This window comes from Phocoena sinus, chromosome 1 (assembly GCF_008692025.1).
Source record: "Phocoena sinus isolate mPhoSin1 chromosome 1, mPhoSin1.pri, whole genome shotgun sequence".
Classification (NCBI taxonomy): Eukaryota; Metazoa; Chordata; class Mammalia; order Artiodactyla; family Phocoenidae; genus Phocoena; species Phocoena sinus.
This window is the reverse complement of record NC_045763.1, coordinates 28,187,331-28,320,993: the sequence shown is the minus strand read 5'-3', so window position 1 is coordinate 28,320,993 and position 133,663 is coordinate 28,187,331. Positions and strand designations below refer to the sequence as shown.

Here is a 133,663-nt window from a genome sequence, read left to right as displayed (position 1 = left end):
GAGGCTCACAGGGAGGCTCACTACCACTGTCCCATGTGAGCTGGCCTGGGATTGTAGTAATCTAGAAACATTTTTCAGCGTGCTTATTGCCCTTGCCATCTCCCTAGAAGATTTTGCCTGCCTAAAGAGGGAGCAGAATGAAGAGTTAACACCATTTCCTAGATATAAGAATGGATTGAGATAAGAAGTTTACTTTCAATACTTTGCTACTTTTTAATGTTCCTAGTAGATGGTAAGCACTCGGGAAGCTGGTAGATACTTAATACTGATAAGTTTAATTTGGCATTGCATACATTCTAACTCCTCTGCCTTCCTTCTGCTTAACTGAACTCATCTGGCAAAAATCAAAGTCATGATAAAATCCAATTCTCTGTCTAATCCATATACATTGACTGTCTTTAAAGTCTGCTTACTGATCTCTAGGGATCCCTTTTTGCTGCCCAGCAATCACACGATTTTCATCTTTATTAAATTCTATTTCATGCCATATCCTCTTTCTTCAAAGCTCCAATGCCTCTTCTTTCATCTTCATTTTCAGAAGATGACCTTTTCTGTTTCACTGAGAAAATAGAAACACTTAGAACTTTCACAAGCTTCTACAGTCATATCTCCCCACCTACCTACATCTGTACCTACATATTCCTTTAAAAAAAAAAATTTATTCATTTTGGCTGTGCCGGGTCCCAGTTGCATCATGTGGGATCTTCGTTGTGGCATGCAGGATCTTTAGTTGTGGCATCTGGGCTCATAGTTGCAGCATGCAGACCCTTAGTCGCGGCATGCATGTGGGATCCAGTTCCCTGACCAGGGATCGAACCCCAGCCCCCTGCATGAGGAGTGCAGAGTCTTACCCACTGGACCACCAGGGAAGTCCCTGTACCTACATATTCTTTTTCTTCTGTTATAATGGATGAACTGTCCATATTTCTAGCTGAGGCCAACTTCTCCACCAAAGAGGATGGCAAATAACCACATGGAAATATTCCCAACATCATTACCTTAAGAGAAATGCAAATTAATGGGGGTATATCTATCTATCTATCATCATCTATCATCTAATCTCCAGTGGGATATAACTACACACCTATCAGAATGGCTAAAATAAAAAGTAGTGACAACATCAAATGTTGCAAGGGATGCAGAGAATCTGGATCGCTCATACATTGCGGGTGGAATGTAAAATGGTACAGCCACTTTGGAAAATAGTTTGGCATTTTTTTTGGTTGGTTTTTTTTTTATACCAGCAATTTTTTTTTGTTTGTGCCAGCAATGGTACTCCTGGGCATTTAGAGTAGAAAAATGAAAATTTATGTTTACACAAAAATCATGTATACAAATGTTCATAGCAGCTTTATTTGTAATAGTCTAAAACTGGAAACAATCCAAATGTCCTTCAAAGCGTGAACTGTAAAAAAAAAAATAGTGAACTGTTAAACAAGTACATCAATAACATTATTCAGGGACAAACAGGAGTGGACTACTTAGACACGTTAACAACTTGGGTAGATTTTAAGGGTATTATGCTGAGTGAAAAAAGCAGTCCCAAAAGGCTATATGCTCTGATTCCATTCATTCTTGAAAAGACAAAATTATAGAGATGGAGTATAGATTAGTAGTTGCCAATGGTTAGGGATAGAAGGGAGAGAGGAAGGTTGGTGTACTTATAAAAGTATCATAGGGAGCACTGTGTTGGTGGAATTGTTTCGTATCTTGACTATAGTGGTGATTACATAAATCCATACATGATAAAACTGCATAAAAGTAAACACAAGTACACGAGTACATGTAAAACTGGTGAATCTGAATATCAGTGGATGGTATCAATGTTTAAATTCCTGTTGTGATACTGTATTATAGTTATGCAAGATGTTACCATAGGGGGAAGCTGGGTGAACGATATATGAGATCTTTCTGTATTATTTCTTGCTACTTTATCTAAAAATATCTTATTAAAAGTGTTACATAAGATGGTTGATAGTATCTATGGCTTGTTTCTCATACTTTTGTGGTAGTGCTCCTAATATTTCACCTTTAAGCATGATGTTATACATACTATTGTCTAGGTCTATACATACACATTAATAAATATATTACCAACATTTTATTGTTAACAGAAAAAACCTTTAATTCTAATTTTACCAAGGTTTTAAAAATCAGGCACAAAAGTTAAAGCTTTATCAATGCTTTTATTGTATATATTGATATCATTTTCTTAATTTGATATATTTTGTTGCATTTCATAAATAAATTTCCTAATATTGAAACACCTTTACATTCTTGACATGAACTGCAATGGGTAATAGTGCATCACTTAAAAATTTTTTTATAATAGAAAACTTCACATGTAAAAGCTGAGTAACAGGGACTTCCCTGGTGGCGCAGTGGTTAAGAATCCGCCTGCCAATGAAGGGGACACGGGTTCGAGCCTTGGTCCGGGAAGATCCCACGTGCCGCGTAGTAGCCAAGCCTGTGCGCCACAACTACTGAGCCTGTGCTCTAGAGCCTGTGAGCCACAACTACTGAGGCCCGTGCACCAAAACCCCATGCTCCGCAAAAAAGGAAGCCACTGCAGGGAGAAGCCCGCTCACCATAATGAAGAGTAGCCCCCGCTCACCACAATTAGAGAAAGTCCGTGTGCAGCAATGAAGACCCAATGCAGCCAAAAATAAAAGCTGAGTAACAATATATTGAATCCCTATGTACCTATCACCTAGATTCAACAACTATGAAATCACGGACAATCTTGTTTCATCTTGACCCTCAAGTACTCCCCCTCTCCCGTTATTTTGAAGCCCTAGATTTCATGTAATTTCATCCACTAATTCCTGAAGTATTTTTGTCTAAAAGTGACTTTTTATTTATTGGCTGCGTTGGGTCTTCGTTGCTGCACCCGGGATTTCTCTAGTGTGGCAAGGGGGCTACTCTTCGTTGTGGTGTGTGGGCTTCTCATTGCAGTGGTTTCTCTTTGGTGCAGAGCATGGGATCTAGGCACGCGGGCTTCAGTAGCTGTGGCACGCAGGCTCAGTAGTTGTGGTGCACGGGCTTAGTTGCTCCGTGGCATGTGGGATCGTCCTGGACCAGGACTCGAACCTGTGTCCCCTGCATCGGCAGGCAGATTCTTAACCACTGCACCACCAGTGAAGTCCCTAAAAGTGACTTAAAAAAAAAAACAACATCATTACAAATATCCATTGTTCACAGTTGCTTAAAGATCTAAACATGGTTTACACACTGCAATTCATTGACATGACTCCTACTTCTTTAATCTATAGGATGCTCTGCCATCTTATTTTTTCCTTGTAAGTTTTTGTTAAAGTTTTTTGTTTATCCTGTGCAGTCTCCTAGGATTTGGATTTTGCTGGTTAATCCCATTGATGTTGTTTAATATGTTCCTCTGACCCACTGTATTTCCAGTAAACATGCAGCTAGATCTAGGGTCTTGATAAGATTCAAGATCAAATTATTTGGCAAGATTACTTCATAGGTAGTGCTGTATCAGTCAAAGTCCAGCCAGGAGACTGGAACCACATGTTATTTGAACTATAGAACCAGAAGGCTAGAGCACTAAGGTATTACAGCAGCAGCAACTGTAGGAAGCTGCTAGGACTGGGAGAAAAAAGAGAAGTTGGAATTATTAATACTTAGAAGCCTGGAAGAAGAGTCCTTAAATTCAGACCTCTGAGAAGGATGCGTATCTCAGCTGGTGAATATGTCCATTAGAAGTACACAATGTCTGGCTGTATTAGTGATGTTAGCAGCCATTGATGATCATTGCCTAGATGCATTAATTAAACAAGGTACTATTTTAATTTTATTCGTCATTTAATACTTGCAAAACTTTACCATGCTTTACATCAATGCCTCTCAGTCAATCTGGTTATCTGAACCTTATTCTAATACATTCCTCAGGTAGGGGTCATGGAAACAATGTTCCATGAATTTGCATACTGATGATAGCCTGTGACTCTTACGCTTTAAAGTCCATTTGGTTGGATATAAAATCCTGAGTAAGTTCATATTACTTCATTGTCTTTTGGCATAGAGTGGCATTATGAAGAAGTGTGAAAATAATCGGATTTACCTTCCCTATACCTGCTTTTTTTTTTTTTTTTTTTTTGCATGGACTCTCAAAGGACTTTTTCTTCAAAAAACCCTTTATAAATTTTTTCATTCTTTTTTTAGGCCATTACTCAGCACTGACCATCCTGGGTCAGTGTTCCTAGGTGCACAGTGTGTCTTTTCAATACATAAAGTCTTTCTACTTTCAAGCAAGTTCTCTTGAATTCAGTGCATCAGCCAGGGTTCAGTCAGGAAGCAGAAGCCATACTAGTTATCTGAACAGAGAGAATGTAAAAACACATTAAGTATAAAGTTTAAGTTACTGAAAGGATAAAGAGAACATCAAGATGTTATGGAGGTAGCAGCTAATATCCTGAGATGAGAGAACAAAGAAAGGAGATAGGAATTTAAATTTAGAGGGGCCTCATGGAGCTGGAAGTTACAGCTCTGAGGAGGGATGATGCTGGTGCTGGTCTCTGAGCTTGGGCCTAAGACCTAGATCGCTGAAGAGGGGCTGCGGGTGTCTCTGACAGAAGGAAGCATGACGATAAGGCTTCTGCAAGTGTAATAGAAACTGCAACCAGATTTAGCTGCTGCTAGGGAAGGAAGTGCTGGATGAAAACAGCATTGCTGGCATAATGCTCACAAGAACCACAAGCAGACATAAAGCTCACAGAAAGTAGACAGGATGGAACAAATCCTTTCCTTCAGACTTGCAGTCTCCCTCTAGTGACTCCTATTGGCAGAGGCTAACATAAATCCTGCTAAAGCAGAAATGATCACCACAAAGCCGAGTATAGAGGGGTGGGTGCATAGACAATAGCATAATAACTGGCACATAGTTTTTAGTATTTGCTCTTTTCCATTGCTTTGGATTTCTTTGCAGACTCTATTTATATGGATATCAGGTTTTCAATATGTGATATCACTCTTCTCTTGATTTAAAACATTTTCCTTCTTTCCATTTCCACCCTCTACTTCTCTTAGGGATTATCAATTGTTTATTCACTTTTGAGTTCCTTCTAGATTAGTTTTCACTTTTACAGTGACTTTTATTTCTTTTAATTTCTAATGCTTTCCTGAATTCTTGTCATTTATCTTTTTAAACCTTTATTTTATCCACTCATCTGAGTTTTTCTAATTCTTGTTTATAGTTCTTTTATAGCTTTTATCATTTAATTTCTTTTAGCTTGGTTTGAAACAGATTTTTGTTTTGTAAGGATTTACTGTTCTTTATTCTTATAATTTTGTATATTTCACAATTCTTTTCTGTTGCTAAGTTTTAAGTGAAACATTTACCTGTACTTTTGAGACAGAATTAACTTTTCCGTCTTCAAGGTTCATGAAATACTATTATTTTCACAAAGTGACTAAAATAAATGACCTAGTTCTGAGACCTGCTTCCTTTGCCTCTCTCCCTCACTTCACACTATACATTGTCTTTTCTTTGACCCTATTGTCCCTGTCCTGCAGAATTTGGTGTATACAGCCAGCAGTTTCTCCTTGAAAGGGTTTTGTTTTGGAATGAAGCTTACATTTGTTAGTTTCAAGAGCTCATAAGGACCTAGATTACTCCAACAAATTTGGAATTTAGCACAGTCCCCTTAACTCACCTGCAAATTGGCATCTCCAGGTCACTTTTTGGCTGCAGTTTTCAAATTGGCCAGCCATGCTTTCCAGTGGAAACCTGTTGATTTGGGAGATCTATTCTCAAGGCCATCAGACATCCCACTGATTTTCATCCATGACCTTCCATACAGATAAATGGTACTACTCAGGTTTTACAGTTGCTTTTGAGTTTGTCACTATCTAATTTTATTTTGGGATTGTGGGGATACCTTGTCACCAAGACTTGCTATAGATGCCATGCATGGGTTTTTGCTTTTATGAAGGGATTTGGGAGATTAAAAAAATACACTGCTATTTCTGTCATCTTCTATTCTTCAATGTACTTCTGGTAGTTAATTTTTTATTTAGGAATATCTGTGATAACAGTTCATATAAAAGGTAGTATAGCACAGTGATTAGAAGCATGAGCTATGGAGTCACACTGCCCGGGTACAAATCCTAGATTCACTGTTTACTAATTATGTGATCTTTAACCTCTGTGTCTTAGTTTCTCCCATAAAATAATAGGTTGTGAGAAGTGAAATAACATAAAGCACTGAGAAAAGTACTAGGTTACATAGTAGGTATTCAACAAAGAAAGGTGGTGTTTTTTTTTTTTTTTTGGCCACACTTGCAGGATCTTAGTTCCCCGACCAGGGATTGAACCCAGGCCCCCAGCAGTGGAAGCACTGAATGCTAACCACCGGACCACCAGGGAATTCCCAGGAAAGCTGTTTTAATTACTGTAGTTATCCTTTTTTACTTTTTCAGGTCTAGCTCTTATTTTACTGGCTTTATAGTAGACTATTAAAAAAGTAAAAAAAAAAAAAGGGAAAAAAAACACCCTACCTCTTGAAATTAACTCTTGCTTCCACAGTAAGATAGAAATCACAAATGCGAATAGCTAGAAAATAATGAAAATGAGAAGAACACATGGTAGGCAAATGTCACTTCAGAGGAAAGTTCATAGTGTTAAGCACTTTCATTACCAAACAGAAAAGAATGAAAATGTAAGCAATAAGCATTGAATACTAAAGATTAACTGCCTTCTATTAAAGTAGAAATCAATGAATTTTTAAAAAAGAGTAAAATGACCATATTAAATGTTGGCAAGGATGTGGAACAACAGACACAGATATTGTGGGTGGGAGTAGAAAAATGGTATAACTGAGAAGTCTAATTAAAGTGGAAGATGCACATAGCCTTGGCCCATCAAGTCCACCTCTAAGTAAGTACCTTAGAACAGACCTTCCCAACTTGTGGGCCAGTAGGGTAAAGCCTCAGATGGCCACAGCTCTCAAAGCCTCATCTTTTATGCTATGAAGCATACAAATATTCTTTTCTGTATTATCATCTATCTATCTACATGAAGAGTTGGTAAGCAACCTCTTCTAATATCTTTCTTGGATTTCCACATTAGAAAGCCAAGTTTCATCGGAGTCAAGGCCTTATTTATTCTCTGCTGGATATCCAGCAGCTAGAATAGCATCTAGTATATTGTACTTGCTCAATAAATATTTGTTCAATGTGCATACTATATAAAAAAAAGGATCACTGGAATATTATAAAAATGCAAAATCAGACATATAAAATATCCATTTAAATAAAGGATGTCCACCCTCGAGGAGTGGGATAGAGGGTGGGAGGGAGACACAAGAGGGAGGAGATACGGGGATATATGTATATGTATAGATGATTTACTTTGTTATACAAAAGAAACACACCACTGTAAAGCAATTATACTCCAATAAAGATGTTAAAAAAAAAATTTCAGCACACACACAAAATAAATAAATAAATAAATAAATAAATAAAGGATGAACTTGTATACTCATATAATGGAATGGTATTCAGCAATTAGAATAAACAAACTAGAAATCCACATATAAATCTCAACACCGAGTGAAAGAAAGCAAATTGCAGAAAGATAAGCACAATGCAACTTAAAGTTTTATATAAAGTTTACAATCATGTGCAACAAGGCTATGTATTAAGTATAAAATTATATAAGCATGGAATGATGCACACCAAATAATCATTGCCTCTGCGGAAAAACAGAAATATTATCAGGAAAAGATTTACAAGGGAGCTTTAACCCAATCTATAATATTTTATTTCTGAAATAAAAATCTGGAGCATGGCAAAATGTTAGGATTTAATAGAACTAAATGTTAATTGTTACGTTCTTTTATTTTTATGTTAAAAATCAACCATAATTAAAAAGTAGAGTAGGATTGATAAATAAACCTAAGAATGTGTATGGAAAACAACTAAATAAAATAAATCACTAGTTTTGGCCTAATCAAGAAAGAAAATGTGTATAGAAGATCAATGAAGAAAGCAAGTATAGGTATATAGAAGAAATTATGAGAATACTTTCTACAACTCTATGCAAATTTATTTGAAAGAAGGACTCAATGAAATAGATGCTCTTTCTAGAAAAATTACAAGTTATAAAAGAAAACCAGCCTCAGATATACCTACCACTAAATTCTTTCAAATCTCTGAGGAACACATTTCCCTTGTTATCTAAACTTTTCTAAAGTGTTAAGACAGAAAGAGTTCTTTCTTTCAGAATTATTTGAAAATTACTCATATTTTCATAAAGTAGATTAGGAATTCCTATTGTGTCACCCAGCTAAGTCAACCAAAACCACAGCAATATTTAGCGTTTTAATGTTTAATATATGAGGTTTCACAGAAAAGGAAATACAAATGGCTCAAGCAGATACGCAACCTTATTTTTAAGTGAAAATAAAAAATTCTATTGAGATTTAATCTCCACAGAGATTAACATATCATTATTCAACTAACAGACTGGCAAAGATCAAAATGTTTGTTAATACTTTATAAAGATTCGAGGAAATAGGAACTCTCACACGTTGGTGGGAGTATAAAACGATACAATCCTTACAGAAAGCAATTGGCCAATATCTATGAAAAATAAAAATGTACAAATCTTCTGACCTAATAACTTGAGTTTAAAATTTTATCTCACAGCAACTCACTAATGTGCAACATGACCTATGTACACGGTTATTAAATGCAGCATTATTTGCAAGAGTAAGAGACTGGAAAGAACACGTTTGTCAGTAGGGACTGCTCCAATATATTATGGTACATCCATACAATTAAATCTTACGCAATTATTAAAAAAAGAATCAAGAAACTCTATGTACTGATATGGGACAATCTCAAAAAATCATGTTAAGTGAAAACGGCAAGCTGAAGAACAATGTGCACTGCCCAGCACATTTATGATTAAGTATCTCCAGAAGGATATTTAAAAAACAGTTAATACTTCTGGGAGGGGAAACTGGGTACTAAAAAAGGGAAGGAGACTTTTCACTGTATATCATTCTGTGTCATGAATTTTGAACCAAGTGAATGTTACATGTTCTGATGAAAAAACTTTTTTTCTTAAAAGACAAAAATTTGAAATAAAAACTGATAGCCAACAGAAATACAAAATTCTTTCAGGTAAATTCAAGTTAGCAAGTTTTATATTTCTTTCACCTGTAGGATAAACTTTTCCACAGTTCCATTGAGTCTTTCAGGTTCCATCAGTTTATTTACCAATTCCTGCTCAACAGCCATTAGGGCTAAGCCACTAAGCTTTTCTTGTCCCCTGGTATGACATAAATATGTTTTAAGACGAGACAGTGTAGAAAATGAATTTTCAACACTTGCTGAAGTAACTGGCCAAGACAAAGCAATATATAATAGCACTGATATGCAAGGAATATTATTGTGAAGACCATGCTGAATAAACAAATGGCCAAGATTGCTGAAGCTGATGCAATCATAATCTAGGACAAAGTTGAGCTTTGCATATTGCCGATAAAATCTAAGTTCTGGGATGATGTCTGCATCAAGTTTATAAAATTCTTGGACATCTTTAGCTGTTGCTTCATTTAACGGTTCATTCCATTTAAGTAACAGTTCTGAAATCTGCTTCATTTTACAATAATCAAACTCTGAAAAACACAATTTTAAATTTTGTAATATAGTATCCAAGCCTTGGTAATAAATATTAATTTTATATTGTTCTTCTGTTGAGGTAGGAAAAAACATACTGTCTGAATTGCTAGGATCTATTGTTTTCTGAATTTTTCTTCTTTTCTGAAATGAAGGCCTTTCAACTTCAAAACCTTTACAGGTTATTTTTTGACATACTTCCTCTGCTCCATCCCAGATAGTTTTGAAATAAGTATCATTTCTTTCAGATGATAAACATTCCAAAATTGCTTCTATTTTTGAAGACAAAGAAAAAATGTCTATGGTTTCACTTTGAAGCTCTTTGGAAAGAATTCCTGTAACACTTAGTACTCGATAAAGAAATTTCAAACAAAAGATAAATTCAAATTTGGAAACCAATGCCAACAAATCACTCAATTCATCAGCTAAACTTGTGTTTGAAGAATGGCTTGATAGAACTTCCAGTGTTTCAATAACCTCTGGAAGACCCTCAATCACAGATAGTAACGTACGATCATGGACTGTCCAACATGATTGTGATGTATGTTTTTTGCATGTTTTGTTTTGACTTAGCTTATAAATGTTTTGAAAATTTACAGACATTTCCCCATGAATAGTGTTGAACAAAGAACTGAGAGTATTTAGAGCACTTCGGAGCTCTTTTACTTCTTTGCAAAACCTAATCACCGCTAAATCCAAAAAATGTGCATAACAATGCAGGTATAAAGCTCTTGGCTCTTCCTTCTTGAATTCTGCTGCAATTTTATTAAATTTTCCCCTCCAGTTACTGGTGCTATCATAGGCCTGGCCTCGTATTTTATCCAAATCAACTCCAATTTGCTGCAGGTAAGTTTTAATACTCCTGTGTAAGTTGGTCCCAGTCATCTCTTCAACATCTATGAAACCCAAAAATCTTTCTTTAATTAATATAGCCTTTGATGTTTTCTGTGGGTATCTTACACAAATTGAGAATTGCCCTTTAGTGGTACTATCAGTTGTTTCATCACATATTATTGAAAAAGCTGAGGAGACATTGATCTCATTTACAATATCTTGTAACATTTCAGTCTTTATTATTTCAATAATATCATTTTGAATTTGTGTACTATTGTAGAAGTCAACTTGTGAATTCGTAAGTCGAAATATTTCTTCTCCTTTATCTTTTGCTCGGATTTCTAACAATTCTAAAAAATTGCCTTTATTCACAGATGAAACAGACTGGTCATTTCCTCTTAAGAGTAAACACTGCTTTCCAAGAAATAAAATATTTTCAATTATAAGCTTTAGGTACTTTTTATTTCCCTCAATCTGTTTTGAATGATTAGATAAACTGTCATTAACGGTTTCATCACAAAACTGGTATTCCCTCCAAAATTGCAATGACTTTGAATGCATTTCACTTTTTTCATGCTTTCTGAATTTTTCCAGAGTTTTTTTCCAATTGGAAATTCCTTGGGCTGCAAATGACTCTCCTCCATAGCTAAATTTTTTTTGGCAGAACAACTGACACGAATAACAGAATATCACATCCTTTTTAATACTGTTTTCTAATTGCTGAAAATTTGAACACCAAGATTTTTTAATACTTCGTGATTTACCTTTAACTTTTTGTACTTTGGATGTAAATTTTGGGTGACGTAGTCCATCTCTTATTTTCATGGATTTCATACTGTTTGTAGCATCTTGGTGTGACACATGATCTTTTTGTACTTCTATACTGGAGCCAGTTGTATGCTGACTGAGTACTGATGAAGATGGTGCAAGGCTTGGCTGTTCCACATTACTATTAGCAACACCATTACTTGATTCACTGGGTGAAGTCTTAGAAATCTTGGGAGAAAATGACAAAATAACATTTCTTTGAACAGTTTTCAAATAATCAATTAAAATATCGAACATATCCATTCTAATAACAAAAAAATCAATGGGTGAGTAACAGTATGAGCTCCACTAGGGGCAAACATTAACAATTATTTATAACTTAGTATTCTTATTAATAATTTCAAGTCAAACTTGAGATTTGGGAAACTGAACGTGAAGGTGTTTATTGCTCTACATTTTTGAGCTCTATGATCAAATCAGGAATGAATATGCTCAAATACACACATGCACAATATGTTTAAAAAAGAAAGCTTAAAAAAGACAGTAGCAAAAACAATTAAGAATAAAACTTACATCCTCAACATTTGCTGTTACTGAAGAAACTGTACCTGTTAAAATAAAGCATAAATTCTAGATCTTATACCATAATCTATAAAATAGCATCATTAACTATATAATTGCTTATTTCATATTAGGCAACCAAAAGAAAACTTAAAGACAGATTCTATATTCTAATCAAGTATGGCAAAACAGTGTATATGTCAAAGAACGTCACATCAATTTTTACCTTGTAATACGTCAGAGTTCATGACGGGCAGGGCTTCATGAGTATCTGCCAATGACACTATATTGCTTATAACTGGAGTTGTATCTTTCTTCGGAGAAAGGAGATCTGTTGAAGCATCATGCACCATGGAAACATTTACTGATAAAAATTAAAAGATATCTTATAAACCAGGCAGAATCAATCAATCAGAAAGCACTGTTTAATTACAAGTGTTTCAACGAATAACGCAAATATCTATCAATAATTGCTTTAAGTATTAGTGGGTACTGGAGTAATTTTTATTAGGGCTTAGGAATATCCAGGTTCTTTAGGATAAGATTAATATCAACATTAAACAGATAATTTACATTTCCCATCATTTTATATCTTTTACCTTTGCATGCAGTTTATCAGTCCTTTTATACTATTTGCTTGAACTGTCAAGCAAATCTTTACTGTGAAATTACCCATGAAGAACATTGCTAGAGAATCTCCTAATGGCTATCATTTCTAACCATTCCAGGATTCATAAACTCAATATGAATGGAGCTGAGTTGGTGTCTAAGCTAGTATTAAAGAGCTTTCTATAATAAGCCAGTCTGCATGATGCACAAGCCCTAGGGGAATCATTCATTCCACCGTCTATGAAATTAGCACCACTGGTCCTATATGAGGCTCTTTGATAGAATACACAGTTGGCTCTGGATTCTCTGTCCCTTTCTATTAGTGAACATCAAAGTATTTCCGACTAGCTCTACTCCATGTGAAAAATGTAACTAATAGCCTTGTTTTTACAAAGCAGGGCTAACTAGAAGATTCTATATTCTAATATGACAATCTTTACAAATAAATATTAAATCTCTGGTGATGAAGTAGCCTTCCTTTTATGCAAAAATACTGGAAACTGTTCTTTGAAACAAGTTTTAGATTGTTTTGACTTTTAAGTCAGTTTAATTTAGAAATGAATCAAGGTTATAAATTAAAGGAAAGTAGTAATATTCTTCAACAGTTACTAAATCTCTGGTAACTGCTAAAAAAAAATAGTACCTGTAGAAGATTCCATCTTAGCTTTACTGTAAGCAGAGAAACAATGAACAGAGCAGAAAAGCTCTGTCTTCCCCGAGTCATTGGTAGTCTCAATCATTTCGTCTGAGGGTTTCAATGATTTGCAAAGAACAGATGTAAGTGTTTTGGCTGGTTTCTGTTAGAGAGTAAAATAATATTCATATTCCTGGTACATGACATATGCTCACAACCATTGCTTAGTTGAAACATTATAATAACAATGAAGTCATATTTTTGCACTTTCTTAAAAACAGAAAAAAGGCACTTATAGATTGTAATGACTAAAATAAAGGAAACTGATCAATCTATTAGGTAACTATTTGTATTATTTGTCAGGTATATTAATAGCTATAACAATACATATGCAAGCAATGAAGAAAGTGGTCATAAAAGATGTTCATCATCCCAGGCAACTAAAGCCAACTGGACAAATCAACAAAAGTCTTATAATTACAGGTCTGTCTTTAATGCCAACTTGGGCATCAACTAAGGAAAGCCTTTTATTGGTGCTAAGGAGGAGCCAAAAAAGGGTGCCTAACACACATTACAAGATGCTGTGGGAAACACTGTTTTGCTAGCCTAACTTCATGGTGAAAATTCAAGCACGTTGTAAGAAAGCAGCACACAAGCAGTAAGAGGTACAGAACATAGTGCATTCTGTAAGCAGTAAGGTTGCAAAGGAAAAGGATAGAAAACGGGGAGGTTCACCACCTACTCTTTCGGGTGAAACAGGAGCCATCATTCCTGGACTTAATACTAAGTTAACACTAACGACGATGAAATGGAACAGCTTTTAGGGGTACACGAAGTGCAAAGACAAATGAAAATACATTACATAGATTTTCTTTTTCTGGGAAAGAATGGGATATTGGCAAAGGAACAATGAAACAAAAAGTAGAGTGTAATTTTGAAAATTACTATTTTTGTCCCTTATTAGTAGGAATTTTCATATTTTACGAAATATAACAACTCACCAATGTTTACATTAACCAACAATAGTGGTATAATTTATAACTAATTTATTACTCATGTGGGAAAGCTAATACTTAACTAATGTACTCTAGTAAGAAGATATGGCCAGGGACTTCCCTGGTGGCACAGTGGTTGAGAAGATTCACAAAACATTAATATCTATCAATATTTAAGGTATCCCTGTATGTTGACCCAGAAATTTATACTTTTAAGAATTTTGGGGGCTTCCCTGGTGGTGCAGTGGTTAAGAATCCGCCTGCCAATGCAGGGGACACAGTTTGAGTCGTGGTCTGGGAAGATCCCACATGCTGCAGAGCAACTAAGCCCATGCGCCACAACTACTGAGCCTGCGTGCCACACCTACTGAAGCCCACGTGCCTAGAGCCCATGCTCTGCAACAAGAGAAGCCACCGCAATGAGAAGCCCGCACACCACAACGTGCAGTGAGTAGCCCCCGCTCACTGTAACTAGAGAAAGCCCACACGTGGCAGTGAAGACCCAATGCAACAATAAATAAATAAATAATTAATTTTTAAAAAGATGTAGCCAAAATAATTACAATTATACCAATCAACTTTTTCAAATAAAAAGCCACCCCATTTTTGCATTTTTGGATTCATAAGTTGGAGTGCTTTACTAATTTTTTTTTTTTTTGGCCACGCTGTGCGGCTTGCAGGATCCTAGTTCCCTGACCAGGCATTGAACCCAAGCCCTTGTCAGTAAAAGCGCAGAGTCCCAACCACTGGACCGCCGAGGAATCTAATTCTTGATTACAGTTCACTAACAATATGGATTTTCTACATTATCACAATCACACAACATCTTAAATGCAGCAGGGCATAGTGTTAGGTGGTGCTTCTTAACTCATCTAGCCAAATAAGCCGTGCCCCATCACGTATGCTGAATAACTGAGTACTCAAATACAGGCTCTTAAAAACAGGAGAAGGTCTATTTATTGAGTGTGAGGGGTAAAGAAAGAAAAGAAGGAATGGCATTAACTGCTTTCAGACAAAGGGTTCTATGCTCTCTGTTCTCCCATTTCTGGTCCCAAGGCAGGGTACTCTCGCGGTGTGGGCATTCTGTCATAGAAAAGCTGTGGTTCACAAATGACCTATTTGAACTGTGGCTTGTTAAGACTCCCATCTTCAGTTGCTTGTTTTTAAGGAAGAATTTATAGGGATACAATTGGGTCTCAAAGTGTCACCTGAACGAGCAAGACATGGGACAGTCCACCTCATGTAAGGGGCTCAGACCACTATTGTGTTCAGCTCACTTAGTCCTGCAAAGCAGGGCCAGCTTCTCTGCTCTCAGAGCCACCCATCCAAGGCTCTCCTATCAGAAATAGGGGATTATTTCTCATTGGTTTATTGCCTACTAGGACTCCTGATTCAGAAAAAAGCATGCGACATTCTTGATTTATCTTAACCTTGCTTAGGTGTAAGAAATACATGGAATTAAAAATAAAAAACATTTCTGTGGTTGAGTCCTACTGACCAATAGACTATTGTTATGCTTGCTATCTAACTTATAAATAAGCTTCCTTCTGATTGCCTTTTCTTCAAGACAAGATCATCACCCTGAGATTCTTTAGGAAAATCTCCATGCAGCATTTATCATGAATTGTTATGTGAAAAACAATTGTCAGAAGTCTTTTATATCATCTCCTTCATCATCTTACCAACGAAAAATATTCCCAATGGTACTAAAATCTATACTGCCAGTTTCCTAAAGTGGAAACATTCACAAGCCAACTAATGGAAGGAACTCAACCTTCCATTTTTCATTTGAGTCTTATGCAATCAAATTCAAATGGAGTGGTCCTCACTTTATGCAATAGATCTTTATTCATACCTGCTTATATGCTGTAATACGCTTTGAACTATTAAAGTAATGAGACTGTGCTTCCATGTGAAGTATATGGAACAGACTAGAGCTAGTGGAACAGTAAGCTCCACAGTTCTCACAACAGTTCATGATGAGGTTGTTAGCAGAGTGAAACTTTGAAAAACAGGCATTACTGCAAAGACTACGTTTCATGTTCTGGTATTTTACTTCATACTGAATCTAGGATTTAAAAAAAAGACTTAGTAAAAACTCTGATATTTAAGCAGAATAATCAGAGTCCCTCAAGGTTAAGAAATACTGCAACTTACAACAGTAGTCTTCTGACACATGCTGCACTTGGCTGGAATGCTATTAGTACATATGGTATCAAATGGTTTTCTTTTTTCTTCATATGATGAAAGACAAGATTGGCTGCAAAAAGTTTTGCTAGTGGTAGTATCTTCCAGCTGCATACTGATCACATCCTTTAGATTTACAATGTCTCTAAAAATAAATAACAAGGGCACCATTAAACAATTATTTCTTTCTTTTCATGAGCTATATCACTCCCTTAAATAACCCTCTCCCCTGTTGTTTCATTTACCTGAAGAACTGTGAAATAGTAGGAACATCAGCCTTGAAATAAGAAAACCTGAATTTGGTATCTAGTTCTATCACTTACATTAAGTAACAGTGATTAAGTCATTTATATTCCCTAAATGTTAATTTCTTCATCTATAACGTTAAGGATTATAAACACATCTGATAGTACAGTTTGAGGATTACCTTGCCTGTATTAGTTGGTGCTAGTGATTATAGAGTGATGATGAGAAATCACATATTCATACCCGACAAACTTTGGAATCTACAAGACAGAGGATTTAGAAGTTTGATCTACAAATTCCTGGGGATTCTCCAGATACTTTCAGGAGGTCCACAGGATCAAAACTATTTTCATAATATTAACATGTTATTTGCCTTTTTCACTGTGTTGACATTTGAACGGATGGTGCAAAAGCAACGTGGGCCCCTGCAATTCCACTCCTAGGTATATACGCCAAAGAACTGAAAAAAAGTACTCAAAAAAGTACATATACACAAGGGTTCCTAACAGTTACAACAGACAGCAACAGCCTAAATGTTCATCAACAAATGAATGAATAAACAAATTGTGGTATATTATTCGGCTATAAAAAAAAAGAATGAAGTACTGATACACATGCCACAACATGAATGAATCTTGAAAACACTATGCTAAGGGAAAGAAGCCAGACATAAAAGGTCACAAGTTGTGATTCCGTTTATATAAAATATTCATAATAGATAAATTCATAGATAGAATGCAGACTGGTGGTTGCCAGGGGTTGAGGGGAGTGAAGATAGGGGAATGGGGAGAAACTCCTTAACAGATAAGGCATTTTACTTTGGGATGATAGAAATGTTTTGGAACTAGGTAGAGGTGGTAGTTGTACAATACTGTGAATGTACTAAAAGGTACTGAAATGGTTTTTGTTATATGAATTTCACCTCAATAAATTGGGAGGAAGAAAAGAAGCGATGGTGGGTAAAACTGCCAGAGCCTTATTTAGCATAAATCAAGGCAGTGACGCCAAAAGGTACCAGTATTCGCACTATTCACAACCATGAATTTGTTGTAAGTTATTTACTTTATTAAAACTCAATCCTTCAGTACATCTTTTTAATATTCTGTGAGATGAAATGGGACGTAGGCATAAATTATTTCTCCTGCACACCAAAGTATGATGGTTGTTTCAAGGAAAATCTCATGTAGGAATGTTAAGAGTTAAAACCTGAGTTAGGGGACCTCCCTGGTGGCATAGTGGTTAAGAATCTGACTGCCAAAGTAGGGGACATGGGTTCGAGCCCTGGTCCGGGAAGATCACACATGCCGCGGAGCAACTAAGTCTGTGCGCCACAACTACTGAGCCTGTGTTCTAGAACCCACATGCCACAGCTACTGAAGCCCAAGTGCCTAAAGCCCATGCTCCGCAACAAGAGAAGCCACAGCAAAGAGAAGCCCCCGAGTAGACCCTGCTCGCCACAACTAGAGAAAGCCCACGCGCAGCAACAAAGACCCAACGCAGCCATAAACAAACAAACAAACAAATAACTGAGTTAGCTACTTTTTTCATGGAATACCTATTTATTTCAAAGAATGACTATCAGGGAAACTATTAACCAGAAGTAGGTATCTGGCAAATATTTTCTCAAAAATGAATAAAGTAAGACTGTTACCTCAAGGAAAACAACTGGCAGTAGTTATTGCCAATGATAAAATATGAGCTTTCACTGAAAATTAGAATTTTGGAAAACCTCCAGCTTGATAGCTTCCTAATATGTAGACTTTCTTAGTGAGATTAGTGATTTTTTTTAAAATGTGATTTTTAAAATATTGCATAATGAAACACGACAACATTTAGATCTGCATACCTCAGGGAATCAATATTTTCCAAATGATGATAGCATGAAGCAAAAATCAGTTGTGGGTAGAAGAACAATTCAAAGTACAAATAGACTAATACATTTTTTTTTTTTTTTTTTGCGGTACACGGGCCTCTCACTTTTGTGGCCTCTCCCGTTGCGGAGCACAGCCTCCGGACGCGCAGGCTCAGCGGCCATGGCTCACGGGCCTAGCCGCTCCGTGGCATGTGGGATCTTCCCAGACCTGGGCACAAACTCGTGTCCCCTGCATCAGCAGGTGGACTCTCAAACACTGAGCTACCAGGGAAGCCCTAGACCAATAAATTTTAACGTGACAGTACAAAAAATTCATTGATATGGCTTCAGATTCCACATTGTAACTAACCTTTAAGAAACTGTAGTATCCTTTAAGAAAACTGTAGTATCAAAGAACTTCCACAATTATATGAAATGCTATTAAAACACTCCTCCCTTTTCCAAATACTTATTTGTAAGGTCAGCTTTTCTTCAGACTTCAACCAAAACAACATTTTATAACCAAGTGAATGCAGAAGCAGATATGAGAACCCAGCCAGACAGTAAAGCAGTTTGCAAAACTAATAAAACAGTGCTCACTAAATTTTTCTTAAAATTTCTCCTAAATTTTAAAAAACGCTATTATTCAAAAAAAAAAATTAGGTCAACATGCAGAGTTTATTACTTTTAAATGAGTTAATAGTTAAAAATTCCTCAGTTTTAATTTCTAACACAATATATGTATAGGTAGATGTAAGCTACATAAACTAAAGCTCTTCGGGTCTTCAAAAATTTTTAAGATTGTAAAGGGGTCCAGAAACCAGAAAATGTGAGAACTGCTACTACAGGAAATACCAAGATATCTGGCTACCTAGATCCCTCAGAATATCAATCTTTCAGGATAATAGTTTTCCAGATGAAATACTCCTGAAATCAACACTATTTTAAACCTCAATATTTACAAATTTTTAGTGTACAAATCTTCCTTGACCTACATTGGGGTTATGTCCAGATAAACCCATCTTAAATTGAAAATATCATAAGTCAAAGATGCATTTAATACACCTAACCTACAGAACACCATAGCTTAGCCTAGTCTACCTTAAAGGTGCTCAGAACACTTACCTTAGCTTACACTTGGGTAAAATCATCTAGCACAAAGCCTATTTTATAATAAAGTGATGAACATATCATGTGGTTTATTGAATATGGTACTGAACATGAAAAACAGAATGGTTGTACAGAATGACTTTAAGTGTATGGGTTGTTTACCCTTGTGATCACATGGCTGACTGGGAGGTGGGGCTCACTGCTGCTGCCCGGCATCATGAGAATATCATACTACATACTATCGCACTAGCCCAGCAAAAGAACAAAATTCAAAATTCGAAGTAGGTTTCTACTGAATGTGTATCGCTTTAGCACCGCTGTAAAGTCGAAAAATCATTATGTAGAACAATTGTAAGTTAGGGACTATCTGTACTATAATCTTTCTGCCTCCTTAAACAGCACCAAAATTACAGGTTAATTTTCATTATCACAACACCAGTCATTTTACTGGCTTAAGATGTAGCTCTACATGCAGTATCTGAGTTGTGACAATTTTTTTCTAGGATTCACTGTGTGCCAAGCAGTGTTTAGGCCTTGGGGACATAAAAATGAGTATAATCTGGTCCCTAATGTCAAGAGGTTCATAGTCTAACTGTAGCATTATCAATTCTTTAATAACATTAATTTTACAATCAATGTTTTGGGAGTTATGAACACTATGGAAACACAGACCATGGAACAATTATCTGGGTGGCTGGGGGGAATAAGAGGAAGTAATGGTATGGGAATAGACAAAGGGTACAGATATTTGAGGCAGACCTTTAAGATAGTAAGAAATTAGCCAGATGGGAAGGAAGGCAGAAGAAACAGCACTGGCAGAAGCACTGAAGTCTGAAAATGCTTATTGGCTTTTACTGCTATTAGCATATTAGATTGCTAGCTTCTAATCTACTAAGGCCTTATTTAAAGAAAAAAAAAATCAAAAATGAATTTTGTTAAAAGTGCCTAAAATTAGCTTAACCAAAGGCTGAGCATAGGTCTGAACAACTTTCCTACAAATAAGTGTTACATCATTAGTGCATAGGCCTATTTTAAACTCCACTAATTTCTTTCAGGACCTCTGGTTAGCTTCCATTGGGATACAGAAGTACAGAAATACACTTAAATACATAGCTCTCAAAAGAACAGTCTTATCTTTCTAACATGACTTAAAATGTCATTTTCAAAGTTATCTTTCATTTGGTTCATGAAACATAATAAAAACTACATTGACTCTAACACAACATTGTAAATCAACTATACTTCAATTTAAAAAAAAACCTATAGCGACTCAGAACAGATTTAAAATCACTGCTATTAAAAAAAAACCTCGGGCTTCCCTGGTGGCGCAGTGGTTGAGAGTCTGCCTGCTGACGCAGAGGACACGGGTTCGTGCCCCGGTCCGGGAAGATTCCACATGCCGCGGAGCGGCTGGGCCCGTGAGCCATGGACGCTGAGCCTGTGCGTCTGGAGCCTGTGCTCCGCAACGGGAGAGGCCACCACAGTGAGAGGCCTGCGTACCACAAAAAAAAAAAAAAAAAACCTCGTCAAAAACCTCAACTGATAATTAGCTAAAATCTTGAGAACTACATAACTAATACAAGAGGCTAATGAATGTACAGTAAAAAGTTCTGAAAACAGTAAAGGTTACTCTGAACAATGGACAGCCTCTCGCAGCCTACGCATCACTGTACCACATTTCCACCAACCTATAAAATAGTATTTTCTATCAAAACATTTTTATTCCAAAGGAAGTAAAACTTATTTCATGTTTTGTTCATATTGGATTTCTTTGCCTTAGAGAACAACTTACACACTAAATCTTTCCTGCTTCAGCCTTTTCAATCTGTCATCTGTCTGGGAGCTCCGCTGAAGATGTATAATGGGTAAACGCCAAACACAGCAACATGATACTTTAACTTCTCAGAGCCTCAGTTTCCTCAAAACCAAAAGAAAATATTTGGACTGGATGATCTCTAAGGTCCCTTCCAGTTTTATGGCTCTGCAGAGAAAGAAAGCATGCTGAAGAGAGTGCCATACAGCGCACAGCAAAAAAGAAAAAGGACAAAGTATAGTGTTAAAGGGTTTACAAAGCACAAAAGAAAGGTAAGTAGAGTTCTGGGGAGGAAGAATTGAAGCAAAGGTTAACTCCTGAAGCAGCAGCCAAATGAGGAGCTGAAGCAACCAGTATAAAGGGTATGTGAGTTTGTTAAGAGAATAATAGTGACAGCCAACATTTACTGGGTTCTTATTACATGCAAATATTATTCTGATCACTTAAATATATTATTTAATGATCAAAATTCTTACGTACATTTAACAAAATAGATGGGAATACTAAAAAAGAAGTTCTCAATGCTTTTCGAACTTTAGCACGTATATGAATCATTTGGGGATAAATGTAGTTCTGATTCAATAGGCCTGGGTGACACCTGAGATTCTGCATTTTTAACAAGCTCCCAAATGATGATGCTGTATAGCTGCTCAGGGATCACATAGAGTAGCAAAATGTAAATTGAGGAAGCAAGATTCAAATTGTGGCAATCTGATTCCAAAACAAGATATTATCTGAAAGGAATTTATATTTACTGGCAAAATTGGTAGCCTATGCGTTTTCTTGTTCTGAAACAAAGACATTTAAACTTAACACTAGCATTTAATGAGTGCTAACAAACCAGAATTATAATACTATGGGACTCTCAAAGCACTGATCCTTTAGACATCTTAGTGTAGTGTTCAAAGTTCTGGACATTATGAAATCACTACTACCTCCCTTCTTCTCATCTAAATTGCTTTACATATGTAAAAACATTAGCAAAAAAGACCCCAATAATAGTTCACAGAAAACGTAAAAAGATTACATACATACATCTATGTTTACCTAAGGCTATTCAATTTTCAAAACAATTACACTTCACTTGCCATTACAAGAGAAACATTAAATAACTTTACACCCTTGGAAGGTCAAAAAATAACTGTTATATGATTAAATTTTTAGTAGGTTGCTCACTATACAGTTAAATGATAAAATATAAAGGGCACGCAATAACCCCACTTACAGAGAATTTTCAAATGAAAAGAATAGGAAAATAAGTTTCAGAAGTCATTATTTAAAGGTGAAGAGAAACACAGCTCCTATCATTTTAATTTCTGGAAATCGCTTGATAAAAAAAACTATTCTGAAGAATCTATTAGAGGAACTAAAAGCAGAAGTAGCTTCTTTTACCTAAACCAAGGTGATTACTTCTTCAGAAAAAAAAAAAAAAAACCACGCAGAAAATTACAACCAAGATTCTGATCAAGATCTATGTAGGGAAGTAAAAGGGGCCATAATTTAAAATTATATACTTTGAGCAGTTTGAACAAGTTCTCTTCGGAAGAGCTGGTGAATTGAGAGATGAAATGTATTCAGTGATGCATGGTGTGGAACAGAAAAGCTGAGTAGACCCTTTCCTCTGATAAGCAGTTTGCCCCCTTTTGAAGAATTTTTTTACAGCCAGAACAGGAAACCTGAATAGCTGTGGTTGAAACTGAGGGAAGCATCTTATTCATGCCAGATGATGCAGAGAAAGCTGAATGCTGTAGTCATCGGAGAAAGCTATAAACACAAAACAGGAAGGAAAAAAATAGTATTTACATAAATTAAGCATGCATTCTTCCATTATCTCATAGAGGTTACTTCTCTTGGACTTGAAACCCAAAACAATCAATGCACTATTCAAAGGCATTCTAAAAAAGCAGAATAAACTGGCCTATCACATTGGTCAGAATAAATATGATTAACTTAAGTAATTCTATTACCATTGTCTGAAAACGTAGTGTTATTTTCAGGTCATTCTCCTGAGTTTTGGGCTGTTTGGGCTTGACAATACTCCTAAAAAGAGTTGAAAAATAATGAAAACGACCAATCATAGAAAATGATATATTTATGCTCAAGTCTGTTCAGTGAATTGCATAATTGAATTGAACCATGGTACGTAAGTAAGCACTACCCTTTTGGTGACCTTTGGCTGATAACACCCATCAATTACTACAATATTTCCTACTGTACCTAGATATGACTTTATAAGTTTTGTTAACACAGTCCCTCACTAGCTACTACAAAAAGAGAGTAGACATACTCAATGATACCTATTTTCCCTTCTTGTTCTGATCACCAATAGCTAATTGTCTTCATAAAGTCCTTAAACACAAAAATTGTTAGGTTAGGCTGAATGAGTCTAACGAGGGGGGAGGATTTTTTTCAGAGCAGCAGGCAATCTACCTAAACTTGATCTATGTCTTTGAATGTCCACGGGCTGAAGGAGCAACGGAGTACTTCCTAGCATGGACAATATTCCCATTGTCACCAACTCAATGGGAGTCATATCCTTACTTGGTATTGATTTACTTTAGCTATTTCTAAACAGAATACTAGAAATTAATTAAAAATGAAATTACTTTTCATTTCACTATAAATTTCAGCTGGTTCATATATAAACATTCTAAGGAAATTTGGCCCTACTTACAAAACACTCACAGCTTGATTCAGTTTTTCCTTTATAGGTTCTTTAGCATTTGACATGTTTAAAGAAGTTTAAGGATAAATATGAAACTAATTTGGATAAACAAATAATAAAGAAAAATTCTAAGAATTTAAAATGTACTAAATAATTCTACTACTTAATAGAGACAGCAGCATAAAAACATATAAGTAATTATTTGTATTGTTTCAAGTTAAGAAAAATGAAAACAAAAATGTGTTAATCTCAGTTAGGCCCATAATACCCTAAGCAATCCTTTTATCAACCCCCAAAAACCCACTTCCAAACAGTCCAACCTTCTCTCATATTCTTGCATATGCTCACTACAGCACTTACTGCACACCCTGTTGTTACTTGGTCAACTGCTTTGGGGAAGGAATTAAGATTTTCAACTGATAAACCAGCACCTGCATAACTAAAATTTATAATTAAATGCTACTCTAGAAAATAGAAAATAAGGTAAAATATTTACCTGAGCATTGTCAGGTTCTGCCTTAATTTCATCTAGCCTCTTCAGTTGTGGTGCCACTGCCTTGTCACATTCACCATCTGTTGTTGATTCTTTCATCTTACTATCTGATGCAAAGAAATCCTCCAGTTCCAAACTAATGGGTTTTTTCTTGGAGAACAGTATCCAGATTCCTAAAATAAAATATGAACTGATAAAGAGTCTGATTTTAATTTTATTTTGGCTGCGTTGGGTCTTTGCTGCTGCACGCAGGCTTTCTCTCTAGTTGCGGCGAGCGGGGGCTACTCTTCGTTGTGGTGTGCGGGCTTCTCGTTGTGGTGGCTTCTCTTGTTGCACATCACGGGCTCTAGGCGTGCGGGCTTCAGTAGTTGTGGTGTGCGAGCTCAGTAGTTGTGGCTTGAGGGCTCTAGAGAGCAGGCTCTGTAGTTGTGGCGCACTGGCTTAGTTGGCTCTGCAGCATGTGGTATCTTTCTGGACCAGGGCTTGAATCCGTGTCCCCTGCATTGGCAGGTGGATTCTTAACCACTGCACCACCAGGGAAATCTCAAGAATCTGATTTTTAAACATTAGTCCCTTCAAATATAGTAATTTTCTGGAAGCACAAAATGTTCTTTCACAACACTAGCTTCCTTCCCTCATCCATTACTCCCCAATATAGCTTTGCTTTCTGCCTTCTCCAGTAGATAAACCTTTATGCTTTTTTCTTGCATAGAAACTAGTCTCTATTTCTATTCCCTCAGGTCGCCTCTTCCCCTCCTTATTGGTTTCTCTCATAGAATCATTTAAATACATTCAAAAATTTCTAAAGCTACTGCCCTCCCTCTGACTGTTCCTTCACTTATCTTTGCAATTCTCTCCTTCCTTGACTTTTCTTTTTTTTAAAAGGCGAAGGATTTCTTTTATTTATTTTCTTTATTTGTTTGGCTGCGTCGGGTCTTAGTTGCAGCATGCAGGGGTCTTTGTTGAGGCTGCAGGATCTTTCATTGCGGTGTGGGCTCTTTGTTGTGGCGCACAGGCTCCAGAGCACATGGGCTCTGTAGTTTGTGGCACGCGGTCTCTCTCCTTGAGGTGCACAAGCTCAGTACTTGTGGTGCATGAGCTTAATTGCCCCGCAGCACGTGGTATCTTAGTTCCCCAACCAGGGATCCAACCCATGTCTCGTGCATTGGAAGGCGACCAATGGACCACCAGGGAAGTCCCTCTCCTTCCTTGACTCTTAAGACTCCAAGACCTATCTCTCCTCCTACCTCTTTGCCAGTCTTTTTCTCAAACATTTATTTCACCTGCTTCTGAATATCTGTGTTCCTCCAAAGCACAATTCCTCAGGACTCTTCTTGCTTGCTCTATGGGCACAACCTGGGATTCAACTATCATCTATAGGCTATTTTTCCCCTACATACCTGAGCTCTAGCCCATATACCCAATTGCCTATTAAATATCTCCACTTGTATGTTCTACAGGTCCCTCAAGTCCAGGAGATTTAAAATCATATTCTTATATTATCCACATAAACCTGCTTTACATATGTTCCCTTTCTTGGGAAATGACACTATGGTATATACTCAATTTCCCAAGCCAGAAATCTAGGGACAGTCCTAAATGCCTCTTCTCCCACATCTAATCACCAAATTAGATCAAATATACCTTCTAATTATGTCTTGAAGCTACTTCCCCATTATACTTAATGCCCCCCCCCATCAACGGATTCCTTTTTGGTAAATAGTGTTAAGAAGAAACAACAAGCCCAAGCTGGCCTTAACTGTGCTAAGCCCCGCCAAGACTTATTGATAATTCCTAACAGAACTGTAGTTTCAGCCTCTCCAAGGAGTGGAATTTTAAGCCAATCAGTTTAATTTCCTGGTCAGCATTAGTGAGGTAATCTGCCCAAGACCCCCTGCTTTCCCCTAAGGGAAGGTGACCCTGTCTAAACTAGTCCGCTCTTTTAGCTTTCTTGTCCTACCCTCTTTCTGCCTATAAAAACGTTCCATCTTGTACAGTTCCTTGAGTGCCCTGCTATTTACTAGATGGGATACTGCCAGATTCATGAATGAGGTCAGTTAGATCTTCAAATTTACTGGGTTGAATTTTGTTTTTTTTCTTTTTAAACAACAGCTAAGGACTTCCCTGGTGGCTCAGTGGTTAAGAATCCACCTGCCAATGCAGGGGACACGGGTTCGAGCCCTGGTCTGGGAAGATACCACATGCTGCAGAGCAACTAAGCCCGTGCGCCACAACTACTGAGCTCATGTGCCACAACTACCGAAACGTGTGTGCCTAGAGCCCGTGCTCCGCAACAAAGAGAAGCCACCACAATGAGAAGCCCACGCACCACAACGAAGAGTAAACCCCGCCTCAACTAGAGAAAGCCTGCGCGCAATGAAGACCCAATACAGCCAAACAAAAAAAAAAACCTGCAAAAAACCCCCCCAAACAATAGCTAAAATCCAAAATCAATATAAAAGATTGCTGTGCATTCAAGCTTAAAAAAGAATTCCATTTTATAACTTTTGAGGAACTACAGGAACCTTGGATTGTGTAAGCAGATAGCTCAGGGGGTCCCTGGAGAAAGAGAACCAGGAATGGCTTTCCTGACATAAGAGAACCCATTTTGGCCTAAGCCATTTTGTGATCTAAGCCTGGCCTCAATGCTTGGCCTTGAACAGGTCTCAGTAATTAATGATCTTGAGGGAATGCAGAAACAAGGGAGGAGCAGTCAAGAAACAACAGTGCAGCCTTGGGGCAAGGGTCCTGGTTCCTCAAGGGAATAACAATATATCTTTCAGTTCTGCAAGAGCTAAGGCTCCCACCCAGGTGGAGGATGGAAAGATGATGCTGAGCCTCCAGACTTCATTCAACTAAAGCTTGGACTCTGTCGACCTTTCCCCCAATTCTATGCTGAATTCTCCTCTGCTCAAGTCCCTTCGTGAACAGGCATGTACCCTTAGCTTAAAACTTCCCCAATTTTGCTGTTGGGGAGATACTGTTTTGGTAAAGATCCCCAGTGTTCTCCTTATTTGCTGCAAGTAATAATAAATAAATCCTTCCTTCTCCAGATCTTTGGCTTGGTTGCATCTACTGGCTTGACGCCCACCAAGGGGCAAACCCAGTTTTCAGGTAACAACTGTTCAGCTCCAAGGTCTCTTCTCTCAAGGACAGACTGGTTCCTTGTGTTCTTCTTTTTCCTTAACTGAAGTCTATTTTCCATTTTTCTTGTAGCTGCCACCTCCAATTCTAAATCCTTTGGAACTCTTTCCCTTCCTGCAATCCTAACTTGGCTGCAGAGGACAAGTCTCCTGGATTCCTCTTACATCACCTCCAAGAGAAAAGGATACTCTTTTAAAAAAAAGGGCTTTACAACTAATGATTATGGAGGGTAGGAGATAAGTAAAACAGATATGGTTAAGATAAAGTTCTTACTGGAGTAACTCCAGGTCTGTGGTTTTATTCTGAGTTAGTACATTGAAAACCCTGAAGTTCTGTAATTGTCTTTTATTTTTGAGGTTGGGACTCCGCCACTCAATTCACTGATCTTTAACTCAGCTCTTACTGAAAGCTCCTGTAGACTTAAAAAATGCACAACGTAAGAGTTGCGAGTTAAGTTTTATTTGGGGCAAAATGAGGACAGGGAGACAGCATTTCAGATAGCTCTGAGAAACTGCTCCAAAGAGGTAGGGGGGAAGGTCAGTATATATGTGACTTTGCTGAAGGGGGAGTATATTTCTGCTGGTCAGAGGAGCAGTCATCACCATGAAGGATTTTAGTGCTTTTCTAGATATGAGGAGATAACAAGAATTGGGCTCATAAAATCGGCTCCTGAAAATATCTAACTATCTGAAGACCTGTTCTGCCAGTTTTTCCCAGAGCGCAGAGTGCCTCATTTCTGCTCTCCACCCTGAACTCCTTTCAGGGGGTGTTGAAAGTCAGCAGCTGCAGCAGCACATGATTTAATCCTTGTAGAGGTAGTTGGCAAGTGCCAACGGCAAGTGCTAATTTGTAGTTGATACTTCTATCCCAAGGCAGAAAATTAAATAAGGCCTAACTGTGAAGTGCAATAAAAGCTCATAGAGTCTCTGCTCAACCCATCTGAGTGTTACATACAACCAGCAAAGCAAAACTCACTGGAAATTAACTACTAGATTGTATATTCCCTTCATCTGAAAGTAAATATGCTATGTTAAGTCTAAAGATCAATTAAAAATAAAACATCTAGGAATCCCTTCATACATGTCAGTCAACACATAGGCAAAGAATAGAAAGTACCCTGAAAGTGTAATTAATCTAAAATACATTTCTGGGACTTCCCTGGTGGTCCAGTGGCTAAGACTGCACTCCCAATGCAAGGGGCTGGGCTGGATCCATGGTCAGGAAACTAGATCCCACATGCCACAACTAAGAGTTCACATGCTGCAACTAAGAGTTCGCATGCTGCAACTAAACATCCCAAGTGCCACAACTAAAAGATCCCGCAGGCCACACAGTGAAGATCCTGCACCCGGCAATGAAGATCCTGCGTGCTGCAACTAACACTTGGCACAGCCAAATAAATAAATAAATAAATAAATAAAGTATAAAAAAAGGCAGAGCAGTTAAATATTAAAAAATATATATATACTTCTGAGGTAGAGGAAAATGGTATATAACATTTCTTTAGCTACTAAAAAACCAAAAAGAGCAAAAGACATATACGAATAACAAATTCATTACTTCCTTTTTCAATACAATGAACAAAGGGGTAAAATAAATCCTAGAGACCTCTTTTTAACATAGTCGCACCCATCTGCCCGAACTGGGGCTAAACTATATATGTTGGAGACTATTAGCCGTCACAGGATAAATATCTTTCTGCTAGTTAGTACTACTTGGTAATAAGTAATTTAAAACATTTTAATTTAAACCAAAGAGGGATATATCATGGAGCAGAAAACAAAATTCACATGTTTTTAAAGGAAAACATGATTATCAGAAAGAGAAAGTTAAAAAAAAAAATCTCATTCAAAATCATGTTAGAAACTCCCATAAAACCTTAAGGAATAAATTTATACTAGGAAATAAAAGACCAATACACTGAAAACGACATAACATTGATAAAAGAAACTGAACATGATTCAAAGAAATGGAAAGATATCCCATACTCTTAGATTGGAAGAATTAATATTGTTAAAATGGCCATACAACCTAAAGCAATCTACAGATTTAATGTAATCCCTATCAAAACACCCATGACACTTTTCACAGAAGTAGAACAAATAATCCTAAAATTTATAGGGAACCATAAAAGACAAAGAACAAAGCCAGAGGCATAAATGCTTCCAGATTTCAGACTATACTACAAATCTATAGTTATCAAAACAGCATGGTATTGGCACAAAAACAGACATACAGATCAACGGAACATAATAGAGAGCCCAGAAATAAACCCACACACCTATGGTCAATTAATTTATGACGAAGGAGGCAAGAAAATACAATGGAGAAAAGACAGTCTTTTCAGCAACTGGTGTTGGGAAAGCTGGACAGTTACACGTAAATCAATGAAATTAGAACACTCCCTCACACCACATACAAAAATAAACTCAAAATGGTTTAAAGACCTAAATATAAGATGCCATAAAACTCCTAGAAAGGAACAAAGGCAAAACATTTTCTGACATAAATCGTAACAGTATTTTCTTAGATCAGTCTCCCAAGGCAAAACAAATAAAAGCAAAAATAAACGGGACCTCATCAAAAGCTTTGGCACAGCAGAGGAAACAATCAACAAAACAAAGACAACCTACAGAATGGGAGAAAATATTTGCAAATGATGTGACCGACAAGGCCTTAACTTACAACATATAAAATCAGGTCATACAACTCAATATCAAAAACCCCAAACAACCCAATCAAAGAATGGGCAGAAGACCTAAATAGACATTTCTCCAAAGAAGACATACAGATAGCCAACAGGCATATGAAAAGATGCTCAACGTTATTAGAGAAATGCAAATCAAAACTACAATAAGGTATAACCTCACACCAGTCAGAATGGCTATCATCAAAAAGTCTACAAATAATAAATGCAGGACAGGGTGTGGAGAAAAGGGAACTCTCCTACACTTTAGTGGGAATGTAAATTGGTGCAGGCACTATGGAGAACAGTATGGAAGTTCCTTAAAAAACTAAAAATAGGGCTTCCCTGGTGGTGCAGTGGTTAAGAATCCGCTTGCCAATGCAGGGGACACAGGTTTGAGGCATGGTCCGGGAAGATCCCACATGCCACGGAGCAATTAAGCCCATGCACCACAACTACTGAGTCTGCACTCGTAGAGCCCACGAACCACAACTACTGAACCTGTGAGCCACAACTACTGAAGCTCGCGCGCCTAGAGCCTGTGCTCCTCAACAAGAGGAGCCACCACAACGAGAAGCCTGCGCCCTCAACGAAAAGTAGTCCCCGCTTGCTGCCACTAGAGAAAGCCGGCGCACAGCAACAAAGACCCAACACAGTGAAAAATAAATTAAATAAATAAATAAATAAATTTTAAAAAAACGCTAAAAATAGAGCTACCATGTGATCCAGCAATTCCACTTCCAGGCATATATCAGGAAAAGATGAAAACTCTGATTCAAAAACATACATGCACCCCAATGTTCATAGCAGCACTATTTACAATAGCCAAGATATAGAAACAACCCAAGTGCCCATTAACAGATGGCTGGGTTAAGAAGATTGGTATATATATACAATGGAATATTATTAAGCCATAAAAGAGAATGAAACATTGCCATTTGCAGCAACAAGGATGGACCCAGAGAATATCATACTAAGTGAAGTAAGTCACTCAAAGACAAATATTGTATGATATCACTTATATGTGGAATCTAAAAAATAATACAAATAAGTCTATACACAAAATAGAAACAAACAGACACAGAAAACAAACTTACAGTTACCAAAAGGAAAGGGAAGGGGGAGGGATAAATTAGGGGTATGGGATTAAGTAATACAAACCTCTATACATAAAATAGCTAAGCAACAAGGATTTACTGTATAGCACAGTAAATATATATATATATTCAATATGTTGTAATAACCTATAATGGAAAATAATCTGAAGAAATATATATATAAGTGAATCACTCTGCTGTACACCTGAAACTAACACAATATTTTAAATCAACTATACTTCAATAAAACAAACAAAAACCCTTGAGACTGCAAAGAAATGGCAAGCTATTAGCAGTTACTTCTAGACACACAGACAGACCTCCAGACGGAATGTATACACTTTCCTCCTGGAAAATTAGTACAATATTGCATACATAAACCTGTGGATGAAAGATTAATTAATTGTCAATCTAAGAAAGAGAGAATTTCCCTCCCCACTACACTTGTGCTCTTACTGTTCTACTTGCAAAGTCATTTCTGCCTATTCAAATTCTACTCAGCTTCTAAACCAACTCAGCTCTAGATTTTATCAAATTGGCAAGAATTAAAAATAAGATATGCCTAGATAAGATAAATCTAGGTATAACAGAATAGCTTTTAGTATGCTAAATTCTTCCACTGGAAACAATTATAAAATTAACAGGCTTGGGCTTCCCTGGTGGCGCAGTGGTTGGGGGTCCGCCTGCCGATGCAGGGGACGCGGGTTCGTGCCCTGGTCCAGCAGGATCCCACATGCCGCGGAGCGGCTGGGCCCGTGAGCCATGGCCGCTGGGCCTGGCGTCCGGAGCCTGTGCTCCGCAACGGAAGAGGCCGCAACAGTGAGAGGCCCGCTTACCGCAAAAAAAAAAAAAAAATTAACAGGCTTTACCTCTGAGGGCACCTTCCAGGATAAAGGAAAATGCCCAAGCAGAGAATAGCAGCATAGTGAGCTACAGAGATAGGAGTTCTGGGTGCCTAAGTAGCTGAAACTCAAGAGGCACAATCTGGGAGGAAAGAACCTCAGAGAAATAAGCCCCCAAATTTGCACACAAATATTCCCCATCTCCACTTATTAGCTAACCCTTAAACTGCACATCTACAGAGCAAGACTCCAAAAAACCTAGCAGAAAACAGCAGTTGGGAGGCTAAAAGAGATTACAGTAGCTTTGCAAAGCTAAGAACAGTTGAAATTTAAGCCCAGATAAGGAAGAGGGGACTTGGTAAAGATGTGGACTTTCAGTTGAGACTCCAGGAGGCCAAGCCCTAAGAGTAAGGGCCACAACCCAGGAGAAAAGACTACTTCCTAGAAAAAAGGGCAAACCTAAATAGATCAGCCCTAATTAATGCCTAACAGAATCCCTCAACAAGATCAATGTAATCTGCTAGTACTATTTGCACACCTAAATGAACTGCAGTCCTCTCTGGAGGAGTCTTTCAAAATTTTCACCCACAATGCCCAGAATAAAAATGTATGAGCAAACTCCCCCCAACCCCCCAACAAACAAAACTGGAGGGACTTCCCTGGTGGCGCAGTGGTTAAGACTCCGTGCTCCTAATGCAGGGGGCCCGGATTCAATCCCTGGTCAGGGAACTAGATCACACATGCATGTCACAACTAAGAGTTCGCATACTGCAACCAAGAGTTTGCATGCCCCAACTAGGGAGCCCGCCTGCCACAACTAAGACCCAGCGCAACCAAATAAATAATCAAACAAAACAAAACTAAAAACCAAGGGGAAAAAAGACAACAGAAACAGACCCACAGTGTGGCTCATACTGATGTTAGTAGGCAAGAACTTTGATGTGTTTAAGAAAATACAGAAAAAGATGGAAAAGTTCAGCAGAATCCTGGAATTCAATTTTTTTAAAAATCGTGGGAATTTGAGAATTGGAAAGTAAAATAGGGAAATTAAGAATTCAACAGATGAATTTAATATCAAATTAGTGAACTAGAAGACAGGTTAGTAGAAAGTAGTCAGACTGATACATAAAAGGATACAAATAATGTAAGCAACATGTGGGAAATAGCAAAATGGTCTGACACACATGTAAACTGAGCCTGAGAATAAGAGAAAACAGGCAATCAAACAGGAGCAACATTTAAAGAAATACTGGCTGGACAATTTCCCGAAAATGAACAAAAATTTCAAACCACACGAATTCAAGAAGTTCTGTGAATAAAAATAAGATAAACATAAGGAAAAGACAACTCTGCACATCATAGTCACACTGGTGAAAACCAAAGATAAAAAGAAAATCTTAAAAGGCAGCTAGAAAAAAAGGACGTTAACATACAGGGTAACAAAAATAAGAATGAAGGCTGTCTTGTCAGAAACAATGAAGGCCAGAGGCCAATGGAATAACTTTAAAATGCTGGGGGGAAAAAATCTATCTAAAATTCTATAGTCAGTAAAAACATCCTTCAAAAATAAAAGTGAGGGCTTCCCTGGTGGTACAGTGGTTGAGAGTCTGCCTGCCGATGCAGGGGACACGGGTTCGTGCCCTGGTCCGGGAAGATCCCACATGCCGCGGAGTGGCTAGGCCCATAAGCCATGGCCGCTGAGCCTGCGCATCCAGAACTTGTGCTCCGCAACGGGAGAGGCCACAACAGTGAGAAGCCCGTGTACCGCAAGAAAAAAAAAAAAAAATTAAAATCATCATTACTTATAGATGACGTATTGTGTACATAGAAAATCAAAGGATTTCCAAATAACTACTGAAATTATTAAGTAAATTTAGCAAGGTCAATATTAAAAAAATCAATTATATTTCTTTGTAGTAGAACAATTAGAAATTTAAAAATTTAAAATAACTATTTTCTATAGTGTCATAAAACATCAAATATTGGAATAAATCTAAAGAAATACGTCAAGATCTCTAGACTGAAAACAAAACAATGCTGAGAGAAATAAAGTATGATCTAAATAAATGGAGAGAGACAGCGATTGACTCAATATTAAGTCAGTTTTCCACAAACTGAGCTACAGATCAAAATCCCAGTTTTTGTTGAACCTGCAAGATGACCATAATGTACATAAAATGTATACACAACCTTGAATAGGCACTACAATCTCAAAAAAGAAAAAAATTTGAGGACTTACTAAAAAGCTACAGTAGTTAAGATGGTATGGTATGGACACAAGCAAAAATGAGTAATGTAAGAGTCCAGAAGCAGGTATACTCTTATTTCTTTGCATTACAGCTACTTCTTTACGCATTACACTTTCCAAAGATTTGTTTTATTCGTTGAGTTCTGCAAGCTCTTTTACTGGAATGATAGGAAGACTGGAGGCAGAAGGCTAAACGCTTCTCAAACCAAACTAAAATGTCCACTTTTAGTTCTGTAGGCAATGGGGAACCACTACTGATGAAGTGCATAGGTGCTGGGGTTATAGAGATAATTACCATGTGCAGACTCTCATAACACTCTGCCTAGCACAATGTAAGCATACATGAGGTACAAAGCAGAATGACGTAGGAGAAGATGGTCAAAGAAGTCTTAGAAGGTTATATTTGAGCTAGGTTTTCAAGTAGGTGTCTATGAAGCAATCACGGGGGATATTCCAGATATAGGGACAGTATGTGGAAAAACACAAATATATGGGAACTATAAGAAGTGGAGTTATTGATGAAGATAAAATGCAAGAGTGCTAGTGGAAGGAAATGAAGTTGGAAAAGCAGATGTGGTTCATATCCGGAAAGTCCTTAAATACCCAAAACCTTGAACTTAAGTCTTGTACATCAGTAGCTTTTGGGGTTCAGCAAACACTTCATATTTCTTTAAGTAAAAATTTACTTTAAAAAAACTAATAAAATTATGAGATACACTTAACTGTGTTACATACCAAATGTGAAGTATTTTGGTGACCTTCAAAGCATTAAATTTGTGCTAGATTAACAGAGATATTCAGAAAAATAGCTTTCCTGCCATCAGGGTGAATATAATTCAATGCCTTGTAGCTGTGTCATTGATGAGAGTTTACAGCTTTGAACTTACACTTTTGGGTTCTGACTGTATATGTCCACTCACAGAAAATCCTAGAAGTGAATTTACTGTTTTAGCAAGGGCATCTACTCCTTTAAACTAATACTCTTGCCTCAACCTAGAGAGTTAAATGTGCAAAGTGTTAGGACTAAATGTAGTTCTTGTTATAAATTTCAGGGGCTTCTTGTCTTATATATTTGTGATGAGGAATACAAGCTATCGTCAGATGTTATCAGTGATTCAACACTTAAAGAGAAAATTCTCCACTTACCTACTTTCCAGTCAGTCTAATTTAAAAGTATGATGAGATTGCAACCTGAGAAAGTTAAAAAAGTCACCGTTTGTAAACATTAGTCCATGCAATCAAGATACTTTCGATTCAATCTTGTACACAAAAGCAAAATACTAACATAAAATGACAAAGAACTGTACCTTCATCTAATCAAAATTTCAAGTCCCATTTCATGACGAGCCAAACATTTATAATAATTTAAAAATACCTTTTATTTAAGATCCCATGTACAACTCTATTTGCAAAAGGAGTTCCATGATTTTTTTTTCAGTTTGAAAAAAAAATCACTGCTTAACGAGGGAGAGCCACAGGTGGGATCAAAATAATGTTTTAGAAACGGAGGCCATGGAGAAAGACCGAAGGCTGAAGGCAGTTACGGCGCAGGAGGCAGAGTAGGCGGTGAGAAACGCAGGAAGCTGGCGGGGGGGGTCGGAGGGGGGGCAAAACGCCCCGACTCTCTGCGGACTAGGTTAAAGGAGACGACAAAACACTATCCAGGGGCCTGACCCCGAATTCCCGCCCCCACATGGCGGCAATCCGCACGCAGGGCTGAGGTCCCTAGAACCCCGGCCCTCCCAGACATTTCATCCTTCCTCCGACTGGCCAAAACTCGCCGCCCGTCTCTGGTAAAGCACAGAAATAAAGACCGACACTACAAGCGCTTAAGGAGGCTTACTAATTTCTCTCACCGACGGTCGCCGCGCTACGTTTCTCAAAAGAACTTCAACGGGAAACGGTCGCGCAGGCCCACCCCTCCCCGTCGTTCTCTGCGGCCGAGCATGCGCAGTGCATCCGCCGCCCACCCCCGCCTACCCAGGCTCTGGGCCACTTTTCCGTCAATAGGAAAAGGCAACCTTGGGGGTGGGTGAGGGGGCTGTTCAGATCCCTGACTAGGGACTAGGATTTAGCCCTGAAGCCCTATCTATTATAGGTGGCAGCCAGATTTGGACATTTCTTTTTTATTTTTTAAAATAAATTAATTTATTTGCTGTGTTTTTGGCTGTGTTGGGTCTTCATTGCTGCGCACAGAGGATTTCTCTAGTTGCAGCGAGCAGGCTTCTCATTGTGGTGGCTTCTCTTTGTTGGGGCACACGGGCTTTAGTAGTTGTGGCTTGGGGGGCTCTAGAGTGCAGAGCTCAGTAGTTGTGCACACGGGCTAAGTTGCTCCGAGGCATGTGGGATCTTCCGGACCAGGGCTCGAACCCTGTCCCCTGCGTTGGCAGGCGGATTCTTAACCACTGCGCCACCAGGGACGCCCCAGATGGTCCAACTCTTGAACTTTCAAATTATGTGAGACATTAGGTTTTTTTTTTTTTTTTTGCTGTAACGCGGGCCTCTCGCTGTTGTGGCCTCTCCCATTGCGGAGCACAGGCTCTGGACGCGCAGGCTCAGTGGCCATGGCTCACAGGCCCAGCCGCTCCGCGGCATGTGGGATCTTCCCGGACCAGGGCGCGAACCCGTGTCGCCTGCACCGGCAGGCGGACTCTCAACCACTGTGCCACCAGGGAAGCCCTAGGTTTTCTTTTGTACTTAACCTATGTTGACTTGGTTTTCTGTCACTTGCAGTACAAAGTCCTGTCTTTTTTTAAAATAAATTTATTTATTTATTTTTGGCTGCGTTGGGTCTTCATTGCTGCGCATGGGCGTTCTCCAGTTGTGGCGAGCAGAGGCTACTCGCGGGCTTCTCGTGATGGCTTCTCTTGTTGCGGAGCACGGGCTCTAGGTGCATGGGCTTCAGTAGTTATGGAGCGCGGGCGTCAGTAGTTGTGGCTTGCGGGCTCTAGACCGCAGGCTTAGTAGTTGTGGTGCATGGGCTTAGTTGTTCTGTGGCATGTGGGATCCTCCCAGACCAGGGATGGGACCCCTATCCCCTGCATTGGCAGGCAGATTCTTAACCACTGTGCCACCAGGGAAGTCCACAAAATCCTGTCTTTTAATAAATGTACTCATGAGCAATTCCTAACAATAAATGTGTTTTACTTTCTAGGTTCATAAAGTTTGTCTCACTCAGCAAGATAAAGCAGTTGAGCTATAAGATGTATAGGCTCCTGTTTTCTAATGAATGACTCTTACGAGTAAAAAAATATCCATGAGACAAGCCTTACCTTTTGTGTAGAAACTTTAAGAGAACTGGAGCAGTGAGTGCATACCCTGATTCTGATAACAGGACTGAGGAAAAAGAAAAAAAACACTATAAAAAAAATTGAATCCTCGTTCTGGGTGAGGACTTCCATCGGGTGTGCAAACTGCTTGTTCATGGGGCAGTTATCTAATTTTTTTTTTTTTTTTTTTTTGCAGTACGTGGGCCTCTCAGTGTTGTGGCCTCTCCCATTGCAGCTCACAGGCTCCAGACGTGCAGGCTCAGCGGCCGTGGCTCACGGACCTAGCCGCTCCAAGGCATGTGGGATCTTCCCGGACCGGGGCACAAACCCGTGTCCCCTGCATCTGCAGGCAGACTCTCAACCACTGCGCCACCAGGGAAGCCCCAGTTATCTAATTTTTGAGATATTAATTTGTGTTATTTGTTGTACACTTTTCCTCCCTTGCATCATTATCTCAGGGATTTTAGTAGGACCAAAAGCAGAAGCTGTTGGAAGTCAAGAGCTGGTCTCGTGTTTTGTGAAAATTCAGTCTGACTGAAAAGAGTAAGAAATTATCCAGGGAGGGAGGGAGAGAGAGAGAGAGTTGTTTGGGGAGACAGGAGGCGGAGACATGCCTTAGAGGAAACCAAGGAAGAAAAGATTTCAGAATTACAGGAAGAGGATGAAGGTCTATAGTTCTGTGATTTTAGGGGACCTGCAACATGTTCTTCAACCGCATTATGGGGAGAGTGCTGGACCCTGAGAATAAGGAGTTACATCCTTGCCGAAGATACTCATGATCAAGCCACTGGTCCTGATGAGAACCTGCAGACTGGGGCAATGGTTATCTCTGATGTAACCAGTCTGGACTACTGAGCTAATAGCTGCAGAGATTCCATGATGCTTTGGTGGCGAGTAAGACCCACCATGGGACCTATACATACCTCTGGTGGCATTCTTCTTGGGAACACCAATAATGACTGAGATTAAATTTTCTGCCAGCGTAAGCATGAGGTCTCAGATTTAGATTTAAGCTGATTATGAGAAAACAAGTAAGTTATTTCCTCCATACTTGCATATGCCCTAAAATTCATACCTGTTACTTTTGGATGAAGCATGGGAACCCAACTTGTTTCCTTGACTTACCTCTTTTAAATAAGTATCTAAAGAGAGAAGCCCAGTAGGAGTCAAGCCATAGTCCAAGAAAAGCCCTCAGGATCTCATCATAATCAATGACATTCATACCGTTAGGAAAACACCCAGATATTAAGAGTATCCTGCTTTTGGCCCAAGAGTAGAGTTCAGAAAGAATGGGAATTAATACCACAACTTTATTCTTTGTATTCTATGCCCTCCCCCAAAAAAACAGGCTTCATTTATTTTTCAAAGTCTAGTGCTAAAATTGCTTCATTTGATTATCCCATTTGGGTAGTATATCCATTTAGCCTGCTTGTTTGCAAGAATTAATATAACTCAACTGTTAACAGGTTTAAACAATAAAAGGAATGCATTGAGTCATAAATTGAACAGTATAGAAAGAAGATAACTCCATACTTGTCTGGACCAGGTTGTATTTTTCTGTAATTCTCTCAGCTCTACCCTCTTTTTTTTTAGTTGAAATATAGTTGACTTATGTACGTTAGTTTCGGTGTATTACATAATGAAGCTCTGCGCTTTTTAAAAGATTTTTAAACATCTTATTGAAGTATAATTGCTTTACATTGTTGTGTTAGTTTCTGCTGTATAACAAAGTGAATCAACTATACATATACATGTATCCCTATATCCCCTCCCTCTTGTGTCTCCCTCCCACCCCTTGCGGAGCACCAGGCTCCGGACGCGCAAGCTCAGCGTCCATTGGCTCACTGGCCCAGCCGCTCCGCGGCATGTGGGATCTTCCCGGACTGGGGCACGAACCCACGTCCCCTGCATCGGCAGGCGGACTCTCAACCACTGTGCCACCAGGGAAGCCCCAGCTCTGCCTTCTTTGATTGACTTTATTGTTCAAGCTGGCCTCCTTCATGTAGCAAGCTCATTACCATGGAGTATACTTTCTCATTCACAACCAGCTGGCCTATCTGGGGATCTTGTGCTGATTTTGAACTAATTAGCGTGGTAAGGAGTCTAGGATACTGTTACTGATTATATCAGGGACAACCCTTGGAATTGAGTGGTAGTATCAGTCCTCTTTGAAGCACATGGCTACCACACAGTGAGGACAGTTGGAATGGAGGATTGCATAAGTAGCATCATTTCAAATACATTTTAAAAAATAACTCACGGAAAGAAGATAAGGGAAAATATGCTAAATGTAAAGAATTGCTGTCTTTGAGACAATGAGACTGAGGGTAGATTTCTTTTTCCTTACAACTTAAAATATTTATTTCTTTATTATCTCCCCCACCACCTCAACCATAACCTTGTATCACTTTTATAATGGGGAAAAATCCTCATAAATTTGCTGGGAAAAAAAAATCAAGAGTCAAAGAACGATGCAAAACTGTAGTGTGAGATTTCACCAGCTTGTGAGTACGTAGCTAACTGGCAATATGTGGAACAATGTGCCACAGGGAGAGTAAGAATGTGTCAATTCTGTTTGTCTCCTTGAAGAGCCCTTCTCCCTCCTCAAAGTTCTTTATGCTAAAAAAAAAATTTTTTTTAAAGCACCTTAATTATGTGTCTCAGGACAATTCTTTGAAATACATTTTAGATTTTATTTGCTGGTTATCACACAAACAAACTCAGACGAAACTCTTTGTGTGAGTCTTGCTCTGCATCTCTGCCTCACGTGCACTTTCTCTGTTTCTGAAACTGGGTGTCTTTGCCTCTTACATCTTATTTCCTAGCACTTAACACAATAGTGGGCAAGGAGTCACTGGATAAATGTTTGTTTAATGAATGGATCAGTGAATGTATCATTTCTGCCTCAGGATGTCTTTGTTTCTATTTCTCATTGTTACTGTCTCTGGACTATGAATACAAATGACCAAATACTAAATAAATTCACCTTGAAATTGGCTTATTTTTTCAGCTGATATTAAATCTTACAGGGGCCTGGCATTTGGCACTGTTCCGCAGTGTTTCCATCATGACCTCAATGGAACTCTTGGAGTCACTTAATCTGGGCCAACCTAGTTGGTAATATCTGAAATAATAGTATTCTTTTCCTGCTAGCTCATCTTCCCATTTTAAAGATCAGCATATAACAATACTATCTTTGGAGTCAGACAGCCCATGTGTAAATTCTGGCTCTCTCATTTACTAGTTGAATGACCTTGGGCATTAACCTGTGTGAGCCTCAGTTTCCTCATGTGTAAAATGGAAATGACAATAATACTTTATGGGGCTGCTGAGAAGATCAAACAGGACAATGTATATAAAGCATAATATCTGCCCAAAAGTAAGTGCTGAATATCAGTAATTATTAATTAACAGATATCTGTTGAGTGTTGTTTATGTGACAGGCACTATACTAGATGGTGGGGATTAAAAAAAGCACCAAGATAGACACAAATTCCTGCCTTCATAGAGCTGGTCTAGTGGGGGATTTTGACATGTAACTAGGTATTACCAACATGACCCTATGAGAGTGGAAGTATGGGATGCTGGGAGGCCCATAAAAGTTCCCATCTAGCTCAGGCTTGGAGGTCAAGGAAGGCTTCCAGGAGAAAATAACATAAAAGTTGATATAAGAAGTCTGAGTAGGACTTAGCCAGGCAAAGAGAAGGGGGAAGAGTATTCTAGGAACAGCCTGTTCAAAGGCTGAGGCAAGAAAGAGCTTGAAGCATTTGAGGAATTGAAATAAATTCAGTATTATTGAAGCCTATTATACAAAGTGGAAGGAGTAGCTAGAATTGAGGCTGGAAGTAGATGGGGGTCACATCATGTTGGGCCTTATAAACTAGGTTAGGGAGTGGGAAGGGTAGTGGGAAGACAAAAGAATTTTAATCAAGGAAGTTACTTGATCGGATTTACACTTTAGAAAAATTGCTTTGGCTGGTTGGGGGTAAGGGTAGGAAGGGCAGAATAGCTGTAGGTACAGAGACCACTTCTGAAGACCAGTTCAGAGAGTGCTGTAGTAATCCAAATCAGAGATGATGGTGGTCTGACCCAGGAGTAGAAGTGGGGATGGAGAAAAAAGGACCTATTAAAGAGATGTTTAAGAGAAAATCACTGTGGATTCGTATGAGATGAAGGAGTTAAGCATGATGATCAGAAAACCTGGTAGGGAATTCCCTGGCAGTCCAGTGGTTAGGACTTCGCACTTCCACTGCCAATTGGGGGGGGGCGGTGGTGGTGAAAAGAAAACCTGGTGGATGGTTGTATCATTCCATGAAATAGGGAACACAGGAGAAGGAGAAGTAGTTGAGGGGGTGGGGCACTGGGGCAAATAATGGGTGCAATATTAAATTTGTTGAGTTTCAGGTCCTATGGAATATCCAAAGGAAAATATTTAATAGGCAGCTGGAACAGTTCAGAAGAAATATCTGGGAAAGAGTTATAGCATTGGGTCACCACAGTGTTGATGATTATAGCCACAGAAGTGGGTGATGAGAGTACACCTATTGTGGGTACAATGAGGTGAAAAGAAGACCAAAGAGAGAGATCTTGAGGAGCACTGATAATTTAAAAATCAGTACAGATATGGGAACATAGGAAAGAGATTAAAAAGAAATGACCAAGGCGTACGAGAATATGGTATCACAAAGCAGTGAATATGGTATCATAGCAGTGGATTGAAGAGTGGGTGTGATATGAAGAAATGAAAACAGTGAGTATAATCAGCTCTTCCAAGAGGTGTGTTGTTATGACAAAGAAGATAAAGTGGTAGCTGGTGAGACACTCCCTCCTTTGTAATTGGAGGAAAGAAAGAATGGTTGGTATAATTGCAGAAAACCTTGTGAGTCTGGTGCCAGGAACTGAAGAAGTTCTTACTTAATGGCTTCTATGGTATTTTCTCTATGGACTAAGAGGTCAGGTCATCTGCCATGAGTGAGATGAAAGGGTCACAGATTTGAAGAGAAGGGAGAAACTCTGAATAGTCATTGTGAAGAATGAAAGAGAGAACTGACAAGAAAGGCATGGGAAGATTTCTGGACAATACCATTAGCACAGTTGAGGTTGAGGAACTTGAATGTATATCCATGCCAGCCTGGTAGGCTGTATGATTTTTTACCAACAATAGTAAGCAGCCCAGGTGTAGGCATGGAGAAGTTGATTCAGGGTTGTTTTTTCCAGGTAGGTACAACAGAAGGGCCACAGGAGAAAGGTGAGTGTATTGGCAAGTGACTAGTACAAAAATCTAAAAGGAAGAGAAGAGAGTGGAAGGTTAATAGGATGAAAATAGATTGATTAAGGAACCAGATGTCTTCATAAGATAGAAGTATAGCTTTAGAGAGAGAAATTGAGTGAGAAAATAGAAAAGATAGAAGGCTGTAGTCAGAAAGTGGGATACCTTAATATATTATTTCACAGGTGGAGCAAATTTAGGTGGTCGAAGGATTCAGATTGTGGCCATTGGATGTGAGGTTTCCATGATTTTGGTTACAAACATCTGGCCAATTGCATAGTATTTTATTATGTCTGGTATGTAAAGGGTATACAGGTTGAGTTAACTTCTTTTTTTTTTTTTTTTTTGAGTTAACTTCTCTTTCCTTATGCTCCCAGAGTATCTCTTCTGTAATACTCACCACACTGTAGACTAATTATCTGTTTGGTTGTCTGTCCTTCTCAGAAAGTGTATGTGGCACAGTTTCCCTGATTCTTTCAACCAACCCTTTATTCCAGTCCCCCATTTATTACATTCCCTTCTTCCTAAGGAGTAGTAAAAGCATATTATCTACTTTGTGACTTATGATTCAGTATTTGCAGCCTCAGCGGCCATGGCTCACGGGCCTAGCCGCTCCGCGGCATGTGGGATCTTCCCGGACCAGGGCTCGAACCCGTGTCCCCTGCATCGGCAGGCAGACTCTCACCCACTGCGCCACCAGGGAAGCCCATGATTCAGTATATTTGATGGATTCTTTTACATCCAGGGGACTTTTGTGCCTGGGGAAGAATACTCAACAGCTACTTGTTTGTTGCTTAACACCCAATTTACTAAAGTCATATTTCTAATAAACAATATGTTGAAATCATTTTTTTCTTGAGCATTAAACATGGAATACACGTTTGATTAATTTCCTTAAACAATTTAAACTGCAGTTACAAATTTAATATGGCTGATACTTTATTTATTTATTTTTGGCTGCTTTGGGTCTTCCTTGCTGCGAGCGGGGGCTACTCTTCGTTGTGGTGCGCGAGCTTTTCATTGCGGTGGCTTCTCTTTTTTTTTTTTTTTTTTTTTTTTTGGGGTACGCGGGCCTCTCACTGTCGTGGCCTCTCCCGTTGCGGATAGCACAGGCTCCGGACGCGCAGGCTCAGTGGCCATGGCTCACGGGCCCAGCCACTCCGCGGCATGTAGGATCTTCCCGGACCGGGACACGAACCTGCGTCCCCTGCATCGGCAGGCGGTATCTCAACCACTGCGCCACCAGGGAAGCCACCGTGGTGGCTTCTTTTGTTGCAGAGCATGGGCTCTAGGCATGCGGGCTTCAGTAGTTGTGGCACACAGGCTCAGTAGTTGTGGCTTGCGGGCTCTAGAGCACAGGCTCTGTAGTTGTGGTGCACAGGCTTAGTTGCTCCATGGCATGTGGGATCTTCCCGGACCAGGGCTCGAACCCATGTCCCCTGCATTGGCAGGCGGATTCTTAACCCCTGCGCCACCAGGGAAGTCCCTGGCTGATACTTTTGAATATCTCATATGCCTTAAAAATCAGCAAAACATGTACAAATGCAAAGATTACACAATTGACTACACATATTTAACCCATTCAATGCCATAGGTTAAATATTACTGCATTATTTTTGCACTGTTTTTATACCTCTTAAGTTTATACCTATATTATACCTATATTCGTTATCTTCTTAAGGTTTCGGTAATATTATTTTAAATATTTCTGGGATTTCAGAAATATTACCAAATTCAATAGAAAAAAAATTGCAATTTTAGACCAGTTGAGGTTCTGGGATCTGCGATATCAACTAATTCTTTCTTAGTTGGGATTTAAGACCTAGTTTTGCTGTTCAAGGTAATTTAGACTAATTTAAAAGCCTTTTTTTAAGTAATAAAATTTTAAAAAATATCATAAGACATAACTCTCTGTCGTCCTTATGGTTTTTAATTTTCGAAGCTTAGTGTCTATACTGGAAACTTTGTAAGCCCTAAGTTTTGCATGATCAATAGTCCCTAATCAATCATCCTGCCATTACATAACATCATTCTGCTTGAAAACTTAGGTATTTCTAACCAGTATTTTATTATAAGTAGTAGGGCCATTTAGTTGTTTTATCACCTGAGAGATGAAAGTTTGATTCACTTTTCTCATCTTTAGAGTATCTGTTGAACTCTATTTTTACTTGCTTACTGTTAATCTGGTGCTGAGTAACTGCTGGACTGTCTTTTATCTGGTCATAATAATTTTATGAAATCACTAGTGCTGATGGCTCCTTCCTATACTTGGTACTTTTAATTTTTTTTATTTAAAAAAAAATTTATTTATTTGGTTGCACTGGGTCTTAGTTGTGGCAGGTGGGCTCCTTAGTTGTGGCTTGCCAGCTCCTTAGTTGCAGCAGGCGGGCTCCTTAGTTACAGCTCCTTAGTTGTGACGTGCAAACTTTTTTTTTAATCTTTATTGGAGTATAATTGCTTTACAATAGTGTGTTAGTTTCTGCTTTATAACAAAGTGAATCAGTTATACATATACATATGTTCCCATATCTCTTCCCTCTTGTGTCACCCTTCCTCCCACCCTCCCTATCCCACCCCTCTAGGTGGTTACAAAGCACCAAGCTACCTCCCTGTGCTATGCGGCTGCTTCCTACTAGCTACCTATTTTACGTTTGGTAGTGTATATATGTCCATGCCACTCTCTCACTTTGTCCCAGCTTACCCTTCCCCCTCCCCATATCCTCAAGTCCATTCTCTAGTAGGTCTGTGTCTTTATTCTTGTCTTACCCCTAGGTTCTTCATGACATTTTTTTTTCTTAGATTCCATACATATGTGTTAGCATATGGTATTTGTCTTTCTCTTTCTGACTTACTTCACTCTGTATGACAGACTCTAGGTCTATCCACCTCACTACAGATAACTCAATTTCGTTTCTTTTTATGGCTGAGTAATATTCCATTGTATAATGTGCCACATCTTCTTTATCCATTCATCTGTTGATGGACACTTAGGTTGCTTCCATGTCCTGGCTATTGTAAATAGAGCTGCAATGAACATTGTGGTACATGACTCTTTTTGAATTATGGTTTTCTCAGGGTATATGCCCAGTAGTGGGATTGCTGGGTCATATGGTAGTTCTATTTGTAGTTTTTTAAGGAACCTCCATACTGTTCTCCATAGTGGCTGTACCAATTCACATTCCCACCAGCAGTGCAGCATGCATGTCCCCCTGACCAGGGATTGAACCCGGGCCCCCTGCATTGGGAGCATGGAGTTTTATCCACTGTGCCACCAGGGAAGTCCCCTACTCAGTACTTTTTAAAGGTGCTTTGGCTTATTCATAAATTTTTGGTTCAAAAAAATATATATATATACACACACACACATACATACATACATAGAACATAAACATAAGTAAATTATATGTAGGTATATTTAAATCAACATACCCTTTACAGAAGAAAAAATACATGTGCATTCACACCTCTACTTGCAGATACACATGTAACTCATTATTAAATGTATCATATTGTATTCATCCTTCTATTGTATTAAAGCTATTTTTCTCTTTTCAGTCTTAGTATGGATGTATAACCTTTATAGATTTGAATTATTCCAATTAACCCAAATTATGATGTTTTACAATCAAATTATTACAAGTTGGTTAGAAGAAAACATAGGTATAAATCATAGCAATATTTTTTGGATGCCTCCTAAGGCAAAAGAAACAAGAGCAAAAATAAACAAATGAGACCAAATTAAACTTAAAAACTTTTGCACAGCAAAGGAATCCATCAACAGTGAGAAGACAACATACTGAATGGGAGAAAATATTTGCAAATGATATGACTAATAGGGGTTAATATTGAAAATATACAAACAGCTCATATAACTCAGTAACAAAAAAGACCAAAAAACAAACCAACAACCTGATTAAAAAAATAGGCAGAAGACCTGAATAGACATTTTTCTGAAAAATATATATCAGATGGCTGAAAGGCACATGAAAAGATACTCAACATTGCTAACAGTCAGAGAAATGCAAACCAAAACCACAATGAGATATTACCTCACACCTCTCAGAATGACTATCATCAAAAAGTCTACAAATAACAGATATTGATGAGGATGTGAAGAAAAGGGAACCTTAGCACACTCTTGGTGGGAATGTAAATTGGTGCACCCACTATGGAAAACAGTGTGGAGGTTCCTCAACTAAAAACGGAACTACTATATGATCCAGCAATTCCAATCCTTTGGTTATATATATGAAGAAAACGAAAACACTAATTCAAAAATATATATGCACCTCAAAGTCTATAGCAGCATTATTTACAATTACCTAAGTGTCCATCAACAGATGAATGGATAAATAAAATGTGGTATATATATACAATGGATTATTACTCAGCCATAAAAAAAGAATGAAATTCTTGGGAATTCCCTGGTGGTCCGTGGTTAGGACTCAGTGCTTTCACTGCTGGGGCCCAGTTTCGATCACTGGTGGGGGACTAAGATCCCATAAGCTGTGTGGCATGGCAAAACAAAAACAAAAACAAAAATACCTAACCAGTAGGGAAATTGAATCAGTAATAAGAAGAAAATCCTCAACAAAGAAAAGCCTAGGACCATATGTCATCACTGATGATGAAAAAAAGAATGGAATTCTACCATTTGCAATGACATAGACCTAGAGGATATGATGCTTAGTGAAATAAGTCAAAGAAAGACAAATACTTTGTGTTATCACTCACATGTGGAATCTGAAAAATAAAACAAACAAATGAATACAAGAAAAGAAAAACAGACTCACAGTTATAGACAACAAACTAGTGGCTACCAGTGGGGAGAGGGAATGGGGGAGAGACAAGATAGGGGTAGGGAATTAAGAGACACAAACTGAAAAGTAAATAATTTAAAATAAAATAAAATAAAATAATTGCAAGTTGGTCAGTGAGCACATCTTTAAGCTTTGGCCTTTTAGCTCTGCCCCTGACATCCTTGAAACACTCTTGACACAACAGAATGTTCCAAAGCCATACTGATTTTTCTCCTGCCCCATAGAATCATCTACTCTGCAATGAGTTCCAGATTCTTTTGGTGGGAAAAAACCACCAGAGACCAAATTTAGGTTTCAAGGGTGTACACAAGAGTAAATGTTGGGCAAAAATATTAGAGCTGCTACTGGCCTCTTTTAGTATTGAAAAACCTGGAAAAATATATGTATTTTAAGCTTATGGCAAATCTGTAGTCATCAAAACAACATGGTACTGACATAAGTATTGACATATAGGTCAATGGAAAAAAATTGTGAGACCAGAAATAAACCTTCACGTCAATTCATTTCCACAAGCATTCCAACATAATTCAGTGGGGGAAAGAACAGTCTTTGTAACAAATGGGGATGGGACAACTGGTATCCACATACAAAAGAGTGAAGTTGGACCCCCTACCTCACACTATATACAAAATTAACTCAAAATAGATCAAGACCTAACTGTAAGAGCTAAAACTATAAAATCCTTGAAGAAGACATAGACATAAATCTCTGTGACATTGGATTAGGCAATGGTTTCTTAGATATGACACTGAAAAGCACAAGCAACAGAAGAAAATAAATTGGACATCAGTAAAATTAAAGACTCCATCAAGAGAGTAAAAATGCAACCCACAGAATGGGATAAAATCTTTGCAAATCACATATCTGATAGGGGCATTGCAATAAGAATATATAAAGAACTTTTATATCTCAATAACAAAAAGACAAGCCAGTTAATGGACAAATGATCTGAATAGACATTTCTCCAAAGAAGATCAACAATTGGCCAATAAGCACATGAAAATATGCTCAACATCATTAGTCATCAGGGAAATGCAAATTAAAACCACAATGAAATACAACTCCACACCCACTAAGACAGCTATCAGCAAAAAGAGAGATAATAATAAATGTTTAGATGATGAGAAGAAAATGAAACTCTCATACACTGCTAGAGGGAATGCAAAAAAGGTACACCACTTTGGAAAACAATCTCAAGTGGTTAAACACAGACCTACTATATAATTTAGCAATGCCATTCTTAGGTATATACCCAAGAGAAATAAAAACCTATGTCCACATATGAACTTGCACCTGACTGTACATAGCAGCATTATTCATTATAATCAAAAGTCCATTAAATGATAAATGGATAAATAAAATATGGTAATCCATCCATATTAATTGACAATAAGAATAAAATACTGATACATGCTGAAATGTGGATGAACCTTGAAAACATGCTAAGTGAAAGAAGTCAGTCACAAAAGTCCACATGTTGTATGATTCTATTTATAAAAAATGTTTAGAATAGGCAAATCTATAGAGAAATAAAGTAGACTGGTAGTTGCCTAGGAGTTGGGAGGAAATGAGGAGTGATGGCTAATAGATACAGGGTTTCTTTTTGGGGTGATGAAAATGTTCTGATGTTGATTGTGATAATGGTCGCACAATTTTGTGAATACACAAAATCCATCGAATTGTACATTTTATTTTTATTTATTTATTTATTTGGCTGTGCCATGTGGCATGTGGGATCTTACTTCCCTGACCAGGGATCGAACTTGTGCCCCCTGTAGTGGAAGCGCAAAGTCTTAACCACTGGACTTCCAGGGAAGTCCCGAATTGTACACTTTAAATGGGTATATTGTATGGTATGTGAATTATATCTTAATAAAGCTATTAAAAATTTTTAAAAAAGAAACCCATTCTGTGAGAGCCACTTACAAGATACGTCCAATCTATTTATTTATTTATTTATGGCTGTGTTGGGTCTTCGTTTCTGTGCAAGGGCTTTCTCTAGTTGCGGCGAGTGGGGGCCACTCTTCATCGTGGTGCACGGGCCTCTCACTGTCGCGGCCTCTCTTGTTGAGGAGCACAGGTTCCAGACGTGCAGGCTCAGTAGTTGTGGCTCACGGGCCCAGTTGCCCCGCGGCATGTGGGATCTTCCCAGACCAGGGCTCGAACCCATGTCCCCTGCATTGGCAGGTGGATTCTTAACCACTGCACCACCAGGGAAGCCCACGCCAACTCTTAGTTGCGGCATGTGGGATCTAATTCCCTGACCTGGGATCGAACCCAGGCCCCCTACATTGGGAGCACAGAGTCTTAGCCACTGGACCACCAGGGAAGTCCCCCGCCATTTCTTATTTTGATGATATTGTGCTAGCTGGAGAGACTGTCCTGGACCCTTTTTATTTTGTCTAATTTCTGCTTGGAAACAAAATCGTTCCTTCTTTAGCTTATTTCTCTTTTACAATAGCTTATCACAGATGGTTAAAATAAATCAATAGGCACTTTTAGTATTCTTTCTGGAAATCCCCTAATCTAGGTCCACAAGTTCATTAAGTACATTTTCTATCTTCTAAGTTAGTACAGGTGGCAGCACTGCCAAACATTTTGTCACTACATAACACTGGTTAGTCTTTTTCTAGCCTCCAATAACAATTTCTTGACTGCTCTTCCAAACTCCACTAAGAGTTTCCTTGCTGTCTTTCCAGACCCTGCCTGCTGCCTGGTCCCAAAGCCAATGTTGTCTGTTTTAGGTTTTAGGATTGGCAGTACTCCACTTCTAGATATTAATTCTGGAACAGATACCTATTGCTAAATAACAAAGCACCCCAGAAGTTACTTACTTAAAACAAAAACCATTTACTTACTTGTGATTCTACAATTTGGGCTTAGTTAGGCAATTCTTCTGCCTGAGCTTGCTCATGAAGCTGCAGTCAGCTAGCAACCTGGGGAATCTAAGATGGTTCCACTCACAGGTATGGGGCCTTGGTACTGGCCATGGGGCCACTCTTTGCATGACTTTTCATCATTCAGTAGTTTAACCCATCTAACTTTGATATGTTGAAGGAATGTTCCAAGAAAGTAAAAGCAGAAGATGTGGGACTTCCCTGGTGGCACAATGGTTAAGAATCCGCCTGCCAATGCAGGGGACACAGGTTTGAGCCCTGGTCTGGGAAGATCCCACATGCCATGGAGCAACTAAACCTGTGTGCCACAACTACTGAGCCTGCATTCTAGAGCCCATGAGCCACGACTGCTGAGGCTGCGTGCCACAACTACTGAAGCCCGCGGGCCTAGAGCCTGTGCTCCACCACAAGAGAAGCCACCTCAGTGAGAAGTCCGCACACTGCAACAAAGAGTAGCTCCCACTTGCTACAACTAGAGAAAGCTCATGTGCAGCAACAAAGACCCAATGCAGCCAAAAGAAAAACCAGAAGCTGCAAGGACTATAAGGCCTATGCTTGAGAGTTCACATGACATCGGTTCTGCAATACTCTATAAGTCAAGATAATTCACAAGGCCCAGCCCAGAAACAAGGGGTAGGGAAATAGACTCCCTTTCTTGATGGGAGGAGTTGCAAACAATACAACATATTTAACCCCCCACAGGTGACTGCAAAAATTCTAAAGCAAATATAGTATTTAATGATTTTATGTTGAAAGCAACATAGCAGGAAGAAGATACAGATGCCCAATGTCACTATTTCCATTTAACACATTGCTAGAGGTTTTAGCCAGCACAATAAGGCAAGAAAATTAAATAAATAAAAGTTATCTGCTTGGAAAGGAAGAGATGATTTGTCATTATTCTATACATAGTTGGAAAACTAAAAAAATTTAAAAAAATATATAGATAAACTGTTAGAATTAATAAATGAATTTAGCAATTGTGCTGGCTTCAAGACCAACATACAAAAGTCAATTGTAGTTCTACAATTGAAATGAACTATTAGAAAATGAAATTTTACCATTTAAAATGACATAAAATATCAAAGATCCAGAAAAACATCTTAAAAGGATGTTAGCTCTCTATACTTAAAAACTACAAAACATTATTAAATTACAGGCATTTAAATAAACGGAGAGATATACCATTTTCATGGATTGGAGGAGTCAACACTATATAATGCTATCTTAGTTCCCTGGGCCTGCTGTCATAAAGTGTTACTAATAAAAATTTATTGTCTCATAGTTCGGGAGGCTTGAAGGCTAAAATCAAGGTTTCAGTAGGGCCATTCTCTCTCTGAAATCTGTATGGGAGAATCTTTCCTTACCTCTTCTAGTTTCTTGTGTTTAACACCAATCCTTGACATTCCTTGGCTTGCAGTTGCAGCACTTCAATCTCTGCCCCAATTGTCAACTGGTATTCTCCCTTCATGTGTCCATCTCTACATCTCTTCTTATAAGGACACCAGTCATACTTGATTAAGGCCAACCCTACTCCGATATGACCTTGTCTTAAATAATTACATCTGCAACAACTGTATTCCCAAATGAGGTCACATTCTGAGGGTTAGTACTTCAACATATTTTTTGGGGGGAAACAATTCAACACAGTGAATAACAAATGGCAATTTTCCAAAACAGGTCTACAGCCTTAGTGTAATACTAAACAAAATCCTTGCTGATTCTAAAATTTATAAGGAAAATTTTGTCACATTTGGCAAGATGATTCTAAAATGTATATAAATATGCAAAGGACCAAGAAAAGCCAAGACAGTCTTGGAGAACATAATGGGACAAAGGACTTTTTCTACCAGATATCAAGTTTTATTATAAAGCTACTACAGAAATAAAGACAGTGTGATATTTCCACAAAAAGAGACAAAAGGAATAGATTACATAGTCTTCAAACAAACCTGCATTTATGACAACTTATACATATACAGGTGATGATAAAGAACAGTGGGGGAAAGCACAGACTTTTAAACAACAGCACTTAATCAGTTTAACATTCACATGGAAAAATGAAACCTGACTTACTTCACAGCATACAGAAGATACAATTTTAGATGGATTGTAGATCTAAATGAGAAAGACAAAGTAATAACAATTCCATAAGTCAATCAGAACCTTTGGTAGGAAAATATTTCTTGACAGGACACAAGAAACACTAAGCATAAAGGTCTTTTATGTTCATCAAAGGACACCAGAATTTATATCCATAAGAAAATGGCAGACAGTCCAATACAAAAATGAGTAAGAGACTTGAACAGGCACTTCATAAAATAGGCTATCCATATATCAAAAAACATGAAAATGGGTTCAACCTCATTAGAAATCTGGGAAATCCAAAGTAAAATCACAACGAGATACCACTATACCCCCACCAGAATGGTTAAAATTAAAAAGATGTACAGTAGTAATTACTGGCAAGGATGTGGGGCAAATGGAATTCTTATAAATGGCTGGTGGAAGTACAAACTGAAACAACCACTTTCTAAAGTTGTTTGAAATTATCCACTTAAGTTTCATATATACACAACAAGCAATTTCACTGCTAGGTATAAACCCTTAAATATGTGTCACAAGAGGCAGGAATGTTCACAGCACTATTATTCCTAATGGCCAAACATTGGAAATAACTCAAATGTCCATCAGAAGTAGACAGTTAAACTGTAGCGCATTCATAAAGTGGAACACTATATAGCAGTCAAAACAAATAAACGACAGCCTCACAGATCATAGATGTATCTCCAAAACAATGTTGAGTGAAAACACATCAAATTTTGACTTTGAACAAGTTGATGTCTTCATTTACAGCTCCCAGACAAAAATTGTACCTCTTGGAGTTGTTGTGAGCATTAAGTGGAAAGATTCATATCAAGTGTTTACCAAACACTCGGCTTAATAAATATCAGCTATTATTTATTCATGTTCTCTTGGCAGGTCACCTTTCCAGACATGGGCAATAAAGAATGGTGCAGGGCACTTAACAGCGTCATCTTACGCCCCTTGTTTCCTCCCAACCTCTTTCTCTATCTTCTCACCATTGGGTTTTGGTCTCTTTAAGAAGTCAACCATAACTGAGGAAAGAGGAATGCTGGGAAATCCACTCAGCTCAGGTCTGGAGCATAATGGGAAAGGGGGCGGAGACTAGGGTTGCGCACGCGCAGTTGTCCGGGTGTTGCGTTGCGATGGATTAGGCGGAAAAATTCCCGTAAGAGAAAATAATCTTCGTCCCAGGGTGGGGGCCTTGGGTTCTACTCCCCCTTCCCCGGTCGGTGCTCCCCGGGAGCAGGGAAGGTGAGCGCGGCCGGTAGCAGCGGGAGGGGCCGCGTGGGGCGGGGCGGCGGCCGCGCCACGTGACGAGGCGGGCGCTGGGCGGAAGCGGCGCAGTCGGGCGTTGCGGTTTCGCTGCAGGAACACGCTGACAGGCATTTGCGGGTCGCGTTTTCTCCAAAAGATACAACGTTGCTGCGTTTGTACCCTGTGACAGGCGTGGGAATTATTGGTGGGGACGAGATTTTGGGAGCGATTACGACAAGAGAGCCCATAGATTGTTGTAACTGTGGCAGGTAGTCCTAAATTCTCATCTCTCGCACTGGTTATTAAGCCAGTTGCCCATTTCCATGTCTGGCTTGCCTGTTTGGGTAAAGACAACTTTGGAGAGTTTCCTTTTTGCTTCAGGTGTACTACGTCCTGTTTAGGGGAAGGGAAGTCCGCTGAATGACTAATCTTGTTTACAAGAAGGAGTTTGGGAAGCGGATCTCAGAGGGGCTCATTCCTGAGACCCTGCAGGTGGTCCACTTTAAGTAAGGGCATACCTGTTCATTTGTGGTGTTCATTTGTGGTGGCGACTTGCGCTCTCATCTATCTTTAAGCCGAGAGTTGGGGCCCTTATGGAGGCCTCTAGTGAAGGCTGAGTTAGAGGGGGTGGGGAGTTTGGTGTGCCCCATTTTGAGAAATATAAGCTGAGGTGGGCCTCCAAGTACTAATTCTCATGGACTTAGAAACAGTATTTCTGAGTCCTTTCTTCTAAGAGCTTGGTAACGTTCTCTCACGTGTTGGTCTGCCAGTCTAATTACCTCAGTAACTTTCAACATATAAAAGACCAGAGTATTTGTCTTTAAAGCTATCAGGGAAGTGGGAGCTATTGCTGTAAGACTTTATGTGAAGGCAGCTACCAAAGAAGCAGAAGGCAGGAAGAAAGGAGAAGAGTCATGGCCCCAGAAGAGTTGTTTTTTTTTCAAATGCTTAGCCCTAAAACCTTGTGCTCAAAACAAAGCTTTTGATATAGATAAACATGGAAAAAAAAAAAAAAAAGCCTGAGTACCAATCCTTTATGTTGTGTTTTAGGAATCCAACTATCTATCACCAAGAAGAAATCTATTAGTTTTAGACCGGGGAATTCCTTTACCTAAAAAATTAGAATGAAAGAACCTTTGGATGGTGAATGTGGCAAAGCAATGGCACCGCAGCGGGGGCTTCTGGACAAAATTAAAGAAGAACCTGACAATGCTCAAGTAAGCATTTCATATTTATTTTAAAATTTAAAAAATTTCTTCTTTTCTACCTGGTGAATTCAAATTTTTAGTTAGTTTCTGACTTGTAAGGTAACCCAAACTGATTTTTTCCCCATTAGATGAGTAAATCACCTATTCTGCTCTTTGAATGAAAAAAGATCTTGGTAACTCTATTATATTTCTTTTTGTGAGAAGAAAGTAACGTGTATTACCCTTTTTCCATTGGTACCTTTTTAAAAAGTTCTCTTGTATCTGATAGTAGTTTCTATTTATTCTGTAAGTATTTGTGGTCTACTCTGTGCCAGGCTCTGGGGATCCAGGAGTGAGCAAAATCAGTTTAGTCCCTTCCTTCATAGAGCTTGCACGTTAGTAGAGGAGATAGACATTACACAAGTAATCACATGATATATATAATTACAAACTAAGACAAGTGCTGTGGAAGAAAAGCCTGAAATGGGGAATCTGACCTAGTTTTGATTGGGGGTAGGGGGCTAGAGAAGGATTTGTCAGCCAAATTATGAAGAATGAATTGACTAGGTGAAGGCATGGAGGAGAGTGTTCCAGGTAGAGTGATCTGCATACAGGAAAGCTCTGATTTGGGAAGATGCTTGGTTCTTTTGAAGGACTGCAAGACCAGTGGGCCTGGAACAGAAGAGGTGCAAAAATGGTGATGACGATGATAATGATGATCATAATAACAATACTAATAGTGATATTAATATGTCAACATGTAGAGTATATTATATCATAATAACATGATCTTATAAATACTAACTTATTACTGTTAACACTTATATGTACTTAGACTGTGCCAGGCACCATTCTCACAACCATATTATTAGCCCCATTTTAGAGATGAGGAAACCAAGTTCAAAGAGGTCAAGCAGTTTACCACAGATCACAGCTCATAAATAGCAAAGATTGGATTCAAACCCAGGTATCAGACTTCAGAGCCTATGCTATCCTACTTCTAGGATGAGGCAGTGTAGGTAGTTTGGGGCCAGATTATGCAGAACCTTGTGGACCTTGTTACGAATTTTGGTCTCCTGAGAGCTTTGGGAAGCCATTGTAGGGTTTTACTTGGGAGAATAAGATAAACATGTTTGGAAAGATCATATGGCTACCTTTTAGGGACCCAGATTGGAAATCTGTGGAGATTAGTGTGGAGAGACCAGTTAGTTGTTTTGGCAAAAAATGATTTTTTTTTTCCTTCATGGACAGTTCTTTTGCTTTATACTCTAGTTATTGGCTTCATTGCATAAGCAAATCAATAATATTGAAAATATAAATAATAAAATAAGTAATAGTGATAATACTCTATTTCTCTTATTATCTCAAAGGCAGTGTCATTCCAGGACAGGGATGTCAAGTAGATGTTGTCTTGTTCATCCACTCCACGCCTTCCTAAAATGCTGTGCTGCGAAGGGTTCTGAGGTAGTGTCTACAGGATGTGGGGTGGGGGATGGTGGTATCCATGACACTTATTTTCCCTCCAGATGGTAAATTCTTTCTCTTCTTTTGCCAGAAGTAACCATTTGTTTGTCAAGTTTTGTGGGTTCTACCTTTTAAGAATTTTTTTTACCTTGCCCTTTCCTCCCTGTTTTATTATTTCTCATCTGGACTTTTATAACAGTTTCCTATTCATCGTCATGTCTTCAGTCACATATCTCACCAAAACTCTGTATAGTGATACTCTTTTTTTTTTTTTTTTTTGAGGAACAAGAGCCAAGTTTTTAATTTGATCATTTCTTCTATTAGAAGTACTCCTTAATGACATCCTTGGTCTGAGACTCTTTGCTTAACCACCACACAACTGCAACCATCCGCTTTACAGGGTTTTTCCTGTCTGTCAGTTTTACAGAGGCCTACCCATTCCCCTAGTTTCTTGTTACCATCAACCTTAATTAGGTTGTTTTGTCATTCAGCACAAGGGCCTTTACCAACTTGACATAAGCTCATCAGAATTGGATGCAAGCACACAGAGATGGGATTGGCACTTGTCTAAGGCTTTGGCAGCTTCGGAATCCCACATGCTAGGCTGTCCTGGATGAGGGTGGTCTTCAGCACCTCTTGTAAAGCAGTATTAATGTCCATTACACCTCCAGTGGAAATGCTTTCCTCCACCAAGGCGGTGGGTTATGGCCACAGCAATGGGTTATGGGTGGAGCCGAATCTTGAATGCACTGGGGCCTCTACCTCCCATGCAATTCCCCAGCAACAGGGAAAGAGCACTATGGTGCTCTTTATAGATCTGATGACACTGCTCTCTTTAAAGACCCTGTCTCCTCATGCGGGATAAAACATAAACTTTTTCGAACTATCCATGTTTAGGCCTTTGTTTTCCTCTTCAGTGTCGTCACTCATCCTTCCCACCTTTTCTTTCTTTTTTTTTTAACATCTTTATTGGAGTATAATTGCTTTTCAGTGGTGTGTTAGTTTCTGCTGTATAGCAAAGTGAATCAGCTATACATAAACATATATCCCCATAGCTCCTCCCTCTTGCATCTCCCTCCCATCCTTCCTAACCCACCCCTCTAGGTGGACACAAAGCACCAAGCTGATCTCCCTGTGCTATGTGGCTGCTTCCCGTTAGCTATCTGTTTTACATTTGGTAATGTGTATATGTCAATGCCACTCTCTCACTTCGTCCCAGCTTACCCTTCCCCCTCCCCATGTCCTCAAGTCCATTCTCTATGTCTTTATTCCTGTCCTACCCCTAAGTTCTTCAGAACCTTTTTTTTTTTTTTTTTTTTAGATTCCATATATATGTGTTAGCATATGGTATTTGTTTTTCTCTTTCTGACTTCACTCTGTATGACGGACTCTAGGTCCATCCACCTCACTACAAATAATTCAATTTCGTTTCTTTTTATGGCTGAGTAATATTCCATTGTATATATGTGCCACATCTTCTTTATCCATTCATCTGTTGATGGACACTTAGGTTGCTTCCATGTCCTGGCTATTGTAAATAGAGCTGCAATGAACATTGTGGTACATGACTCTTTTTGAATTATGGTCTACTCAGGGTATATGCCCAATAGTGCTTCCCACCTTTTCTAATCTATGCTCCTGCAAACAATTTGCATTTCACAAGAAGTTATATTCTGTTGATTTTTATTTCCTTGCCTTTGCACATGCCATTTCTTCTGCCTGTGTATCCTAAACTGGATACTTCAGCTTGGCAAAAAGTTCCTCCTCTTTTAAGATATAGTTTAACTGTCACTCAGGTAGAATTAGCCATTCTTTCTCTGTCTTTTTTTTTTTTTTGTCTTTTTTTTAAATCATGTAGTGCTTTTACATTTATTATGGCATCTGGAGGTCAATGAATTTGGTTTCCTGGGTCTGGTCTTATTTGATCTCAATTCCTTGCACAATGACTGGCACATGCTCAATAATTAAAATAAAAGAGGCTGTGTTTCACAGATGAGGAAACTGAGCCTGAAGGAATAAGTGACTTCACCAAGGTCTCATGGCAAAGCTGGGATACAAAACCAGTTTTTTAAAATTCCAGATCCAATATTTCTTTCATCATACCTTGCCTGTAGTATAAAAATTTAAGAAATATTGTACTGTGAGTTACTTGAGTATTCTTTCTGTATAAAAATTGTGATAATGAAAATCCGGTTAACAGCTTACATTGTAAATTTAAGTGGATAGGGACCTACTTAGTTCCTTTTGGTTTATATTAATGCTTCAAGGTGAATAGGCTATAATTTTTCATGATTGAGAGTGTGACCTATGGTGGAAAAGCCAATTGAACAAATAGTATGTGCAATTTTTCATGTCATATTTGAATATTGGAAAATAGGAGACAAAAAATTGAAAAGTTGAGTATTTTATGATATACTAAGGGTCTGTTCTGGATATTAAAGCTATAGTTGAGCTCTCATTCAGTCGTTCAGTGACTTTTTTTTTTTTTTTTTTCGTTCAGTGACTTTTATTCCTGTTTATATAACCTAAAGCACTTGTTGAACACCATTGTAAGCAGTTTACATGTGACGCTTACAACCCTACGAGTTAAGTATGTTATTATCCCCACCTTACATACAAGGACACAGAGACACAGATGGTAACTTGCTAAACTAAATGTAACACAACTAGTAAATGGGTGAGTTAGCATTTGAACCCAGGTAGTCTGGTTCAAGAGCCCAAACCCTTAACTAGGATGCTAAGCTTTGTTAGTTATTTTGTTTTCAGAGGAGCTACAAAGATGAAAAGATAGGGCCTCTGCTCTCAAGAGAATTGATAGTGTAAGGGGGAATAAAGGTATGGAAATGGGAGAGGTAATTATTTGCTGGGTGACTTCTCCCTGCCAGAAGGTATGCTACGTATGTCTTACCTATTCTCATTTAAACTCTACAAACATAGGAGGGGAGTATCCTTACCCCATTTTACAAAGGAGGGAACTGAGGGAAGGACAGGTTAAGTAACTTACAAACTCAAAGGAAGCATCAGAGCTAGAATAGGAACTTAGTTTTGACTGGCTTCAAGCATATATTCTTTCTGTTGCCTTGTGCCACTTCTATACAGATATAAAATCACAGTATTATGTAATTACTGTAATTTTAAATATTGTGTAAGGTGCATTGGGAGCACAGGGAAAGGATCCCTTATGTCTGTCTAGGGAGGAGAGGAAGGCTTCACAGGGTGGGTAGCGCTTGAGTTATAGCAGTTGATGGAGATCTTTAGACAGAGAAGAGCATGTGCCAAGTCATGGAGGGGTGAGAGAATGCGCTGTGTTTAGTGGTTGAGTATTTCAACAGTAAAGTGGGAGAAGAGAATAGATTTTAGATGTTCAGGTAGAATTGATCCAACTTAGAGACAGCAAATGAAGTATGAGGGTCAAGGAGGATCCAGGAATACTCAAGAGGTTTCTGGCTTCAGTAAGTTGAGTTTGTGACAATACCATTTACTGAGGGGCTAGGAACAGGATTTGGGGGGAAGTAATAAGTATTGGAATCTGTTGTGTTAAGGGGCTCGTGGGACATTCAAGTGGTAGTTTGCACTGGGAGGCATTTGCCCATATGGATGTGGTATTTAGAGATTAGAGAGTTATCTACCTGTAGGTATAGTGTTGCCAGATAAAAATGTAGAATGCTCAGTTAAATTTGATTACCAAATGAACAATGAATATTTTTTCATATAAGTATGTTGCATGCAATGTTTGGGGCTTACTTATACTAAAGAATTATTTGTTGTTTATTTGAAATTCAAATTTAACTGGTCATTTTATATTTTTATTTGCTATATCTGATGACCCTATATAGGTGATAGTTGAAGTCATGAAGGTGGATGAGATTGTTCAGGGAACAAAAGTAGAGAAAAGAGAGTAGCGCTCAGGATAGAAAGCTGGGAACTAGATTAATTTAGTGCTTCAAAATGGCTTCAAAGTAGTCCCTCAAGCAGCAGACTCATCATTACCTGGGAACTTGTTAGAAACGTATATTCTTGGGCCCTGCTCCAGACCTGCTGAATCAGAAATTCTGAGGCTGAAACCCAACACTCTATGTCTTAATAAGACTTTTAGGGGCTTCTGATGCCACTGAATTTGGAACCATTGACTTCAGGGGTGAATATAAGATCAATGAAGGATACTAAGAAATAGTAATGATGAATTGAAGTAATAACATAATCCGAAGACAACCAGTGGAATCATTGGCAGTGTCAGATGTTTCTGAGAAGCCAAGTAAGATAAAACCTAAAATTGTTTGTTGAGTTATGCAATAGTGAGATGATTGGTTATCTTAAAACACCTTCAGTTGAAGCAGTAGCCTGATTGCATTGTGTTCAGGAGGGAGTCAAAGTGAGGAAGTAGAGAAAGAATGGAATACTTTTTCTCTAAGTTCGGTTGTAAAGGGAGAGAGAAGAGAGGGCAGTAGTTCCTTAGGGAATAGGTTCCTTGTAAGCCGAAGGGAAGAAACCTATATGGAGGTTGTGAAAGGAACAAAGGCAAGAATGACTGAGACTGTCTTGAGGATCTCCACATTTGCTGCCCATGCTGAACTTTTGCTGAACTCTCTAACATAAAACTGCTGAATAGTTGCTGAGTTGCCAAAAGGAAAGAACAATGCTGAGAACTGGACTCTTTCTGGACTAAGGAAACCATACCTTTCCCTAGTAATGGATGAGACGTGCTTGATAACCCAATCGTATGAACAGAACAGTTTTATCGTCCAATCCAAATGCTTGGTAAACAGCTTGTGTAAGCTTGTGTGAGCTTCTTCCTTTTCCCCATAAAAACCTCTACCCATTTTCCTCCATTGGGACACTATTCTGGGTTCTTCCAGAATCTGTGATCCCTGAATTACAATTCTAAGAACCTAAATAAACTACCTTTTTGCCTCTTTACAGTTCATGCTGCTTTTAGTTGACAAGGTAGAGAGAGGCTGAGGATACACAAAGACAGTATGAAGTGCTGTAAGAAGGGAGAGGGAAAGAGATCCTGAACATAAGCGCTGTTTTAGTCATGACTGAGAAGGTTGCCTTTTCCTGTAAGGTTCAAGGACAGTTTGCTGATCAATTTGTAGGCATGGTGGAGGGGGGGGAATTAGAATGTTGCAGGAATTCTTACTTAGCTGCTTCTATTTTCTTGGTGAAATAGAAACATTACTGAGCAGGAAGTATGTGGGGTTGGGACTTATGAGTGATGGAGGTGTGGAACAGTTACTTTATGAAGTAAAAGAAACTGACTAGGGAAATGTAACAGGCATATTAGAAAAATACTAGAGATTGAATTGATGGTAAGACAATTTTTTATTGGGTCCTAAGTGTTCTTTTTGGTAAGTTGAAGGAGGTGTATATAGGTACTTTTAACTTCCTCCTCTTTTTGCAAGTGCCAATAAGTAAATATTGTTATTTGAGTATAATGTTTAAGAACACTTGAATTGAATGAACTTGAATGTCCACTTTGAATTGAATTAACTTAGATTCATTCATTCAACAAATATTTATTCAGTGTCATAATTATGAAAAGAGTAAGAGCTAGCATTTTTGTTCTTTTTTTTTTTTTTTTAAACATCTTTATTTGGGTATAATTGCTTTACAATGGTGTGTTAGTTTCTGCTTTATAACAAAGTGAATTAGCTATTCATATACATATGTTCCCATATGTCTTCCCTCTTGCGTCTCCCTCCCTCCCACTCTCCCCATCCCACCCCTCCAGGCTGTCACAAAGCACCGAGCTAATATCCCTGTGCCTTGCGGCTGCTTCCCCCTAGCTATCTACCTTACTACGTTTGTTAGTGTGTATATGTCCATGCCTCTCTCTCGCCCTGTCAAAACTCACCCTTCCCCCTCCTCATATCCTCAAGTCCGTTCTCCAGTAGGTCTGCGTCTTTATTCCTGTCTTACCCCTAGGTTCTTCATGACATTTTTTTCCCTTAAATTCCATATATATGTGTTAGCATACGGTATTTGTCTTTTTCTTTCTGACTTACTTCACTCTGTATGACAGACTCTAGGTCTATCCATCTCATTACAAATAGCTCAACTTCATTTCTTTTTAAGGCTGAGTAATATTCCATTGTGTATATGTGCCACATCTTTATCCATTCATCCGATGATGGGCGCTTAGGTTGTTTCCATCTCCGGGCTATTGTAAATAGAGCTGCAATGAACATTTTGGTACATGACTCTTTTTTTTTTTTTTTTTTTTTTATTTTTATTTTTTTTAACATCTTTATTGGGGTATAATTGCTTTACAATGGTGTGTTAGTTTCTGATTTATAACAAAGTGAATCAGCTATACATATACATGTGCTCCCATGTGTCTTCCCTCTTGCGTCTCCCTCCCTCCCCCTCTCCCCCTCCCACCCCTCCAGGCTGTCCCAAAGCCCCGAGCTAATATCCCTGTGCCTTGCGGCTGCTTCCCCCTAGCTATCTACCTTACTACGTTTGTTAGTGTGTATATGTCCATGACTCTCTCTCGCCCTGTCAAAACTCACCCTTCCCCCTCCCCATATCCTCAAGTCCGTTCTCCAGTAGGTCTGCGCCTCTATTCCTGTCTTATCCCTAGGTTCTTCATGACATTTTTTCCCCTTAAATTCCATATATATGTGTTAGCATACGGTATTTGTCTTTGTCTTTCTGACTTACTTCACTCTGTATGACAGACTCTAGGTCTATCCATCTCATTACAAATATCTCAATTTCATTTCTTTTTAAGGCTGAGTAGTATTCCATTGTGTATATGTGCCACATCTTCTTTATCCATTCATCCGATGATGGGCGCTTAGGTTGTTTCCATCTCCGGGCTATTGTAAATAGAGCTGCAATGAACATTTTGGTACATGACTCTTTTTGAATTTTGGTTTTCTCAGGGTATATGCCCAGTAGTGGGATTGCTGGGTCATATGGTAATTCTATTTGTAGTTTTTTAAGGAACCTCCATACTGTTCTCCATAGTGGCTGAACCAATTCACATTCCCACCAGCAGTGCAAGAGTGTCCCCTTTTCTCCACACCCTCTCCAGCATTTATTGTTTCTAGATTTTTTGATGATGGCCATTCTGACTGGTGTGAGATGATATCTCATTGTAGTTTTGATTTGCATTTCTCTAATGATTAATGATGTTGAGCATTCTTTCATGTGTTTGTTGGCATTCTGTATATCTTCTTTGGAGAAATGTCTGTTTAGGTCTTCTGCCCATTTTTGGATGGGGTTGTTTGTTTTTTTGTTATTGAGCTGCATGAGCTGCTTGTAAATTTTGGAGATTAATCCTTTGTCAGTTGCTTCATTTGCAAATGTTTTCTCCCATTCTGAGGGTTGTCTTTTGGTCTTGTTTATGGTTTCCTTTGCTGTGCAAAAGCTTTGAAGTTTCATTAGGTCCCATTTGTTTATTTTTGTTTTTATTTCCATTACTCTAGGAGGTGGGTCAGAAAGGATCTTGCTGTGATTTATGTCATAGAGTGTTCTTCCTATGTTTTCCTCTAAGAGTTTGATAGTTTCTGGCCTTACATTTAGGTCTTTAATCCATTTTGAGCTTATTTTTGTGTATGGTGTTAGGGAGTGATCTAATCTCATACTTTTACATGTACCTGTCCAGTTTTCCCAGCACCATTTATTGAAGAGGCTGTCCTTTCTCCACTGTACATTCCTGCCTCCTTTATCAAAGATAAGGTGTCCATATGTGCGTGGGTTTATCTCTGGGCTTTCTATCCTGTTCCACTGATCTATCTTTCTGTTTTTGTGCCAGTACCATACTGTCTTGATTACTGTTGCTTTGTAGTATAGTCTGAAGTCAGGGAGCCTGATTCCTCCAGCTCCTTTTTTCGTTCTCAAGATTACTTTGGCTATTCGGGGTCTTTTGTGTTTCCATACAAATTGCGAAATTTTTTGTTCTAGTTCTGTGAAAAATGCCAGTGGTAGTTTGATAGGGATTGCATTGAATCTGTAGATTGCTTTGGGTAGTAGAGTCTTTTTCACAATGTTGATTCTTCCCATCCAAGAACATGGTATATCTCTCCATCTATTTGTATCATCTTTAATTTCTTTCATCAGTGTCTTATAATTTTCTGCATACAGGTCTTTCGTCTCCTTAGGTAGGTTTATTCCTAGATATTTTATTCTTTTTGTTGCAGTGGTAAATGGGAGTGTTTTCTTGATTTCACTTTCAGATTTTTCATCATTAGTATATAGGAATGCCAGAGATTTCTGTGCATTAATTTTGTATCCTGCTACTTTACCAAATTCATTGATTAGCTCTAGTAGTTTTCTGGTAGCATCTTTAGGATTCTCTACGTATGTATCATGTCATCTGCAAACAGTGACAGCTTTACTTCTTCTTTTCCGATTTGGATTCCTTTTATTTCCTTTTGTTCTCTGATTGCTGTGGCTAAAACTTCCAAAACTATGTTGAATAAGAGTGGTGAGAGTGGGCAACCTTGTCTTGTTCCTGATCTTAGTGGAAATGCTTTCAGTTTTTCACCATTGAGGATGATGTTTGCTGTGGGCTTGTCATATATGGCCTTTATTATGTTGAGGAAAGTTCCCTCTATGCCTACTTTCTGGAAGGTTTTTATCATAAATGGATGTTGAATTTTGTCGAAAGCTTTCTCTGCATCTATTGAGATGATCATATGGTTTTTCTCCTTCAATTTGTTAATATGGTTTATCACATTGATAGATTTGCGTATATTGAAGAATCCTTGCATTCCTGGAATAAATCCCACTTGATCATGGTGTATGATCCTTTTAATGTGCTGTTGGATTCTGTTTGCTAGTATTTTGTTGAGGATTTTTGCATCTATGTTCATCAGTGGCATTTTTGTTCTTAAATCATGTTTAACTTCTGGCTAACTGTAAGGCATCACACTACATACTTTATTTGTATTAAATCATTTATCCCCCATAAATCTAGTCCAGTGGGTTAGATAATATTATCTTTATAGATAAGGAAGTTGAAACTGAGAAAGATTAAATAACTTGTTTAAGAACCGGGATCGCTAGTGTTCTGACATTCCTGCGGCATACCGCTTTCCTTTTCTCTCCTTCTTGGGGCCTTGGGATCTTGGGCAGCATTCTGTATTCTGGCTGGTTGGCGCAATGCTTGAGTGGCCTGGCAGGGGAGTGGGCCACATGCGCGTGGAGGACACTGTGGACCGGAGGGAGGCACACAGCATGGCTGAAAATCGAGAGCCCCGCGGGGCCGTCGAGGCTGAGCTGGATCCGGTTTAGTACACCCCGTGGAAGCGGCTTCCCCACTGCCTGCACCGGAAGCCCAATGACATTTCTGTCAACATGAAGACTGACGTTAAGGCCCAGCTGGCCCACTGCCAGAAACTGCTGGACGGACTGGCATGGGGTCAGAACTCATGCACTGAGATCTACATGCACTGGCCATCAACTGCACCATCAACATTGCCCTACAGCTTCAGGCTGGCAGCCTCAGGTCCCTGCAGGTGGTGCCAGTACCTCCACTGTGGAGCTTGTCGTTGAGCTGGAACCAGAGACTTACACGTGAGCGCTGCTGACCCAGATCTACAACAACTCAGCCATCCACATCTGTGTCTTCAGGATCGCACCCAAGTAATTGAAATGAGGCTGTCCTGTCTTATCCACCCACCGCATACAGCTAGGCTCAGATGTGGCTCTACTGAGTACTGTCATGGACCTTCTACCAGAGGCATGTAGGAAAAAGCCTGTCCTCCTTGTAGCCCTGAGGACTATGAATTCAGAGGGCGAATATTGTTTTTTGTTGGGCCCAAGCAGTGGGTCTTTCTGAATCTTTGTTTTCTCTAACCATTGTCCTATACAGTCAAATGTATCAAGTTGTGTTGGTGCCCGGCCACGCCACTGCAAAAAAAAAAAAAAAAAAAAGAACCAGGATCACACCTGTTTCTGTCTGCTCCCGGAATCCATAGTCTTCTTTGTTATGTTGACTGTGCTGGGTGTTGAATGTACAGAGGTGGAAAAACAGATATGGTCCCTGTCCCTAGTGGACATGGTCCTTTTGGTCTAGTGTATGTGTGGGGGAGGAGGAGGGGTGTTAGACATTAAACAGATTATCACCCAAATAAATATGATATGATGTGTTATGACAAGTGCTGTGAGTGAAAGGAGATGGGAGAAGCTACAACAGGGGAACTTAATTTCCATTGGGGACCAGGGTTTGAATTCATTATAGTAATTATGTTATATTGTATTTGTACATTTAGGAGGGAGACAGCATGGATTTTGAAACAGAGAGACCTGGGTTTGATTCCCATCTGTGCACTTAGTATCTTTGTGACCTTGGACAAGTTGATGAACATCTCTAAGCCTCACTTTCCTCATCCATAAAGAAGGTTCAGTAATTCTTACCTTACAGGCAGCAGTTTGTTTGGTGCCATAATGTACATCATGGGAAGTGGTAAATTAATGAGTGGTTCTTAATCTTTGGCATTTAATATTCCAAAGAAATTCCAAAGTAACTTTGGGAACTGATACATTTGTCATTTATTTTGCTAAGTACAGGGAGATTAAAAATACAACTACCATTTATTATCACCATTGTTTCAAAAAACTTTGAGGGCGGGCTTCCCTGGTGGCGCAGTGGTTGAGAGTCCACCTGCCGATGCAGGGGACACGGGTTTGTGCCCCGGTCTGGGAAGATCCCACATGCCGCAGAGCGGCTAGGCCCGTGAGCCATGGCCGCTGAGCCTGTGCATCTGGAGCCTGTGCTCCGCAACGGGAGAGGCCACAACAGTGAGAGGCCCGCGTACCGCAAAAAAAAAAAAAAAAACAAAAAAACTTTGAGGGCTTCCCTGGTGGCGCAGTGGTTAAGAATCCGCCTGCCAGTGCAGGCCACACAGGTTCGAGCCCTGGTCCGGGAAGATCCCACATGCCATGAAGCAGCTAAGCCCATGCACCACAATTACTGAAGCCCGCATGCCACAACTACTGAGCCCATGCACCACAACTACAGAGCCCGCAAGCCACAACTACTGAAGCCCACGCGCCTAGAGCCCGTGCTCTGTAACGAGTAGCCACCGCAATGAGAAGCCTGCGCACTGCAACGAAGAGTAGCTTCCACTCGCCACAACTAGAGAAAGCCTGCGCACAGCAACGAAGGCCCAACGCAGTCACAAATAAATAAAATACTATAACTAAAAAAAAAAGAACACTGTCATTTAAAAAAATAAATAAACTTTACTTGAAATACGTAAGGCTGTTTTAACAATCCCTCCCCCCCCCCCCCCCCCCCCCGCCGCTCCAAAATGTAGGGTAGTTCTGATCTCAGAATAAAGGGCACTCTTTTTTTAAGTTAGGTATATGTATTTTTATTTCTTTCATGATTACGTGTTATTTTAAAGCATTTTGAAGAATACATTAAAGATAAACCTGATTTAGGCTGTGTTGATTTTTTGTATAATGAGCAGATTGCATTGAAACTCGTGTCTTCTGACATTAAGAGATATGCCACTTGCAAATCTGTTGGCTAAAATTACTAATTTGATCCAAACTCTAAATCATTCAGATTTAATTTCATTTATTGCTCCGTTGTAAACACCGCCTATAAAAGGGGTAGTGCTCAGCATTGAAATAGCTGTGTATTACTCCCATATAACAAGATTACATTTGAGAAGTAGATATAACTATCATAAAAGATTCTTCAGTTCTAAAGATCCTTTTTGTAGAGATTAAATCTAGGGCTTCCCTGGTGGTGCAGTGGTTAAGAATCCGCCTGCTAATGCAGGGCACACAGGTTTGAGCCCTGGTCTGGGAAGATCACACATGCTGCGGAGCAGCTAAGCCTGTGCGCCACAACTGCTGAGCCTGTGCTCTACAGCCCGCGAGCCACAACTACTGAGCCTGTGTGCTACAACTACTGAAGCCTGTGCACCTAGAGCCCGTGCTCTGCAACAAGAGAAGCCATCTCAATGAGAAGCCTGCCCACCGCAACGAAGAGTAGCCCACGCTCGCCGCAACTAGAAAAAGCCCGCACGCAGCAACGAAGACCCAACGCAGCCAAAAAAAAAAGAAAGAAAAAGATTAAATCTAGTCTAATAACTTGTAAATTTTGACTTTTGAGGTATTTGAAGGCGATTACGACTATAATGTAGAAGAGATGAATATGACAGTTATTTTTTTGTTTGAATTTCTAGTTTCCTCAGTACTAACACTGTATTCATTTCTCTCTCTCTTCTTTTTTTCTTTAAGGAATATGTATGTGCTTCAAAGCCAAAAACTCAAGAAAGTGAACTGAAAATTAGTGCTGTCTTTTCAGTCAGTGACAGTCCTCTTGGTAAGAAACAGAACTGTAAGTTAGTTAGAATCAGTATTTGTCATATTCTGACCAGTAGAATTGAGGGAAAGTACCTCATGTAAGTCTTTTTCTTCCTTTAGACAAAGCAGTGCTTTTCAAACTGGCTAGCTGGTCTTGACCAGTATTTTAAAAAGTGGAATATAATTACAGTTGGTCCTTGAACAACATGGGTTTGAACTACGCAGTTCCACTTACAGGTGATTTTTTTCAATAAATATAGTACCTGTATTTTTATTCTACAGATCTGTAAATTAACTAAGTGTGGGGACATTTTTATGTTCTATTGGAGATCACAATATGTGGAATCAGAAGAACTAGGGTTTGAGTCCTGATTCTATCCAGACTGTTTCAGCTTCCTGCCCTTGGATGAGTCATTTATCAATTCTTTAGTTTTTGAGACAGAGATAGCAGGACACGGATTTTTGACTGCGTGGGGTCGGCGCCCCTAACCTCTGAGTTGTTTAAGGGTCAACTGTATATCAGAGTGTGGTGCATATAGTAAGGAAGCATATTATTTCATGAAACTACTGTTTCAGTTATTAAATTTTATATACATATACACACACACATGCACATACAGATGTATGTGTGTGTCTCTTGGGTTATAATGTGAAATGTAGTTCTAACTATGTGTCATGGTTAAAAAGTTTGAAGCTGCCTGTTTTAGAGTGGTTATTGCCTCAATATTGGATTTCAAGACTGAGGGAATTTGTCCTAAAAAATAAGAGAATGTATATATGTTCATGTTGATGTGAAAACAGTTTTTGTTGTTGTTGTTTTTTCTTATTTTGTTTTTATAGCACAACAGTTGACCCCAGGCTTTCAGCTCTCTCTTGCATCATCTGGCCCAAATATATCTCTTCCTTCAGTTCCAGCCGTAGCTATTCAGGTTTTTTGTTCTGGTTGCAAAAAAATGCTTTATAAGGGGCAAACTGCATTTCATAAGACAGGATCTACTCAGCTCTTTTGCTCCACAAGGTGCATCATCGGATATTCTTCACCTGTCTGCCTACCACCTCCTCCCAAGAAAACCTGTGCAAACTGCTCAAAGTATGAAATTCTTAATTATATCCCTTACTTTTAAGTGTTTTTAGTTCAAATCTGCTATTGCTATTTTAAATCTCTTTAGCTCATTTCCCTGGAAATACTTTTTAGCTAATTGAGAAGTTTGCAAATTCTGAAGTTTTGTAAAGTTAAATAAGTGACTTGATGTAAAAAAGTATTGTTTAGACCAGTTTTCCTATCTCTTTCAATTAGAAAGAAATGTTATTTGTGAGAAACTATAGGACCACTCCTATATTGTGCGTCTACTGTAATTGCAGACAACAATATTCAAAATTGTTATCTTGAATGTTATTGAAGTATAGAATGAAATAATATCACCCGTATAATAGTATATGAAAGTTATTTAATTCTTTAGAAGGTAAATGGCCACAAAAATAATGCATTTATTCCTGAAAAGTCCTTGTGAGCTTTTGTTGGGGGTCATTGTTACTTTATAATAATGCATAGATGCAGAGAGAGGAAGAAATAGCAATGAAGTTATATAAACTTCTTTCTCTACCTCAGTAAGTTTGAAGAATTTGGCACGTTTTACCTATTTGTGTGGTAGTGCAATTCTAGGAATACAGTGTGTTGTCAGTAGTCACTAATGTAGCACAAGGAAAGTTAAGAGCTTGGTTTTAGATTGTAGCTCTATCACTTACCAGCTATATGACCTTGGGCCAGATATTTAACCTTTCTAAGCCTTAGTTTCTTCATTGGTAAATAGTATCTACTTCCTCAGGTTTTAATGAGACAGTGTTGGCACAGGACCTAGCACATAGCAAATGCTTAATAAGTGGGATCCTATTATTTTTAATAATAAATTTGGTATTATGTATATTTAACATATAATTTATAGGCCTCTATTTTGTCTTTGGCGATATATGATAGTTTCTTTATCTGCTTGGTGTGTTGGCCTTAGGTATCTAAAAGTAGATCCTGTTAAAATGGAAATCCCCAACTAAAAGGAAAGAGGCATTTTAAAACATTTTACTTAAATATTCAAATTTAGTTTTGTTCCAAAATGCCCCTCTAATACCTTACTTTAACTCTTTTATGTCATTCTCATGAAACTGATCTGGAAGAGTAAATTTAGTTTTTTGTTTTTAGATATTCAATCTCAGCATATCAAATATCAAAAGGAAATTAATTAAATTTTAAAGAACATAACACCGCCTATACATCCAAATACATGTTCTCTTAAAAGTAGAGACTCTTGTCATTGGCTTTTTACCACAATGCTGTTGTTATTCAAAAATTTTTTTTTTGTCTCTTGATTTTGCATTGCCTTCAGAGGCTGTGAAACATTCCTTTAGACTAAGTTAGGTGATAAATCTATCTTTCAAGCTGGGGTTTGATTTTTGCACATTGCCAAAAGTTACTTGATGTCTTACCAGCTGACTACTGTAGATGATTAAACTGAGTCATACTGTTAAAATGGTCTCTGAATATAAAATTAAAAAGTTGTGCTTAGAGTTCTTATAAACTAAAAGAGAAATTAGAAAAAATGTTTGAGCCATGTTGTTGGGAGAGGTATGGTTTCTCTAAGGTGAATGTTAAGATGTAACATATATTTGGATGTATAAAGTTTAGAATGCATTTATATTTATGTGCACAGATTTTCATTAAAAAGTCATTCTCATTGGTTTACTTATATATACATAGCACTGGCAGATTTACATTATTAAATAAAATTCTTAATTGCTTTGATTTTAGTAGAAAAATTACTTTTCAAAATTAATACTTCATCTGCATGTAGGCATATCCACTTGGTTTCCAAGATTCACTGTCATATTAGTAAGGCTAGGTGAGTTTTAGAACATTAAGGTAGTGCTCTATTGCTGTTTTTTTATATTTTTAATTTTTTTTTATTTTGGCCGTGTGGTGCGGCATGCAGGATCTTAGCATGCGGGATCTTAGTTCCCTGGCCAGGGATCAAACCTGAGCCCCCTGCATTGGGAGCACGGAGTCTTAACCACTGGCCCACCAGGGAAGTCCCTGTTGCTGTTGTTATTCTTTTGTAGTTTACCATGGAGTTCTGTATGATAAAGGTACAGGATGGAAGGCAGAATAGTGGAATGATGAAGTCCATGGACTGTAGAATCAGACTGCCTTGATTTGTATTCTGGCTTCACTGCTTACCAGCTGAATGGCTTTGGCAAGTCATTATTTAACCTTTCTGATTTGGTGTCCTAATAATACTTACCTTACAGAGTTTTTTTGATAATTAAATTGGATAATTTGAGTAAAGAGACCAATGTGTGGCACATAGAAATTACCCAGTACATTATTGTAGTACATAATATTATTGCCATTAATTTTCTTTACTGTGTGGTCATTAATTAGAAACTAGTGTTTCTAATTAATGACTGTTTCCTTCAGTTTTTATACTTGTCAGAAGAATGGCAATAACTTAGTCTCTGTTTTTACTGGCAGTGCTTATTGTAACAATTAGCTCTTACAGAATAACTCTACAAGTCTCATAGAACAACTCAGTTATTTGTATTCTTTTTGTTTCATTCTTGTTTCCATCTGTCCTTTGATACCAAGCCTTAATAGCGCTTTTGTCTGTCATTTGTTTCTTTGGTCTCTTCAGTTATAGTGAAGATTTATATACCATGCTAATTTTTAATGCTAATCTTTGGTAGTTCATCTGTTTCCCAAATCTTACATTTAAATAAAAAGTTTTTTCATTCCTTATTTCATTCATGTTTCTGCTCTTGGCAACTACTGGCTAGTAAGAGGACAGGTGTTTTGTGGTCTGGAGTTGTGGGATGGCCACTTGTTCTGTTGGCTCCAGTGGATGAAAGTTGGTTGGAGCTGGAAGCTTCAATGTTTTTTTCATGAGCATCTGGCTAGATATATTTTAAATGTAGCTCTCCTTCAACACATCTATGAATTCAGTATTATAAACTCCGTTTTATACATGAGGAAATTGAGACAGTAATTGCCTCACTCATTGTCACTCAGATGATAAGTAATAGAACTAATCATCAAACCCAGTTTTCCAGATGCCTTTTCCAGGCCTACCCATTTACTACTATACAATAGCTGCCCTTACTAAATGTAGTTATTTTAGCTCACAAAGAGGAAGAAATTACAATTACGAAGAACACGTTTCATTTTGCCTTTGTTATTTATTTTTAGAGACATTTTAAATCCAAAGGATGTGATCACAACCCGATTTGAAAATTCCTCTCCTAGCAAAGATTTCTGCAGCCAATCATGCCTTTCTTCTTATGAGCTAAAGAAAAAACCTGTTGTTACCATATATACCAATAGCATTTCAACTAGGTGCAGTATGTGTCAGAAGAATGCTGATGTAAGTTGAATTTCACCTTTATTGGGATTCTCTTCACAGATTAGATGTTTTTAACCGGCTTTGCTTATTTTGTATCTGTATGTGTTTTTATTTCCTAGATTCGATTTGAAGTTAAATATCAAAATGTGGTACATGGTCTTTGTAGTGATGCCTGTTTTTCAAAATTTCATTCTACCAACAACCTTACCATGAACTGTTGTGAGAACTGTGGAAGCTATTGCTATAGTAGCTCTGGTCCTTGCCAGTCCCAGAAGGTTTTTAGTTCAACAAGTATCACAGCATATAAACAGGTATGAGTATCAGTCTGTCGTGTACAGTTGGGCTTACCCCTTCTGAGATGGCTGCACAGGGATGAAGTGCAGAGTAAAAGAGTGAGCTCTTACCATCAGTTGATCTTGGTGTGTGATTTCCCCTCCTGAAAAATGGTATAGATTCTGATGCTGTAAGGGTTGATTTGACAGTGAGATGATATAGGTGAACTAGGTCATTTTTTAGGGTTTCCTTCATGGCCAAGAATTCACAAATATAATTTCATGATTTGCTATGAGTCTGAAATATTCTGTGACATATTGATAGTGAAGAAAACCCCATATTATTGTGAATAAACTATGACCAAGAGTTAAAAGATGATACAATCAGCAAATATAAAACATCTTTTTCCTTTTAGAAAAAATATATTTTAAACGTGTTTTGGAAAGAATTGTAATTATTCTGGCAACATTGCCTTATTAGAATACTGTAGCTTTTTTGTTTTCTTTTTTCTATTTTCCAACTCTCTTTTTAAAATTTTAGCTAATTTTTATTAGTTTTGTTACTAAATATATTAATTTGTGTCAGTTTAATTATTGCTGAATAATATGGGGTCTTTAAAAAGTTATTTTTTAAAAAGGTATAAATGATAATTAAAAGTTTTTTTCAGTTAGGATGTTTGGTTTATTTTTAATTCCTTTGAGCAGTTGGTAATAGATGTTCATCTTTGGAAAGTATCTCTTTTCTAGAAACTTAGCCACTTTTTGCAGTCTGGCTACTACTTTCACAAGAATAAAATCCATGTTTTATATATATGTATGTGTGTATATATATACATATATATATGTATTCCAAAAATCATTTCCATTCTTGATTTTGTTACTGGTATTATACCCTATCAACTGCATGAATGATGTTCGTCTTTTACCAGGAAGATTATGTATTGTAACTTTGCAATTTATATTTTCCTACCTTTTACTTCCCTATTTAATTCATTACTAAAAGACCTTATATTGTGTCAGTGACAGGGTAGCAGTTAGGAGCTTGGACTTAGGAGCCAGATGAAGTAAGTTTAGTGTCCTACTTTATTGTTTATTTGTTAATTTAAAGTTTGTTTAAATTTTTTAAAAAAATATATAATTTTTTTAAAGTATCTCACTATGTTATTGAAAGGGTTTTATGGTATAGTGTATATAAATTGCTTAGTGTGGGGCCTGCTCATGGTAAGCACTCAGTAAGTAATAACATTGGTAATTTATATAAATGGTAACATTATTATTGTTGTTGTTTCTTAAAACATGAATAACCTTACAGGCAAATTTTATTATGAAACTCAGCTTGAACTACAGGTAGTTCTGTAGAATCTCCTAATATACATTAAACATCTTTTCTATCTCCTGATAAAGAGTCTTCCTAGTTAAGTAACCTTCAAGGTGGTAGACTCTATCCTAGATTGATGTCCAAGTCTGTCCTGAGGGTGGTCCTTCGGTTCATGGATTACTTGGTCCTCTCTGATTATTTGTGATGAGAGAAGTATGTTGTGACTAATTAGTTATTACTTTTAATGTGTTTTGTTGTTGCTAATATAGATGAGTAGTTACTAATTTTTTTCAGTTTACATTTTACAGGTATACCTCAGAAATATTGTGGGTTTGGTTCTAGACCACTGCGATAAAGCAAGATTATATGTATCAATTCTTATATACACATACACACGAATATAATTTATATATATACATATATATATATAATTGATATATATTCTTGGTTGAAAGAGGTATGTTTCAGGTCTGTGTGGGTCCTTTCAAAAAGTAAAGAGCTAATCCTTAAATAATTCTAAAATAGTGTTTATAGACATTTCATCAGTTAAGAGTTTTAGAGACATGTGATTGAGTTCATCCAGTTTCTGTAGCTAGGAAAGCAGCTTACTAGATAACTAACTTAGATAGATTATGTCTTTTCTTCACCTTTAGAAAGAGAGGGCGTTTATAGACATACCTCAGAGATACTGCATGTTCAGTTACAGACCACCACAATAAAGCAAATAATGCAATAAAGTGACACACAAATTTTTGGTTTCCCAGTGCATATAACAGTTATGTTTACACTATACTGTAGTCTGTGAAGTGTGCGATAACATTGTCTTAAAAAAACAATGTGCATACCTTAATTTAAAAATGCTTTATTGCTTAAAAATGCTAACATTCCTCTGAGCCTTCAGCGAGTTGTAATCTTTTTGCTGGTGGAGGGTTTTGCCTCGATGTTGATGACTGCCAACTGCTCAGGGTGGTGATTACTGAAGGCTGGGGTGGCTGGGGCAGTTTCTTAAAATAAGACAAGTTTGCTGCATGGATTGACTCTTCCTTTCATAAACGATTTCTCTGTGGTATGCAGAGCTGTTTGATAGCATTTGAACCTCAGTAGAACTTCTTTCAGAATGGGAATCAATCCTGTCAAACCCTGTTGCTGCTTTATCAACTAAATTTATGTAATATTCTAAATCCTTTGTTGTCATTTCAACAGTCATCTTCACCAGGAGTAGATTCCATCTCAAGACACCACTTGTTTTTGCTCAGCTGTAAGAAGCAACTCCTTGTTCATTAAAGTTTTGTCCTGAGATTGTGGAAATTGAGTCACATCGTTCGGGCTTCACCTCTAATTCCTGTCCTCTTGCTATTTCCACCAACCTGCAGTTACTTTATTCACTGACGTCTTAAACCCCTCAAAGTCATCCATGAAAGTTGGAGTCAACTTCTTCTAAACTCCTGTTAATGTAGATATTTTGACCTCTTCCCATGAATCACTTATGCTTTTAATGTCGTCTAGAATGGTGAATCTTTTCCAGAAGGCTTTTAATTTACTTTGTCCAGCTCTATCAGAAGAATCACTATCTGTGGCAGCAATAGCGTTACGAAATGTATTTCTTAAATAATAAGACTTGAAAGTCAAAATTACTCTGATCTGTGGGCTGCAGAATGGGTGATTTGTTAGCAGGTGTGAAAACAACACTAATATCATTGTACATCTCCATCAGAGCTCTTGGGTGACCAGATGCATTGTCAATGAGCAATAATATTTTGAAAGGAATCTTTTCTTCTGAGGAGTAGGTCTCAACAGTGGGCTTAAAACATTCAGTAAACTGTGTTGTCAGCAGATGTGCTGTTATCTAGGCATTGTTCTTCCATTTATAGAACACAGGCAGAGTAGATTTAGCGTAATTCTTAAGGGCCCTAGGATTTTTAGAATAATAAATGAGCATTGGCTTCAACTTAAAGTCACCAGGTGCAGTAGCCCCTAACAAGAGAGTTGGCCTGTCCTTGAAGCTTTGAAGCCAGGCATTGACTTCCCTCTAGCATGAAAGTCCTAGATGGAATCTTCTTCCAATGGAAGGCTATTTCATCTGCATTGAAAATCTGTTGTTTAATGTAGCCACCTTCATTAATTATCTTAGCTAGGTCTTCTGAATAACTTGTAGCTTCCGCATCAGCACTTGCTGCTTCACATTGTACTTTGATGTTATGGAGGTGGCTTCTTTCCTTAAAACTCATGAACCAACCTCTGCCACCTTCAGACTTTCCTTCTGCAGCTTCCTCATCTGTCTCAGCCTTCATAGAATTGAAGAGAGGTAGGGCCTTGCTTTGGATTAGGCTTTGGCTTAAGGGAATATTGTGGCTGGTTTGATCTTCTGTCCAGACACTAAAACTTTATCCATATCAGCAGTAAGACTGTTTTGCTTTCTTGTCATTTGTGTCTTCACTGGAGTAGCACGTTTGATTTCCTTCAAGAACTTCTCCTTTGCATTTACAACTTGGCTAACTGGCACAAGAGGCCTAGCTTTAGGCCTCTCTTAGCTTTCCACATGCCTTCCTCACTAAGTTTAATCATTTCTGGCTTTTGATTTGAAGTGAGAAACATGTAACTGTTCCTTTCACTTGACTACCTAGAGACCATTGTAGGGTTATTAACTGGCCTAATTTCAATATTGTTGTGTCTCAGGGAATAGGGAGGCCTGACCAGAGGGAGAGAGATGGGAAATAGCCGGTCAGTGGAGCAGTCAGAACACATACAACGTTTATCAATTTAGCTAGTCTTAAGTGGGAGTGGTTTATGGCGCCCCAAAATAGTTACAATGGTAAGATCACTGATTACAGATCACCATAAAATATACAATAATAATGAAAAAATTTGAAATTTTGCGGGAATTACCAAAATGTGACACAGCGAGCAAATGCTGTTGGAAAAATGGCGCTGATAGACTTGCTTGACACAGGGTTGCCACAGATCTTCAATTTGTAAAAAATGCAGTATCTGCAAAGCATAATAAAGTGAAGCACAATAGAATGAGGTATGCCTGTATTATTGTCCGAAAGAACTTATTTTTCCTACATCCCAACTTTTAGGAAAGTCTGTACTTAGTGTAGCTGCTATCATTGTCATGCTCAAATATTTTAGCCAAAGCCTTTGGTTGTAGGTAGCTTTTCTTTTTCTTTCCTTAAACCATATGTATATACGTGTGCTTGAACTAGGTATCTAAATCTTATTTTATTTTAATAGAATTCAGCCCAAACTCCTCCATATGCCTTGGGGAAATCATTGAGGCCCTCAGCTGAAATGATTGAGACTACGAACGACTCAGGAAAAACAGAGCTTTTCTGCTCTATTAATTGCTTATCTGCTTACAGAGTTAAGACAGTTATTTCTTCAGGTAATGTTTAAGTTTGATAAATTTATAGATTTCGTAACTATTAAAGAAGAATGTGACTGCTTTTCTTTCACTTCGTTACAAACTAAACTGATCTATGTGGTTAAATAAAGACCCAAGGTTATTTTAGTTTCAAAGAGCTGATTTTTATTTTTATTTTCTTTGAAGGATCCATGCAATATTTTTTTTTAAGTAATTAATTTATTTTAGGCTGCGTCGGGTCTTAGTTGCGGCATGTGAGATATTTTGTGGTGGTGCATGGGCTTCTCTCTAGTTGTGGCACATGGGCTGAGTAGTTGTGGCGCACGGGCTTAGTTGCCCCGTGGCATGTGGGATCTTAGTTCCCCCACCAGGGACCAAACCCATGTTCCCTGCATTGGAAGGCGGATTCTTAACCACTGGACCACCAGGGAAGTCCCACAAAGAGCTGATTTTTTTTTTTTTTTTTGTGGTACGCAGGCCTCTCACTGTCGTGGCCTCTCCCGTTGCGGAGCACAGGCTCTGGACACACAGGCTCAGCGGCCATGGCTCACGGGCCCAGCCGCTCCACGGCATGTGGGATCTCCCCGGACCGGGGCACGAACCCGCATCCCCTGCATCGGCAGGCGGACTCTCAACCACTGCGCCACCAGGGAAGCCCAAGAGCTGATTTTTAAGTGACAAAGTTTTTCAGTGATTCTCTTGATTGAAGTGTTTATTTTGTAATTTCATATGTGAAAAGAGAGAAAAAACGCGTATAAGTTCCAAGTTAATTTTTGTGTAAGTGGGACTTAATTGAGGTTAGCTTTACATATTATTGTAAAGTTCCTTCATTTTTGTTTTGCATATTACTGAATATTTGGGTTTTTTACTCTCCTAATACATTTTTGGATCATTTGTTCATCTGTGTAACTTACTCATTGGTTTTTATTTTTTTCTACCAAGGTGTCCAAGTTTTCTGTCATAGTTGTAAAACCTCAGCAGTCCCTCAGTATCACCTAGCCATGTCCAATGGAACTATATACAGCTTCTGCAGCTCCAGTTGTGTGGTGGCTTTCCAGGTATGACCTAAGGTAGTACTTTGCCCTTGCAGTTCTCTTAGGCGTTGGTCTATGGCAAATGTTAACTGCTGAAGGACCATGCTTATTAAGTTAGAAAGAAAAAAATTCTATTCAGCTGTGATCCAAGAGGTCATTTCTGCAAAATGTCTGAGCCCAAGATTTGACCCTCAGTCCTTCTTAATTCAGAGTGCTCACCTAAACTACCTTTCTCTCCCACTTTCTCCCTTGGCTCTCTCCCTTTCAAAAGAATGGAAGCTAGGCTATGGTTTGGATAGGTGGCATGGTGATGTGCTCATGTGTCCCTTCGTTTCATCCTGGGCCAGATACATAATGACTCCTGGCGTGGATATGGAAGCTTCCACTTACTTGTCCCATTCTCTTCTCTCTGATACACAGGGAAAGGGTAGAGTTTCCCATTCTCCTGGGTGGGAAGATGCCTGCACCAGGGAGAAAGAGACTACTGATGGCCACTGTGCTCTTAATAGCCATGAGAGGCTGGTTGGTAATGGGAGTGCAGGTGAAGGGGTATCTTGGGGGAAAGGAGAGGCCTGCTCTAATTTATTAATTAGTCAGGTACTAGAGATCTTTGTCTGGAAAGCCTGAATTTTAGTCCTCAGTCTTTTAATGTTGCATTTCTCAGTCCTATTCTGGAAGTATGCCATTTCAACTCTTTCTGTGAACTACTCAATAAAAATTTCAAGAAACGTTTGGGGGGAATTAATTTATTAAAATGAGAAAATGAAATTGATCAAGTTACCTTATTTCTCAGTTGATAAAATCTTTGCCTTATTTGTATTCATTCAGAATGTATTTAACAAGCCAAAAGGAACAAACTCTTCAGCAGTGCCCTTGTCTCAGGGCCAAGTGGTTGTAAGTCCACCCTCTGGGTCAGCAGTGTCAGCAGGAGGAGGTAACACCTCTGCCGTTTCCCCCAGCTCCGTCAGTGGCTCTGCCGCAGCCAATCTCCAGCCTCCTTCTGCTCAGTCCCAGCGAGTTGCTTTAACCCATACAGTTGTTAAACTCAAGTGTCAGCACTGTAACCATCTGTTTGCCACAAAACCAGAACTTCTTTTCTACAAGGTAAAGAGAGACCGTGGAGGGGATTGAATATGAGTTTATCTAAAGAAGTATTTTTGTCTTTTCATCTTTGACAGTCCCTTGGTTTGCTTTGAAATGAGAAAGAAAAGGATTTCTTAACAATAAAGCAACTGTTTAATTTAATTAGATATTAATGACTGTTCTTCCTCTGCAGGGTAAAATGTTTCTGTTTTGTGGCAAGATTTGCTCTGATGAATACAAAAAGAGAAATAAAGTTATGGCAATGTGTGACTACTGTAAACTGCAGAAAATTATAAAGGAGACTGTACGATTCTCAGGGGTTGATAAGCCATTCTGTAGTGAAGGTAAAGAAAAAAGCTCAGTTTTGGCCACAGAGCATATGGTTGTTATGAAGTAATTCATGATGAGTTGAGCTGTTAATCCACAATTAATTTTCAAGTAATTTCTTTTATGAAGTATAATTTGAAGCTTTTTTATTGAGTTTATACTTAATTCACTTTAAAGTCTATCCTTTTAAATGTTATAATAATCTCAATAAAGAAAAACTTTCAAAATATAATTAGGTCAATGGTATTCGTATATAGAAAATCTCTTCGTAAGTTTAGCTATGACTTCAGAGATCTTTTTGTTTTTGCACGCATTCATAAAGAGGGTACTTAGGCAATTACTGCTTCTTGGCTTAAGAAACTTTTATATTGGGTTGGCCAAAAGGTTGCTTCGTTTTTTTCTGTATGATGGCTCTAGTAGCACTTAGTTTTCTTTAACTTCATTCGAAACAGTTTTGTTAGATTGTATGTGACAGCTGTCATATCAGCGTGCATTTAAAAAAAGACTTATCAAAATTGGTGAATTTTGGGGGACTTCCCTGGTAGTCTAGTAGTAAAGAATCCACCTTTCAACGCAGGGGGCACAGGTTTGATTCCTGATCAGGGAACTAAGATTCCACGTGCCACGGGGCAACTAAGCCCATGCGCCACAACTACTGAGCTTGCGCACCTCAACTAGAGAGGCTGTGTGCTGCAAACTACAGAGTCCTGGAGCCTGTGTGCCACAACTAGAGAAGAGAAAACCCGCATGCCACAACTGGAGAGAAGCCTGTGTGCTGCAACGAGAAGATCTCGCATGCCTCAACGAAGATTCTATGTACCACAACTAAGATCCGACACGGGCAAAAATTTTAAAAATTGGTGAATTTTTATGTAGCCATTTTAATATTGAAGATGGAAGAAAAAAAGCATTTTTGGCATATTATGCTTTATTATTTCAAAGAAGGTAAAAATGCAACTGAAACACAAAAAGATTTGCGCAGTGTATGGAGAAGGTGCTGTGACTGATTGAATGTGTCAAAAGTGGTTTGCGAAGTTTCGTGCTGGAGATTTCTCTCTGGACGATGCTCCACGGTTGGGTAGACCAGTTGAAGTTGATAGTGATCAAATTGAGACATTGAGAACAATCAACGTTATACCACGTGGGAGACAGCTGACATACTCAAAATATCCAAATCAAGCACTGAAAATCATTTGCACCACGTTGCTTACGTTAATCGCTTTGATGTTTGGGTTCCACATAAGTTAAGCGGAAAAAAACCTTGACTGTATTTCCGCATGCAATTCTCTACTTAAACCTAAGGAAGACGTTCTTTTTTTTGTTTGTTTTTTTGTTTGTTTGTTTTTTGCGGTACGCGGGCCTCTCACTGTTGTGGCCTCTCCTGTTGCGGAGCACAGGCTCCGGACACGCAGGCTCAGCAGCCATGGCTCACGGGCCCAGCCGCTCCGCAGCATGTGGGATCTTCCCGGACTGGGACACGAACCTGTGTCCCCTGCATCGGCAGGCGGACTCTCAACCACTGCGCCACCAGGGAAGCCCTTGTTTTGTTTTTTTGAACTTGGCTTTTTTCTCTCTTTTTTTAAAATAAATTTATTTATTTACTTATTTTTGTCTGCGTTGGGTCTTTGTTGCTGTGCGCGGGCTTTCTCTAGTTGTGGTGAGCAGGGGCTACTCTTCGTTGCGGTACGTAGGCTTCTCATTGCACTGGCTTGTCTTTGCTGCGGAGCACGGGCTCTAGGCACGTGGGCTTCAGTAGTTGTGGCTCACGGGCTCTAGAGAGCAGGTTCAGTAGTTGTGACACCTGGGCTTAGTTGCCCCGTGATATGTGGGATCTTCCCGGACCAGGGCTCGAACCTGTGTCCCCTGCATTGGCAGGCAGATTCTTAACCACTGCACCACTAGGGAAGTCCCAGTGTTCCATTTTTAAAACAAATTGTGACGGACGATGAAAAGTGGATACTGTACAGTAATGTGGAATGGAAGAGACCGTAGGACAAGCAAAACAAACCACCACCAACCACACCAAAGGCCAGTCTTCATCCAAAGAAGGTGATGTTGTGTATATGGTGACATTGGAAGGGAACCCTCTATTACGAGCTCCTTCTGGAAAACCAAACGATTAATTCCAATAAGTACTGCTTCCAGTTAGACCAACTGAAAGCAGCACTTGATGAAAAGTGTCTAGAATTAGTCAACAGAAAACGCATAACCTTCCATCAGGATAATGCAAGACCGCATGTTTCTTTGATGACCCGGCAAAAACTGTTACAACTTGGCTGGGAAGTTTTGATTCATCCACTGTATTCACCAGACATTGCACCTTCGGATTTCCTTTTATTTTGGTCTTTACAAAATTCTTTTCATGGGAAAAATTTCAATTCCCTGGAAGACAGTAAAAGGCACCTGAACAGTTCTTTGCTCAAAAAGATAAAAAAGTTTTGTGAAGATGGAATTATGAAGTTGCCTGAAAAATGGCAGAAGGTAGTGGAACAAAAGGGTGAATACGTTGTTCAATGAAGTTCTTGGTGAAAATGAAAAATGTGTCTTTTATTTTTACTTAAAAACTGAAGACACTTTTTGGCCAACCCAATACCTCTGATGTTTCTGAATATAGACGACCTAATATTTAGAGTATATGTTTCAAAAGTGATATGTTTGTTTTGTGAATATAGATAAGACTCTCTTTTAACCTAGAGGCAAATAATTGTGTCAAGTATTTAGAAATTAGCTTAAAGTTGCTATCTAAGACTGTAGAAACTCACTTTACTGTCTTCAAGTTTATATAAACTTGATGTTTCTTGCTTTTATCCCTCTGGTTCTCAGTTTGCAAATTCCTCTCTGCCCGTGACTTTGGAGAACGATGGGGAAACTACTGTAAGATGTGCAGTTATTGTTCACAGACATCCCCTAATTTGGTAGAAAATCGATTGGAGGGCAAGTTAGAAGAGTTTTGTTGTGAAGACTGCATGACCAAATTTACTGTTCTATTTTATCAGGTAAATGTAATATATCTCTTTGGCTTTCTGAAGTTCGTACAAATTATTTTCTATTTGAAATATATTCAGATTATGTGAAGAAAAATTGGGTGTTTAGAATTGGGTAAATAAATTATGGGCTCCTAAAGCAAAATTCCGTTGAATATAAACATGAAATCTTTGGGGTAAAGAGTATAGAATTAAAAAGAATAAATAAATAAGAAAAAATTTAAAAAGAGTATAGAATTTTGGGAGACTTTGTTGTTGTTTGAAGATATGTTCCTTTAATTTTTGCTTTCTTATAAGGCACACGGACCTTATTTATAACTTTGGGTTTTTTTTAGTTAGAACTTTACATAGTTATGTTGCCTTAAGTTGCTCTCTCATTCAGAAAGTTACTCTGAGAAATTTGAAGTCAGACCTTGTTCTCACTTCATAGGTCAAATGACTCTGACCTCCTTACCCCTCACCTGCCTTCTTTAAAAAAAAATTTTTTTTGAAAGGCTGACAACGAAAGCTATAATTAATTGAACCACTAATACATGTCCAGTACTTCATAAGTGTTATTTCATTTACTCCTCACCACAATCCTAAGAGGTAGGTATAGTATTACCTGTTTATAAATAAGGAAAAAAAGTAAGGTCCGGGGAGGTTAAGTAATGTGCCCCTGAAGAAGCTGGTAGGTGATGGACAGCACCTGTAACATTCCAGTGAAATCACCTGTTTACTTGTCTACCTTCCTAACATATAACTTTCTTTGGGGGTCTTTTTCATAATTATATGACCAAGACCTATCTCAGTGCTCAAGACGAAGGATATCTAGTTAGATATTTGTTGAATGAGTCAAAACCTTTATGACTCCAAAGCCCATATTCTTTATACTGCAGTAGGCTACCTCTTAATGTTAAAAAAAAAAAAAAAGCCTATCTTTAAATTCCTTCATCAGTAATTTTGAAAACAGGAGATAACTTTTTTTTTTTTTTTTTTTTTTTTTTTTTTTTTATGCGTTACGCGGGCCTCTCACTGTTGTGGCCTCTCCCGTTGCGGAGGACAGGCTCCGGACGCGCAGGCTCAGCGGCCATGGCTCACGGGCCCAGCCGCTCCGCGGCATGTGGGATCTTCCCAGACCGGGGCACGAACCCGTGTCCCCTGCATCGGCAGGCAGACTCCCAACCACTGCGCCACCAGGGAAGCCCAGGAGATAACTTTTATATCCTCTCAGTTGAGGACATCTATACGAAACAAATAGTGTATATATTTTTAAGTACAGTGTCTTAAGGTAGAAACCTTACATTTTGTGATCTCAACTGACTCATGTATCCTGTTTTCATAGTTCCTCTGATTTTATGATTAGTGTTATATTTTCATTATTTTACAGTTTTAAGCCTATCCTGTTTTACATTCTTTCTCAGATGGCCAAGTGTGATGGTTGTAAACGACAGGGTAAGCTAAGTGAGTCCATAAAATGGCGAGGAAACATCAAACATTTCTGTAACCTATTTTGTGTCATGGAGTTTTGTCATCGTCAGCAAATTATGAATGACCCTCTGTCACAAAATAAAGGTAAAGTTAAACTTGGCTAAGGGGGTCTTTATGTCAGTCCTAAGTTACTATCAGCACACACAGTTGTAAATAATATAATAAAACAAATTTCACTGGAGTCAAATAGCCTGAATTTCCTTAAATTTTCCTGTAAGAATTCTTAAAGATTGCTCTTGAGGGAAAATTAATCCTGATGCCTTTTGTTACCAAAATCAAACACACCAAGGAATCAATAAACATATAAGCACTGATTTTGTAGGAAAATTAGATTTGATTGCTTTTGATTGACTTATCTGTACGTAAATAACTTACACTAAGGGATATATGCTATTCAGCTAATAAACCAGAAATAAAAACAGAACATCAGGGCAAACAAAGGAAGAGGATATAAGTATGTTAATATGGTTGCTGTGACTGGTGTCAGATTTGATCCAGAGCTTGCATGTAGCCAAGGAAAAAAGAACAACACATTAATTATATCAGAAAAAATAAAGTAGACCAGTTCTTCACAGGTAGCGAAGTTTTTCCTGGCTAAGAATAAAATAATTTTGCAAGTAGGACAGCTAATGTGGCCAGGATATCCAGATGAATAGATATGTGGCATGTTCTGAAAGTAGCTCTCTGAAGTAGCACTTCTCTGAGTTAGACTAAAAACATCTGATGTTATGTTCTCTCCTCAAAGCCTGGAGTGCTGCTGAATTGACAGAATTCCTGTGCTTTGACGTTAAAGTCTGGCCTTTGTCTGCCTTTGCAATCTTATTAATCATCACCTTAATCACATATGCCTTGCACTAGTCTTTTGTGTTATCATTCATTCCGTAAGACCAGTCAGGGTGGTGGTAGAATTTTCATTGTATAATGTGGGTTAACAAAGTCACTGTTTTTATGTGGATGGACAGCTACATCACCAACTTACTTGTAAAAATTAGCATGTTAAATTTTTATTTGAATCAAGCTTAGGTGTAGGAATTTTAGTATTCACTAATGGAAAAGTCTGGTTAATCCTGAAGCTGATACCTGTATTTTCACCTATTAAGTATCAGTTGAAGTTTATAATTTTAGAGAATCAGGAACCCTTTAAGTCCTAATGAACACTAATCTGAACAGAATCACCCAACCCAACATTATACAGAGTTAGATATTTGCATTGTACCTTGAAACTTAGCTGTTAAACAGGGTTTCTTTAATGTGTGTGTGTGATCCTTTTGTTTATACTAGGTCTTACCTTTTTGTCTATTTTAATCAGTAAATATTTCTAAGGCACAAACTGCTTCAGTGGAGCTCCCTTCTGCAAGGACAAATACAATACCAGTTATAACCAATGTGGTGTCATTGGCAAAAATATCTCCTGCCCAGCTCACAGAGAATGTTGTTTTAAAAGGTATGACTTGATGTAAAGGCATTTGGGTAGACTGTAGAGGTGAGTGTTGTCTAGGGTAAATAGTTCTTATTGGTAATGTTTACATATATGTTTATATGAGGAAACATGCCCCTCTGTCTCTGAGGGAAGTGGGTAGCAAGCAGGGTGGCATGTATAGGGAAGGAAGTGACATGTATAGTTTATTTTTTTAAGAACCCAGTTGATTTTATTTATTTATTTTTCTCTTTTTTTTGATTTTTTTTTTTTTTTTTTTGGTGCAGTACGCGGGCCTCTCACTGTTGTGGCCTCTCCCGTTGTGGAGCACAGGCTCCGGACGCGCAGGCTCAGCGGCCATGGCTCACGGGCTCAGCCGCTCCGCGGCATGTGGGATCTTCCTGGACCGGGGCACGAACCCACGTCCCCTGCATCGACAGGCGGACTCTCAACCACTGTGCCACCAGGGAAGCCTTTTTTTGAATTTTATTTTATTTTTTTATACAGCAGGTTATTAGTTATCCATTTTATACATATTAGTGTATATATGTCAGTCCCAATCTCCCAATTGATTTTAATATCGCTGCCTTTACCTTCGGAGATTCTAATACAGTAGGATGGGATTAGGCCCAGGAATCTCTGCCTTTACCAAGCACCCCAGGTAGTATTGATGCCAAGTTTCCTTGTACCATTTTTTTGAGAAATTTTGGACTAGGCTGTAGACCATCTTAGCAAGAGGAAAGTAACTTCTTGGTTTCAGTGTTTACTTCTGTATATTCTGGGGATAATGTTATTCTAGGGATAATGTATGTTTTAATTTACAACAGGTGCAGTTAATACTAAAGAGGCAGCAAAGATCATTGAAGATGTAAGTTTTATTAAATATTTTCCTGATTAATGCCCCTTGGGTTTAGTTTCATTTTGGATATAGCCTTCTAATGTATGTCTGAGTTCATGTCTATTTGCTGCTTAGTCTTTCTAAAAAGTAGAGTAATATATTATACACTGATTTTTGTTTTTGAATCTTAAAGTTAGATCATTAATAAGAATGCATTCCTGATTTTATTGTTTGTGTTCTGGTTCCTTAGTTTCTTTAAATACTTGTTAATTCCGTCTGGTTGCTTATTTTTCTCCTTTACTACATTCAAGTATTTTTCTTTTAGACTAGAAGGTCTCTTGAAAAAGTTCAGTATATTGTTGTTTTATGCATCTTTGAATTATGTGAGGCTGAAAATAGTGCAAAATAAAAATATATTTAAATTCCCACTTCATTGTGAAATTTCCCAAGATTAAAAAAAAAATTTAAAGAAATATATAATTTCAAATCTGGCAGGCTGAAAGAATTGCAGACTATCTCATTGTTGTCCTATGTCAGCATCACTTTAGCAGGAAAACAAAATTCCTATCATCCTTTATCAATATCACAGGAGCCTAATGTGTCAGATCTTGAGTTAATGTTTTCAGTGACTGTTGTGTTGCTCTCTTAACATTTGCTTTTGATACAATTCAAATCTTTTTTTAAATATTGATATAACAGTGTCATTCAGGTTCATTAAGTGGTGTTGCTATACCAAAAAGTGTGCCCCAAATTCTAAATTTGGAGCAGAAGTTAGATGTGATAAAACTTTGTGAAGAAGGCCAGACCATTGCTATGATATCTCATGCTGTTAATTTAGGAGAGTGCACCCTGCAGAGTAGTAGAGATAATGCTCAAAAAACCCCAAAGTAGTATTAAAGCAGGTACATTCTTTAGTTCACAAAGTTATCTTGTAACCAGGCAAGGATAATGGAATAAATGGAAGAAATCCTGGCAACACAGCTGCAAAATCAGTGCTGCCATAATGCGTCCCTAAGGCCAAGCTATCATCTGTGCTATGGCATGAAGTATTTTTGATGATTTGAAAGGAGGCAACACTGAGACAAAAAGGTTTACTGCAAGTCATGGCTGGCTTTCCAATTTTAAAGCCCACCAAGGTTTTAAGAATATAAAAATGAGCAGGCCAGCTATATCTGCTAACACTGAAGCTATCAAAACATTTCAGCTTTACCAGAATTTAAAGAGGCTTTAACTTGGAAGACACCATAACATCTGCTAATAAAGAAGCTATAAGGGACTTCCCTGGTGGTGCAGTGGTTAAGAATCCGCCTGCCAGTGCAGGGGACATTTGTTCAATCCCTGGTCTGGGAAGATCCCACATGCCGTGGAGCAGCTAAGCCCGTGAGCCACAACTGCTGAGCCTGCACTCTAGAGCCCATGAGCCACAACTGCTGAAGCCCTCTCACCTGTAGCTGGTGTTCTGCAACAAGAGTAGCCACTGCAATGAGAAGCCTGCGCACCGCAACAAAGTAGCCCCTGCTCGCCACAACTAGAGAAAGCCCGCGTGCAGCAACGAGGACCCAACACGGCCAAAACTAAATGAATTAATTAAAAAAAAAAGCTATGAAAATGGTAAAGAAGGTAAATTTGTGCAAGGTTGTTGAAAGGAATGTTGAAATTTTGCTTGGGTTGTTGCCCAGGGATTAATAAAGGAAGACTTGCTAGAATTAGAAAAACAAAGGTAGCAGGAAGAGGGCCCCAGCAATTAGCCTGGGCCTTTAACACATCAACTAGCAGTGAAGTGACTGGCATAGACTTTTGACCATATTTCAGCAACCAGTTGCTATATTTGAAGATGATCCAAATGTGGATTGCGGTTCCATAGTGGCAAGGCGAAAGACGGACAGTGTGTCTGCATATCAAGAAATCCTCAGTGAAAAAAGAAAATATGAGAAAAAAAACCAAACCACGTTAGATTCATTAGATTCATTCTTTAGCAAAAGTCTTCCAGGGAATCAGACCAGCTTTCACCATAATGTGGAGAGATAGTTTATCCTACTTAGTTCGATATCTCTTAACTCTCCCATTATTAGTGTTGTTGGAAGATGGTGATAACTCTACTTAATTATTTTCAGGCAGTATACTACATTAGTTAATGAACTATCATTAAGTTAATTTTGTGTCTATATGTATGCTATGTATTGTACATTAAGTTATATCTTAAAATTACATTATTAATAGATCACCATGTTGTAGAATTAATAATTTTGTTATTAACTGCCTAACTGTATAATGAATCATTGTTAATGTACTTTATATTAATAAGTATTATTAATATGTATTATAAAAATATTCTATATTGGTTATAGGCTTATGACTCTGATAATGCATCCCTCCTTTACTTTATATGTATGGGACAATTAGTCTTGAATTATGTTGGTTTTGAATTATTCAGGATTTTCAGGAACATATCCCTTATATTAAATGTGACTGCCCTATATATGTTTTCCCTATATGGAGTATTTCTGTAATTCACCAATCATTTAAACTATGTTACAGAATAGTTCTGATTAATATTTTCAGTTTAGTCTATAAAAAGTATAATAATAAATAATGTAGTATTTTTATGATTAAAAAAAACCTGACAGTTTTAGAATTTTTTCTTTGTTTCTCTGGGACTTTGGTCTGAATCTCTTCAGGTTATTTAAGTGGTCTTAAATTTGGGGGAAAGGTGAGATACAGGGAAGTGCAAAGAAGAGAATATACTGCAAATGTCAGCAAACTTTTTCCATAAAGGTCTAGAGAGTAAATATTTAGACTTTGCAGGGCATACAGTCTCTGTTACAACTCCTCACCTCTGCCATTGTAGTGCAGAAGTAGCCATAGACAATACATGAGTGAGTAAAACACTGGAACAGTAAAACTTTATTTACAAACACAGGTGGTGGGCCCATGAACCATATTTTGCCAACTCCCTGTTCTACTGTATTCCCTTCATCCAGAATTAACCATTGATAGATTTGGCTTATTAGCTCACAGTTTTTTTGTTTTTTCTTCTACCCTCCCTTTTTTCTCCTTTTTAAAAAATGAATCACTACCTTCAGTCCTTTTTCACAACCCTAGATGCAACTACTATTCTGAGTTTGGTGTGTGTCCTTTCAGACCATTTTTAATCTTTCACATTCATATATACACATCCATGGAAAATAATTAATGTTATTTTTTAAAATATCCATGTGATATTTAATAGATTTGGTACATTCCTATTGCTGCTGTATAATATTGTATATAGGTACCATATTTTATTTATCTATTGCCTATTGATAAACATTAGGTTGCTTCACTATCAAAAATATCTGCTACAGTGGACATTCTGTGTCTCCTTGTGCACGTGTGCAGGTGTTTGTCTAGTGTAGACATGGAATTATGGAATTTTGGTGACAAAGTGCATTTGCATTTTTAGTTTTCAAATTGCCCTATAGAGTGGCTGTCCAGTTTTCATTCCCACGAGCAGTTTATTTTTGTACTCATTTCCCACAGCCTTATTGTTATTTTATGTTGTTAGATTTAAACTTTTTTTTTGCCAGTCTGTTTAGTAATATCTTGTTTTATTTTACATGTCACTGATTACTAGTGTGTTTGCTTATATTTCTGTTTTTGAACGTTTGAATTTTCTTTGAATTTCCTGTTTTTAATTTTTCCCCATATTTATGTTTGTCTTTTTCTTATGGATTTCTTTTTTTTAATATAAATTTATTTTTATTTATTTAGTTTTTTCTGCATTGGGTTTTCATTGCTGCACGCAGGGCTCAGTAGTTCTGGCTTGTGGGCTTAGTAGTTGTGGTGCATGGGCTTAGTTGCTCTGCGGCATGTGGGATCTTCCTGGACCAGGGCTTGAACCCGTGTCCCGTGCATTGGCAGGCAGATTCTTAACCACTGCACCAGGGAAGTCCTGGGTTTCTTTATATATTCTGGATTTGCCTTCCTTTCTACTTATAATTTTTACCAACACAAAAACCTGCAGTAATCTTTCCTACCTGAAAAAAATCCTCCTTTAACACCATGACCTTTCAGCTACTGTCCCATTTCTCTGCTCTCCATTTTGGAAAAACTCCTCTAAGTGTGGCCTCTACTTGCTGCCACCATTTCCTTATCTGTTATCTTCCCTTAGCTCACTCTAGTCAGGCTTTTGTCTGCACCACTCCACTGAAACTATTCTTGTCAAGATCTCCATCAGTGTTTATTTTGCCAAATCCAGTGGTCAATTTTCAGTTCTTATTCTACTCATCCTTTCAGTAACATTTGATACAGTTGATCTCTCCTTCATTCCTTGAAATACCTTCTTCAACTTCTAGGTCAATCATTTGTTCCTTTTGTCAATCTACATTTCTTTGTAGGGGACTCATTATAGTCCTATGGTTTTAAACCACCTAGATGGTGGCTGATTACCAGATTTATTTCTCTTGCCTTGACCTCTGAGCTCTAGATTCACGTATCCATCCAACTGCTTGCTTGACATTTACTCTTAGATTGTGAATAGCCATCTCAAATAAAGCAGAGCTGTTTTATTTCCCCCACACTTCCTCTCCAGTGTTCCTTCTTATCACTCCTGTTGCTGTCGTCTTAGTCTGAGCCACCCATCACCTTTCTTCTGCATTGCAGTGACCTCCTACTTGTCTTCCTCCTTCCATTTTTGCCCTTTGCAGTTTTTTTCTCCACACTATTGCCAGAATGATCATCTTAAAATGCAAATCAGATTGTCACTCCAGTGCTTTAAAAACCTTCAGTGAAATTCTGAAAAAAGAAGAATAGAGAAGGGGAAGAGCTAGTTCCCAAAACTATAGGATAACTACAAATTTAAAAAAATGTTTTAAAAAATTTTTATTGGCATATAGTTGATTTATAAGGTTGTGTTAGTTTCAGGTGTACAGCAAAGTGAATCAGTTATACAACAAATTTTATAAGGCTACATAGTTGAAACAACAAGAAGCCATGGATAGACAGCTCAATAGAAAAGAAGTCTGGAAATCGACCTAAATATATATATATATATATATATATATATATATATATATATATACACACACATACGAATTTAGAAACAATCTAGGTGGCAGTTCAGATCAGTAGGAGAGATCTAGATTATTCAGTAAATAGTGTTGTGACAACTAAGTAGACATATGGAAGAAAATACAGTTAGATTTCTACCTCTTAAACCAAAATGATGTCTAGATGGAGAAAAGTTTTAAGTTTTAAAAAATAATGAAAGTACTAGGAAAAAGTATAGGAAAGAATTTTAGTGCGGAAGTGGGGAAAGTCTTTCTAGATATGTCACAGAACCCAAAAGCCATAAAAGATTTGTAAGGAAAATTCAACTACACATGAAAGACACATGAAAAAAACAAGGTTGCAATTTATGCCATAAAAGGCTATTTTTTTCCATATGTAGAGAGTTTCTGTGAGTCAGTAAGAAGACCCAACACCCATTAGGAACATGGGCAAAAGTATGATCCATCAGTTTACAGACCAGGAAATAATAGTTCTTAAACACATGCAAACATAATTCAACTTCAAGATTAGAGAAATGCCATTTAGAACTACAGTTTTATCAGATGGCAAAGATAAAAATGATGAATTACACTGTTAAGGCATTTTTACATATTGCCAATGGCAGTTGGTAAAACTGCTACAGAGGGCAATTTAGTAAAACCTATTAAAATTTAAAACGTAAATACCGTTTTACCCAGGAACTCCACAATTTTAAGAATTTATCCTTCAGGTATATTTTGCACATTCATTGTCCTTACTGCCAGTCAACCAAGAACTCCCAGACTGGTCAGAATTATTCCACCAAGGTGGAGGCCTCCGTCAATCTCTTGGTCAGCCTGCCTCTGCTGGCCTCCTACACGTACCACTCTCTGAGCGTCCATTTCCGCCATGGTCATGTGGCTCTGGAGAGTGTGGGCCACTTCTTCCGAGTCTCCTGAAGATGCAAAACCAGCGCAGTGGCTGTATCCTCTTCCAGGGTGTGCAGAAACTGTCCCAAGATGAGTGGGGTAAAACCCTGGATGCCATGGAAGCCACCATGGTTGTGGAGAAGAGCCTGAACCAGGCCCTTTTGGATCTTCATACCCTGGTTCTGCCTGTGCAGACCCCCATCTCTGTGACGTCCTGGAGAATCACTTCATAGATGAGGAGATGAAACTCATAAAGAAGATGGGCCACCACCTGACACACTGGCTGGTGTTAGGCTGGGCTGGGCAAGTATATCTTTGAGGGGGCCACCCTCAACTCAAGAAGGGCTAGGAGCCTCCAGCCCAGCTGCCTTTGAGGGGCCCCTCTGTTATCCCCTGGCGTCAGGGCTTCTGTCTGAGCCTCTTCCTGCAGCCACTAGGCAGCTTTTTAACCACGCTGGAGCCCTCTCCCAAGCCATGGACCCAATGGAAACAAGAAAGCTTTTGCAGGAAAAGAGAAAGACCTTGGTCTATGGATATACTAGCACATGAAGAATCAATTTGTATGTAAGGATATTTATTGTAGCCTTGTGTATAATAGCAAAAGATTTGTAACATTTAAATGTTTAGCAGCAGGGACTCTTCAAATTACATATAGTACATTCAGTGTATAAAGCTGTTACTAGGCAGCTTTGTATAAAGTTTTATGAAAATACCTCCAAGATAGTTCGCTAAGTGGCAAAGCAAGGTGCTGAGCCTTGCTAATAATATGCTACCATGTGTAGTCAGAAGCAACTTATTTAATTACATAGCCCATCTCTAGAAGGATGTATATGAAACTGGGAACACTGTGTTCAAGACTGAGTCTGGATAGATGGCAGACAGGTGTGGAAAACTTAACTTTTCATGTATACACTTTTATACCTTTTGAATTGTTACATCATTCAAAATTACTGCCTCTATCACCTATTTAAAAAGTAAATTTAAATAACAGTAGTACTCCCTTATCCGTGGGGGATACGTTCCAAGACCCCCAGTGGATGCCTGAAACCATGGGCAGTACCGAACCCTATATATACACTATGTTTTTCCTATACATACGTATCTATGATAAAGTTTAATTTATAAATTAGGCACAGTAAGAGATTAACAACAATAACAAAATAGAACAATTATAACAGTATACTATAATAAAAGTTATATGAATGTGATCTCTGTCTCAAAATACCTTATTGTACTGTATTCACCTTTGTGGTGGTGGTATGAGGTGATGAAGTGAGGTGAAAAACGTAGGCGTTGTGATGAAGTGTTAAGCTTTTCCCTTTGCACTTGAAGGACACACTTTAGGGCTTTTCTTCGGCAATCTGAATTGCCAGCATCACTGCTCTTGCAGTTTGGGGCCACTATGAAATAAAATAAGGGTTACTTGACTAGAAGCACTGTGATACCACGGCAATCAAGCTGACAACCAAGATGGCTACTAAATGACTAATGGGCAGGATACGCTGGACAAAGGGATGGTTAACTTCCTGGGCAGGACAGAATGGGACAGCAAGAGATTCCATAGTGCTACTCAGAATGGTGTACAATTTAAAACTTATGAATTGTTTATTTCTGGAGTTTTCCATTTAATATTTTCAGACTGCAGTTGACCATGGGTAACTGAAACGAAGGAAAGCAAAACTGCAGATGAGGGAGGCTACTGTGTACCGTTCGGTGGTTTCCCATCATGCTTAAAGTACAATCCTAATTTTCTGTTGTTTTTTTTACTAAGACCTTCCAGGTCCTATACAAGTTGGCTTCTGCCGACCTTTCCAAATGTATCATTTTAGCCCTGGCTTAACTTTATTTCAGCCTTGTTCTTGTTGATGTTCCTTAAGCATGTCAAGCTCTTTCCCACTTCAGGTCTTTTGCATCTCATTCCCTCTGCCTGGAATCCTCTGACCTCAGGCATTGCATGGCATACTCTTTTGAATATTCATAAGGTCTTTGCTCAAATGTTTACTCCAGAATTACCTCTGCTCCACGCTGTCACTCTCCATTCCCTTATCCTGCTTTATTTCTTTCATAGCAGTTATAACTACCTGGAATTATACATTATGTATTTGTTTTACTTGCTTATATTCTGTGTCTCCCTCTAGAAGGTAAGGCCCATAAGAGCAGGACTTTGTCTTGTTTTCTGCTGTATGCCCAGGTCTAAGGACAGTGCCTGGCTTGTCGTAAACGTTCAGTAAATGTTTACTGAATGAAAGAACATGTTTTAAATACATTCTCCCACTCTGTTGTTTATCCTTCACCCTTTAAGACCTTTGTTTGCAAAAGTTTAAAACTTCAAGGTAAAACAAAACAAAACAAAACAAAACAACAAAACAAACTTCAAGGTGGTCAGTTGTATCAACCTTTTCTACTTTATTTTTAACTCTTTTGTGTTTTATTTAAGAATACTTCCTCTGAGTTCTGGTTATTTGAAAATTCTCCATTGATTTTAAAGTTTTATTTTTTTCACGTTGAGGTCTTTAATTGATGTGGAATATATTTTTGCATATGGTCTGAAGTTGGATCTAAGTTTTCTGAATAGCCAATTGTCCTAATCAGATTGTTTTCTTTGTTTTGATTGTACTTATTATTGGCAGAGTATTTTTCTTAAATCAATAAATGGTACTGATACTGATTGAAGAATTAGGAATTAGTATATATTTTCCAAAGCAACTTTCTTGTACCACTCTTTTAGAGAATTATATTTCTCTTGATATATGTCACCTTTCAACTGATAGCAATATTAGTCAGTGAGAAGGTTCTAAAAAAAAATCTCTCTGGTTTCTGGATTTTTTTTAACTAGGGAAGTACACAGACAGATGCCATGAAACTTCTGTCTTCCCAGTCTTTGAAGCTTTTAAAGAACAAAGCATTATTGTGCAAACCCGTCACACAGACCAAGGCCACCTCTTGCAAACCACATACACAACACAAGGAATGTCAGACAGGTATGTGTTGTTGTGCTTTCCACATGTAGTAAGTTTGTTTTCTGTTTTGTGTGCTTGTTTTTGATTTTTTAAGAAAGGAAAAGAAAGTCATTGACAATTTCTTAAATGTGAAAACAATTCTTGGATCACATACTTTGAACATCTAATTGATTCCTTTTGTATTTATTGTCATTAACACTAATAACTACTGAATTGAATCCATATGCACGCAAAGCATTATGTGTAGATTGGACAAGCATCTTCTCTACGTGTGCACTGCTTTTCAAATGTATAGACAGGCTATTATAATTACTAAGATACGAATTTAGTTTAAAGTATTAGTGATTTAACCTTGGTTCTTTTTTTAAACACTGAATTGACTTACTAAGAGTATAACTATATGTCTGAGGTATTGGTGATTAGGAAAATTATTTGAATTCATACTTGAAAATATTGTATACTCTTGCCCCAATCCATGTTAACTGCTTTTAATCCCACTACCCTTGTGTTTTCAGTTACTTTTATAGGCTGCTCCGCCCAAAACATTTTTTGATTTTTGTTTTCAATGCTACTTTTACTTCATAGAATATATTTAAAAGCTTAGTCTGGGGGCTTCCCTGGTGGTCCAGTGGTTAAGACTCTGCGCTTCTAGTGCGGGGGGTGTGGGTTCGTTCCCTGGTTGGGGAACTGAGATCCCACATGTGCTGTGCGGCGCAGCCAAAAGATGAAAGTAAAAGCTTAGTCTGTCAACAGCTAACCATGAGTTTTTATGTAGGATGCCTTTCTTTTGGTAGGAGTCAAGAAGAATTCTGTTTTCCTTCCTCAGTAAATTTGATTGTTTTATATTCCTGTAAAAATGATACACTCTTTGTTTACATGAATTTATATTAAATACACGTTCACATGTGGAAGGTAGTAAGGGATCTGTGGACAGCTATATATGTGGGTATGTGTCTGCTTATACATTTTTGAATTTCTAGATTAAGTATTAGGATGTTTTCTGTATACTGTTGTAAACTACTTTTTCACTTGACATTGCACGAAAACATCATTCCACATCAACGTAAATTTAAATATACGTTGAGATTCTTAATGGATGCATAGATTCCAATGTATATAATGTATGGATATATATAATGTATATCCATCCTCCTAAGGTTGACATTAGATTGCTTCTAGTTTTTTAATATTATAAATAGTATTGAGTTAAGCTGTATAAATGGATCTTTCTCCACTTGTCTAATTATGTCCTTAGGATAAATCCTAAGTAGTGGAATTACTGATTCAAAAGCTCTCATAGAATTTTAAGGCTTAGATTTTGATATGTATTGCAAAATTGCCCTCCTGAAAAGTTATATGAATTTATGCTCCAATCAGTAATGTTTGAGAGCATCCATTTCTCTACACCTTCACTGACACTGGGTATTAAAATTAATAATTAACCCCCTTCCCCTCAACTTTAATTTTGAAAAATTCAAAATTCAGAAAGATTGAAAATACAGCACAATGTACACCCTTAGATGAATATACATAATGAATATACCCTTCATCTAGATTCATGAAATGTTAACTTTTTGCCAAATTTTTTTCTCCTCTCAGTTTTTTTCCCCATCTTTTAAAAAGTAAAATAGTATATTCTTTTTTTTGGTGTTAATTAATTTTTGGCTGCGTTGGGTCTTTGTTGCTGCACACAGGCTTTCTCTAGTTGCGGTGAGTGTGGGCTACTCTTTATTGTGGTGCGTGGGCTTCTCATTGCGGTGGCTTCTCTTGTTGTGGAGCACGGGCTCTAGGTGCGCGGGCTTAAGTAGTTGTGGCACGCAGGCTTAGTAGTTGTGGCTTGGGGGCTCTAGAGCGCAGGCTCAGTAGTTGTGGCGCATGGGCTTAGTTGCTCCGCAGCATGTGGGGTCCTCCCGAACCAGGGCTTAAACCCATGTCCCCTGCATTGGCAGGCGGATTCTTAACCACTGAGCCACCAGGGAAGTCCCTAAAATAGTTTACTCTTAACTTGGTGTATTCTATGGACATCAGCCCTAATTCCACTAATCTACTGAATACATGGCACTGCTAGGACACATACCACTGCCTACAGTTTTACTACAGTCAGTGACCAAGCTTTGGGCAAAGAGAAATTCAGTTTTTTGTTTTTTAAAAATATTTATTTATTTATTTAGGCTGCACCGGGTCTTAGTCTTCGTTGCAGTATGCGGGATCTTTTAGTTGCGGCATGCGGACTTATAGTTGTGGCATGCGGGCTTCTTAGTTGCGGCATGTGGACTTTTAGTTGTTGCCTGCAGCCTTCTTAGTTGTCTCATGTGGACTCTTAGTTGCGGCATGCATGCGGGATCTAGTTCCCTGACCAGGGATCGAACTCTGGCCCCCTGCATTGGGAGTGTGGAGTCTTACCCACTGGAGCACTAGGGAAGTCCCCAGAAATTCAGTTTTTAATGGCATCATGGAAGTATTATGGTTTGTGTTTAAACCTTAATTACTGTATGCTTTTGACAAATATAAATAGTAACAAAATGTAAATTTTAAACGTGGGGGAAAATCATAAAGAACATTGCTTATTTGTTCTTGAAAATAACAGTGATTCAAATATTTCATTCAGATTTATCTATGCCTAACGAGAAAAATGATGTGGAACTTGATTCTCCACCTGCAAAGAAAAAAAGAATAGGTTTTTTCCAGACTTACGATGTGGAATATTTAAAAGTTGGTTTTATTATCTGTCCGGGATCAAAAGAAAGCTCACCAAGGCCACAGTGTGTCATCTGTGGAGAAATTTTATCCAGTGAAAACATGAAGCCAGCAAATCTTTCTCATCATTTGAAGACAAAGCATTCAGAATTAGAAAACAAACCAGTAGATTTTTTTGAACAAAAATCTCTTGAAATGGAATGTCAAAACAGTGCTTTAAAAAAGTGTTTACTAGTTGAAAAGTCACTTGTGAAAGCTTCTTATTTAATTGCTTTCCAAATTGCTGCCAGCAAAAAGCCATTTTCCATTGCTGAAGAAGTAGTTAAACCATATTTAGTAGAAATGTGTTCAGAAGTTTTGGGTTCCAGTGCTGGAGACAAAATGAAAACCATTCCTCTTTCTAATAGTACAATTGGACACAGGATTGATGAACTATCTGCAGACATTGAAGATCAGCTGATTCAGAAAGTCAGAGAGTCAAAGTGGTTTGCCCTTCAGATAGATGAGTCATTAGAAATCTCAAATACCACCCTTCTTTTGTGCTATATTCGTTTCATTGATTATGGTTGTAGTGATATAAAAGAAGAATTATTATGTTGCATTGAAATGCCTTCTCAGATGACTGGTTTTGAAATATTTGAACTAATAAATAAATATATTGATAGTAAATCTCTGAACTGGAAGCATTGTGTTGGTCTCTGTACAGATGGGGCTGCAAGCATGACTGGTAGGTGTTCTGGTTTAAGGGCAAAAATTCAAGAAGTTGCCATGAATACAGTGGCATTTACACATTGTTTTATTCACCGTGAACATTTAGCAGCAGAAAAGTTGTCTCCGTGCTTACATGAAATTCTTATGCAGTCAGCACAAATTTTAAGTTTTATAAAGAGCAATGCGTTGAATTCACGAATGTTAACAATTTTGTGTGAAGAGATGAGGTCTGAGCACGTGAATTTACCACTTCATGCTGAAGTACGTTGGATATCAAGAGGGAGAATTTTAACAAGATTATTTGAATTACGACATGAAATTGAAATATTTTTAAATCAAAACCATTCAGATTTGGCCAAGTATTTTTTTGATGAGGAATGGGTTGCAAAGCTGGCCTACTTATCAGATATTTTTTCACTTATAAATGAACTAAATTTAAGTCTCCAAGGATCTATGACTACTCTCTTCAATTTGTATAATAAAATCGATATACTTAAGAAAAAGTTAAAAATGTGGTTGAAGCGCATGCAAGAGAATGATTATGACATGTTCCCTTCATTTTCTGAATTCTCAAACTCATCAGGCTTAAATATGAGCAGTATTGCAAGCATTATTTTTGAGCACCTGGAAGGACTTTCTCAAATGCTCAATGACTGTTACCCACCAGAAGAAGACTTGTGTTCAGGAAATTTGTGGATAATTAATCCTTTTATGAATCACCAAAATAGTAATCTCACGGACTTCGAAGAGGAAAAACTAGCACGGTTATCGTCAGATTTAGGATTACAATCAGTATTTAAATCAATGTCTGTAACTCAGTTTTGGATAAATGCAAAGGCAAGTTACCCAGAACTCCATGAAAAGGCACTGAAATTTTTATTGCCTTTTTCAACTATTTATTTATGTGATGCTACATTTTCAGCTTTGACTGAGTCAAAACAAAGAAATCTGTTGGTTTCTGGCCCTGCCCTACGACTTGCAGTCACATCTTTCATTCCGAGGATAGAAAAATTAGTAAAGGAGAAAGAATAGTAATGTGCATATTGCTTATTATCAAAGTCTATACTTTTGTGTTAAATTTTGTATGAGATAAGTATCCTAAAATATAAATTCCTAATGTGGATGTGTGTTCTCGGTGATTAAATAAGTGTTTTAATAATTTTTCTCTTTTCATTGAGGAATTTAATAATTATGCATTTATACATAATTATATATAATAGTCCAAGGTAGAGAACTTAGCTATTTTATTGACTGATCAGATAATTTGGATTAGTGACAAAGATGTAGGTAATGAAAGGCCCAGTTTATAATGTAATAGCTAGCACACCTGGATGTTGAAACTGCTTGGTCTTTAGAAGCACATAGGACATTTCAGTCTTCAGCCTGCCGGCTACTTACCCAGCAGGTTGTGGGTAGGTAGAAAAAGATCCAAGCAGCTCGGCTATCAGGAAGTGGAAGCAGCAGGAGAGTTTGAGACCCGTTAGGGGCCTCTCTGGCTCTCTAGACCAGGCCTTGGCAAACCTTTTTCGTAAAAGGCTGGGTAATGAATATTTTAGGCTTCGCAGGCTGTAAGGTGGGAACTACTCAATTCTGCTGTTGCAGCACAAAAGCGGTAGACAATACGCAAAGTGTGGTTCAATAAACCACAGTTTATGAACTTATTTATGAACACTGAAACACGAATTTCATATAATTTTCATGTGTCATGAAAGCTGCCTTAAAAATTTTTATTACAAAATGTAAACAAACAAACATTGTTAGGTGAGGGAGGGGAAGGGAGTAAAACCAGAGCGCTTTCTGAATTTGTCATAGTTTTCTCATCCAGGTCTAGATAGATTTCCAGGTAAAAGCAGATGGGCCAGGAGTGGCCTGTAGGGTTTTGTTCAGTGAAAGCCTCTCTACCCATGGCTTTAAGAACCTGAATTTTCAAACACCTTTCCCATTTTAATTTCAGCTTAGAGATGTAAGAGGGAAAATACATTTCAGGCAATGATAGAAAAGAACAACTTATTTTAAAATTACTAGTTATTGATTTATTCTTAATAATTTCATAAATTTACTAATTTACAAATAATTCTGAGTTCTTACATGTGCCAGGCGTTCTGCTAGGCCTGCTCTAGGCTCGGAACTGATAACGGCATTATCCCCATTTACAGATGCAGACGCCACTGAGGCCCGCAGAGGTTAGGTGACAGCTCAGATCGCCAAGCTAGTGTGGCAAGGGCAGGAGCGACTCCCTCCTCCCCTACCCCCCCTACCCCCCGCCGCGCAACGTCTTTTGACCATAACAGAGCTCTTCTGCAGGTCACGTCCATATACCCATGTTTGATTCTACTCTGTCCATACTAGCTGGGAGACTTTCCCTGAATTCGGAGGGGCCCGTTTAGTTAAGAGCAAGTGGGCCTCAGTATCCCCATCTGTGAGATGGGGCTGCCCTGCCCAAGCGCCGTCTCCTCCCTCAGCCGGTGCTGGCCCCAAAGAGGGCGGCAACCCCCTTGGGGGCGAGGAGCGGCGGCTCTGGCGCAGGTCTTCCGGCCGCCCCGGGAGGGAGGAAACGGACGGGCGGCAGGGGGCGGGTTTTCGGCGGGGCCTACCCTGAGGCGGGCGCGTCGCGGAGGCCTACGCGGCCATGGCGCTCCCGCTCGCGGCTTTGCGCGTCCTGTTGGGCGGCTTCTTCGCGCTCACGGGGGCGGCCAAACTCTCGGAGCAGATCTCGGCTCCGGTGTCAGAGCAGATGGTGAGCGGCGCGGGGTGGGCGGCGGACGGTTGGGCGGGGGACTGGCCGCAGGGCGGCGGGGGCTGCGACCCCGGCCGTTACCCAGGTGCCTGGCCGGCCCCCGCCCCTCCCTGGCCGCCCGCGCCCCGCGGACCCGCCTGTCTTCGGGCCGGACGGCGCTAGAGCTGGGGGGAGCACCTGGACAGCTACTTAGGCGTGGGCCCCTGCCTGGGGAGTTCCTCCGAGTTCACTGGATTTTCCCTGGAAGGGGACGGTCACATTCCCTTCCATTCGGGCATTTTTGGCCCCAGGCAAATCTAGAGCCGATGAGGAATACTCTGGGACCCTTGGGGAGGGAGAGGGACCGAGCTCCCTTTGCGCCCTCCTTCCTTTGCTTGAGTTCTTGGGGGTGTTCATGAGGCAGGGGTTTATTAATCCCTGCTTGTCAGAGTAGGAAACCTGCCCTGAAGGTGAAGTGTATCTGCTAAAGGTTACACAACTAGTCAAGAAGCAGGACCCAAACTTTAGATACTCTCCTAACTTAGAATCCAGAGAGCCCTTCCCAGAGCCTGAGAGGGAGGCCTAGAAGTCACCCTTCGACTTCCTGTCTAGTTCCAGACTCTCCGAAAAGCTGTCATGTCCTTCTACCCACCAATCTGCCCAGTCCCTCAAATAAGCCAGACTTCTAGATCTCTGCCAGTTTCCTTCTTCCAGGCCTGGCTTAGGGTGGGGGGTTGTTTGGGGAAGTACATCCTCAGAACCGGACAGCTTAAAGTTTCTTCCTTAGAGCACTGAGTAGGGGAGGTAGAGCTGAGGTGGGAGAGCCAGCAAAGGTAGCCAACCTAAGGGTCCAGGTGAAGTTGTCATGTGGCCCAGGACAGAGCTTGACTTAGCGAGCGAGTTGAGTCACTCACTTTGACCCCTTCAACTCCCCTTCTGTCTACTGCAATGAGAGCCAGGTCCCAGCATATGATATTGAGTAGAATCTGTTTAATGAACAAGAATCTCCCCTTCCATTCCCTTCCTCCTCACCAAATATTCCCTGCATAGTAGCCTGAAGAGAAACCAGGCCAAACAGAAAGAGAAGTGCCGGAGTTCCCAAGGCCTTGGCACTAGATGAGAAAGCCCAAGCCTAGCTTCCTCTTCCCGGAATTTGGGGCTGGGTTGTAATCTGGTGAGAAGATCAGTCCATCTCTGTACCACCATCCCACCCTTCTTGGAGCGTAAAGCCTGTTTTCTGATTCCAAAGCTCAGCCTCCCAGGGAGGCCGTCTCCTTTCCAGGCTGGCTGACCTTAGCCCTGGACCTGGCCTAGAGTAGTATCTCCTTTGCGGGGGGAGTTGAGGGCACTGGCACAGAATGCCTCTGTGGAGCATCTGGGCAGTGGATCCTTGGTGACTCTGGCTGACAGGCATTCCCTGCCACCCCTAGAAAGCCCTGTTCGTGCAGTTCGCTGAGGTGTTTCCGCTGAAGGTGTTCGGCTACCAGCCAGATCCCATGAGCTACCAAGTGGCTGTGGGCTGGCTGGAACTGCTAGCTGGGTTGCTGCTGGTCCTGGGCCCACCGATGCTGCAAGAGATCAGCAACTTGCTTTTGACACTGCTCATGATGGGTAAGGGGGGTGCAACTGGGCTGGTGAAATGGGGACTTCTAGGCGAGGGTGATAGCAAAAAGTCTGACTGTTCTTGTTACTTTTGCCACTCTTTTCCTCTGGAACCGGAAGCATTTCCTTCTCTATTGCAGTTTCCATGGTCTTCAGACTAGGCTAGGTGCTTTTTAAACTTAATATACTATAACCCTCTTCTATGTCAGATATACCTTCTATGTCATCAATTCTATTGGCTGCATGGTATTTCCATTATAAGGATATATTGTAACCTAAAAGCCCCTACCCCTTTCTCATTACCCCTACCCTGAGATGAGGGGATGGAGTAGCAGCCGCCACTGGACTCATGTGTCTGGCAGGTGGAAACAGAGAGCAAGGAAGCCGGGCCCCCTGACCAGAAAGGCAGAGGATTTCCCTGTGGCAGGCATTCCTAGAGGGCCCCCTCTTAGTGGCTCTGCCCACAGGAACTGCTGATGTACAAAGACAGCTGCTGCTTCAAAGGCCAGACATCTTCAGGCTCTTCTATGTCCCCTGACCTTGTGTCACCATTGCTGCTGCCACTACCACCCTTCTTCCAGGCTTTCTTTCCATTTCCACAGCTTCCTTCATTTTCAGATCTTTCCCACTACCTCCACCACCAATCCCTGGGCCTTCTTCCCTCCACTAGGATTGAGAAAGGAGAAGGATCAGGGAGAATCTGTTCCAAAATGCCCACCTACTCACCTTGCCCTGTTTGGTTGGATTGTTGCTGTTTCTTGCCATCTGAGAGGGTCTATGTTCACGAAACTTCTGATTTCTGGTTCTGCTTTCTCTGGGAGGTCAGAGAGATGAGTGTACCTAGTTTAGGGTGTGTGTGTTGGTGGGGGGCAGTGTTCAAGAGAGGGCTTAAGGTGGAGTGGGTCAGCCTTGGCTGGAGGGCCCTGAGCTCCTGGATCTCCTGAGCATTCCCAGGGAGCCTCAGGGACCTCATTTTCCATTCCAGGGGCTATCTTCACTTTGGTGTCTCTGAAAGAATCACTGAACACCTGCATCCCAGCCATCGTCTGCCTGGGGCTCCTGCTGCTGCTGGATATCTGCTAGCTCTTAGTCCAAACTAAAAAGATGTTCAGACACCCTAGGAGGAAGTCTCCAAGTGCATTCAAGGAATCCTGGGAGTAGAGTCTGTCTTGCCTCCTCATGCCATGTCACTGCCAAAGCAGGAACATGGTGGAACACAGAGTGTCACCTTGTTAGCAGTACACCCAAAGTTGGCCAGCGTTGAAGTAGACATCTGGTCTACCTGGCTCTGCTTTGTCTCTTGGACATTTACTGCTCTTTTTTGAGGGGTACATGTTACATATTCTAGCATTCCTCATGTCATGTGAAAATAGAAAATAAATTTAAATCACCCAAACTTTTAATGCCCCCAAATAACTACTTTCAATTCCTTTGTATAACTGTACCTCCCAGTTTTTTTCTGTGGCTTTATACAGATTTTTTTTAAATGAAAATGAGACCATATATACTACTTTATTATCTGCTTTTTAAACCTAATACACTGTAATACCATTCTCTGTTTTACCTCATTGGTGTTAATGGGTGCGTAGTATTCCATTGTAAGGATGTACTGTAATGTATCTATACAAGCCCCCAATGAGAAACATTTGGATTATTCCCAGTTTTTTAACTATTGTAAACCTCACAGTTAATCATCTCTGCATATTTATTTTCTTTCCCTAGAAGTGAGGGTGCTGATTCAAAAGGCATGCACGTTTTTAAGGTTTTTATTATATGCTCAGAATTTACACATCGAGTACGGCAGAGTACTGAGTATACCTGCTTCTGCCTGCTGAGCCACGTGAGGTACTCCCCATTCTTTTTTTTTCTTTTAAATTTTATTTGTTTCTGGCTGCGTTGGGTCTTTGTTGCTGCACGCGGTCTTTCTCTAGTTGTGGTGAGCGGAAGCTACTCTTTGTTGTGGTGCACGGGCTTCTCATTGCGGTGGCTTCTCGTTGCGGAGCACAGGCTCTAGGCGCACGGGCTTCAGTAGTTGGAGCACGCAGGCTTAGTAGTTGCGGCATGTGGGCCCTAGAGTGCGCGGGCTCTAGGGCGCGTGGGCTTCAGTAGTTGTGGCATGGGGTCTCCGTAGTTGTGTCTCACGGGCTTAGTTGCTCCACAGCATGTGGGATCTTCCTGGACCAGGAATTGAACCTGTGTCCGCTGCATTGGCAGGCAGATTCTTAACCACTGTACCACCAGGGACGTCCCTCCCATTCCTTTTTTTAATTAATTTATTTTTGGCTGTGTTGGGTCCTCGTTTCTGCGCAAGGGCTTTCTCCAGTTGCGGCAAGCGGGGCCCACTGTTCATCGCAGTGCGCGGGCCTCTCACTGTCGCGGCCTCTCTTGTTGCGGAGCACAGGCTCCAGATGCGCAGGCTCAGCAGTTGTGGCTCACGGGCCCAGTCGCTCTGTGGCATGTGGGATCCTCCCAGACCAGGGCTAGAACCTGTGTCCCCTGCATTGGCAGGCAGACTCTCACCACTGCGCCACCAGGGAAGCCCCCTCCCATTCCTTTTTATCTTGTGCACTTGAGAGTTGTAAAGCTAACAGAGATGGGCATTAAGTCATTTTACAGGACCTGAAACTGCCAGGGAAGTGCTCCTTGGACACCTAGATGGAGGCAGGGGACAGCCAACTCTAAGGCATGCTGCATGTTAAAGCAGTGCCAGAACCTGTGATGAATCCCAGAGGTCCTAGGGAGTCAGAAGGGTGTGTGTGAGAGACAATTCTTGAGGGCAAGTGACCATGTTAGGGTACCTACTATCACATCACCAACCATCTTCACCTCAGTGGGGTTCTTTTGGGAAGTGATGTACCTCCATAAGGGAAAATAGTGAAGAAAAAGAAATCATTTATTTATGCAAATACTCTAGCCACCAGCCTACAAATTGCTTTGGGGGTTAGGGAATGGCTTTTGGGAGCCCACAGGAGTGAGAGAAGTCTATGTATATTACTCCATTTCATCTTCACTATAGAAGGGTAATTTCTGCTCTGACACTGACGAGCTGGGAACCTCAGGTAAGCTAGCACTCTTAGTTAGGTCTTCTTGTGTCTGAAAGCACAGTGATGCAATCTCTCATAATAGTTAGGAGTGTGTGTGTGTGTGTGTGTGTGTGTGTATGTGTGTATACATATATATGTATATTAATACATATATATGTAGTAGTATATGTATACTACATGTACAGTGTGTCAAAACAATAAGGAAACTTTCTGTCACATAAGAGGTCCAGAGATAACATAGCTTCAGTTTCTTTTTTTTAAAAAAATAAATTTATTTATTTTTCTCTGCATTGGGTCCTCGTTGCTGTGCGTGGGCTTTCTCTAGCTGCAGCGAGTGGGGGCTACTCTTCGTTGCGGTGTGCGGACTTCTTATCGTGGTGGCTTCTCGTTGTGGAGCACGGGCTCTGGGCGCCTGGGCTTCAGTAGTTGTGGCTCACAGGCTCCGTAGTTGTGGCTCGTGGGATCTAGAGCGCAGGCTCAGTAGTTGTGCTGCTTTCAATTTATTGACTTCTGCCCTCAGGGTTACAAAATAGCTGAAGCAGCTCCAGACAACACATTTGCACATAATATCCAAAGGTGAAAAGAAAGAGGAAAGCTCTCTTAGAAGACCCTAGGTTTCCCCTTGCATCCCACTGTACAGAATTATGTCACATTTCCATTCTTAGACCAATCACTGGCAAGGAGAATGGAATTTCCAAGTTGGACTTAGACAAGTTAAGATTTACCCACACTGGTCAAGTGGTCAGCAAAGAAGAAGGGAGAGAGTAGATAGTGCCACTTATTAGCTTATTTGCAAATATGGATAACAATGGCAAATATTTTCATAGAGTTGCTGTGAAGATTTAGTGAGTTAGTGTTTACAATAGTGCCTGGTACATAATAAGTGCTCAGTAAATGCTATTATTAAATAGCGTTTGTTATTAAATAGCAGTTCTACAGATGAGAAAATGGATTCAGAAAGCTTAAGTGCCTATGTGTCAGACCTGAGACTAGAATTAAGACCTGGTTGACTCCAGAACCCACACTTTACACTGCACCAGTTGCCAAAGTTGGAAGTGGGCAGGTGTGGCACCCCTGCTCTTCAACTTGAAGGTAGATGGGATGATCGGTTCAATGTAATTAAATCTCCTTTGCTTCCCAGAATTGCCCTTCTGCATGAAAATTTTGAAGCCCTTGAAAGTAGAGCCTGGAAACCCTGGGATCTTGGCCTCTTACCATCCCCACCCCTTCCAGGATTCCATAGCCAGCTTGTCTCCAACCAGGACTTTGAGTAAAACCTCACACAGCTGGTATTAGATTGAAGGCTCCTATTTACCGAGGCTTGGCCTGTAAGCTGATTTAGCAGCCACAGGGCCCTTCAAGCTTGGCTGTAGGGCCCACCCAGCAGCTTCAGGAAAGGCAGGGTGCTGGAAGAGTAGGCTGGCCAGCTGGTATGGAGGAGCAGTTGGGATTGACAGCAGCAGGAGTATCTTCAGCTTTAGCTGTGCTGCCTCACCCCAAGGAGAAGCCAGGCCTTAGGAAATGGGCCCCCCAAACCACAGCCTAAGGCTTGGTCAGGTCGGCACAATGACATTCAGCTGCGAGGCCTTCCTTATACTTTGCTATCTCCCTCCCTGTGCCCCCTTGCCTTGCAATGACATTCCCTTCCCTTGGGGCCCTGGCTGCACCCCATAAACCCTGCTCACAGCTGCCACAGGTGGACTCCAGCCCTTCCAGCTGTTGAGCCCATTCTTCATGTCGTGTCTGGGGATTAGTCAGTTGATGGGAGGGCCTAGGATACGTGGGTGGCAGTGGATTCTGATCTGTCTCAGCTCCTTAAACCCAGGCCCCCAGGAACCCAAAGAGATCTGCAGCAGCCAGAGCAGCAAGAGGTAAGAGAGGAGTGATCTGGTGGGAAGGCGGGGAGAGGTTCAGGGTGGGATGGTTAGGGCCAGAGCCATGGTGGGCCGAGCTGAGCGCGAGGGGCAGAAGGGAATACACTCACTCAGGGTCCCAGAAAGGACTGGAGCCTGAGAGATTCAAAGGTAGGAGTACAAATTTTGGTATTGGAGGAACCATGTTTTGAAACACCCTAGGAGTGTGACTATGTGCCACAAATAGGAACAGGACATTGGCTTGTGCACTTATCCCCCTTGGGGAGAGGGGGAATATGCCCAGATGTGTTTGTGCTGTTGTGTTTGACTGGGGTGTCCGTGTCTCTAACGCTGTGTGTGTGCCTGTGTGAGTGTACACATTTATCTCTGTGCTGCCTAGAGGGGAAGGGAGCGTATCTCCCCAGTGTCAGCCAGTGCTCAGAGTTTTACTTATGTTTTCTCATAATCCCCCCAACAACACTGTGAGGTAGGTGTTTTAATCTCCATTTTACAGCAGAGAAGACAGGCTCAGTGAAGCTGAGTAATCTGCCTGAGGTCATATGGCAGATAAATGTGTGTATCTAGGATCTGCCTGATTCCCGGGTCTGTGCTCTTTGATTTGCTGTCCAAAGTTTTAAATCAGACCCAGGACTTCTTTGTGGTCAAAAGGCAAGGGGGAAGGAAATAAGACTGGAAGGCCTGTGAGATGTGAAACCTTTTCAGCTCTGCCCAGGGTGCTCCAGGCAAGCTCCAGGAGAGGACCTTCACCAAGGTAAGTCCAAGGTCACTGTGCATGGGCCTGCCTCTGGGTCACTGCATCCTAAGTCCATAACTCCATCCACGCCTCACTCTCCCCCCTACTGATCTGGATGGCACTGGAGCAGGGAGGCTTGGGCTTTTTCTAGGAAGGACCCTATATTCCAGCCTGGTTTCTCCATAACTCCCTGTTGGCTCAGCCTTGCTTAGGCTTATTAATGCACATACCTGGGCACCACAAATCAGAACCGTACACCATCTGTGAGGGACACCTTCACCCTCCCAGTCACCAGGGTTGGAAATTTCCAAACTACCTGGGATTCCTGTCTCTTCCTCATTTTCTACATCTTGTCACCAAGCTCATTCTACTTCAGATAACTCTGGAGCCCATCCCCTCCTGTCCATCCTCAGCTGGTGCTGGCTGTGCTCAGGCCTCAGCCCCTCGCCGGGCTTCCCACCACCACCGACTGAGGAAAAGAGGACGGGGGTCGGGTGGGGGAAGGCGGGATGGAGGGCTCTTGTATGGCTAACCTCCATGGTGACCTCTCTTCCTCTTGTTAGCCCAAGGTCCGAGATGAACAGCAGCGCTGGGGACCTGGGTGTTGGTGCTGGCGGCCGCAGCCCCTGGGGCGACCCTGCTGGCTTCATTGTGGTGCCCACAGCCTACGCCTTGGTGCCGGGCCTGGGGCTGCCGGCCAACGTGGCGGCCCTGGCAGTGTTCGTCCGCCGCGGCAGGCGCCTGGGCCAGGCCCTGCGTCTCCACCTGCTCAACCTGGCCATGGCCGACGTGCTCGTCATGCTCACACTGACGCTGTGGCTCACCTACTACCTGGGCCTGACCCACTGGCCCTTCCCGGAGGCTGCCTGCCGCGTGGCCGGGACCACCTACTGCGTGTCCACCTACGCAGCCTTGGCCTTCGCAGTGCTCACCAGCGTGTGCCGCTGCGGCTCGGTGTGCCCACCCAGCCCTGCGCCGCTAGGGCCCCGCCCGCGCCACGTGTGCTGCTGCCCAGCTGGCTGGCCAGGCCTGTGCCGCACCCTCGCTGGCCACCCCGCATGCGCTGCGCCCCAGGCCGGGCAGCGCCAGCGCGGGCCTGGCCTACGCCACCGTGGCCTTCTTCCCCGCCGCCTTCCTGCTGGTGCTTGCGGCCTATGTGAGCTTGGCGCGGGTGCTCGCGGCGCCCTCGGGCCCGGGCCCGGCCCTCGCCCCAGCCGGTACAAACCGGCGCGCGGCCAGGACCATGGTGCTCGGGCACCTGTTGGTCTTTGCCCTGTGCCTGGCGCCCTACCACCTGCTGCTGGCGCCCTGGGTGGCCGGGCAGGAGGGCACCGTGGGCCGCGACGACAGAGGGTGCCAGGCCACCTCCACACTTGACGTCCTGCACACCCTCAGCCTGGCGCTGCTGAGTCTCAACAACTGCTTGGACCCGCTCATCTACTGCTTCTCTGTGCACAGCTTCTGCCAGGACTGCTGGGCGCTGAGCTGCCTCCCGGGGGTAGGGAGGTCCGGGGCACACTCGGTCTCCTTGGCCTCCATGGCCTCCTCCTAGAGAGCCCCCTGGCCTGCTGCCTGCTTCACCCCTGCCACCCTCCCAGTGGCGTCCTGGGTGGTGAAAGCTCTTTGCAAGGACCTAGACTCCAGTCCTGACGCAGCCACATACTAGCCGCCTGTAGTTGTAGACCTCCGGGCTCTGTCAAAAGGGGAAAGAACATTCTTTGTTGACCCGAATGTTTCCTAGACTTTGCCAGTGTTTGGATACAGATAATATGCCATTGCTTTCAAAATCTCTGGGGATAAACCCCAAAGTCCTAAACAGGGCCTACAAGGGCTAACTGCCTCCTGCTTCTCTCTCAGCATCCTCTCATCCTCATTTTCCCTCTTCTCCTCTACCACATCTGCCCGTCTCCGTGGGTTGAGTCACCTTATCAGTCCCTGGAACAGACCAGTTTCCTCCTCTTCAAAGCCTTTGCAACTGACTGCCAGGAATGATGTCCCTCTGTCTCCTTTGCTAAGTTAATTCCTTTCCATTCTCACTTCTTCAAACGTAGCTGTAGGGAAGCCTTTCTTGACCAGCACCACATACACCATTCCCTAGACTGGGTTAGATCTGGTTGTTCCTTTATAGCTCTTTCCACAATTGCAATCAAGCAATTAACTGGTTAGTTCTTTTTTTTTTTTTCTGTTGTTCTTTTTCTCTGTATTTATGTCGATCCATAAGAGAGTGCCATTTTTGTAGACCCAAAAGGGTTGAATAGTGGCAGTTTTTACTTTCATCCAATTCAACTTAATAAATTCCATGTTTGTCTTATTTACTGCTTGCTACTGTCCCTTGCATGTAGTAAGACCTCAGTATGTCAGATGAATGCATGAAACCTGAATATCATTAGCTTAAAATGCTCAAGGACTCACTTAGACATTCTAGTCTCCAGTAGATTTTCCTCAAGTGTTTCTGGGATTCTCCAAGCTTGTATTACCAGATGCATTCTTTTTGTTTGTTTGTTTTTGTTTTTGTTTTTTTGCGGTACGCGGGCCTCTCACCGCTGTGGCCTCTCCCGCTGCGGAGCACAGGCTCCGGACGCGCAGACTCAGCGGCCACGGCTCACGGGCCCAGCCGCTCCGCGGTACATGGGATCCTCCCGGACCAGGGCACAAACCCGCGTCCCCTGCATCGGCAGGCAGACTCCCAACCACTGTGCCACCAGGGAAGCCCCCAGATGCATTCTTGAACCAGTCCTGATGATTGCTTCCGTCTGCAGTTGCTGGTTACCCATGACTCTGCCATCACCTCCACTGTCCCCAGAGTCCTGTGCCAAGACTTGGTGATAACCAAGCTGGAGATCCATCCTGCCATTAGCTGGGACAGGGATCCGCCAGACTTGCTGCCTTCCGCTTCAGCTGAGCCGGGACTCTGTCACTGGGTGCAAATCCCTGGCAATGGTTCTGGCCACCAGTGCTTTCCCTCCTCGTGCCTTGATGACTTAGCAGTTGGCTTCAACTGCTAAGGGAACCACTCCCTCTCCTCGGCCATGTTATAGGGAGCCCCATAACAAGACTGCTTGGGTCTCAAGCTTAATGAGTGAGGGCAGCGTGTTCATGTTGCCAAGTCAGATGGGTCAGGAAGGGTTCACCAATCAGCTACCATGTCTTACTGACCTCAGGTCCTATTGCTGAATTTGCCTTCTAATGGTAAGTTTGAGAAATTTCTTTAATTTTTGATACATTACCTTTCATTGTTCCCTTATTCCTTCTTTAACTGTTTTCTTTTACATTTAAAAAATAATACATGTTCATGAAAAGAAATTCAAAGCAGTAGAGAAAAATGCAAAATCAAAAATAAAGCTTCCCCCAGTGGTAACCACCATTCACAGTTTCTTGTTGTATCTTTCCAGAGATTTTCCATTACAGTACAGATATAAGTATAGTCAATTTCCTTCAGAAAGCCACAAATGGGATAGTGTTACAAGGCTCTTCTGCACTTTTCCTCATTTAATGTATCTTGTACCTCTTTTTATATCAGCACATATAGATCTACCTCATTCTTTTTAATAGATGCAGAGTATTGATTTCACTCAATTGGTCCCCCTGTTGATGGGCGTTTTTTTTTTAACATCTTTATTGGAGTATAATTGCTTTACAGTGGTGTATTAGTTTCTGCTGTATAACAAAGTGAATCAGCTATACATATATTCCCATTTCTCCTCCCTCTTTTCGTCTCCCTCCCACCCTCCCTATCCCACCCCTTGGGCATTTGTTTTACTGTGATAAATAATAATGCATTGAGTGTCCCTGTCCACAAATCTTTGCCTACTTGTAAATCTGTAGAATAAATTCCTGGCAGTGAAATTGCTGCGTCAAGGAGTATGTGTGTGCACTTAAATGGTTTAATTAAATCACCAAATTGCCTCCAAAAATGTAGCACCAATTACACACCCATCAACAGCTCGTAACAGTCCCTGTTTTATCACACCCTCACTAGGACTGGATATTGTCACCTGCCTCCTTCTTGAATCTGGACTCCTGTCTGCATTTCAACTGTGGGCATGGTTAATTTGTTTCTTTTTCCTAGAAGGCTTCTCAGTCTCCTCCATATCTGAAACCTGCCAGTGGGGGCAGAAGTGGGAAGGGAAAGGGTATCACCTGAGACCTCATACCAGCCAAACGCCTGTCTTGCTTGCTAGAGGAATTAAACAAAAGCCCAAATACACATTGGTAAGTCCACAGTAATTGTCATCTCTCCTTTCTTGGGAATTAGGTTGGCTCATTCCATGCAACACTGACCATCATCTCAGGCCAAGGCCAGGAGGCAGCCTGGGCCCACGTCATGAATTCACTTGCTCTGGTGGAATGAATTGCTTGGCCCCAGGGGCTGTGCAAAGCTGGGTCTCTGAGAAATGATCTCGTGTCCACGCTAGAGCCAGCTGAATCCCCTGAGGCCAAATTTGATTCTGTTCAAATAAAAAAATGATTCCCTGTGGCATCATCCATCCCCGTGGTCTTGTACTATCTTGCTTTTGATGTGACTTTTCCCTTAGTAGTCAGTTTCCTTTGGGAAAGGTCTAACTTAGTCTTCTGTGTCTGACCTGAGGAAAAAGAACTTGAGAGTCGATTGCCTCTGGGAGCTCAGACACAGTGGAAGGAAGGCCTCTGTTTGGAGTTAGTGCATTTGGGAATCACCCTCCCCTCTCCCTGGTGATTCAGGAGAGTAGGAACCTGGGGTGAGGACCCAGAGGCAAAGAGCCTGAGGGATGAGAGAACAGACGGCTTTGTACTGTCAATCCTTTTGGATTCTTTTTGCCTTATTTATTCTAAACTTTCAAGAATTTGACCCAAGACCCTCCCTCAGTCCAGGATGGAGAAGAGGGAGCCCAGGTTGGTCCTTGATTAGATGCTGGACACCCTCTTTCTCCAGGATCCAGGGAAAACTCATCTGCCAACTGTTCCCAGCAGCTGGGGGAATCTAGGGTATGTTTTCAGTATGCCCTGGACCCCGCTACCTCTTGTAGGGCCAGGAACGCCCAATTCCCACCCCTACCCACCCAGGCCACACCCTGTAGCTGTGGGGTCCAAACGTGGTGCAGAGAAGATGCGCCTGACACAGAATGAAGAACGCTTCCTTTCCTGCTGGAACCCGGTCTCTCCTTCAGCTCAATTACTGTCCAGGTCTCTGAACCCAGCCCAAGCCTGTTCCTGCCTTTGGCTAGGGCTGGTCCAGGTCCTCGGCTCTGCACACGCCAGCCTAGGGCCCCTCAGCCAGCCGTGCTTCTTCAGTGACCCTGCTTGCTCTTCCTGAGTCCGCCCCTCCGGACCAGCCTCGCCTGCCCCTGCAGGAAGCCTGTCACACCTCAGCTTGATTTCTCTATTGTATTCAGGCCCTGGCCCCAGGCGCTCTCTCTGCAGCTGATTCTTTGCCTTGACATCTATTTCCTTCTCCTCTAGCCTTGGAAGGAGGATAGTGTTTTCCCTCTGGGTTTTGCAGATACCCCTGTGGCTGCAGCTGTCTTTCACTGGTCCTGAAACCAGCTCCATGGACTACATTCCAGCTTCAGGGACTGGGACCTCCTCCCCAGACCAATCACTCCAGGGCTTTCCCAGGCCTGCCCTTTCCCTCTGCTGTATGGAACATGCCCACCATCTGGCCCTAATGCTGTCGTTAAATCATGCTTCTTTGCCCTTAATTTTCCGTGAGCACCAGGCTAGCTCTGAAATGTACTTGTGGTTGGGGTGCTGGGCTCACGCTGGCCCCTAGCATTGGTGGGGTTCTGGGTGAGCGTGCAGAAGGAGGCCCAGATCCTATATGTCTAAATATTTACAAGTTATAAATTAAGCAAACACATTTTTAAGTGAAATGCATTCCATTCATCTTCCTTGAAAAATATACCTTCATAATGACAGAACAGAAAAATACATTTAAAGTTGTGGTTTTCAAGACTGAAAATCAGCAAATTATCAAAGATGAGAGAATCTAATTTTACATATTATGTTCAAACATTGTATTTGGGTGGTGTATGATAAATTATTATTACAGAAAATTTAATTATTTTAATTTCATCATATAAATCACCGTATTCATAATATAAATATTTTTTACCATTTCTTCAAGCCATTTCTATACTCATACAGAAATTCTTAAGTTCTTTTTTTCAAAAATTTCAATAATTTACTGTTATTTTATTTATTTAATTTTACTTATTTATTTATTTATTTATGGCTGGGTTGGGTCTTTGTTGCTTCACCCGGGCTTTCTTTAGTTGCGGCGAGCGGGGGCTACTCTTCGTTGCGGTGCACGGGCTTCTCATTGCGGTGGCTTCTCTTGTTGCAGACCACGGGCTCTAGGCAGGCGGGCTTCAGTAGTTGTGGCACTCGGGCTCAGTAGTTGTGGCTCACAGGTTCTAGAGTGCAGGCTCAGTAGTTGTGGTGCTCGGGCTTAGTTGCTCCGTGGCATGTGGGATCTTCCCGGACCAGGGCTCGAACCCTTGTCCCCTGCATTGGCAGGTGGACTCCCAACCACTGCGCCACCAGGGAAGCCCCTATTTCACTTTTAAAACTAAAACATATATCTATACATATCAGAAAATGTTTTTTTTTGAAACTGAGAAACACTGCATGTGAAATGTACAACCAAAGTGAGGTTTCAATAAAATATGAGGCAATTAGAACAATGAAAGGAAAATGTCTGACAATGAATAAGATTCACAGACATAAAATCTCAAAACTAATTTTTATACAGACTACTTTTTGGGTACTATAGATTGAGGTATAACCTTGATTGAAGAGAGATCTGAACAAATTTAGCAACGAGTCGTCATTTTCTGTTATTTTAAAATAACAGTCCAGGGACTTGCCTGGTGGCACAGTGGTTAAGGATCCGCCTGCCTATGCAGGGGACACGGGTTCGAGCTCTGGTCCGCGAAGATCCCACATGCGGCAGAGCAACTAAGTCCGTGTGCCACAGCTACTGAGTCTGCGCTCTAGAGCCTGTGAGCCACAGCTACGGAGGCCTCGGGCTGAAGCCCACTCGCCACAACTACTGAAGCCCGCGTGCTTAGAGCACGTGCTCTGCAACAAGGGAAGCCATGGCAATGAGAAGCCTGGGCACTGCAACAAAGAGTAGCCCCTGCTCACCCCAACTAGAGAAAGCCTGCGCGCAGCAACAAAGACCCGACGCAGCCAATAAATAAATAAATAAAAGTGAAATAGGTAACTCTTATGTTTCTATAAACTTTTACTAACATTTTTTTTTACTAATATCTCTTTAAAATTAATATATTTTTCCACCAATGAACATGGTTTGTTCTTTATTGGAGAATTTTATTTGTTTCATTTAACTTTTCTGATACATATCATATCTTAAGTAAATTAAATGTAATTGATTTAATGGCATTTAGTTGAGATTTCTACCATGTGTCTGAGAGTGGTTCTGAGGTCATATTTGATGTGTTTCATCAATATATTCTATCTTTGGGCATGTCCAGAAAATATGGCGTATAATCTTTGAATTACTCCAAAAAATGTCATTGCTATCAGCACAATTGAAACTATGTCTTTTAGTAAACCCAAATTATGTACAATACTTGGCCAAAGAATATTTCTGGATTTTTGGCTCGACTTTTGCCTTGTATACCTTTCTTTGTTAATCACATTAGCACCATGACCATAGATTTATCCTTGGCAATCTTTTTTTTTTTTTTTTTTTTTTTGCGGTACATGGGCCTCTCACTGTTGTGGCCTCTCCCGTTGTGGAGCACAGGCTCCGGACGCGCAGGCTCAGCGGCCATGGCTCACGGGCCCAGCCGCTCCGCGGCATGTGGGATCTTCCCAGACCGGGGCATGAACCCACGTCCCCTGCATCGACAGGCGGACTCTCAACCACTGCACCACCAGGGAAACCCCTTGGCAATCTTTTAAATCAATGTTCAAAACTGAAAGCTGTTTTTTCGTTCTTCATTCAAATCAGACTTGTATTTTGGAATTCTGATTTGCATAGGGTATAGCACCCTAATACATACTGTACTCTGGTTGCAATAACTGGAAAAAGCCAAATAAATTACAAATACCATATTTTAAAGATACTGAAGAGCTGTGGAAGCAACAATGACTAGAAGAATTGGAATTCAGATAGGGAGTATCCCTTCTAAGTTGAGTTGATAGTCACTGGATGTTTTCTTCCCTGGGAACATTTGCTCATTCTGTGCGTGAGTTGAGTATTGAGCTTGACCCATGCAGAGACCTTATATTGGTAGAAAAAGGAACCACATGTCTTTTGGCAGTTAAGTGGGGCTGTTGTGAGAAACTGGGGACTCGAAAACACAGCTGTTTGTAACCATAGGACATTTTCTGAGTTCTGAGTCTGAGTGTGAAAGGCTGGGAAGCTAAGCAGAGGGCTTCCAAAAGGCCAAGTGAAATCTCTTATAATCTTGAGATGCTTAGGACACAAAGTCCAATTAGAGGAATGAGGCCTGATGCAAAAACATAGCTGATATTCCCCTCAAGAAAATTTCTAGACTTTGAAGCTGTGGGAGTAAAGAGGAGGTAGGAAAAAAAGCTAAAGTGCCAGGTGCAGAGCCTCTAAAGGGCAGAACCGAATCTCCAGTGAGCCTTTCAGGATTGGGGAGACAGAGAGCCATTAGACTCAGTCAAAAGCCCAGGAAAGCCCAACCTGAAAGCAAGAATGAGTCGGAGGTGGACTGAATCATACTGAAACTGTCACCCAGCTCTGTCATAGTTAACTTGTAACTGGATTGAGGTGACCAGTCCCTTATCCTGTCTGCCTAACAGAGGAAAGATGGAACTTTCTGTGATAGGAGATATCATACAGACCTTCTACATGACTTTAACAATGTCTGGCACACAATAAAAAGTCACTAGACATGCAAAGAGGTAGGAAAATGAGACTGATCATCAGACAGACAATAAAAACTGATCAATACATGATCCAGATGTTGGAGTATAAGACAAAGACTTTATTTATTTTTAATTAATTTATTTTTGGCTGCATTGGGTCTTTGTTGCTGCGTGCGGGCTTTATGTAGTTGCAGCGAGTGGGGGCTACTCTTCGTTGCAGTGCATGGGCTTCTCATTGCGGTGGCTTCTCTTGTAGAATAGCATGGGCTGTAGGTGTGTGGGCTTCAGCAGTTGTGGCACATGGGCTCAGTAGTTGTGGCTCGTGGGCTCTAGAGTACAGACTCAGTAGTTGTGGTGCCTGGGCTTAATTGCTCCGCAGCATGTGGGATCTTCCTGGACCAGGGATTGAACCTGTGTCCCCTGCACTGGCAGGTAGATTCTTAACCACTGTGCCACCAGGGAAGTCCCCAAGACAAGGACTTTAAATAATTATAATTAATTAAAATGATTAAAGAAAATAGAGGAAAATATGGACAAAATGAATTAAAAATAGACATTTTCAATGGAGAATTGAAATTCCCAAAAAGGAATCAAGTGATTGATTTGAGAACAATAGAGAGAAGGTAATATTGGCAAAAATTGGGATTCTTTTATTAACAGAATAACAGTTAATAAGCAGAATTGACACATATAATTTCACCCAGTCAAAAAACTATATATAAAAGTAAAACAGGGCTTCCCTGGTGGCACAGTGGTTGACAGTCCGCCTGCCGATGCAGGGGACACGGGTTCGTGCCCCGGTCCGGGAAGATCCCACATGCCGCGGAGTGGCTGAACCTGTGAGCCATGGCCGCTGAGCCTGCGCGTCCAGAGCCAGTGCTCCGCAACGGGAGAGGCCACAACAGTGAGAGGCCCGCGTACCGCAAAAAAAAAAAGAAGAAAAGAAAAAAAGTAAAACAAATTAATCGAGCTCTTGCTAGAAGCAAATCTACCAATAAACATGAGTAATTAATGTTACAAGGTAAATTTTTACCAAGGTAATTTTTCTGGGAAGAAAGAATCATTAGCGTTTCAACACTGATGGCAACAACGTAAGAAAAGTCTGTCATCAAATACTTTATTGGTATTTACAGGCACTTAAGACAATGAGGGGTCAAATAACCTTTTTAGTTGCAGCCTGCCAGGGTTTCTGTCCTGGGGCATTAGAGGGAATCAGAGATGGGGTAGGTTACCTTTGAAAATTCAAAAACAGCAGCAGTTTTCATGGGGAAGGGGTCACTTGTATGAGCAAACTGTCTTTGTAAAAATGTCAACTGAGGAAAAAAATGATGTATTACTGTGATTTGAAAGAAAATGAAAAATCTAATATTCCAGTTAGTTCAAGTTATTTTGCTTGAATTGTTAAATTTTTCTTGGAAATTAAGGCATGACAGAAGCATGGGATACAGAGGGGGAAAGCATGGGATCTGGAGTTTGAGAGACCTAGGATGAAATCCCAGCCCCACCATGTTCCAGATATAGGACCTTGGCAAAGTACTGCCCCCTCACATGCTCAGTTTTACCCAGATGTAAAGGATGAGACAGTATCCGTAAGGTGTCTCATATAATACTTGGATATAAAAAGGTGTCAATGGGTGGTGGTGCTAATTCTTACTATTGTGGTGGAACTAATATTTGAAGATTAAATGCTCATTTTGAAGACTTTGTTTTTAATTTGGACTTCTTTGAGTAGATTTGCTTTTACAATGCTGTAGGAATAAAGAGCAATATAATGGAATATAAAATGTGGCATCTAAGCACTGGTCACACACTCAGGACAGACACAAAACTTTACATCTACTTCTGAATATTGAATAGGAAATTTAGACATGTAAAAATGAATTTACATCTATATATTTTTCAAAACAAAACAGAGAAGCTGGAATGTAACAACAGAAATAAACTAGTAGTACAATGTCAGAAGTGGAGATGTTTGAGATTTTGTGTTATAACTAATCTTCTGCATTATGAATTTTAAGTAAAACAAGAGGATGTGCTGAAAAAACAGGTTCCTCTGGCCAACCAAGTGGATTGACAATTCTGAAAATGCTGCTGTTATTAAGAGATGGGACAGGTTTAAACAAACAGGGACAATAGCTTATATCCTCTGTTAAAAGAAGTGCTCACAGATTTCCACTGCAAATGGTACAGAGAATGTTGTTTGAAGGGAGAGTTCCTTCTGGAACTACCTCCTGATGAGGACTGAGGGAAGATGACTGGTTGGAGCTGGGGCTTCCAAGTTGAGCCTGTAGCTCATTTTTGTGTAAAACCCCCATGCATCACCATTTACCAAGAAAATGAAAAATAAACTTGAGTTTCCTTTCTTTACTTGAAAAAAAAGAAAGAAAAGGAATCAAATAAACATTCTAGGACTGAAAATTACAGTGCCTGAAATTAAGAACTCATTGGATAGATTTAACAGCAGATTGGACATAGATTATAAAATTCAAGAAACGTCAACAGAAAATATCTAAATAGAAATACAAAGAGAATAAAGAACAAAAAAAATTAAGAAAAGAACACAAATGATGAGATCAATCAAAATTCCAATATGCTTGTAATGGAGAGCCAGAGAGAAGAGAGAAGATGGTGGTAGAGGGCATATCTGAAGAAATTAGAGCCAAGAATTTTTCAAAATTGATGAAATACATTGACGCACAGATTTGAGAACTTCAGTGAACCCCAAGTAGGATAAATAAGAACAAACAAACCAAACCAACCAAGCAAAAATGTCATAGGCATATTCTAGTCAAAGAACTTGAATCCAAAGACAGTAGAAAATCTTAAAATCATACAGAAGACACATTACAATTAAAGAAGCAATAATAAGATTAATATGTAGTTTTCCAAAGAAAATATGGAAGGTAGAAGACAATGGAATGACATCTTCAAAGTGTTGGGGAAAAAAAAACTGACAACCTAAAAAAAAAAATCCTTCAAAAATAAAAGTGAAATAAAGACAAAAACTGAACACGTCCAAAGGAGGGCTTCTTGAGTGTGGAGTTCTGGAGTTTGGAGTTTTCCTAAGATTGGTTCAAGATGGCAGAGTAGAAGGACGTGTGCTCACTCCCTCTTGCGAGAGCACCAGAATCACAACTAACTGCTGAACAATCATTGACAAGAAGCACTGGAACTCCCCCAAAAAGATACCTCACATCCAAAGACAAAGGAGAAGCCACAATGAGATGGTAGGAGGGGGGCAATCACAATAAAATCAAATCCCATAACCACTGGGTGGGTGTCTCACAAACTAGAGAACACTTATACCACAAAAGTCCACCCACTGGAGTGAAGGTTCTGAGCCCCACATCAGGTTTCCCAACTTGGGGGTCCAGCAACAGGAAGAGGAATTCCTAGAGAATCAGACTTTGAAGCCTAGTGGGATTTGATTGCAGGACTTTGATAGGACTGGGGGAAACAGAGACTCCACTCTTGGAGGGCACACACAAAGTAGAGTGTGCATCAGGACCCAGGGGAAGGAGCAATGACCCCCATAGGAGACTGAACCAGACCTACCTGCTAGTGTTGGAGGGTCTCCTGCAGAAGTGGGGGGTGGCTGTGGCTCACTGCGGGGACAAGGTCACTGGCAGCAGAAGTTCTGGGAAGTACTCCTTGGCGTGAGCCCTCCCAGAGTCCGCCATAAGCCCCACCAAAGAGCCGGGTAGTCTCCAGTGCTGGGTAGCCTCAGGCCAAACAACCATCAGGGAGGGAACCAAGTCCCACCCATCAGCAGACAAGCAGATTAAAGTTTTACTGAGCTCTGCCCACCAGAGCAACACCCAGCTCTACCCACCACCAGTCCCTCCCATCAGGAAGCTTGCACAAGCCTCTTAGATAGTCTCATCCACCAGAGGGCAGACAGCAGAAGCAAGAAGAACTACAATTCTTCAGCCTGTGGAATGAAAACCATATTCACAAAAAGATAGACAAAATGAAAAGGCAGAGGACTGTGCACCAGATGAAGGAACAAGTTAAAACCCCAGAAAAACAACTAAATGAAGTGGAGATAGGCAACCTTCCAGAAAAAGAATTCAGAATAATGATAGTGAAGATGATCCAGGACCTCGGAAAAAGAATGGAGGAAAAGGTCAAGAAAATGCAAGAAATGTTTAACAAAAACCTAGAAGAATTAAAGAACAAACACCTAGAATAATTAAAGAACAAACAAAGAGAGATGAACAATACGATAACTGAAATGAAAAATACACGAGAAGGAATCAACAGAAGAATAACTGAGGCAGAAGAACAGATAAGTGACCTGGAAGACAGAATGGTGGAATTCACTGCCATGGAACAGAATAAAGAAAAAAGAATGAAAAGAAATGAAGACAGCCCAAGAGACCTCTGGGACAACATTAAACAAACCAACATTCACATTATAGGGGTCCCAGAAGGAGAAGTGAGAGAGAAAGGACCTGAGACAATATTTGAAGAGATTATAGTCAAAAACTTCCTGAACAGGGCTTCCCTGGTGGCGCAGTGGTTGAGAGTCCGCCTGCCGATGCAGGGGACACGGGTTCGTGCCCCGGTCCGGGAAGATCCCACATGCCGCGGAGCGGCTGGGCCCGTGAGCCATGGCCGCTGAGCCTGCGCGTCCGGAGCCTGTCCTCCGCAACGGGAGAGGCCACAACAGTGAGAGGCCCGCGTAACGCATAAAAAAAAAAAAAAAAAAAAAAAAAACTTCCTGAACATAGGAGAGGAAATAACCACCCAAGTCCAGAAAACACAGAGAGTCCCAGGCAGGATAAACCCAAGGAGAAACATACTGAGACACATGGTAATCAAGTTGACAGAAATTAAAGACCAAGAAAAATTATTGAAAGCAACCAGGGAAAAATGACAAATAACATACAAGGGAACTCCCATAAGGTTAACAGCTGATTTCTCAGCAGAAAGTCTACAAGCCAGTGATGAAAGGGAAGAACCTACAACCAAGATTACTCTATCTGGCAAGGATCTCATTCAGATTCGATGGAGAAATTAAAAGTTTTACAGACAAACAAAAGCTAGGAGAATTTGACACCACCAAACCAGCTCTACAATAAATGCTAAAGGAACTTCTCTAAGTGGGAAATACAAGAGAAGAAAAGGACCTACAAAATCAAACCCAAAACAATTAAGAAAATGGTAATAGGAACATGCATATCAGTAATTACCTTAAATGTGAATGGAATAAATTCTCCAACCAAATGACACAGACTCGCAGAATGTATACAAAAACAAGACCCATACATATGCTGTCTACAAGAGACCCACTTCAGACCTAGGGACACATACAGACAGAAAGTGAGAGGATGGAAAAAGATATCCCATGCAAAGCGAAATCAAAAGAAAGCTGGAGTAGCAATATTCATATCAGATAAAATAGACTTTAAAATAAAGAATGTTACAAGAGACAAGAAAGGACACTACATAATGATCAAGCGATCAATCCAAAAATAAGATACACCAGTTATAAATATATATGCACCCAACATAGGAGCACCTCAATACATAAGGCAACTGCTAACAGCTATAAAGGAGGAAATCGACAGTAACACAATAATAGTGGGGGACTTTAACACCTCACTTACACCAATGGACAGATCATCCAGACAGAAAATTAATAAGGAAACATAAGCTTTAAATGACAAAATAGACCAGAGAGATTTAATTGACATTTATAGGACATTCCATATGAAAACAGCAGATTACACTTTCTTCTCAAGTGTACCTGGAACATTCTCCAGGATAGATCACATCTTGGGTCACAAATCAAAGCTTGGTAAATTAAAAAAAATTGAAATCAAGCATCTTTTCTGACCACAATGCTATGAGATTAGAAAACAATTACAGGGGGAAAAACGTAAAAATCACAAACACATGGAGGCTAAATAATACATTACTAAATAACCAAGAAATCACTGAAGAAATCAAAGAGGAAATCATAAAATACCTAGAGACAAATGACAATGAAAATACGACAATCCAAATCCTATGGGATGCAGCAAAAGCAGTTCTAAGAGAAGTTTATAGCAATACAATCCTACCTCAAGAAACAAGAAAAATCTGAAATAAAAAATCTAACCTTACACCTAAAAGAACTACAGAAAGAAGAACAAAAGAACCCAAAGTTAGTAGAAGGAAAGAAATCATAAAGATCAGAGCAGAAGTAAATGAAATAGAAACAAAGAAAACAATAGCAAAGATCAATAAAACTAAAAGCTGGTTCTTTGAGAAGATAAAATTGATAAATTAGCCAGACTCATCAAGAAAAAGAGGGAGAGGACTCAAATCAATAAAATTAGAAATGAAAAAGGAGAAGTTATAATGGACACCACAGAAATACAAAGCATCATAAGAGAGTACTACAAGCAACTCTATGCCAATAAAATGGACAACCTGGAAGAAATGAACAAATTCTTAGAAACGTATAACCTTCCAAGACTGAACCAGGAAGAAATAGAAAATATGAACAGATCTTTCGCAAATAATGAAATTGAAACTGTGATTAAAAATCTTCCAACAAACAAAAGTCCAGGACTAGATGGCTTCACAAGTGAATTCTATCAAACATTTATAGAAGAGCTAACACACATCCTTCTCAAACTCTTCCAAAACATTGCAGAGGAAGAAACACCCCCAAACTTATTCTATGAGGCCACCATCACCCTGATGCCAAAACCAGACAGAGATATTACAAAAAAAGAAAATTACAGACCAATATCACTGATGAATATAAATGCAAAAATCCTCAACAAAATACTAGCAAACACAATCCAGCAACACATTAAAAGGATCATACACCATGGTCAAGTGAGATTTATCCCAGGGATGCAAGGATTCTTCAATATACACAAATCAATCAATGTGATACACCATATTAACAAATTAAGGAATAAAAACCATATGATCATCTCAATAGATGCAGAAAAAGCTTTTGACAAAATTCAACACCCATTTATGATAAAAACTCTCCAGAAAGCGGGCATAGAGGGAACCTACCTCAACACGATAAAGGCCATATACAACAAAATCACAGCAAACATCATTCTCAATGGTGAAAAACTGAAAACATTTCCACTAAGATCAGGAACAAGACAAGGATGTCCACTCTCACCAGTATTATTCATCATAGTTTTAGAAGTCCTAGCCATGGCAATCAGAGAAGAAAAAGAAATAAAAGGAATCCAAATTGGATAGAAGAAGTAAAATTGTCACTGTTTGGAGATGACATGATACTATACATAGAGAATCCTAAACAGGCCACCAGAAAACTACTAGAGCTCATCCATGAATTTGGTAAAGTTGCAGGATACAAAATTAATGCACAGAAATCTCTTGCATTCCTATACAATAACAATGAAAGATCAGAAACAGAAATTAAGGAAACAATCCCATTTACCACTGCAACAAAAAGAATAAAATACCTAGGAATAAGCCTACCTAAAGAGGTAAAAGACTTGTACTCAGAAAACTATAAGACACTGATGAAAGAAATCAAAGATGACAAAAACAGATGGAGAGATATACCATGTTCTTGGATTGGAAGAATCAATATTGTGAAAATGACTATACTACCCAAAGCAATCTACAGATTCAATGCAGTCCCTATCAAATTACCAATGGCATTTTTTACAAAACTAGAACAAAAAGTCTTAAAATTTGTATGGAGACACAAAAGATCCCGAATAGCTAAAGTAATCTTGAGGGAAAAATACGGAGCTGGAGGAATCATACTCCCTGACTTCAGACTATACTACAAAGCTACAGTAATCAAGACAATATGGTCCTGGCACAGAAACAGAAATATAGATCAATGGAACAGGTTAGAAAGTCCAGAGATAAACTCACGCATCTACGGTCAACTAATCTATGACAAAGGAGCCATGGATATACAATGGAGAAAAGACAGTCTGTTCAATAAGTGGTGCTGGGAAAGCTGGACAGCTACATGTAAAAGAATGAAATTAGAGCACTCCCTAACACCATACACAAAAATAAACTCAAAATGGATTAAAGACCTAAATGTAAGACCAGACACTATAAAACTCTTAGAGGAAAACAGGAAGAACACTCTTTGACATAAATCACAGCAAGTACTTTTTTTGACCCATCTCCTAGAGTAATGGAAATAAAAGCAAAAATAAACAAATGGGACCTAATGAAACTTAAAACCTTTTGCCGAGCAAAGGAAACTATAAACAAAATGAAAAGGCAGCCCTCAGAATGGGAGAATATATTTGTAAATGAATCAACGGACAAAGGATTAATCTCCAAAATATAAAAACAACTCATGCAGCTCAATATGAAAAAAAACCAAGCAACCCAATCAAAAAATGGGCAGAAGACCTAACTGGACATCTCTCCAAAGAAGACATACAGATGGCCAAGAAGCACATGAAAAGCTGCTCAACATCACTAATTATTAGAGAAATGCAAATCAAATCTACAATGAGGTATCACCTCACACTGGTTAGAATGAGCATCATCAGAATATCTACAAACAACAAATTCTGGAGAGGGTGTGGAGAAAAGAGAATCCTCTTTCACTGTTGGTGGGAATGTAAATTGATAGAGCCACTATGGAGAACAGTATGGAGGTTCCTTAAAAAACTAAGAATAGAATTACTATATGACCCAGCAATCCCACTACTGGGCATATACCCAGAGAAAACCATAATTCAAAAATAATTATGCATGACATGCACCCCAATGTTCATTGCAGCACTATTTACAATAGCCAGGTCATGGAAGCTACCTAAATTCCCATCAACAGACAAATGGATGATGAAGACGTGGTGTATATATACAATGGAATATTACTCAGCCATAAAAGGGAATGAAATTGGGTCATTTGTAAAGATGTGGATGGACCTAGAGACTGTGATACAGAGTGAAGTAAGTCAGAAAGAGAAAAAAAAAATCATATATTAATGCATATATGTCGGATCTAGAAAAATGGTACAGGTGAACCAGTTTGCAAGGCAGAAATAGAGATACAGGTGTAAAGAACAAACATATGGATACCAAGGGGGGAAAGTGGGAGTTCTGGGGGTGGTGTGATGAATTGGGAGATTCAGATTGACATATATACACTAATATGTATAAAATAGATAACTAATAAGAACCTACTGTATAAAAAATAAATAATTAAAATAAAATTTTAAAAAATCCCCCCAAAAAAGACAAAAGCTGAGGACATTCATCACTAATATGCCTACAATATAAGAAAAACTAATTTAGGGTAGACTATCATAAGTTCAGGATGCATACTGCAATCTCTAGGGTAAACACTGAAAGAATTATAAAAGAATGTATAACATAAAAAGGTGATAGAGGTGAAAAAAATAAAATAAAAAATATCTGATTAATTTTAAAAAGGCAAGTAAGCAATGTAAAAGAACAAAGAAATAATGACACAGAGAAAACAAATAGCAAGATGGTAGATTTAAGCCAAACTATATCAGTGATTACATTAAGTGTAAATGACCAAACAATAACATTAAGAGACAATGTTTGTCTGATCAGATAAGAAGCAAAACCCAACAATTTGCATTTTATGAGATACACTTTATATAAAAGGATGCAGACAGGTTGAAAGTGAAAACATGGAAAAGATATACTATATAAAGATTAATTAAAAGAATGCTGGTGCAGCTATATTAATATCAGACAAAGTGTACTTTGAGTCAAGAAGTATTAATAGAGAAGAAAAGGGACATTTCTTAGTGATGAAAGAGTCCATCCAAAACACATATATAGCAAATCTAAATTTATATGCACCCAATAATAATACATCCTCAAAAATATGTAATGGAAGGGCTGACGGGACTAAAAGGGAGAATAGACAAATCTACAGATTGGAGATTTAGTATATTTCTCTCAGAAACTGATACAACACATAGACAAAAATTCAGTAAGGATATAAAGTGTTTAAATGGCACAATTAATCAACTGCATCTAATTGACATTAATAAAACATAATATTCAACAACATTCTTTTTAGGTGAAATGGAACATTTAAAATATGATATAGCAGAAAACAAGTCTCAGCAACTTTCAAAAATTGACCTAACCTGATTCTCTGACCACAGTGAAATTATACTGGAAACTGGAACAACAGATAAATAGAAAATCCTCCAAATATTTGGATTTTAAACAATTCAGTCTTAAATAACCCACGAGTCATAGAGGAAATCACAATGTAAATTATAAAATATTTGAGCTGAATGATACTGCATTTTCATTATCATTTAGCTCCAAATATTTTATTTGTTTTTAAAATTTATTTATATTGTTTTTTTGGTAAGTTTTTTTTTGTTCTTCTTTTTTGGCTGCACCATGCAGCATGTGGGATCTTAGTTCCCCAACCAGGGATCGAACCCTCACCCCCTGCATTGGAAGTGCAGAGTCTCAACCACTGGACCACCAGGGAAGTCCCTTATTATACTATTATACTTGTGAGAGTCAGCTAAAGCAATGTTTAGAAAGGAAATTGCAGCTTTAAGTAAATATATTAGAAAAGAGGAAATGTTTAAAACCAAATGATCTAAGTCTCCATCTCAAGAAGCTACAGGGACTTCCCTGGTAGTCCACTGGTTAAGACACCATGCTTCCACTGCAGGGGGCACGATTTTGATCCCTGGTGGAGGCATGGCCAAAAAAATAGGAAAAAAAAAAAAGTAGAAGACGCTACAAAAAGAAACACAAATTAAACCTAAGGAAAGTTGAGGAAAAGAATAAGAAATAAGAGCAGAGATCAATGAAAATAAAACAGACATTCAAAAGATAATATCAACTAAGCCAAAAGTTGCTTCTTTGAAAAGATTGATAAAATTGGCAAATAACCAGCAAAACTGATAAAGAACAATAAGATTGAAAAACCAAATTATCAATATACATAGCAATAGGGGAAGTAATTATAGGAAATATTTAAAAGATAATAAACCTGAAATGGGCAAATTCTTTGAAAGATATAACAATTCTGACACACAAAAAAAGTAAAAATTAGAATCTTTCTCTCTATATTAAATAATATGGACCCATAATTAAAACCTTCCCACAAAGAAAGTTCCAAATCCAGATGACTAGTGAATACCTTCAGAATTTAAGGAAGAACTAATACCATTAGTCAAAAACTCTTCCAGGGAATAGAAAAAAGAGCAAAGCCTTCTCAATTTATTTTGTGAGAACACCATAGCAATGATACTTGATAAGGGCATTACAAGAGAGGAAAATTACACACCAATATCTTTCATGAACATAGATGCAAAAATCCTAAGCAAGATTCTGACAAACTTATTTCTATGATATACAAAAGGGATAATGCATTCCAAGTGAGAAGGTTTTATTCTAACAATGCAAGTTGTGGTTTAATATTAAAAAGCAGTCCATGTAATTCACCACATTAGCAGAATAAAGAAAAACTAATAGATATCATACCCATTTATGATAAGAAGTCTCAGAAAATGAGGAATGAAAAACTTCCTTATTCTGATGAAAGTTACTTGCCGAAAGCTCTACAGCTAACCTTATTCTTAATTATGAAACATTGAAACCTTTACCCCTGAGATCAGAAACAGATAAGGATGCCTGCTATCACCATGTCATTCAACATTTTACTGGAAGTCCAGCCAGTAAAGAAAGAAAGAAAACAATTCTAGCAATAAAGAAAGAAAAAGAAATGTGTTAAAAAGATTGGAAAGGAAGAAGTAAAACATCAATATTTGTAGATGATTGCATATGAATCCAAATTGACAAAATATTAGAATTAAAAAGTGAACTTACCAAGGTCACTGGGTACAAGATCAATATGCAAAAACAATGGTATATCTATATAACAGCAGCAAACAGAAAACAAAACAAAACAAAATAATATCATTTACTATAGTATGCACACACACAAATTCTATTAATAAATCTAATGAAAGATGTGCAAGGCTTTCTAAACTGAAATATCTTAAGATATTCTTAGGGAAGATCCAAGTAAATAAAAGATCCAAGTAAATAAAATCCACATTCATGGATTGGAAGTCTCAACGTTATTAAGATGTCAGTGCTCCTCAAACGGATCTATAGGTTCGATGCAATCTCAGTTATAATCTAAGCAGGGTTATCCTTATGGAAGTTGACAGCTGATTCTGAAATTTATATAGAAATATAAATGACTTAGACTAGCCAAGGCAGTCTTGACAGAACTTAATTTTGAGGACTTACACTTCCAGACATCAAGACATATTTTTTTTAATATAATGCTTGATTCAGTTTGCTAATATTTTGTCTAGGGTTTTTTGTGCCTATGTTCATGAGAGATATTGATCAGCAGTTTTATTTTTTTGAAATATCTTTGTCTGGCCTTGATACCACAATAATGCTGATCTTATAAACAAGATGGGATGTTTTCTCATCTATTTTCTGAAAGAGTTTTGTGTATGATGGTTGTCTAATCTCATTCGTGAGGGCTCAACTCCCATGACCTAATTACCTCAAAAGGCTCCACTTTGTAATAACCATCACATTGAGGAGGGGGCAGGATTTTGACAGATGAATTTTGGGGGACACAAACATTCAAGTCCACCGTATTTCATTCCTGTCCCCAACCTCCTGCCAAATTCATGGCCTTCTGATAACCAAGTATGTTCAATCCAGCCCAACATCTGCAAAAGTCTTAACTTGTTTTAGCATCAATTCTAAAATCTAAAGTCCAAAGTCTCATCTAAATCAGATATGGATAATCCTCAAGGTATAATCCAACCCAAGACAAAATTATGCTCCAGCTTTGAAACTGTGAAACCAAACAAACCACTGTATGTGTTTCCAAAATACAATGGTGGGTCAGGCATAGGAGAGACACTCCCATTCCAAAAGGGGGAAATAGGAAAGAAGGAAGGGGCGATAGGTCCCAAGAAAGCCCAAAATCTAGCAAGGCAAGCTCCACGAGATTTTAAGGTTGGAGAAAAATCCTCTTTGGTTAGATGTTCTGCCATTCACACCCACTGGGGTGGCAACATTGCCTCCACAGCTTGGCAGGGTTCTACCCACTTGAAATTGCTCCATTGAGTCTGTTCATTTTTCCTAGTCTTTCTTTCCACCCCCCCCACCCCGTTCTTTATTTTGAAGTTTTAGTTTGTCTTCAACTTCACTGATCTTTCTTTCTCCAGCATCTAATTTGTTATTAATCCCATCCAGTGACTTTTTCATGTTGTATTTTTTATGTTTAGAATTTCCACTTAGTTATCTTTAAGTCTTCTATTTACCTCCTTATTATGTTCATGTTTTCCTTCACATTCTTGACTATATTAAACATATATATGAGAGTTATTTAAAGTCATTGTTTGCTAATTCCATTATCGTTCTCATTTCTGATCTTTGTATCTATTTACTAATTTTTTTCTTTTGATTATGGATCACATTCTCCTGGCATATCTATCATTTTTGGATTGGATGTCAGGCATTTTGGAAGTTATGTTATTGAGTTTCAGTGTCTTTCTAAAGAGCTTTGTACTTTGTACTATGAGGCAACTAAGTTATTTCAAATCATATTGATTTCTTCAGCATTGTTTTAAAGTTTTATCAGGACTAGTTGGGAGTAATCTTTACTATAGGGATAATTTACCCCTACTACTAATGCATGATCCTCCTGAGAGCTTCAGTGAATGCCACGGGTGTTCAGTGAGGGTTCTCCACTCTAACTGGTCAGAGTTTGAATGTCTCCCAAACTTGTGTGAGCTTTGATAACTTTTTTAAAAAATTAATTAATTAATTTTATTTTTGGCTGCATTGGGTCTTTGCTGCAGCACACGGGCTTTCTTTAGTTGTGGCTAGCAGGGGCTACTCTTCATTGTGGTGCGCGGGCTTCTCACTGCAGTAGCTTCTCTTGTTGTGGAGTGCGGGCTCTAGGTGCATGGGCTTCAGTAGTTGTGGCACGCGGGCTTAGTTGCTCTGCAGCATGTGGGATCGTCCTGGGCCAGGGCTCGAACCCATGTCCCCTGCCTTGGCAGGTGAATTCTTAACCACTGCACCACCAGGGGAGCCCAAGCTCTGATAACTTTTAACCTTACAATTCCTTACATGTTCTTTGCCCTGTGGTGTTCCCCTTTTTGTGCATGACTTGGGGGTTAGAATAAACCCAAGGGAACCTTTAACCAGATTTCTAGAGCTCTTTTCAGGGTTCCTTTTATTTGTAACTTTGCCCTGTGAGTTGCAGCTAGGTCAGGCTCCACAAATCCCAATTTCTATTTTCCTCAATTAAACAAGACTTCCCTACTCTGCTTGGGATAAGATCATCTACTCTGCACCATGGTCCAGAATGCATCTCCAGGCAGATTGCTGGGGAATTCATAGGGCTCACTATGCTTGTTTTCCTTCTCTCAGGTTTACAGTTCTGCGCTATGTGTCCAATGTATGAAAACAGTTGTTGCATATACTTTGTCAAGTTTCCTACTTCTTTTTTTTTTTTCTGTATGCGGGCCTCTCACTGTTGTGGCCTCTCCCGTTGTGGAGCACAGGCTCTGGACATGCAGGCTCAGCGGCCATAGCTCACGGGCCCAGCTGCTCCATGGCATGTTGGATTTTCCCGGACTGGGGCACGAACCCGTGTCCCCACCACTTCTTTTGGTGGAAGGCTAAGCATAGGTCCCATAACTCCGTCATTGCCAGAGGCTGAAGTCAAGGCAGACATTGCTTTAAGATACTTTGTAATTGGTCCAAAAATTGACAGTTAGCTCAATGGGGCAGAGTAGAGGAGAAGAAATAGGTCCACACCCATATAGTCCTCTGATTTATAAGTAAAATGTTACTGTGATTCAGTAGGGGTAAAAGTGGGTCTTTTAAATAAGTGATATAGGAGAAAATTAACCTAGATCCCTACTCTACTTAAAAACTAATTGGAGATGAAGCATAGACCTACATGTGAAAGGTAAAATCATAAAGCTTCTAAAAGAAACCAGAGGAGATATCTTCATAAACTTCAAGTAGGCAAAGATTTCTTAAACAGCACTTAGTTTAAGGACTATAGTTAAGAAATAATCATAAAAAGGAAGATTGGTAATTTTGACTTCATTCAAATTACAAATTTCTCTTCA

The 133,663-nt window shown here is 39.5% G+C and overlaps 4 protein-coding genes and 2 pseudogenes across 14 annotated transcripts; 4 read left to right on the top strand and 2 right to left on the bottom strand.

Annotated features, from left to right (window-relative positions):
• Window positions 1–8,331: 8,331 nt before the first annotated feature.
• Window positions 8,332–36,337, bottom strand: ZMYM1 (zinc finger MYM-type containing 1). Its single transcript, XM_032636256.1, is given in 12 exon segments — window positions 8,332–11,475; window positions 11,821–11,855; window positions 12,035–12,172; window positions 13,061–13,214; window positions 15,902–16,114; window positions 16,204–16,378; window positions 22,769–22,893; window positions 22,895–23,018; window positions 23,222–23,294; window positions 24,416–24,585; window positions 35,576–35,620; window positions 36,286–36,337. Coding segments are annotated over 8 exon segments (3,225 nt in total). The 5' UTR covers window positions 22,973–23,018; window positions 23,222–23,294; window positions 24,416–24,585; window positions 35,576–35,620; window positions 36,286–36,337; the 3' UTR covers window positions 8,332–9,168.
• Window positions 36,338–53,859: 17,522 nt separating this feature from the next.
• Window positions 53,860–100,886, top strand: ZMYM6 (zinc finger MYM-type containing 6). Of its 11 annotated transcripts, none has more exons than XM_032645761.1 (17): window positions 53,896–53,937; window positions 55,077–55,243; window positions 68,885–68,984; window positions 69,071–69,187; window positions 69,791–70,040; window positions 73,182–73,356; window positions 73,455–73,646; window positions 78,160–78,310; window positions 79,232–79,347; window positions 80,152–80,427; window positions 80,600–80,750; window positions 83,557–83,729; window positions 85,121–85,271; window positions 86,497–86,631; window positions 87,432–87,472; window positions 96,215–96,359; window positions 98,947–100,886. In XM_032645761.1, the coding sequence occupies exons 4-17, from the start codon at window positions 69,157–69,159 to the stop codon at window positions 100,776–100,778; spliced, it is 3,819 nt and encodes a 1,272-aa protein (XP_032501652.1). In that variant the 5' UTR covers window positions 53,896–53,937; window positions 55,077–55,243; window positions 68,885–68,984; window positions 69,071–69,156; the 3' UTR covers window positions 100,779–100,886. The 11 variants fall into 11 exon arrangements, with proteins under 11 accessions (XP_032501634.1, XP_032501626.1, XP_032501652.1 ...); XM_032645688.1 differs by lacking the exon at window positions 69,071–69,187 and adding an exon at window positions 56,584–56,677 and having other exon boundaries at window positions 53,900–53,937; window positions 68,885–68,969; XM_032645679.1 differs by lacking the exon at window positions 69,071–69,187 and adding an exon at window positions 56,584–56,677 and having other exon boundaries at window positions 53,904–54,023; window positions 68,885–68,969.
• On the bottom strand, window positions 56,998–57,379 carry LOC116757576 (annotated as a pseudogene).
• Window positions 65,442–67,244, top strand: LOC116760624 (annotated as a pseudogene).
• Window positions 100,887–102,353: 1,467 nt separating the features above from the next.
• On the top strand, window positions 102,354–105,958 carry TMEM35B (transmembrane protein 35B). Its single transcript, XM_032615967.1, has 3 exons — window positions 102,354–102,483; window positions 103,893–104,073; window positions 105,050–105,958. The coding sequence occupies exons 1-3, from the start codon at window positions 102,376–102,378 to the stop codon at window positions 105,145–105,147; spliced, it is 387 nt and encodes a 128-aa protein (XP_032471858.1). The 5' UTR covers window positions 102,354–102,375; the 3' UTR covers window positions 105,148–105,958.
• Window positions 105,959–107,478: 1,520 nt separating this feature from the next.
• Window positions 107,479–112,028, top strand: LOC116743328. The gene is made up of 2 exons (XM_032611718.1): window positions 107,479–109,733; window positions 110,279–112,028. Exon 2 carries the CDS (start codon window positions 110,292–110,294, stop codon window positions 111,090–111,092), a length of 801 nt encoding a protein of 266 aa, XP_032467609.1. The 5' UTR covers window positions 107,479–109,733; window positions 110,279–110,291; the 3' UTR covers window positions 111,093–112,028.
• Window positions 112,029–133,663: the final 21,635 nt, after the last annotated feature.

Excerpts from the sequence above, each read along its gene's own strand:
- ZMYM6 (XM_032645688.1), top strand. The coding sequence starts at position 55,167 with ATGGTGAATGTGGCAAAGCAATGGCACCGCAGCGGGGGCTTCTGGACA. Across the intron at positions 56,678-68,884 it reads GTGCTGCGAAGGGTTCTGAG|GAATATGTATGTGCTTCAAA; the intron begins GTAGTGTCTACA and ends TTTTTCTTTAAG. Across the intron at positions 80,751-83,556 it reads TAAGCCATTCTGTAGTGAAG|TTTGCAAATTCCTCTCTGCC; the intron begins GTAAAGAAAAAA and ends TCTGGTTCTCAG.
- TMEM35B (XM_032615967.1), top strand. The coding sequence starts at position 102,376 with ATGGCGCTCCCGCTCGCGGCTTTGCGCGTCCTGTTGGGCGGCTTCTTC. Across the intron at positions 102,484-103,892 it reads CTCCGGTGTCAGAGCAGATG|AAAGCCCTGTTCGTGCAGTT; the intron begins GTGAGCGGCGCG and ends TGCCACCCCTAG. Across the intron at positions 104,074-105,049 it reads TTTGACACTGCTCATGATGG|GGGCTATCTTCACTTTGGTG; the intron begins GTAAGGGGGGTG and ends TTTCCATTCCAG.
- LOC116743328 (XM_032611718.1), top strand. The coding sequence starts at position 110,292 with ATGAACAGCAGCGCTGGGGACCTGGGTGTTGGTGCTGGCGGCCGCAGC.